The 131,898-nt window shown below is 48.5% G+C and overlaps 7 protein-coding genes across 13 annotated transcripts in view; 4 read left to right on the forward strand and 3 right to left on the reverse strand.

The window, feature by feature from the left end:
* Nucleotides 1–12,845, forward strand: part of LOC308678226 (arf-GAP with coiled-coil, ANK repeat and PH domain-containing protein 1-like) — a 33,787-nt gene extending 20,942 nt beyond the window's left edge. Inside the window, exons 11-22 of one of the 4 annotated variants that reach the window (XM_081345267.1) lie at nt 236–287; nt 953–1,053; nt 2,675–2,786; nt 4,119–4,324; nt 5,301–5,370; nt 6,397–6,491; nt 6,952–7,135; nt 8,589–8,765; nt 9,476–9,585; nt 10,463–10,573; nt 11,289–11,338; nt 12,234–12,845. In XM_081345267.1, coding sequence (XP_081201393.1) covers nt 236–287; nt 953–1,053; nt 2,675–2,786; nt 4,119–4,324; nt 5,301–5,370; nt 6,397–6,491; nt 6,952–7,135; nt 8,589–8,765; nt 9,476–9,585; nt 10,463–10,573; nt 11,289–11,338; nt 12,234–12,340 — 1,375 coding nt within the window. In that variant the 3' untranslated portion in view covers nt 12,341–12,845. Of the gene's footprint in view, nt 1–235; nt 288–952; nt 1,054–2,674; nt 2,787–4,118; nt 4,325–5,300; nt 5,371–6,396; nt 6,492–6,951; nt 7,136–8,559; nt 8,766–9,475; nt 9,586–10,462; nt 10,574–11,288; nt 11,339–12,233 lie in introns of all 4 variants that reach the window. The other 3 variants (XM_081345268.1, XM_081345266.1, XM_081345269.1) reach the window with 3 other exon arrangements.
* An 8,526-nt stretch (nt 12,846–21,371) lies between these two features.
* Nucleotides 21,372–26,106, forward strand: LOC308677858 (monocarboxylate transporter 11-like; the record flags this gene model as incomplete). Its single annotated transcript, XM_081344555.1, has 4 exons — nt 21,372–21,570; nt 23,251–23,394; nt 24,196–24,936; nt 25,895–26,106. The coding sequence occupies 4 exons, from the start codon at nt 21,372–21,374 to the stop codon at nt 26,104–26,106; spliced, it is 1,296 nt and encodes a 431-aa protein (XP_081200681.1).
* A 6,814-nt stretch (nt 26,107–32,920) lies between these two features.
* LOC308676951 (monocarboxylate transporter 13-like) lies at nt 32,921–39,342 on the reverse strand. Of its 2 annotated transcripts, XM_081343027.1 has the most exons (5): nt 38,428–39,342; nt 37,700–38,344; nt 36,558–36,701; nt 35,131–35,895; nt 32,921–33,809 (listed from the first exon to the last, which is right to left on the reverse strand). In XM_081343027.1, the coding sequence occupies exons 2-5, from the start codon at nt 38,031–38,033 to the stop codon at nt 33,556–33,558; spliced, it is 1,497 nt and encodes a 498-aa protein (XP_081199153.1). In that variant the 5' UTR covers nt 38,034–38,344; nt 38,428–39,342; the 3' UTR covers nt 32,921–33,555. The 2 variants fall into 2 exon arrangements, with proteins under 2 accessions (XP_081199153.1, XP_081199152.1); XM_081343026.1 differs by having other exon boundaries at nt 37,700–39,342.
* A 19,339-nt stretch (nt 39,343–58,681) lies between these two features.
* On the reverse strand, nt 58,682–68,632 carry LOC308677859 (B-cell CLL/lymphoma 6 member B protein-like; the record flags this gene model as incomplete). Its single annotated transcript, XM_081344556.1, has 9 exons — nt 68,574–68,632; nt 66,366–66,537; nt 64,835–65,056; nt 63,185–63,577; nt 62,653–62,750; nt 61,457–61,642; nt 61,140–61,270; nt 59,803–59,940; nt 58,682–58,813 (listed from the first exon to the last, which is right to left on the reverse strand). The coding sequence occupies exons 2-9, from the start codon at nt 66,530–66,532 to the stop codon at nt 58,682–58,684; spliced, it is 1,467 nt and encodes a 488-aa protein (XP_081200682.1). The 5' UTR covers nt 66,533–66,537; nt 68,574–68,632.
* A 6,249-nt stretch (nt 68,633–74,881) lies between these two features.
* On the forward strand, nt 74,882–87,314 carry LOC308677310 (thyroid receptor-interacting protein 6-like; the record flags this gene model as incomplete). Its single annotated transcript, XM_081343578.1, has 10 exons — nt 74,882–74,991; nt 77,323–77,542; nt 78,274–78,386; nt 78,843–78,965; nt 79,090–79,758; nt 81,735–81,825; nt 82,124–82,293; nt 83,227–83,405; nt 84,243–84,363; nt 87,183–87,314. The coding sequence occupies exons 2-10, from the start codon at nt 77,338–77,340 to the stop codon at nt 87,312–87,314; spliced, it is 1,803 nt and encodes a 600-aa protein (XP_081199704.1). The 5' UTR covers nt 74,882–74,991; nt 77,323–77,337.
* A 1,349-nt stretch (nt 87,315–88,663) lies between these two features.
* Nucleotides 88,664–97,826, reverse strand: LOC308678277 (thialysine N-epsilon-acetyltransferase-like). Its single transcript, XM_081345380.1, has 6 exons — nt 97,296–97,826; nt 95,272–95,323; nt 94,098–94,181; nt 90,497–90,595; nt 89,993–90,033; nt 88,664–89,279 (listed from the first exon to the last, which is right to left on the reverse strand). The coding sequence occupies exons 1-6, from the start codon at nt 97,356–97,358 to the stop codon at nt 89,100–89,102; spliced, it is 519 nt and encodes a 172-aa protein (XP_081201506.1). The 5' UTR covers nt 97,359–97,826; the 3' UTR covers nt 88,664–89,099.
* Nucleotides 97,827–101,567: 3,741 nt separating this feature from the next.
* LOC308678227 (cellular tumor antigen p53-like) lies at nt 101,568–121,429 on the forward strand. 3 transcript variants are annotated; one of them, XM_081345270.1, is made up of 10 exons: nt 101,568–101,643; nt 107,500–107,630; nt 107,975–108,295; nt 112,647–112,833; nt 114,289–114,401; nt 114,660–114,769; nt 115,723–115,844; nt 119,633–119,754; nt 119,929–120,035; nt 120,160–121,429. In XM_081345270.1, exons 2-10 carry the CDS (start codon nt 107,526–107,528, stop codon nt 120,248–120,250), a joined length of 1,278 nt encoding a protein of 425 aa, XP_081201396.1. In that variant the 5' UTR covers nt 101,568–101,643; nt 107,500–107,525; the 3' UTR covers nt 120,251–121,429. The 3 variants fall into 3 exon arrangements, with proteins under 3 accessions (XP_081201396.1, XP_081201398.1, XP_081201397.1); XM_081345271.1 differs by lacking the exon at nt 101,568–101,643 and adding an exon at nt 101,714–101,818; XM_081345272.1 differs by lacking the exon at nt 119,929–120,035.
* The last annotated feature ends 10,469 nt before the right edge of the window (nt 121,430–131,898 follow it).

Below are 131,898 nucleotides of genomic sequence, written 5' to 3' on the forward strand. Positions count from 1 at the left end.
CTGGATTCGCTTAATGACCGCCTGATCAGGCGTGACTCATTTCACAACCGCCTTGCTTGGCAAGAAATACGCTGGCACTGATTGCGGTCGTCGGCCGGGATCCCCCAGCGCCTGTTTCCCTTTGAGGCTGAAGGGAGCCCGGCCCTGCAATTGTCCTCGGGGAGGTAGACTGCTCCAACACAGGGAGGCTCTCCTTGGGCTGCTCTGCTCACCTGCGGCTCTTTGTCCCTGGCAGGCGCTGGTTCTCCATCCAGAGCAGCCAGCTGGTCTATCAGAAGAAGGCCAAGGTGCGTTGGGGGGGGGCTGCCTCTGGATGGGCCGGGAGGGGGGCAGGTTTCATTGGGGGGGAGGGAAGGGGGGAGGAAGGAGAAGAAGAGGGAGGGAGGAAATGGAGGAAGAGAGGGAGGAAGGAAGGAAATAGGGAAGGAAAAAATAAGAGGGAGAAAAGGAAGAAGGAAGGAAGGAAATAAGAGAGGGAGGGAAGGGAGGGAGGGAGGAAGGAAATAGGGAGGGAGGGAAGGGAGGGAGGGAAGGGAGGAAATGGAGAGGGAGGGAGGGAGGGAGGAAATAGGCAAGGAAAAAATAAGGGAGGGAGAAAAGGAAGAAGGAAGGAAGGAAATAAGAGAAAAGGAGGGAAGAAAGGAAGCAATGAAGGAAAAGACGAGGGAGGGAGGAAGGAAGATGGAAGGAGACGAAGGAAGGAAGGAAGGAGGAAAAGAAGGATGGAAGAAGAGGAAGAACGAAAGGAAAGAGAAAGAAAGAAAGAATCAAAACGATGTGCAAAGGCCTCCACAGGGTCTGGGGGGGCGCGGTGGGGGGCCCTGGCGCTGCCTTTCTTGGTGGGGGGGTGGGGTGGGGGTGCTGGGGACGTGCTGGACCCCTCGTGACCTCCTCCTCCTCCTCCTCCTCCTCCTCCTCCTTCTCCTCCTCCTCCCCCCCCCCAACCTGGCAGGACGCGCTGACGGTGGTGGTGGAGGACCTTCGCCTCTGCACGGTCAAGCCCTGTCCGGATCAGGAGCGCCGATTCTGCTTCGAGGTGGTCTCCCCCGCCAAGTGAGTCCCCCCCCCCTCACACACACATCGCCCTCCTGGCTGAGAGCGGCGGCAGACGGGGACACTCACAGCAGGAGGGGCGGGGCAGGTCAAAAAAGTCAAGATGGCGCCAGCAGAGCTGTATAGATTTTTTTTTAAACAAACACACACACACACACCGCCCGCTTTCCCCTCCTCTCTTCCCCCTCCACAAGACTTCTCCCTTTTTCCCCTCTTTCCCTCTCTTTTTCCCCCCCTCTTTCCTCTCAATTTTTCCTTTGGGGTTTTTTCCCACGTAGAATTGGAGGTATCAGGGCAACGTTTCGACGGAATCTCATCCGTCATCCTCAGGCTGGTGGCTTCAGCTTCATTCTTCTGGGAGAAGAAGAAGAATTTATATATATAAATCGAAAGGACAAAAAAGAAATACATTTAACACATTCGCCTGTCTGAGACATTACAGGTTCTCCTGGTTGAGCAGGGGGCTAGACTAGAAGACCTCTAAGGTCCCTTCCAGTTACTATCTATTCTATTCTATTCCATTCTATTCTATATTCCAATATTTATGCTATTCTATTCTATTCTATTCTATTCTATTCTATTCTATTCTATTCTATTCTATTCTATTCTATTCTATTCTATTCTATTCTATTCTATTCTATTCTTATCATTATTCTGTTCTATATTTTATTATTCTATTCTATTCTGTATTTTATTCTATTCTGTATTTTATTATTCTATTCTGTTCTATATTTTCTATTCTATATTTTCTGTTCTGTTCTATCTATTCTATTCCATATTTTCAATTCTATTCTATTCTTCATTTTTCTATTCTATTATCATTATTCTGTTCTATTCTATATTTTATTATTCTATTCTATATTTTATTATTCTATTCTGTATTTTATTATTCTATTCTGTTCTGTTCTATTCTATTCTATATTTTATTATTCTATTCTGTTCTATTAATACACACACACACACACACACACACAGACACACACACAAAGACACACCATTTAAACACCAATGCAGCTGTTGCAACAACTGCAACTTCCCCTCTTGCAAAATTGAGTCATTTCCACATCTGCAGCTCGTCCTCGAGTTCACATTGCACTGGAGCCCAAAATTTTTGTCGCTAAGTGAGACGTCGGTGAAGCGGACTTTGCCCCGTTTTTACAACCTTTCGTGGCCACCATTGTTAAGTGAATCACTGCAGTTTTTTTAAGTCGGTGGTTACGGGACTCCGGCTTCCCCACATTTCACACTTAACAACCGTCGCAGCCTCCCCCGCGGTCGCATGATCAAATTCAGCCGCTTGGCCACCGACTCGCATTTACGATGGTTTGCAGCATCCTGGGGTCACGTGATTGCCCCCTTTGTGACCTTCTGACAAGCAAAGTCAAGCGGGGGGGGGGCAAACCGGATTCGTTTAACAACCGCACGACTAATTTAAGGACTGCAGTGATTCTCTTAACGACTGCAGCAGGAACGGTGGTAAAACAGGGCAAAATCCACTTAGCAAACGTCTCCACTTTACCAGCAGAAACGTAGGGGTCAATTTTGGTCGTAAGGACGAGGACTGCCTGGGCTTCCGATGAGTCCAGGGTCCAGTATCCTTTCCTCCTGTCTCTCGCTTTAGGTCCTGCCTCCTCCAGGCCGACTCAGAGCGCCACCTACAGGCCTGGATGTCCGCCGTCCAGAGCAGCATAGCCTCAGCTTACAACGAGGATTACCCAGAATCCCCTGGGCAGGTAAGACCTTGGCAGCCTCAGGCCCAAATTGCAACAAGGCCCGGCTCTTGATGTCCGATAGGGCTTCGTCTTCGTTTTTACGACCGTTTGTTGAACGACGATTTGAAATTTACGACAGTGCCGGGGAGAAAAGGGACACGACTGGTCCTCAAGTTACGACTGTCGTATCGCGTGACCGCAACTGGGGCACTTGGCAAGGGTCTCGCACTACGACGGTTGCTGCATCTCAGAGTCACGTGATCGCAGTTGGCATTTCCAGCCGGCCTCCAAACGGGAGACGCCGGATTCGCTTAACGACGAAACGAGAAAGGTGGCAAACGTCAGAGGCGGACACTCGCTTAATGCCCAATCGTGAATTTTCCTGGTCTCAAGTGTAGTCTGCTTGTATAAGAGCAGAAATCACGGCACAGGGATGGAATGCAGACAGTCCTCGACTTACGACAGTTCGTTTAGTGACTGATCCAAGTTACAAGCGCACTGGAAAAAAGGGACTTAGGACCGTTTTTCACACTTGTAACTGTTGCGGCATCCCCCCCCATGGTCACATGATCAAAATTCAGTCGCGTGGTGACTGACTCATATTTATGACGGTCGCAGTGATCCCCTTTTGCGTCCTTCCGCCAAGCAAAGTCAATGGGGGAAGCTGGAATTAATTAACAACTTAACACCTGCAAGTAATTCACTTAACGATGGCAAGAAAGGTCCTAAAATGGGGCAAAACTCACTTAACACTCAGCCGTTTGTCTCTCCTGCTTGAGCAGGGCGGGTTGGACTAGATGACCTCCAAGGTCCCTTGAAACTGTTATTCTGTTAATTAATCAGCGAAACGAAGCGGCGGGCGCTCCATCGCTGGAGTTTTTAAAGAGGAAACCGGCCAGCCACTTGTCTCCTAATTGTATAGTCTCCTGCTTGAGCGAGGGGTTGGACTAGATGACCTCCGAGGTCCCTTCCAACTCCGGTGTTCTGTTAATTAATCAGCAAAAAGAAGCGGCGGGCGCTCCATCGCTGGAGTTTTTAAAGAGAAAACCGGCCAGCCACTTGTCTCCTAATTGTATAGTCTCCTGCTTGAGCGAGGGGTTGGACTAGATGACCTCCGAGGTCCCTTCCAACTCCGGTGTTCTGTTAATTGATCGGCAAAACAAAGCAGCGGGCGCCGCGTCGCTGGAGTTTTTTAAGAAGAAGCCGGCCAGCCACTTGTCTCCTAATTCTATAGACTCTCCTGCTCCAGCAAGGGGGCGGGGTTGGACTAGATGACCTCCAAGGCCCCTTGAAACTCCTCTTCTGATCGAATCCATTGCCTGTCCCTGCCAGCTTTTTTTTTTTTTTTGGCAGCCCCTGGAACGGAGCACGTCCCTGTCGGTCACTTTGCAGTCGCCCTCCAGCCGCAAACTGCGGGGCGGGGTGGACAAGCAGGTGGTGGACCAGGTGCAGCGCCTGGAGGGCAACGCCCAGTGTTGCGACTGCCAAGAACCGGCGCCGGAGTGGGCCAGCATCAACCTGGGCATCACCCTTTGCATTGAGTGCTCGGGCATCCACAGGTGAGACTCAACCGCCCCCCTCCCCCTGCCACCCCATTGCAAGGGACAGAAAGAAGTTGGTGGGGGGCTGCCTCCACTCTCCCCCACCTCCGGGGACCCCATTGATAGAGAGAGAGATAAGCTAGGGCTCTTCAAAGTTGGCCACTTTGAAGACTTCTGGACTTCCAACTCCCAGAATTCCTTGGGGCTCTTCAAACTTGGCCACTTTGAAGACTTCTGGACTTCAACTCCCAGAATTCCTCGGGGCTCTTCAAACTTGGCCACTTTGAAGACTTCTGGACTTCAACTCCCAGAATTCCTCAGGGCTCTTCAAACTGGGCCACTTTGTGGACTTCCAACTCCCAGAATTCCTCGGGGCTTTTCAAACTTGGCCACTTTGAAGACTTCTGGACTTCCAACTCCCAGAATTCCTCAGGGCTCTTCAAACTGGGCCACTTTGTGGACTTCCAACTCCCAGAATTCCTCGGGGCTTTTCAAACTTGGCCACTTTGAAGACTTCCAACTCCCCGAATTCCTCAGGGCTCTTCAAACTTGGCCACTTTGAAGACTTCTGGACTTCCAACTCCCAGAATTCCTCAGGGCTCTTCAAACTTGGCCACTTTGAAGACTTCTGGACTTCCAACTCCCAGAATTCCTCAGGGCTCTTCAAACTGGGCCACTTTGTGGACTTCCAACTCCCAGAATTCCTCGGGGCTTTTCAAACGGCCACTTTGAAGACTTCCAACTCCCCGAATTCCTCAGGGCTCTTCAAACTTGGCCACTTTGAAGACTTCTGGACTTCCAACTCCCAGAATTCCTCGGGGCTTTTCAAACTGGGCCACTTTGAAGACTTCTGGACTTCAACTCCCAGAATTCCTCAGCCAGCCAGGTGGGGTGGGGAGACGTGGCCTCCTACTACCAACGAGAGAGAAAGAGAGAGAAAAAGCAGTTTTCTTTTTCCCCCTTTGAGCCACGGCGGTTTCTACCCTCCCCTTAGGAGTCTCGGGGTGCATTTCTCCAAGGTGAGGTCGCTGACGCTGGATGCCTGGGAGCCGGAGCTGGTGAAGGTAACCTTGAGGGGGGAGGGAGTGGAGAGGGGGGCTAAGAGGGACCCCTTGATTTGGGGGATGGGCTTTTTTTCTGGGGGGAAAAGCATGCGGAGCTTAAGGAGGCTTTTGCATCGCTCTGGATGAGCAGCCCTCGGAGTCGCAAGTGTGCCGAGTTCGGATCCAGAGCGAGGAGGCGGGGGTGGGGTCTGGATCCGGCACAGAGGCGGCAAAATCTCTGGGCTGCCCTCTGGGACTGGGGTGGCCCATAGGACCAGCCTTTGGGGGAAGGAAGAGGGGAAGGAGAAGAGGAAGGAGAGAGAGGGAGGGAAGAAAGGAGAACAAGGGAAAAGGGGAGGAGAGGAAGAAAAAAAAGGGAGAGAAGAAGGGAGGAAGATGGGAAAAGGAGAAAGGAAGGAAGGGAGGAGAGGGGGAGGGAGGGAGGAGAGGCTGAGGAATAAGGGGAGGAGAGGAAGGGAGGGAGGGAGAAGAGAGGAGGGGAGAGAGGAGAGGAAGAAAAAAGGGAGAGAGGAACGAAAGGAGAGAAGAGGAAGGAGAAAGAAAAGAGGAAGGAAGGAAGGAAGGTGAGAAAGGGACAAAGGAAAGAGGGAAGGAAGGAAGGAGAGGGGGGGAGGCAGGAGAGGCTGAGGAATAAGGAGGAGAGGAAGGAAGAAGGAGTGAAAAGAGGAGAGGAAGAGAAGAAGGGGAGAGAGGAGAGAAAGAAGAGAGAGAAGAGGAAGGAAGGAGACGAATAACAGAAGGAAGGAAGGAAGGAAAGGAAGGAAGGAAGGAAGGAAGGAAGGAAGGAAGGAAGGAAGGAAGGAAAGGAAGGAAGGAAAGGAAGGAAGGAAGGAAGGAAGGAAGGAAGGAAGGAAGGAAGGAAGGAAGGAAGGAAGAAGTTTCCAGTATTTGGGGCACACAGAACGGCTGCTGGACGCCTTAGCCCTCCTTACTCCTCCCCTACCACTTGGAGGAAGGACCCCGTAGTGGAGGCCAGAAGCTGAGATGAAGCCCCCCCCCTTTGCGCCCCCCCCTTGTCCCTTGCAGCTGATGTCCGTGCTGGGGAACCGAGTCATCAACCAGATCTACGAGGCCCGGGTGGAGGAAATGAACATGAAGCGCCCCCAACCAGGAAGTTCAAGGTAAGAATCCCCCCACCCCGCTTCTACAAAAAACACCCCCACCCACCCACCCCCGATTGTCAATCATCCGGAAGTTGAGTCTTGGCAACTGGAACCTTTTTTCCCCCTTTTCGGTGTCTCCACACTTGCCCTCCAGGGGGCGCGAGTGAAGGGCTGAAGTTACATGTCTTGGCCTCTAGGTGGCCCCCGTGGGACACCGCAGGGGCACCTGTCCTCCCACCCTCCTCCTCCTCCTCCTCCTCCTCCAGGCGGCTCGTCCAATTCGGAGAAGCCTGCCCTAAACATCACACACACACACACACACACACACACACACACACACACACACACACACACACAGACACACACAGAACTTTCAAAGGTTCTGGGTTCGAGAGTACAACAGATCATAATTTTCCTCCCCCCCCTTCTGAAGTGCAAAAACTTTAACACGGTGGCCGATCCTTCCCTGTCCGTCCAGATCCGAGAAGGAGGCCTGGATCCGGGCCAAATACGTGGAGAGGAAATTTATCACCAAGTTCCCCAACACCGGGGTGCCCCTGAGTCGCAGCAGAGAGCCCCCCGGGGGGGCGGAGAGATCCCCCAGGCCGTTTGCCAAGCCTAAGCCACCGGGCCAGTTCCGCCGGGGCACAGGTAAGACGGGGGTGTGTGAAGGGGCTGGACTAGAAGACCTCCAGGGTCCCTTCCAGCTCCTATTCTATTCTATTCTATTCTATTCTATTCTATTCTATTCTATTCTATTCTATTCTATTCTATTCTATTCTATTCTATTCTATTCTAATTATTTATTATTCTATTCTATTCTAATTATTTATTATTCTATTCTATTCTATTCTATTCTATTCTATTCTATTCTATTCTATTCTATTCTATTTATATTTTCTTTATTCTATTCTATATTTTCTTTATTCTATTCTATTCTATTCTATTCTAATTTTCATTCTATTCTATTCTATATTTTCTTTATTCTATTCTATTCTATATTTTCTTTATTCTATTCTAATCTATTTATATTTTCTTTATTCTATTCTATTCTATTCTAATTTTCATTCTATTCTATTCTATATTTTCTTTATTCTATTCTATTTTATTCTATTTATATTTTCTTTTCTATTCTATTCTATTCTAATTTTCTTCATTCTATTCTATTCTATTCTATTCTATTCTATTCTATATTTTCTTTATTCTATTCTATTCTATTCTAATTTTTATTCTATTCTATTCTATATTTTCTTCATTTTATTCTATTCTATTTATATTTTCTTTATTCTATTCTATTCTATATTTTCTTTATTCTATTCTATTTTATTCTATTTATATTTTCTTTTCTATTCTATTCTATTCTAATTTTCTTCATTCTATTCTATTCTATTCTATTCTATTCTATTCTATATTTTCTTTATTCTATTCTATTCTATTCTAATTTTTATTCTATTCTATTCTATATTTTCTTCATTTTATTCTATTCTATTTATATTTTCTTTATTCTATTCTATTCTATATTTTCTTTATTCTATTCTATTCTAATTTTTATTCTATTCTAATTTTCTTTATTCTATTCTATTCTATTTATATTTTCTTTATTCTATTCTATTCTATTTTTATATTATTATTCTAGTCTAGTCTATATTTCTTCCTTCCCTCCTTCCCTTTTTTCTCTTTCTCATTCCCTCGTTCCACTCTCCTTCCTTCCCTTTCTCTCCTTCCTACCCACCCTCCCTTCCTTCTTTCCTCCCTTCCCTTCTTCCCCTCCCCCCTCCCTCCTTCAAAATTCAGGCTTTTAGTCGGAGATTGCCGGCCTAGGAGTACAGGGTGTCCTCATTTAGCGACAACCCCCTTTATCGACCGTTCCCAGTGACGAAAAAAGTAGCATTACCCCAGTTCTTGCCTTCCTGACGTCACAGGTCTGTAGAGCCAAAAGGAAAGTCAGATGATAACCGCAGATAGGGTTTCGCTTAGGGACCCGTCTCGCTTAACGACTCGTTTGCTGGTCCCGATTACGGTCACTAAACGAGGACCACCTAGAGGCCTTGCTATTTTATCCTACCCTTCCTGCTTTCTCTCCTAGGAATCCGCGAGGGGGCCTCCCCGAGTCAGGCTGCCCCAGCGTCGGAGGACCTGCGCAATTTGCACCCGGGTGCCTTGCTCTACCGTGCGGCCGCCGCGCCCCCCAGTTTGCCCACTATGACGGACGCTCTGGCTCATGGGGCGGACGTTAACTGGGTGAACACGGGCCAGGAAAGCCGGACCCCCTTGCTCCAGGCCGTCGCTGCTGTGAGTCTGCCCATCTGGGCTGGGGATGGCTTGGGTTGACAGCCGCGCCCCATTGACAGACAGTGAGTCCTCGACTTACGACCGTTTCACTTAGTGACCATTCAAGGTTACAACGGCTCTAGAAAAAAAGTGACTTGTGCCCATTTTTCACACTTAACGACCATCATGTCCTCCTCGTGGCCATGGGATCAAAATTTGGACGCTTGCCACTTGACTCACATTTATGAGGGTCGCAGTGTTCCGAGGTCAAGGGGGAAGTCAGATTCGCTTAACAACCGTGTTACTCGCTGAACGATGGCAGCGATTCCCATAACGGCGGCGGCCCGAAAGGTCGTTAAATGGGGCAAAAGTCACTTTGAGGCTGTCTCGCTTAGCCACAGGGGCCCGGCGGCTCCATTGCGGTTGTAAGTTGAGGACTGCCTGTGATTTGATTGGCGGAAAAAATGAGAAAGAAATCTAACCGCAGGCTGGGGGGAAAAAAAAACGGAAAATTGTTTGCTCGCCAACGAAAATCGGGCCTGTAAGCAAGGCGCAAACTCTGCTTTTGTGGCCTCTGAGCATGTGCAGTGATACCGTCCCATTGGGGTGTCGTGACAGGTCCGGGAAGGAGGGGCTTCTTGAGTGATGTCACTAGGGGGGAGGGGCTTGCCCCAGACTGTCTCGCCTCTCGTTTGCTGTTGGAACCCCATTTTTTGTGTGTTTTTATCCAGAATTCATTGTTGGCATGTGAATTTTTGCTTCAAAACGGAGCCAACGTCAACCAGGCAGACTCTAAAGGGCGAGGACCATTGCACCACGCCACCATCTTAGGCCACACCGGGTAGGACTCTCCTCTTTGTCTACTGCTCGAGCAGGGGGTTGGACTAGATGACCTCCGAGGTCCCTTTCAGTTCTATTCTATTCTATTCTATTCCGTTCTACTATTATTCTATTCTATATTTTATTATTCTATTCTATTCTATGTTTTATTATTCTATATATTTTATTCTATCCTATTTTACTCTATTCTTTTCTATTCTGTTCTATATTTTATTGTTCTATTCTATTCTATATTTTATTATTCTATTCTATATTCTATTCTATTCTATATTTTATTATTCTATTCTATATTTTATTGTTCTATTCTATATTCTATTCTATTCTATATTTTATTATTATATTCTATATTTTATTATTATATTCTATATTCTATTCTATTCTATACTTTATTATTATATTCTATATTCTGTTCTATATTTTATTATTCTATTCTATTCTATTCTCTCTGATTGATTGATTGATTGATTGATTGATTGACTGGCTGATTAATTGAAAAGGTATACGGACTCCTGCTTGAGCAGGGGGCTGGACTAGAAGACCTCTAAGTTCCCTTCCAGCTTCTATTCTGTTCTAAATTTTCCCCTATTTTTCCCACTGTTTGCTTTGGTATTTTCTTTGTATTTTATACCCTAATAAACAAATTTTAAAAAGGAGCAATCACACACACACACACCGAAAAAAATACAGCTGTGGCAAGAACTTGCTGAGCAACTGCCTCGCTTAAGCAGTGGGAATTTGGGGATTCACAATTGTCGACCGCCTGTAATTTTATTTTCTAAGTTTGGTTCGCTCCAAAATAGCCCGGCGATCTGCCGGCTCACCAGGAACCTCTTATTCAAACCTCTGTACCCCTTTTTTTTCCTTTACACCCCCCCCAGGCTGGCCTGCCTGTTTCTCAAACGCGGTGCCAACATGAACGCCGTCGACGGGGAGGGCAAGGACCCGCTGGGCATCGCCATCGATTCGGCCAACGCAGATATTGTAACCTTGTAAGAGGAAGGGGTGTCAGGGCGTGGGAACCAATCTTCGGCGGCAAGAGGAAGGCGGGGGGACATTGGGAGGGGGGGTCTTGACTTTTTGGGCTCTTCCTGAAATCACCTGCCTGCTGGAGAAAGAGGGGCAGTGAGTCGGGGTGCCGAAGGTGGATTTATTGCATAGGAATGGGTCACCCAGTGGCCATCCAGACACTCCCTCTTATTTCAGTGGGGGTTCCATGACCAGTTTTAAGACCTGACATGTTTGCCCTCTGAGCATGTCAAGGTAACCCAGGACTGAACACAGCCTGGGAGCTTCCCACTCGGGTCTTACACGGAACGGGTCACCCAGTGGCCATCCAGACCCTCCCTCTCATTTCAGGGGGGGGGCTTTAAGACCTGATGTATTTGCCAGGGTTTCGGTTCCTCCCGCTTGCCCTCTGAGCATGTCAAGGTAACCAGGACTGAACACAGCCTGGAAGATTCCCACTCAGTTCTTGCCTGATACTGGTGGGAGTTTCTGAACCGTCTCCTAGGGCAGCCCCGTAAAGGACGCATTGCAGTAGTCTAGTCTCGGTTAGGGTAATGCTCTCTCCCTAGAGTTGGGATCCAGGTCCCCAAATTTGTTGGGTGGGTGGGTGGGAGGCGCCCTGTTTGGGAGGGCTAGGGATAACCAGGATAAATATGCCATTTAAGACTCCTTCATGGCTTCTCCTGCCGTTCTCTAAAGGTTGCGACTGGCCAAGATGCGGGAAGCTGAGCTGGCCTTAGGCCAGTCAGGTAAGTCACGCCCTCTGTCAGAAGCAATGGATGGGGGAGATGGAGGAAGAAGACAGACTCGGCTCTAACATGGAGGTTCTTTTGCAAAATGTGAATTTTCAGGTGCAAACTGAACTGGGGCAAGACTAGAACTCACCGTCTCCTGGTGATTGGCACAGTTACCTAGCCTCTTTCATGCCTAAGGCAGGACTAGAACTCACCGTCTCCTGGTGATTGGCCCAAAGTCACCCAGCCAGCTTTCCTGTTTAAGGCTGGACTAGAACTCACCGTCTCCTGGTGATTGGCCCAAAGTCACCCAGCCAGTTTTCATGTTTAAGGCGGGACTAGAACTCACCGTCTTCTGGCGATTGACCCAAAGTCACCCAGCTGGCTTTCATGCCTAAGGCGAGACTAGAACTCACCGTCTCCTGGTGATTGACCCAAAGTCACCCAGCTGGCTTTCATGCCTAAGGCGAGACTAGAACTCACCGTCTCCTGGCGATTGACCCAAAGTCACCCAGCTGGCTTTCATGCCTAAGGCGAGACTAGAACTCACCGTCTCCTGGCGATTGACCCAAAGTCACCCAGCTGGCTTTCATGCCTAAGGCGAGACTAGAACTCACCATCTCCTGGTGATTGGCCCAAAGTCACCCAGCCGGCTTTCCTGTTTAAGGCAGGACTAGAACTCACCGTCTCCTGGTGATTGGCCCAAAGTCACCCAGCCAGTTTTCATGTTTAAGGCGGGACTAGAACTCACCGTCTCCTGGCGATTGACCCAAAGTCACCCAGCTGGTTTTCATGCCTAAGGCGAGACTAGAACTTACCATCTCCTGGTGATTGGCAACCAAAACTGGGTGCAATGTCCCCAGTGTTGGCTTACCAAGGCATTATAATCACCTTGTTCTTTTGGTTCCAGGCGATGAAACTTACCTGGACATTTTCCAAGATTTCTCGTTCATGGCGTCCAACGATCCGGAGAAACTGGCCAGGAGGGCCTATGACCTGAAACTCACCACTTTGTGAAGCCCCGGAGAAGTTTCCTCAAGCAGGAAAACCAGCCAGGAACATGGTCAATTCCTTCGCCCAGGACCGACGGGGTGGCTGGACTGTCCAAAAATCAAATTAAGTTGCAAATTGGACTCAGGAGGTCCAAGGGGCCAGTTTTAAGCATGGGTCGCCCCAAACTTACTTTCCAAAGTTGATTTTTGGGGTGAACCTGGCCAGAAAACAGCCAGGACAGCGAAGATCAGAGCGTGGAGACTCTCTTCATTTTGAACCCTTCTGTTTTTCCCTTCTGATCTTGCTTTTATTTTTTTAATTTATTGCTTTTGAACTGTCTTATCATTGCAGAACGATGGTAAGGGACAGATACGGAATCAATTTGCACCCTAAATCAAATTTTTGGTTTGTTTTTTTTTCTGAGTCTGGAAACAAGTGGCGTCTCTTGGTCCGGAGAGGTGAAAACAGGATGTTTTTTGGAACTGGGAAAGCTGTGTGTTTTATTTGCAAATAAACATGGCTTTCCAGAGGACAAGGACGATGGTTGATAAGTCGTGCGCCGGATCCTTAGGCCCGAAGATCTCAAAAACGGGGGTGTCTGCACACTGTTTTATGATTGTCTGCTTTAGAAATTTGTCATTCGCGTCCGAATCGCAGGCTTTTTCACGTTTGTTTTTTTTTACCTGCTAAACTTTCGAAAGAGTTAAATCCTCATTTAGTAGATCCAGGGAACGCCCTGACATAGTTTACCTGCAGCTCGGCAAAGGCTTCAACAGAGCGATAGATTTCCTCATAAAATGATAAATTATGGGCCAGCTGATACCACAACTGGTTTCAATCGGTAGAATGACCCCAAAAAGAGATATTCCTTAATTACCCTGGTTGGGGAATTCTGGGAGTTGAAGTCCACATATCTTAAAATTGCCAAAACTAGGGTCGTTTCCAACTCTGTCCTTCTATGATTCTGTAAGGGTCTCCTCCTTGAGCTGGGGTTTGGACTGGATGACCTCCAAGGTCCCTTCCAACTCTTGTCCTTCTCTAATTCTGTAAGGGTCTCCTGCCTGAACAAGGGGGTTGGACTAGATGACCTCCAAGATCCCCTTCATCTCTGTCCTGTAATTCTATAAGGGTCTCCTGCCTGAACAAGGGGGTTGGACTAGATGATCTCCGTGGTTCCTTCCAACTCTGTCATTCTATGATTCTGTAGGGGCCTCCTGATTGAAGATGGGGTTGGACTAGATGACCTCCGAGGTCCCTTCCAACTCTGTTATTCTGTAATTCTGTTAAGGGTCTCTTTCTTGAGCAGGGGGTTGGGCTAGATGACCTCTGAGGTCCCTCCAACTCTTTCCTTCTATGATTCTGTTAAGAGTCTCCTGCCTGAGCAGGGGCTTGGACTAGATGACCTCCGAGGTCCCTTCCAACTCTGTTATTCTTTAAAGATTCCTGTAAGCTGAGCTCACTGATTTACACCATTATATGCTGCGGCTCTCCTTTGTTTTAGAAAGTTGTCAAGTCGCACCTGCAGTGCATCATCACCTTTTACTTTTCTCTAAACCTTCGAAAGGGTTAACTCCGCCTTTAGTAGATCCAGGGAACGCCCTGACATAGTTTATCGGGTTCTTAGCAATGGCTTTCACCGAGTTATATAAACAAAATCACAGGTACGGCTTTGTAAAGCCTTAGTAAGGCCACACCTGGAATGTTGCATGCAGTTTTGTTCACCACATTTACAAAAAAAAAAGATGTTGAGGCTTTGGAAAAAGAGCAGAGAAGAGCAACAAGGATGATTAAAGGTCTGAAGACGAAAACATACGAAGGACGGCTGCGGGATTTGCTTGTCGATTAGAAGGTTGCCAGTTTGGCGGGTCGAATCCCGAGTGCCGCGTAGCAGAGTGAGCGCCTGTTACTCGTCCCAGCTTCTGCCAACCTAGCAGTTCGAAAGCACGTCAAAATGCAAGTAGAAAAACAGGGACCACTCCGGTGGGAAGGTAACAGCGTTCCGTGCGCCTTTGGCATTTAGTCATGCCGGCCACATGACCACGGAGACGTCCTCGGACAAGCGCTGGCTCTTCGGCTTTGAAACGGAGATGAGCACCGGCCCCTAGAGTCGGAAACAACTAGCACGCACGTGCGGGGGAACCTTTACCTTTACCTTTAGTTTAATGGGGGGGAAAGGACTAGGGGAGACGTGATAGCAGTATTCCAGTATTTGAGGGGGCTGCCACAAGGCAGAGGGGGCCAGGATGTTCACCAAAGCACCAGAGGGAAGGACGAGAAACAACAGATGGAAACTGACCAAAGAGAGAAGCAACCTGGAATTAAGGAGAAACTTCCTGACGACAATTCTGGCCAGGGGAGCAGAAGTTGCCTCCAGAAGTTGTGTCTGTTTCCTCACTGGAGGTTTTTAAGAAGAGACTGGGCAACCGTTCTTCTGAAATGGTAGGGTCTCCTACTCAAGGAGGGGGTTGGACTAGAAGACCTCCAAGGTCCCTTCCAGCTGCATTCTGATCAATGAATGTGTGTCTTGTAATAAACGTCTTCATAAAATGATAGAATATGGGCTGAGATACCACAGCTGGATCCAGGCAGGGGAATGAAAAGAAGAGAAGAGAAAGAATAGAAATAGAATTAGAATAGAATATAGAATAAAATAGAAGAATAGAATAGAAAATAGAAGAATAGAATATAAGAATAGAATAGAATAGAAAATATATAGAATAAAATATAAGAATAGAATAGAAAATATATAGAATAGAATATAAGAATAGAATAGGAAATTAAATAGAATATAAGAATAGAATAGAGAAGAGAAGAGAATAGAATAGAATTAGAATGTGAGAACAGAATAGAAGTAGAATTACAGAATAGAATAGAATAGAATAGAATAGAATAGAATAGAATAGAATAGAATAGAATAGAGAATTAGAATAGAATAGAATAGAGAATAGAATAGAATAGAATAGAATAGAATAGAATAGAATAGAATAGAATAGAATAGAATAGATGCAATGTCGCGTGGTTGAACGGAGAGACGGACACCTGGGCTGGGTAGTATTTCTTTATTGAGTCAGAAATGAAGCTGGAGCAAAGGGGTTACCTGGCGTCTCTTTATACCTGCCCAGGTGAATGGTGACCAATGGATTCAAACCTGGGCTTCCCGCCAGTGCAGGTGGCCAATGGATTTAAACCCTGACTTCCCGCCAGAGCTGACCATGCCCTGGGGCTGTCAACGACTCGCCCTATTCAGGCTTTCCCGCCAAAGCGGTTATAGCCTGGAGCTGTCCAGCCCCCTGCTGCGCTGGCATTTCCATGTGTGCTTTAAAGGCATACACTACACCCCTTCCCCCATAGTGAGGAATTACCCTCTGTCATTCTGTCTCCATAACTATATACACTTATTTACACTATACACAAATTTTACATATACAAGAGTTTACAATTGTTATTCCTCGGTTGCTACTCCACCCCCCCTAAGAACGCACATAGTCTGCGAGGTAGCTTGGAGCCTTGTGTGGCCTGCTTGATCTTGGGACTGGTTCACCTGGTGGTGTGGTGCTATGTCTAGGCTCTCTTCCTTGTTGTGAATGTTGTGGTGGATTGTGGTGTGTGTGTGTGTGTGTGTGTTGCGGTGCCCGGGTTTTGTGTTCTGCTGGGTTCTGGTGACTGCCTGGTTTCTCTGTCCGTCTCCTGCCTGGGGTGGGGTTGCCACTGTGCCCCTCTGGTAACCCTCTTGAGTGTTTGCGTTTGTGTTGGCTCTTCCTCCTCCACCCCCAGTGTGTCCTCTATAACCCTTTCAGGAGCCCTTTTCCTCAGCTGATCCAGGTGCCTTTTCCAAAGGAGTCCCCCCTCCACCCTTACTCTGTAGGAAAGGGGTCCTGTTTGCTCTAATATCTCCCCTGGTACCCATGGGTGACCTGTGCTATAGTTCCTAGCCCAGATGGGGTCTCCTGTGTTGAAGCTTGTTTTGATGTTGGGGGTCCCGGTGTCTGCTGCTACCCTGTCTGGGTGAATTTTGAAAATCAGAGAGGGTCAGTCTGGATGGCCTCAAGGGAACCCGTTGGCCGCTCCGCTTGCAAATCTCCTTAAACGTTCTGTCGGAGATGATGGACACGGCTGACCCTGAGTCCACCTCCATCATGCAGGGGACCCCTTGCAGCTTCACCCTCAGTTTTATTTTTGGGGTTAGCGCCGCAGGGGCCCCTGTTAAAAAAACGTCCGGCCATCCCGCCATGTGGCTGACCGTCAGTCCCGGCAACTGCTCCCCGGTACCTGTAGCGAACTGGAACTCTGCCTCCACCTCGTGTAGGCTATCCCGCTGCTTGCTCCTGCAGACCGCCACGATGTGCCCGGTTTTCCCGCATGCCCGACACTTTGCCGACTTGAAACGGCAGGTAGACCGGGGATGCTGTCCTCCGCAGCTGGCGCAATGGGTAGACCGGGAGCTTTTAGCGCCGCAGCCGGAACACTGGGTAGACCGGGGTTGTCCGCAGCCGCTGTGCTGGGTAGACCGGGGGCCGCAACCGCAATGCTGGGTAGACCGCGGCCGATTCGCGTTGTAGCCGTGGAGTTGGGTAGACCGGGGCCCGTTCGCTCCGCACCTGCACTCCTGGCCTCTCGCGTCCGCCGCGGCTGGTCTCGGCTCCCTCACGTTGTCTCGGTTGGGGGTGATGGGTCGCTGTTGTCGGTGGATGGCGTCCACTTCCAGCTCTGCTCCGTCTGCGTCGCTGCAACCGCTCAACTGGTGGATGGATCCGCCTTCCCTCGCGTCGGACTCCTTGGCCGCGTCCCAGGCTAGGAATTCCTCTTGGACATCCCTCAGGGTCAGCTTCTGCCTTGCAAAAATTTTCTGGCGCAGCTTCCTGTCCCTCAACCCGCAGACGATCCGATCCCGCAGCCGGATCTCTAAATTCTCAAAATTACAGAGGTGAGCTGCCTGCCTCAGGGCTGCCATGTATTGCTTGGTGGACTCACCCGGCCGCTGGTCCCGCTTCTCGAAACGATACCGCCAGGCGATCTCGGACGTCTCGGGCTTGAAGTGCTCGGTCAGTTTTGCCAGCAACTCGTTGTACCCAACGGAGTGGATGTCGTCGGGAGCGCAGAGACCGACCGCCAGCTGGTACGTTTCCGTGCCGCAGCTGCAGAGTAGCGCCGCCGCTCTCTGCCGGTCATCTTTCACCCCGTTTGCCCGTAGGTAGCACTCGAGTTGCCCCACGAAGGCTTCCCACTCCTCTGGGCGGTTGCTATGGAAAAGGGGATACTGACCCAGTTGTGCCATTCCGCCGTCTCGGTCGTCCTGCGTCTTGGTCCGGGGCTGCCGATTGGATTCCGTCCGCGGCTAGCGTTGTCCGGTGCAGGATCCCACCCTCGTCGCCAGTGCAATGTCGCGTGGTTGAACGGAGAGACGGACACTTGAGCTGGGTAGTATTTCTTTATTGAGTCAGAAATGAAGCTGGAGCAAAGGGGTTACCTGGCGTCTCTTTATACCTGCCCAGGTGAATGGTGACCAATAGATTTGAACCTGGGCTTCCCGCCAGTGCAGGTGGCCAATGGATTTAAACCCTGGCTTCCCGCCAGAGCTGGCCATGCCCTGGGGCTGTCAACGACTCGCCCTATTCAGGCTTTCCCGCCAAAAGCGGTTCTAGCCTGGAGCTGTCCAGCCCCCTGCTGCGCTGACATTCCCGTGTATGCTTTAAAGCGTACACTACAATAGAATAGAATAGAATAATAGAATAGAATATAGAATAGAATAGAATAGAATAGCATAGAATAGCATAGAATAGCATAGAATAGAATAGAATAGAATAGAATAGAATAGAATAGAATAGAATAGAATAGAATAGAATAATAGAATAATAGAATAAGAGCAGAATAGAATAGAATAGAATAATAGAATAGAATATAGAATAGAATAGCATAGCATAGCATAGCATAGCATAGCATAGCATAGCATAGAATAGAATAGAATAGAATAGAATAGAATAGAATAGAATAGAATAGAAATAAGGAAGAATAGAAAATAGAATAGAATAGAGAATAGCATAGAATAGAATAGAATAGAATAGAATAGAGAATAGAACAGAACAGAACAGAACAGAACAGAACAGAACAGAACAGAACAGAACAGAACAGAACAGAATAGAATAGAATAGAATAGAATAGAATAGAGTCACTAAACAAACGGCCATTAACTCGAGGATGACCAGGCAAGGCCTCCTCAAAAGAGCACTGTTGGCTTTGTGCCACGGAATCCAAGCACTCTGCACATGCTCAAGCGAACTGTCATCTTCACGGTCACGCATCCGGTCCAGGATTATCCTCAGAATATTCTATTTCAGCCTTGGAACTTGACCAAATGGACTTCAGCTGAAGGCACAAACTGTGATTTGAAGTTTGGGGGCGGGGGGCGGCGGCAGTCAGCCAAAAATGGGTGCCAGCCAGTGCCCTCCCTCTGCCCTCTGTTAATCCTGGGGGGGGGTCAGCCCCTCCCTCCCTCCCTCCTCGGGGGCAGAGCCAGCGTGTGGCTCTCCGGGGTTTTTTTGCAGGCGTGCCAAAACTGCCCTTTGGTGGGTGCCCATCGCCTCCCCCCCCAGCTTCTGGCAGAGAAAGCCTCACCTGGTTAAAGGTGCATTTCTACCTTCGGCTGCTGCAGGTAAAGAATTTGGGTGGGTGGGTGGGTGGGTTAGGGAATGAGGAAGGGGGGGAAATTGCCCCACACCTCCATTCCCCGAAGATTTTATATACCTTCCCCTATTTCTCTCACCCCGTGTGCAGCTCTCATCCTGTTGTCTAGGATTCTCACACCTAGGATTCTCATTTGGGGGGGGGATTCTCATTTGGGGGGGGACACAGGTAACCCTAACCCCCCCCCCAAGTGGGGCTGAGTTGCCCTGCCCCACAGATCCCAACCAGTAGCAAGGAATTGGGGTCACCCTGGTCCTAAGTCTTGAGCAGGTACCAATTCCCCCCCCTCCATAAAGGGTGTCCCTCCAGAATGTGTGTGTGTGTGTGTGTGTGTTATGTCTCCATTGGTCTCCCAACTCCTTCTCCCCTGGGGGGGGGCATTCCTCTCTGCATTTCTTCCCTCCTCTTTGCAAACCCCCCCCCCCACCCTCTCACCTGCGATCCCAGGTTAAAAAAAAATAAAGCAAAAAGCACAATTCCCCATCGGGGACAAAGCCACCATTTTAATGTGAAAATTGCCCTTTGCGAGAAATGCATCCTGGCTTGCAAAAAATAAGCCGGTTTCCCAGGCGGATGGGGTTACAGCTCAGACCCCCCCCTCCCCTTCTCCTGCTGACACTCCCCACACACACACACACACACACTGACCCAACCGGTTTCAGTAAATCAAACCGGGTTTATTGCAATCCTTCGGTTTATGGCAAAGTCAATTACCGGGATCCGATGGGATCTGCTTTCCAACGAGGGGGAGGGAACGGAGAGGTGGGCGGCGGGCTAAACCCCCAACCGTCCTCAAACGTGCGACCGCAACCCAGGCCAAAATGTCCAGTGGCGTAGCGTGGGTTGTCAGCACCCGGGGCAAGGCAAGTAATTTGCGCCCCCTAACCCGTGGATTTTAGCACTCGAGTCTCTTCCACTACATTAGTTAAAGAAACCCTTACCCCCTAAGCACATGTATTGTTTGTTATGAAAATACTGATGTAATTAAAGTAAAATGCATCTAATGCGCCCCCACCAGATGTTGCGCCCGGTGCAGCTGGCCCCCCCTGCACCCCCCACGCTACGCCACTGAAAATGTCCGTTGCTAATGCGAGACGCTCGTTCAAGCGACTTTCGCCCCGTTTTACGACCTTTCGTCCTTAAGGGAATGGCTGCAGTTGTTCAGTTAATTACACGGTCGGTAAGCGAAACCGGCTTCCCCTTCCCCCCATTGACTTTGCTGGGTGGAAGGTCGCAAAGGGGGATCACGTGACACACACACACACACACACACACACACACACACACACACACACAGACCTGGTGACACTTGCAACCATCATAAGAGCAAGTCAGTTGCCAAGGCTTGCAGTTCGTATCATGCCACCCTGGGGATGCTACCGTGGTCGCTAAGTGGGTAAAACAGCGGTAAGTCACTTTTTTCTGTGTTGTTGTAAGTTCAAACGGTGACTAAATGAACTGTTAAGTTGAGGACTAACCACCACCACCACCACAACAGTAATAAAGTTGGAAGGGACTTTGGAGGTCATCTAGTCCAACCCCCTGCTCAGGCAGGAAACCCTATACCATTTCAGACTAATAATAATAATAATAATAATAATAATAATAATAATAATAACAACAACAACAACAACAACAACAACAATGACAATAATAATAATTTTAAGGAGATACGTGGTTGATACCTAGGATGCTGGCAGCAACCCGTGTCAACCATTGGTGCCAGTCAGTTTGAGTGTTCAGTTGACTGAGGTTCACGTTTAATGAATAAAAGTTTTATAATAATAAATAAACAAACCTATATATATATAATGTAATGTACGCTAACTACATCATACAAAACTCCCTCTTCCTCGTTTTACTTTGGACAGCTCAGCAACTCGCAATCTTCTGCTCAGAACAGTACACAAAACCATACAACACACGCATTTTTGTGTTCAGCCTAACTTAAAACGCATCGGTTCCCCACAGTTGACGGAAGACCGCGCCTGCCCCCTGCAGGCCAGGATTAGTATTGCACTGGTCCAGATTTGTTCCCTTTGCAAGCTACAGACGAATCAGAATAGAGGTGGAAGGGGCCTTCGAGGTCATCTAGTCCAACCCTCCCCACCCCACCCCCCCGCTCAAGCAGTTAGACCCAATACCCTTTCAGACAAGTGACTGTTCAGTCTCTTCTTAAAAGCCTCCAATGATGGATTACCCGCACCTTCTGGTGGCAAGCAGTTCCCCTGGCTAATCGTCCTCCTTCTTCTTAGGAAGTTTCTCCTTAGTTCCAGGTTGCTCCTCTCCTTCATTCAACGCTTTACCTTCCTCCCAGGACAAGGTGTGGGGCCAGCGGACCTCCTGAAGCCCCCCCTTCCCGCGGCTGGAGAAGATGCTGCCCCTGGAAGACCCCCCGGACGGAGGATGGGGCTGGATGGTCGTCCTCGCAGGGTTCTTAGCTAACTCGCTGACCTTCGGCGTCTTGCGCTCCTTGGGGGTCCTCTTGGAAGACCTGGTGGGGGCTTTCGAGGCCACCACGGCCCAGGTCTCCTGGGTGACAGGCATCACTTTGGCCACCAAGCAGTTTGCAAGTAAGTTTTCCGGGCGGGGCCAACGCTGAGTAGGCCCTACTACATTCCGCCGTTTCCGCTTTTTGCACCCGGAACCCCACTTTTCCGTCCTGGCCTTTGCAGCTGATCTGATCTAAGATAGAGCAGCGGCAGCATGACAGGGCCAAAAGGAAGAGTTGCCCTGCGGTGGCGGCGGCCGAGCGCTTGTGAGCACCCTCACAAAATGGCTGCCGCCCCTGTTCGGGAATCAGGGTGAAGCGGCCGTGGATTCGCAAGCCAGCAAACCGACGTTAGTCCAGCGGTCTCAGCTTCTCTTTTCAAGACGGTCCCAGAAAGCATGGATGGATTTGTTTTATTGCAGGCAGTCCTCATTTTACGACAGTGACCGTCTCAGGTTACAACAGCGCTGAAAAAAGGGACTTAGACCCATTTTCTGCACCACCGTCGCAGCCCCCCTCAGCGGTCATGGGAGCAAAATTCGGATTCTTGGCAACTGATTCATATTTAGGATGGCCGTAGCATCCCTGGTGTGTGTGTGTATGTCACACGATCCCCTTTTGCAACTGTCTGATAAGCGACGTCCAGGGGAGGCAGATTCACTCAACAACCGTGTTACTCACTTAACAACCGCAGTGATTCACTTAACAACTGTGGTAAGAAAGGTGGTAAAATGGGGCACAACAAGAGCCTTGGTGGAGCAGTGGGCTGACGCCTCCTTAGGTAACACCAGCTGCCTGCAATTAGTGCAGGTTCGAGTCCCACCAGGCTCAAGGTTGACTCAGCCTTCCATCCTTCCGAGGTAGGTAAAATGAGGACCCAGATTGTTGGGGGCAATTAAGCTGACTTTGTAATAATCCCGCTTGGGTGTGTGTGTGAAAGCCCTAATAAGCAGGCATATACATAGAATGAAGGCTACTGCTAAGCTTGTAAGCCGCCCTGAGTCTTCGGAGAAGGGCGGGATATAAATGGAATTAAAATAAAATAAATAAATAAAACTGACTTAACAATTGTCTCGCTTAGCAACGGAAATTTGGCCTCAGTTGTAGTCTGATAAATTTTTGCTGGCTGGGGAATTCTGGGAGTTGAAGTCCACCCATCTTAAAACCTACTGGCTGGGGGATTCTGGGAGTTGAAGTCCACCCATCTTAAAGCATGGCTGTCTGGGGGATTCTGGGAGTTGAAGTCCACCCATCTTCCAGTGGCCAGCTTGAGAAACACGGATTGACAGAACAGCATGCTAATTTTTGAGAGTGTGCGAAATGGCTTTGGAAAGATAAAATAAAACTCAGGTCCTCGGCTTGCACCCATTCATTTAGTGACCATCCAGTGTTACAAGAGCGCTGGAAAAAGTCCTCACTCTTACGACCACCACCACATCTCTACGATCGAGTAATCAAAATTCAGGCGTTTGGACAACCCACGTGCGTTTACAACAGCTGCAGCATTGGGGAGTGGGGGCTCACGCGATCCCTCCATTTGCCACCTTCCCAGCTGGCTTCTGACCTGCAAAGTCAGTAAGGGAAGCTGGCTTCGCTTAATGACCGCACGATTCACTTAACAACGGCGGAGACCAAAGGTGGTAAAATCAGTTGCAGCTTGTTTTAACAACCGACGATTTTTTTCCACGCTGCGAAAGGGGGGGGGCACTTTCCAACACACACACACACACACACACACCGACTCGCTGTCTCTTCCTGGCAGGTCCCCTGGGCACGGCGGCAAGCACCCGCTACGGCGCCCGTCCGGTGGTCATGCTGGGGGGAGTCCTCTCCTCGCTGGGCCTCTTGGCGGCCGCGTTCAGCACCACCTTGCTCCAGTTATACCTCAGCCTGGGATTTCTGACCGGTGAGTCGGGCATGGTCAAAATGGCTCAAGATGGCTGCCGGGGCCTAGTTGAAGCTCCACCCCTTTTTACGTGTGATTTCTTCCGTGTGTGATGGCCCTCTGGGGTGGCCATCTTGACTTTTTTGACCTCCCCCTGCAGAGACCCCTGCCTGAGCCTTTTCTATCCAGAGCGAGTTTTTGTCCAGTGGTTAAAAATGCTACGAAACAGGAGAGCGTGAGTTCTAGTCACGCTTTAAAAATCAAAGAGGGCTTTGGGCCAATCGCCAGGAGATGGGGAGTTCTAGTTTTCACCCCAGGCGTGAAAAGCAACTGGGTTACTTTGAGTCCATCACCAGGAGGCGGTGAGTTCTAGTCCTGCCTTAGGTATGAAAGCCAGCTGGGTGACTTTGGGCCAATCGCCGGGAGACAGTGAGTTCTAGTCCCACCTTAGGCATGAAAGCCGGCTGGGTGACTTTGGGCTAATCACCAGGAGGCGGTGAGTTCTAGTCCTGCCTTAGCCATGAAAGCTGGCTGGGTGACTTTGGGCCAATCGCCGGGAGACGGTGAGTTCTAGTCCCGCCTTAAACACGAAAGCTGGTTGGCTGACTCTCCCTCTCTCTCAGCCCCACCCACCTCACAGGGTTGTTTTTGTGGGTAATATAGGAGGAGGAGGAGGAGGAGGAGGAGGAGGAGGAGGAGGAGAGTGTTTGGGATACGTTTGCCACCTTGAATTATTTGTAAAAATTTTTTAATAAGGCGGGATATAAATTAATCGAGACAGATATTATAAATACTGCGGACAATTTTTTTTTCCTCCTGCAGGTTTCGGCTGGGCGCTGGCCTTCGCCCCCACCATGGGCACCCTTGCCCGCTATTTCTCTGGCCGCCGCTCACTGGCCGTGGGGCTGGCCTTGACCGGCAACGGCCTGGCCTCTTTTGCCCTCTCCCCCCTTCTGCGCCTGGTGGCTGACCAGCTCGCCTGGCGAGGCACCTTGCTGGCCACCTCGGCCTTGACACTCCACCTGCTGCCCGGCGGGGCCCTCCTCCGGCCCCTGGCCTTGCGGGGAGACAGCCCCCCCAAGCTGACCGCCCTCTTTGACCTGGGCCTCTTCGCCCAGCGAGGCTTTGGGCCATTTGCCCTGGGCACTGCCCTGCTGGCCGCCGGCTACTTCACCCCCTACGTCCACCTGGACGCCTACGGCCGGGCGCTGGGAATCGAAGCGTACCGAGCAGCCTTGGTGGTCTCGCTTGCCGCCTTAGCCGACGGGCTGGCCCGGCTGCTGGCCGGCTGCGTGGCTGACCGGCGTCTCCTGCCCCCCGCCCGCCTGCTGGTGGCCTTCAATTACATGGTGGGGGTCACCCTGCTCCTCTTCCCAGCCTCCTCCAACTCCTATGCCAGCCTGCTCATCCTGGCTTTGCTCTACGGCGCCAGTGCGGGAAGCTTCGCCACCGTAGCCTTCGGGGTCTTGCCCGAGCTGGTGGGCGCCAGCCGTGTCGTGAATGCCACGGGGCTGTGCATGATGTCCATGAGCGTCGGCGGCCTGCTAGGACCCCCCCTCTCAGGTAAGGAGAAGAGGGGGGTTGTTCGGGGGGGGCTCAGTCCAAGTGTAGCTCTATTAACAAAGTTGGAAGGGGCCTTGGAGGTCATCTAGTCCAACCCCCTGCTCAGGCAGGACACCCTATAGTACCATTTCAGACCAAGCGCTGTCCAAAATCTTGATTAAACAACACTGATGGATTCAGGGTGGTTTAATCAATATTTCTCAGACGCGGCCCCTTTAAGGCGGGGAGACTTCAACTCCCAGAATCCCCTAGCCAGCACATAATTGTCGTACTATCTGACACCCCCCCCATCTAACTGGGTTTATTAATTTAGCTTGACAGGGTTTAGGTTTTTTTTTTCAATTTGCTGAAGTCAAGGTATATTACATCTGTTCTACCGCATTCCCACTATCTACTAAGAAGGTTTCTCAATAAAAAAAGAAAGTGATATTTGTCTGTGTCCTATCCATGCTGAATTGCGATAATCCCTTGCCAGCTGGGGAATTCTGGGAGTTGAAGTCCACCCATATTAATTCATGCTGGCTGGAGAATTCTGGGAGTTGAAGTCCACACATCTTAATTCATGCTTTCTGGAGAATTCTGGGAGTTGAAGTCCACACATCTTAATTCATGCTGGCTGGGGAATCCTGGGAGTTGAAGACCACCTGACTTAAAGCATGGTTGGCTGGGGAATTCTGGGAGTTGAAGTCCTCCCGTCTTAAAGCATGCTGGCAGGGGAATTCTGGGAGTTGAAGTTCACACATCTTAAAGGATGCTGGCTGGGGAATCCTGGGAGTTGAAGTCCTCCTGTCTTGAACTGGTCATATTTGAGAAACAAGTCTAAATCCCATCTGCGTTCTGGGAATCTCACCAAAGGTGAACCCACGCCCCTCTTTTCAGTGAGACTGAGGGTTTACTTGACAAACCATGATTAAGCCAACAATGCTGGTTTATGCCTCGTCTCTTTTTTTCTTCCCAGGCTTCCTGCGGGACCAAACTGGAGACTTCGCTGCCTCGTTCCTGGTTGGGGGGGGCTTTGTCCTGTGTGCCAGTTTGGTCTTCCTTGCCCTGCCTGCCCCCCCGTCCGGCTGCTGCAGCCCCCAGCCGAACGAGATGCCCGCTGCTGTGGGGCATCAGAAACCGTCCGACGTCCAAAGGGGACACGTGTGTTGCTACATCCGCAAATTTTAGTTTGGGCCACAGCAGGCTCTGCCTTTGCAGGATGATCCAGAAACCGTTGACCATCACTGTTGCTAGTCCTCAAGTTACGGCCGTCATGGAGCCCGCCCATGACGGTGGCCAATCGGATCATCCACCTGACTGATCGCAGGTAGTCCCGGCCTTACGACCACAATGTTGCCCAATTTTGGGGGGGTCGCTAAGTGAGACATTTTCCCCCTTTAACGACCTTTCTGGCCACTGTCAAGTGAACAGTGGCAGTTGCTCAGTGAGCAAACCCGGGTTGTTTAACGAACCTGGCTTCTCCCGTTGGCTTTTTCTGGCCCGAGGGTCACAAAAGGGGGAAATCACGTGGTCTTGGGACGCAGTGACCGTCATAAGTAGGAGTCAGTTTCTGAACGCCTGAACGGGGATGGTGTGACTGTAGGGAGGCTGCGACGGTCGTAACGGTGAAAAAGCCGTGTTTTTCAGTGCCGTTGTAACTTCGAACGGTCACTAATGGAATGGTCGTAAGTCGAGGACTACCTGTGCATTTGGGAGTTTTACACTGGGGGATGGGGGGAAATCACCAAATATTTTTAAAAAGGATAAAGACGGTCTGCTGGGCAGCTGACACCGCCCCCCGCCCCCCCCCCCGCTTCCCATTGAGCCGGAAGTGAGCGTTAAAGTTTTTATATTGGCGGGAACATCCGAGCAAATAAAATTAATCCGGTTTAGACAGATCTTCCAAGAGGGAGAGAAACTTTAATCTGGGGAAAAACCGGGCAGAATTTGGGAAAACCCTTTGCAGCCCCCCACCACTCCCAATTTCATTTCTTCACGTCTCCTCTTCGCCTTTGAATAAGGTTGATGGGTCCTCGTCTTACAACACTTCGTTTAGTGACCGTTCAAAGTTACAACAGGGACTTTCACACTTAACGAAGGCTGCCGCATCCCTGCGGGTCACGTGATCAAAATTCAGACGCTTGTCCACTGACTCGTATTTATGACGCTTGCGGCGTCCCCAGGGGTGGTCACACGATCCTCCTTTTGCAACCAGCGAATTCAATGGGGGGAAGCCGGGTTCATTTAACGACTGTGTGACTCGTTTAACAACGGCAGTGATTCACTTAACCGTGCGGCAGGAAAGGCCGTAAAACGGGGCCAAATTCACTTAACCGCGCTAACTCGCTTACCAACAAAAATGTTGGGCCGAGTTGTGGTTACGGAATAGAATAGAAACTGGAAGGGACCTTGGAGGTCTTCTAGTCCAGCCCCCTGCTCGAGCAGGAGACTCTAGAACAGAACAGAACAGAACAGAACAGAATTAGAAATAAGGAATAGAATAGAATAGAATAGAATAGAATAGAATAGAATAGAATAGAATAGAATAGAATAGAATAGAATAGAATAGAATAGAATAGAATAGAATAGAATAGAAAGAATATAGAATAGATAGAATAGAATAGAAATTAGAATAGAACAGAATATAGAATAGAATAGAATAGAATAGGAATAGAATAGAATAGAATAGAATAGAATAGAATAGAATAGAATAGAATAGAATAGAATAGAATAGAATAGAATAGAATAGAATAGAATAGAATAGAGAATAGAAATAGAATAGAATAATAATATACAGAATAGAATAAAGAATAGAATAGAAATAAGAATAGAAATAGAATAGAATAATATATAGAATAGAATACAAATAGAACAAAATAGAATAGAAATAAGAATAGAAAGAATAATAAAATACAGAATAGAATAGAATAGAATAGAATAGAATAGAATAGAATAGAATAGAATAGAATAGAATAGAATAGAATAGAATAGAAATAAGAATAGAAATAGAATAATAAAATACAGAATAGGAATAGGAATAGAATAGAATAGAATAGAATAGAATAGAATAGAATAGAATAGAATAGAATAGAATAGAATAGAATAGAAGAATAGAATAGAATAGAATAATAGAATAGAATAGAATAGAATAGAATAGAATAGAATAGAATAGAATAGAATAGAATAGAATAGAAATAAGAATAGAAATAGAATAATAAAATACAGAATAGGAATAGAATAGAATAGAATAGAATAGAATAGAATAGAATAGAAGAATAGAATAGAATAGAATAGAATAGAATAGAATACAGATTATAGAATAGAATAGAATAGAAATAAGAATAGAAATAGAATAATAAAATACAGAATAGAATAGAATAGAATGGAAATAGAATAGAATAATAATATACAGAATAGAATAGAATAGAATAGAATAGAATAGAATAGAATAGAATAGAATAGAATAGAATAGAAATAAGTATAGAAATAGAATAATAAACTACAGAATAGGAATAGGAATAGAATAGAATAGAATAGAATAGAATAGAATAGAAGAATAGAATAGAATAGAATAATAGAATAGAATAAAGAAAATATAGAATAGAATAGAATAGAATAGAATAGAATAGAATAGAATAGAATAGAATAGAATAGAAATAAGAATAGAAATAGAATAATAAAATACAGAATAGAATAGAATAGAATAGAAATAGAATAGAATAATAATATACAGAATAGAATAGAATAGAATAGAATAGAATAGAATAGAATAGAATAGAAATAAGAATAGAAATAGAATAATAAAATACAGAATAGGAATAGGAATAGAATAGAATAGAATAGAATAGAATAGAATAGAATAGAAATAAGAATAGAAATAGAATAGAATAGAATAGAATAGAATAGAAATTAGAATAGAAAATAAAATAGAACAGAATATAGAATAGAATAGAATAGAAAGAATATAGAATAGATAGAATAGAATAGAAATTAGAATAGAACAGAATATAGAATAGAATAGAATAGAATAGAATAGAATAGGAATAGAATAGAATAGAATAGAATAGAATAGAATAGAATAGAATAGAATAAAGAATAGAAATAGAATAGAATAATAATATACAGAATAGAATAAAGAATAGAATACAAATAAGAATAGAAATAGAATAGAATAATATATAGAATAGAATACAAATAGAACAAAATAGAATAGAAATAAGAATAGAAAGAATAATAAAATACAGAATAGAATAGAATAGAATAGAATAGAATAGAATAGAATAGAATAGAAATAAGAATAGAAATAGAATAATAAAATACAGAATAGGAATAGGAATAGGAATAGAATAGAATAGAATAGAATAGAATAGAATAGAATAGAAGAATAGAATAGAATAGAATAGAATAGAATAGAATAGAATAGAATAGAATAGAATAGAAATAAGAATAGAAATAGAATAATAAAATACAGAATAGGAATAGGAATAGAATAGAATAGAATAGAAGAATAGAATAGAATAGAATAGAATAGAATAATAGAATAGAATAGAATAGAATACAGATTATAGAATAGAATAGAATAGAAATAAGAATAGAAATAGAATAATAAAATACAGAATAGAATAGAATAGAATAGAATAGAAATAGAATAGAATAATAATATACAGAATAGAATAGGATAGAATAGAATAGAATAGAATAGAATAGAATAGAATAGAATAGAATAGAATAGAATAGAATAGAATAGAATAGAATAGAAATAAGAATAGAAATAGAATAATAAAATACAGAATAGGAATAGGAATAGGAATGGAATGGAATAGAATAGAATAGAATAGAATAGAATAGAATAGAATAGAATAGAATAGAATAGAATAGAATAGAATAATAGAATAGAATAGAATAGAATAGAATAGAAATAAGAATAGAAATAGAATAATAAAATACAGAATAGGAATAGGAATAGAATAGAATAGAATAGAATAGAATAGAATAGAATAGAATAGAATAGAATAGAATAGAAGAATAGAATAGAATAGAATAGAATAGAATAGAATAGAATAGAATAGAATAGAATAGAATAATAGAATAGAATAGAATAGAATAGAATAGAATAGAATAGAAATAAGAATAGAAATAGAATAATAAAATACAGAATAGGAATAGGAATAGGAATAGGAATAGAATAGAATAGAATAGAATAGAATAGAATAGAATAGAATAGAATAGAATAGAATAGAATAGAATAGAATAGAAATAAGAATAGAAATAGAATAATAAAATACAGAATAGGAATAGGAATAGGAATAGAATAGAATAGAATAGAATAGAATAGAATAGAATAGAATACAGATTATAGAATAGAATAGAATAGAAATAGAATAGAATAATAATATACAGAATAGAATAGAATAGAAATAAGGGGACAGAATAGAATACAGTCACTAAATGATCAGTCGTAAACAGAGGACTGCTTGTACCCCCTAGCAAGAGCGCTACGTTGATTAGCCCATTTCAAAGGTCAGGAAAATGCGCTGAGTTTAGAGAATTCCTTATCCAGCCAAAGGTCACAAAAAACGGGAGCTGAGAAACGCACAGGACTTTGCAACTGGCAGAGTCAGGAGTTTTCTGAAGAATTTGGTGTCAGGACTCTCCTGGCAGTGAAAATGCAGATTTTCACCACACGCTGTTGAATGTGGACTACTTCAAATAAAACAGAGGTTGAGCTTCACTTAACAACGGTTTGTTTAGTGACCAGAGTTAAAACAGTCACTAGGAACAGTCAACCCCCCTTGGCTGCTAAAGGCCACAAGCGTTTCCCCTCTGGTTTTGGGGGGTGCATTTGGGCGGCCCAGCATCCCCAAAAATCTTACTAGGCGTGTAATTTAGCCGATCCGAAGATTTGAATCCAGAACTTGGGTTTTCCCAGGATCGAAGATGTGGCTTTCATTGGTCGGTCTCCGGACGGAGCGATTCCTTGATAAATAAAATATCTCTCTTGCTTCTCAAATTTTGCATTCTAATTTATAATATTAATAATAATAATGTTGGAAGGGACCTTGGAGGTCATCTAGTCCAACCCCCTGCTCAGGCAGGAAACCCTATACCATTTCAGACAAAGGGCCCTCCAGTCTCTTCTTAAAAACCTCCAGTGTTTGAACCACAACCGGCTCTCAAAATAACCACCCGCGCAAACCGATTTCACACCGATTCCGCTAGTCATTTTATTCCGAGATTTTTTATAAAACGTTAAATTAATTTTTTTAAAAAAACAAAAAAACTTGCAGACGTTGTCTTCAAAGGGGATGTTTCCGCTAAATTCACACCGACACAAGGCAGGTAAAGAAAGGTGTGTTTCTCAACCTCGGCAAGTTTTAAGATGGGTGGACTTCAACTCCCAGAATTCCCCAGCCAGGCCGGCTGGGGAATTCTGGGAGTTGAAGTCCACCCATCTTAAAACTTGCCGAGGTTGAGAAAAACCGGACTAAACTGTTCGTTTTCTCTATGGCTTCACCCATCCCACATCGGACTATATTCCACATCGCCCCCAGCCGGTGCAGCCTAGATGTACCGGCTGGGGATTATGGGCCAGGCAATCAAATGCACCCAGATTGCAACAGCTGACGCTTGCAGCTCCATCTTTCTTTTCCTTTGCTAAGCCTTGGCGCAGAATTCGGTGCCACGATCCCCCATGGATGGTGGGGAGATGGGTGGGGGGCATCCGAGGGTCCCCTGCAAGATGCACAAGAGAAGGGGTGCATTTTGCACAAGTCCACAACTCGAGGGGGAGCCGCACGCCACCCCCAAGAGGTTTGCATAGGCAGGGCGGGTCTCCGAATACCTGAGCAGAGGCCGTTCCCCCAAATGAACGCCCCCCCTTCCCCTTCGAGAAGCCGCCCACCGCAGAGCCCCCGTCAATCTGACAGGAAGGGGGAAGCAGCCGACAGGGCAGCTGGGGGAAAGAGTGTAAGAGGTAGCTGCAGGGAGGTCAAACAAGTCAAAATGGCCGCCCACGTGGAGGCCATCTTGACTGTTTTGATTCCCTGCCGACAGCCTCAATTGAGGCTCTCTGCTCTCAAGGAGAATATTTAAGGAAGAACAGGGGAATTTCTGCAAAGGGAATTTCGGCAAGCGAATTTGTGCAAAAGAATTTGTGCAGGGGATTTTTCTGCACGGGAATTTGAATTTGGGCAAAGGAATTTCTGCAAGCGAATTTTCTGCACGGGAATTTGAATTGGTGCAAAAGGATTTCTGCGAGGGAATTTGCGCAGGGGAATTTCCGCAAGCAAATTTCTGCAAGGGGATTTGAATTTGGGCAAAGGAACTTCTGCAAGGCAATTTGAATTTGGGCAAGGGAATTTCTGCAAGCGAATTTCTGCATGGGAATTTGAATTTGTGCAAAAGAATTTCTGCAAGCGAATTTGCACAGGGGAATTTCTGCAAGCAAATTTCTGCAAGGCAATTTGAATTTGCGCAAGGGAATTTCTGCAAGGAAATTTCTGCACGGGAATTTGAATTTGTGCAAAAGAATTTCTGCAAGCGAATTTGCACAGGGGAATTTCTGCAAGCAAATTTCTGCAAGGCAATTTGAATTTGGGCAAGGGAATTTCTGCAAGGGAATTTCTGCAAGCGAATTTGCACAGGGGAATTTCTGCAAGCAAATTTCTGCAAGGCAATTTGAATTTGCGCAAGGGAATTTCTGCAAGGGAATTTGCGCAGGGGAATTTCTGCTAGCGAATTTCTACAGGGGAATTTCTGCCAGGGAGTTTGGGCAGGGAAGCTATTTGGGAAGAGGGAATTAAGGGGAAACCCCCGTGGGGTAGGTTGTACCCAAACCGAGTCTGTCCCCCATTACTGAGAGGGACAGCAACCAAGGGGGCTGAGGCAGGTTTATGGCTGAGTGATTTGGCCATCCCGGCTGAAGTTTAACCTCTCCAATCGCAGGAATATGTCCACTGTTGGCCAAGGCAGTTTGGGGGTGGGGGGTGTCTTACTCTGGTTGGACCCCAACCCTCATAGTCCCCTCCCCCGTGCTGTCCCCCCCCAACACAATCAAGGGGAGATCCAATTGAATCAGGATCCTCTGATCTTAAAGAGAAAGCTGGTAACAAGGTAAGGGGCATCTCATCCCAAGGCTGTGGAGGAGGGGCTAGGGAGTCCATCAGGATTGGCACTGTGAACCTGCACCCACAAGGTTGCCTGGATAAACAGAGGGCACCGCTTCAGCGTTCCGGGTTCGACTTTCCTAAAAACCCGCTCTTTGGCTGGCAAAGAGGTTTAAGGCAGGGCTCTCCAAACCTGGCCCCTTTCAAGACTTGCGGGCTTCAACTCCCAGAATTCCATGTGTTTCTCGGTCTCGGGATAGGGAATTCTGGGAGTTGAAGTCCACAAGCCTGAAAGGGGCCACGTTTGGAGATCAGATCCCCGGTTTAAGGCACTGGCAAATAAATCAGTAGTTAAAGAGCTGGCCTCACGCAGCTGCAGTGAGTCACACACACACACACACACACACACACACACCCCTCCGCATTCTTGCACGCACATTTACACATTCAACGGCACACATCTGCTCGGGTCCGCAGAGTCCAAAGATCTCCTGCTCTTGATCCACGTCCACCTTTGGACTCCGGCTGCCGCTCAGCTCTTCATGGGGGTCTGCTCGGCCAAGGTCCCGCCAGGACAAGAGAGGTACTTTTCGGGAGTCGGGGCCTCCGACGTCGAGTGGCTGCCATCCCCGGCCTCTTTGCCAAGCCGGGCCTCTTGCCAAGCCGGCTGGGTCAGGCAGGTGGAGAAGCTGGGCACCGTCAACAGGACGAGGCTACCGGCCAAGAGGAAGGAGCCGGCGGCGAGGAAGGAAGCCGTGTAGTTGCCAGTGAGGTCTCTCAGCCAACCTGGAAGAAGACGGCGAAAGAATGAACCTGTGCCAGGAGCCATCTCAGGATGAACGGTGTCAATCAGAGGACCAGCCAACCTGGACGTCCCCACACCTGGGATCCTGCATCCAGTTTTGGTCACCATGTTATGAAAAAAAAACAAAAAAAGACCTTTAGACTTTGGGAAAAGTACAAAGAAGAGCAAGTCAGAGGATTGAAGGCCCGGAGGCTAAAACGCACGAAGAACGGTTGCAGGAATTGAGTTTGGCCAGTCTAGAGAAAAGGAGGAGTGTGTGTGGGTGTGTGTTTGTGTGTGACATAACAGTCTTCCAAAGAAGCGGGCGGGGGATTTCCACCTATTCTCCAAAGGACAAGAAGCGACGGATGGAAACTAATCAAGGCGAGAAGCAACTTGGAGTTAAGGAAAAACCAACTTGGAACTAAGGAGGAATTTCCTGACGGTGAGAACAATTCACCAGTGGAACGGCTTGCCACAAGAACTCGTGGATGCTCCATCACTGGAGGTCTTTAAGAAGAGACTGGGCAGCCCCTTGTCTTGAGATGGGTCTCCTGCATGAGCAGGGGGCTGGACTAGAGGATCTCCGAGGTCCCTTCCAACTCTATTCTGATGGATTGAAACAAACCGTGATGTGACATGGGATCTGACACTGGGGGTAAGGACCTACCACCTCCGTATCCCATGACTTCCAATACAACACTGGAGAATTCCTCTAGCGCTGTCCCAAAACATCCCGATCCCAGAGACATCTGAACAGGATAAAATCTGCATTCTCCTTTGACCTGGATACCCGCAGGGCCGCAGCAACCAGACGAACGAGTTTGGAAGAGCAGCTACAATATCGTTACTCCAGGGGTCCACAACCTGTGAGCCGTGGCCCACTATCAATAGGCTGTGGCCTACTGGCCACCGGGCCGTTTTGACGGGCTGGTCAGTGCATGCAAATATGGACACACACACACACACACACACACACACACACACCCATTCACGCTAGTCCCACAGCCACAGGGTGCAAAAATAGGATGACGTCGTGCTGCGAGGCACAAAAGTGGGACACCGCACCTCATGGTGTGAAAATGGGTTTCTTCCGCACCGCGGGGCACAAAAATGGGACACCGCACCTCGGGGTGTGAAAACGAGATGCTGCCGTGCCTTGGGGCACAAAAACGTGACGCCTCACGGGGGGTAAAAACGGGGGGCCGCGCCGCACAAGAACAGGGCAGGGCTAGTATCCCATTTGCGTCGTGCGCCTGCTGCCCCCTCCATTTCCCTCTGGTCCCTCAACCAAGAAAGGTGGGTGACCTCTGTGTTACTCACCAGACAGGGGGGACCCCAAGAGCCCCCCGACGCTTTCTATCATCTGAAGCAGCCCCATGGCACTGAAGATGTTCTCGATGCCCACGATCTCCGGAACGATGGAGAAGACCACGGGCGTCAGGGCTCCGGAGAAGAACCCGTAGCCAAGGCTGATGGCCACCAAGAGCGGGTAGGTGCGGCCCCAGGCGATCAGCAGCAAGGAGACGCCGGTCAGGGAGGTGCAGGCCACCAGCAGGTGCATCAGCCGTGGTGACCTGCAGCTGCCCAGCCAGCCGGAGAAGAGGCGACCGCAAAGGTCCGCCACGGCCGCAAGAGACATGAGAAAAGCCGCCTGGTACGTGTCAAAGTCCAGCTCTTGTGCCCGGGCCACCAGGTGGACGTACGGGATAAAATAGCCTGTGTTGACCAATGTGATGGCCACCACATACCGCATGAACGAGCAGTGGGAAAGGAGGTGCAGGCCGAAGAGATTGGAGATGGTCTTACGGCACGGTCCCGTCAGCTTTTCGCCAGACAGGTCCTCCTTCAGAGTCAGGGGCCGGATCAGGGCGCCGCAGACCACCAGGTTGAAGGACATGCCAGCCACGATCATGAGGCCACCCCTCCAGGCGTAGGCGTCCACCAGGAATTGGAAGAGAGGCGAGAAGGCGAAGGAGGAGATGCAGACGCCGGTGAGGGCCAAACTGGTAGCCAGGGTGCGGCGCCTCTTGAAGTAGCGAGCCACGGAGGCCACGGAAGGCGTGAAGACCAAGGCCCAGCCGAAACCTGCAACAAAATCAGAGCCGGATTGAGCTTTTGCTGAAAGTCAAGAGGTCTTCTACAGCAGAGCAGAATTCCCCAGATGCCATGCTTTAAGATGGGTGGACTTCGACTCCCAGAATTCCCCAGCCAGCCGTGCCTGAGGGTTTTTTTTCTCTTACCTCCTAGACCAGAGAGATTGCAGAGGAAGGGATTTTAAGAGAGTAAACAGACCACAATCGGTGTATATATATATATACTGCTCAAAAAAATAAAGGGAACACAAGATAAGTCATCCTACTATTAAATACAGTACATTGTGTTGTTTAAGTGATCCCTTTATTTTTTTGAGCAGTATATATATATATATATATATATATGTGTGTGTGTGTGTGTGTGTGTGTGTGAAGTATTTGTCAAGTCTTTTGAATACACCTTGCTCCCTAAATTCTTTATTAGCAATTTGAATAATTTACATATATATATATATGCATTTGTGCCAGGCAATTCTGGGAGTTGAAGTCTACCCATCCTGAAGCTGCCAAAGTTAAGAAACAGGCATCTGCAGCGAAAAGGGTCTCACTTAGAGACGGTGTCTCTGCCAAAGAATTTGCGATTTTGAAGGGCAGGAGAATTTCAGGGCAAAACCGGGACAACGAGGAGAGCGCGCTGCGTAGCTCATTACGTACCTGAAAGGAGCCCAATGCTGAGATATAAGTGCACCAGCTGGGTAGCAAACGATGCCAACAGGAGACCCAGGCCGGAGAGAAACCCCCCCACCATGATCACAGGCCGAGCCCCATAGTGGGAACTCAGGGCAGTTCCCACCGGACCTGAAAAGAACGATAAATAAACCTGGTTACTACATTAACTGTTACACAACTCACTATTCCTTGATGAGCGCAACTACAGGTCATCCTCGACTTACTAACCGTTTGTTTAGTGACCATTGTGAGTTACAACGGCATAGGGGAAAATGACTTCCTGTTTGGCCGTTTTTCACACTTGTGACCATTGCAGCATCCTCGTAGTCACACGATCAAAACTGCGACACTTGCCAACTGGCTCCTATTTACGATGGTCGCAGTGTCCCGGGGTGTGTGCGTGTGTCCCGTGATCCCCTTTTGCGACCGTCCAACCAGCAAGGTCAATGGGGGAACACCAGACCCGCTTAACATCTGCGTGTTTCACTTAACAACGGCGGTGATTCAGTTAGCCACCGTGGTAAAAACGGTCGTAAAATCGAGTCACTGAACAATTGCCTTGCTTAGCGATGGAAGTTCTGGTCCCCGACTGAGGTCGTAAGTCGAGATTTTCAGGCCATTGAACGCCCCTGTAGTTTCTCAAGCTTAGCTGCTTGTGTGGACTTCAACTCCCAGAATTCCCTAGCGTAAGACTAAGAAACGCACAGAATTCTGGGAGTTGAAGTCCATCCAACTTAAATTCACTGAGAAGTGCTGGAGTGGAGGCCAAGAGTCTCCAAACCTGGCAAGTTTAAGACTTGTGGGCTTCAACTCCCAGAATTCCCCAGCCTGGGACTGAGAAACACACAGAATTCTGGGAGTTGAAGTCCATCCACCTTAAATTCACTGAGAAGTGCTGGAGTGGAGGCCAAGAGTCTCCAAACCTGGCAAGTTTAAGACTTGTGGGCTTCAACTCCCAGAATTCCCCAGCCTGGGACTGAGAAACACACAGAATTCTGGGAGCTGAAGTCCACAAGTCTTAAAGCTGCCAAGTCTGGAGACCCCTCCCGTTGAATAAATGCCATTTGTGTCCTGCCATTCCCCCCACCCTAGTAAGCCCCCTTTCTGCCCCCCTCCCCCCCACTCACTAGCGAACTGCTGCACTGCGATCCCAATGGAGGTGATCCAGGAGATCCGTCCGGACAATTCCTGGAAATGATCCACAAACTTCACGAAGAAAACGCCAAAGGATCGCAAAACACCGAAGACCAAGGCAGACTGGAGGAAGGCAGCCAGGACCACCACCCAGCCCCAGCCCCCATCTGGGGGGGCCGGGACAACGGCCCTCCGGACCAGCATGGATCCTTGGGGGGGCAAGAAGAAACGGGGGGAAAATGAGGGAAAGTCAGATTTGCATCGAAAAACGGGTTCATCTCCCTCTGGATTCCTTACTTTCTTTCCTTCCTTCCTTTCTTTCTCCATCACTCCTTTTTTCTTCCTTCCTCCCTCTTCCTTCCTCTCCCACCTTCTTTCTTTCTTTCTTTCTTTCTTTCTTTCTTTCTTTCTTTCTTTCTTTTCTTTCTTTTCTCTTTCTTTTCTTTCCTTTTCTCTTTCTTTCTTCCTCTCTCTCTCTCCTTCTTTCCTTCCTCCATCACTCCTTTTTTCTTTCTTCCTCCCTCTTCATTCCTTCCTCCTTCCTTCCTCTCCCACTTTCTTTCTTTCTTTCTTTCTTTTTTTCTTTCTTTCTTTCTTTCTTTCTTTCTTTTCTTTTCTCTTTCTTCCTTCCTCTCTCTCTCTCTCCTTCTTTCCTTCCTCCATCACTCCTTTTTTCTTCCTTCCTCCCTCTTCCTTCCTTCCTCCTTCCTTCCTCTCCCACCTTCCTTCCTTTCTTTCTTTCTTTCTTTCTTTCTTTCTTTCTTTCTTTCTTTCTTTTCTTTCTTTCTTTCTCTTTCTTTTCTTTTCTCTTTCTTCCTCTCTCTCTCCCCTTCTTTCCTTCCTCCATCACTCCTTTTTTCTTCCTTCCTCCCTTTCCTCTCCCTCTCCCACCCTCCTTCCTTCTTTCTTTTTCTCTCCCTTCCCTCTTTTGCTCCCTCTGTTTCTCTCATTCTTTCTTTCTGTCCCTCTTTCCTTCTCTTTTTCTTCCTTCCTCCCTCTTCCTTCCTCCCTTGCTCTTCCTTCCTTCCTTCCTTCCTTCCTTCCTTCCTTCCTTCCTTCCTTCCTTCCTTCCTTCCTTCCTTCCTTCCTTCCTTCCTTCCTTTCTTTCTTTCTTTCTTTCTTTCTTCTCTCTCTCTCTCTCTCTCACCTTCCTTCCTTCCTTCCCCTTTTTGGTGGCGTTCTGTGGTTCACACCTGGCACTTTTACCTTCATTCAGAAAAGTCAAAATGGCGGCCACAATGTTTTGTCCAGGTACATCTAAAGGTAGGCAAAGCGTTGATCCCATTCTTGTGGCAGCCATTTTGACTTTTCTGACCCTGCCCTGCTGCCAGTCCTGGTTCGTAAGGGGGTTCCTGGTGTGATTTGAATCCAGGCAACGATTTCCCGCAGGGAGCAAATGGAGAAGGTGCCAATGCCAGCCAAGGCTGGCAAAAGATATCCTAATCCCGCTTTCAGGGACCCTCTTCTGTAAGATTTTACGATTTGGGAGGGGGGCGCTTGGCACTCACCTTGATTTTTGGGGTCCCCCCCAGGGAGAGAATAAAAATGGAGTAAGGGGGGGGGGAGGCTGGGGCATTCTATGGCCCGCCTATCAACAGGCAAGAGGGCCTCTGAGGATGTGCAAAGTTCTCTTCCCAAGGCTGCATGGACCAGCTTCTCTCTCGCCCCCCTTGCACCTGCAACCCCCCCCCCGCCGCCACAGGATCCGGGAAGCCACGACCTGTATTTTACAAGGAGGTTAATGGAGGGGGGGAAGGATAAGCGGGGGGGGGACAAGCGGGGGTTCACAGGGCTCCTTTCAAGCTGGACACGGGTGCAGAGCGGAACGTAAGGAAGATCTTCTGGGACTGGGGTTTTTTTTTCCTAAGACCCCCCCCTCCCTCCCTGAGCATCCTCAAAGGCAAAGCCGATGTTCCCCCCCCCCAAAATGGACCACATCCCCCTCCCCCGCCCAAGCCCAGCAGGTGCAGCATAACCCCCCCACCCCAGCCCTTTCCTTACCCGGGTGTGTGGGGAGGGGGCTCCAACCCGGCGCCCCCTCGGCGGCAACGGCGGGCGGGGAAGCGGCCCCAACGTTGCAGGAGTCCGAGGAGGCGGGGCCTGCGGCGAGAAGCCACGCCCCCTCCGTCTCGTTCATCGCGTTCCAAGCATCCCTTCCTTCTTCGCGGGGGGGGGCGGGGGGCGGTGGAGCCGGCGCAGGCGCACTGAGGACGTGCCAGGACCGGGGACGGGGGTCCGCGGGGGACGGGGAAGTAGGGGAAATGCAAAAGGTGGCTTCCTCCCTCCCTCCCTCCCCCTTCCCCTCCCTCCTTCCCTTCCTTCCTTCTTTCCCCCACCCTCCTTTCTTCCCCCTCCTTCCTTTCTTCCTGTCCTCCCTCTTTCCTTCCCCTCCCTCCCTGCCTCCTTCCCTTCTTCCCTATTTATATAATCTGCTCAGCCAATTGGCTACAAAATAATGATTACATAATAACGCTACAAGTATCAATATAAAATGGTTACTATATATGTATAATAGTTGCTAGGGTCAATCATAAACCCAATAACACCCCTTTACTTACTTCCCTCCCTCCCTCCTTCCTATCTATCTATCTATCTATCTATCTATCTATCTATCTATCTATCTATCTATCTATCTATCTATCTATCTATCTATCTATCTATCTATGTATTCATCTAATCTATCATCTATCTTATGTATCTATCATCTATCTATCTATATCTTATCTCTTATCTATATCTATATTTATCTAATCTATGTATCTATCATCTATCTATCCATCTATACCTATGTGTCTCTATCTATCTATCTATCTATCTATCTATATCTATCTATCTATCTATCATGTCTGTCTGTCTGTCTATCTATCATGTCTGTCTGTCTGTCTGTCTGTGTCTGTCTATCTATATCTATATTCATCTAATCTATCTATCATCTATCTTATGTATCTATCTATCATCTATCTATCTATATCTTATCTCTTATTTATCTATATTTATCTAATCTATGTATCTATCATCTATCTCTTATCTATCAATCATCTATCTATTTATCTACCTATCATCTATCTATCTTTCTGTCTGTCTGTCTATCTATGTATCTGTCTATCTAATCTATCTATCATCTAAGTATTTTAATTCCATTTATATCCCGCCCTTCTCCGAAGAAGTAACCCTGGACAGTTTACCACAACACAATAAAAATATAAACACAGGCATAAAAACACAGATTAAAAACAGCCTTAAGGACAAAGTTAAAGCTTCAACTCAGGCAAGTGAAATTCACAATTCACCATTCCAAAAGCTCTCTTTTGCAAGAAAGGCACTCGCTTTTTGCCCTCTGGGTGGGAGGTGAAAACCCGCTTGGACTTTAACCTTCCCTCCCGGCCTGCTTTTGGGCGTCTGTCCAGCTTCCCACCGTCAAACAAACCATACTTGGGACACGTGCGTGACCCAGTAAGACACAAACCAGAACAATAACACCGCTGCAGAGGCAATTAAGAAGATCCTAAGCCAAAACAAGCCAAACTGTATTGCAGGGTGGTGAGAAACAGCCGCTTTGCATGTGTGAATGGCTGATCCTGCTCATCCCAGTGCAAAAAAAAAAAAATCCCAAATAATAAATTAAGATTGTGGGCTGGATTGGCCCTTACATCACAATCTGACATGTGGCACTGAGAATGGGTCACTGAGGACAAGAGACCCTATCCCAGGGGTCTTCAAACTTGGCCCTTTTATGACTTGTGGATTTCAACTCCCAGAATTCCTCAGCCAGCCGTGGGAGTTGAAGTCCACAAGTCATCAAAGGGCCACGTTTGAAGACTGCTTGTCCTATCTGGAGGGATAGGGGAATTCTGGGAGTTGAAGTCCGCGCATTTGTCTGAAATGGTATAGGGTTTCCTGCCTGAGCAGGGGGTTGGACTAGATGACCTTCAAGGACCCTTCCAACTTTATATTATTATTATTATTATTATTATTATTATTATTATTATTATTATTATTATTATTATCTTAAAGTTGCAAGGCTGTATATATGTATATATGTATTTATTCATCGCAGAGTTTTTTTCAACCTAAGAATTGGTGGGGGGGCAGGGGGGGGATGGAATGTGGGATTTATGTTGCCCTTTGCTCCAGAATGCATTTACTTGTTTACACAAATTTTTAAACTGGAAATTCCACCCAAATCTGGAGTGTCTGGCAGGAGACAGACTTAAAAAGTAAATAAATCACCAGCTTGGGTGCTTTTTTTGTCACCATCAAGTGGGGAGGGGAGGAAAAAGCATGATAGCTGAGGAATGCTGGGAGCTGAAGTGCCCACATCAATCAGAATAAAGCTGGAAGGGACCTCGGAGGTCTTCTAGTCCAACCGCCTGTTCAAGCAGAAGACCCTACTCCAAGGGTCTTCAGACTTGGCCCTTTGATGACTTGTGGACTTTAACTCCCATAATTCCTCAGCCAGCGTGAGGGAACGATGACCCTTTGATGACTTGTGGGCTTCAACTCCCAGAATTCCTCAGCCAGCGTGAGGGAACGATGACCCTTTGATGACTTGTGGGCTTCAACTCCCAGAATTCCTCAGCCAGCGTGAGGGAACGTTGACCCTTTGATGACTTGTGGGCTTCAACTCCCAGAATTCCTCAGCCAGCGTGAGGGAACGATGACCCTTTGATGACTTGTGGGCTTCAACTCCCAGAATTTCTCAGCCAACGTGAGGGAACTATGACCCTTTGATGACTTGTGGGCTTCAACTCCCAGAATTCCTCAGCCAGCGTGAGGGAACGATGACCCTTTGATGACTTGTGGGCTTCAACTCCCAGAATCCCTCAGCCAGCGTGAGGGAACGATGACCCTTTGATGACTTGTGGGCTTCAACTCCCAGAATTCCTCAGCCAGCGTGAGGGAACGATGACCCTTTGATGACTTGTGGGCTTCAACTCCCAGAATTCCTCAGCCAGCGTGAGGGAACGATGACCCTTTGATGACTTGTGGGCTTCAACTCCCAGAATTCCTCAGCCAGCGTGAGGGAACGTTGACCCTTTGATGACTTGTGGGCTTCAACTCCCAGAATTCCTCAGCCAGCGTGAGGGAACGATGACCCTTTGATGACTTGTGGGCTTCAACTCCCAGAATTCCTCAGCCAGCGTGAGGGAACGATGACCCTTTGATGACTTGTGGGCTTCAACTCCCAGAATTCCTCAGCCAGCGTGAGGGAACGATGACCCTTTGATGACTTGTGGGCTTCAACTCCCAGAATTCCTCAGCCAGCGTGAGGGAACGTTGACCCTTTGATGACTTGTGGGCTTCAACTCCCAGAATTCCTCAGCCAGCGTGAGGGAACGATGACCCTTTGATGACTTGTGGGCTTCAACTCCCAGAATTCCTCAGCCAGCGTGAGGGAACGATGACCCTTTGATGACTTGTGGGCTTCAACTCCCAGAATTCCTCAGCCAGCGTGAGGGAACGATGACCCTTTGATGACTTGTGGGCTTCAACTCCCAGAATTCCTCAGCCAGCGTGAGGGAACGATGACCCTTTGATGACTTGTGGGCTTCAACTCCCAGAATTCCTCAGCCAGGCAGTGCCTGCCTAAGGAATTCTGGGAGCTGAAGTCCGCAAGTCATCAAAGGGCCATGTTTGAAGACCCCTGCCCTACACCAGACAAATGGCTGTCCAGGCCCTTCTTCAAAGCCTCCAGAGATGAGGCACCCACCACTTCTGGTGGCCAGCTGTTCCACAGATTCATTGTTCTCACTGTCAGGAAGTTTCTCCTTCCTGGCTCGTAAACCAGCTTCCGACTTCTCCTGACCTCCTGGGTTTCGAAATTTAGCCACCTTCCTCGTTCCCGTCTCAACCCCTTTCCCTAGCCCGCTCTGGTCCCACGTGTCTCCTGTGTCGTCCACGATCGTGGCTTGGGCAGCTTGTACCGTAGAGATCGTAGATATTCGACGGGACGTTCCAGGCGGCTGGGCCCTGTGCCACGCCGTCAATGAAGAAATGCAGGGTCCCGTTCCTCCTTCCGCACGACGGCCCCCTGTTTCACCTCTCTGGGGAGGGGTGGTGGAGAGGGGAACAGCCTGCGGGCGGGCAGGGGTCAGGGGCAAACAACCAGATCCAGGGCTTCTTTGGCACCTGGCAGGTGGGAAATGACCTGAATTTGCCGTGTAAGAAAAGCAATAATAGCTAGATGCTGTTTTTTGCAGCAATAATCGTACATTTGAAGGGAACAGTCCTAAGAAATGGACTGTAAGAGCAGTGACAACGCTGCTAACCTCAGATGTTTTCGCACTGACAACCGATGGAAACGTTGCCATCTTTTCCCCCCTTTTAGAGTTAGATGATGCTGGGATGGTGTGTGGGGGCAGGAAATGTGAATGAGAGTCCAGCTAGACACGACAATGTTGTGTATTAAACAGTTACTGTTGTGTGCTTAAACAAGTTCCCATCTCTCACAAGTTCGTGAGGAGAAAACGCGGCAGCCCACTGACAGCTGTCAAACGGGCTGCCGCTCACCACCACGCAGGCGCGGCGACCGGCTGACGATGACAGCTGTCAAAGCGGCCACGCAGGCGCAGCTCAATGACAGCTGTCAGGTTGCCGGGGGCTGCGCATGCGCAGTAGCGACTAAGCTGTCAAATGTTACCAGCTGGTCGAAGGCGCAGCTCGTTGACAGCTCGCGGCTGTCAACAGCTAGCCGCGCCTGATTGGCCGCTGTCACGCGGCGGGAGAACGCCGCACTGTTATTGGTTATCGCTTGTACAAGTTTGTGTATAAATAGCAGGGAGTCCCGGCGGTGTTTTTAAGCCGGTGCTTCCCCTTAATAAACATCTGAGAACCGTGCCTGCTGTCTCCTGGTCTTGCCTCACACTAATCCAGACAACACTAAACGTAGCGTGAGAATCAAGGTTACTGAGCCCAGATCTGATAAAAGAATTGGCAGGCTGGAGAGCTACAGAGGAAAACCTCATCTCGCTTCAAGCTAATTGGGGAATGTGATTTATTTAATTTAATTTAATTTAATAATTTAATTTGTATACCGCCCTTCTCCCGAAGGACTCAGGGCGGTGAACAGGGCAATACACAATAAAAATAGAATACAAAAATTAAAAAGCCAATTAAACAATTATGCCCATAAAATTAATACATATTAAAATTAAAACTATTTATAAAACCCAACCCCATCCCATCAGACCAGGCCAGCTTGTTCGAAAAAGAAGGTTTTTAGATCGCGCCGGAAGGAGCGAAGGTCGGGGGCCATCCGGAGCTCAACCGGTAAGCGGTTCCACAGGTCTGGCGCGCCCACAGAGAACGCTCTCCCCCTGGGGGTCACCAATCGGCATTCTTTGATCGGCGGCACCCTGAGGAGGCCCTCTCTGTGGGAGCGCACTGAACGGAGGGAAGTTGACGCCGGCCGCAGGTGTTGCCGTAGGTAACCCGGCCCCATGCCATGAAGGGCTTTCTAAGTCATCACTAACACCTTGAACCTCACCCGGAGAGCAACCGGCAGCCAATGCAACTCGCGGAGCAAAGGTGTAACATGGGAGTATCGGGAAACTCCCAAGACAACTCGCGCGGCTGCATTCTGCACCAGCTGGAGTCTCCGGGTGGACCTCAAGGGCAGCCCCATGTAGAGAGCATTACAGTAGTCTAGACGAGAGGTCACGAGCGCATGAGCATTTATGACCGTTGATTGGAGGAAGGAATTGTGGTTTGATACTAGGTGCCCGGGGAGGGGGGGAGGAATTCAAGTTTTGGCTTTAATCATGTAGGCACCAATGTCACGCTACTCGATTAAGAGATCCTTTAAGGAAAACGAAGCCTCGAAGTTCTTTCGAAGAGTTTTCATCTGTCGGAACCACGACAAATGGAGTAGAGCTGGAAAGGGACCCTGGAGGTCTTCTAGTCCAGCCCCCCCCCCCCGCTCGAGCAGGAGAAACCTATACCATCTCAGTCAAGTGACTGTCCGGCCTCTTCTTCAAAACCTCCAGGGATGGAGCGCCCACGATTTCTGGTGGCAAGCAGTTCCACTGGTTCGTTGTCCTCTTGCCTGTCAGGAAGTTTCTCCTTAATTCCAGGCTGCTTCTCTCTCTGGTTAGTTTCCAAACCATTGTTTCTCGTCCTTCCCTCTGGTGCTTTGGAGAATAACATGACCCCCCCCTCCCCCTCTTCCTTGTGGCAGCCCCTCAAATACTGAGAAATGTAGGAAAGATTTGCAGCCCCAGGCTAGTCAGGCTAGCTGGCTGCATTAACCGCAAGGGCTCACACGTAACCTGAAAATAATCTGTTAGTTCCAAGGAAGCAGAAACTGTGGGTTCAGCAAAGTTCAGCATGCCTTGTTCATCGGAAAACCAGCTTAAAGGGCAAAGGCAGTGTCAAAAAAGGAGGGCGGGGGGCGGGGGAGAAACCGGGTAAGGGGTGGGGAGGACCGGAAAGGTAGGAAAATTCCCACAAATGGAGAAACGGTTACGAAAACTGATGGGATGAGCAGAGGTGGACTGCGCTTGTAAAAGACAAAGAACCCAAGCGCTTTGGTTTCAACGTCTGGACTTTGTGCTTTGAGGTGGAAAAATAAATAAATAAATGAGATCACGATTCTGGGTTTTTACCCATTCGACTGATTAGACCGGTACAGAAAGAGTTAGTGGCTCCTACTACGCAAATGTAAAAAAAAAGTTGAGATTTGATTTGAAGGCCTGATTTTATTGCAACGAGAGAGAATCGGAAGTCGGTGCCTTTTATTCTTATTTTATTTTTTATTTTTATTTTAATTCCATTTATATCCCGCCCTTCTCCGAAGACTCAGGGCGGCTTAAAAGCCCCCGCGTTTCTTCTCTCTCTCTCTCTCTCTCTCTCTCTCTCTCTCTCTCTCTCTCTCTTTTTGCTTTCCTTTTTTCTACTGTCCTCCCCTACATAAGATACGTTGTATCTTATAAAGGAATAAAACTAAATAAAATCTGGAAATTCTCCCCCCAACCCCCGAAAAAATATAAAAATTGGGCAACGAGGGGTCCCGGAAAGATTGTGAAACTATAGGGTCCTCGGAAAATGGTATGGGAGGGACTTACTGGTGGAAAAACAAGATATAAATGAAGCACAAAAAAAAAAAGGAATTGGTCGTAAATTTGTCAATGGCAGCTAGATTAGTGGTGGTTAAATATTGGAGACGGAATTGGCTTATTCCAAGAAATGAGTGGTATAATGAAATATGGAATATGGCAGTACACGATAAATTAACAACAGAAATTAAATTTTTAAAAAAGGGATGATTGAAGTAAATAATTATAATGAAATACGGGATGGTTTTATAAAAACAGCCTTGGCGGAAGGCAAAGGGAATAATTTACCTGCTCAAGAATATATGCTGTTTTTGGAGGGGATAAGGGCACAGTTGAAATATATTGTATATTGTTAGTTGTTATATGAGAAGAAATAGAGGTAATAAAAATGGTCTCTGGGGTTGGGCGCACTGTAGTATTTGTACTTTTTTTTAATACTGTTTTTATTTAGATTTATATGTGTATATATTATATATTTCAGATTCTGGCATCCCTCCATGAGTGCCAATGTTTCGTTTCATTACTAAGACTTTTTAGATAAATAATAGGCCTGCAATTTGTTTGAATTGTCTCATTTCTCGGAACCATGGCATCGTGTCTGTATTATTTGTATTTGAATAAAATAAAAATAAGAAAGAAGAAGAAATCTACGGGGGCAGTTTGGAAATAAACCCCCATTTGGTTATCAAGGAGAGACACTCGCACATACAGATCTGCAAAAGTTCTTGGGTGCGCCTAGCGGCGTGCAGCCGAGCATTATCGCAAAGAACACCACACCGGAAGTAAGTCAGCCCCGACACTTTTTATGGATGGATCATCTGAGTTTTCACAACGTTTCGCAGTTGACATCTGAATGGATGGCCGAAACAACGCTCCACGAACTTTACTAGCAGTTACTCCTTTAGCATCTTCATGTCTGGTGGGATTTTCAAAGGCACGATCGGTTCGCGATAACACTCGCTCGCCTGCACGCCGCTAGACGCACCCAAGAACCTCTGAAGCAGTTCCTTAACAATAACAACAACAACAACAATAAACATACTAGAGTTGGAAGGGACCCTGGAGGTCTTCTAGTCCAACCCCCTGCTCAGGCAGGAAAGCCTGCCTACACCGTTCCAGACAGACGGCTGTTTGGTCTCTTCTTAAAAACCCTCCTGTGTTTTAGCACCCACAACTTCTGGAGGCGGGTAGTTCCACTGTTAAATTGTCCTGACTGTTAGGAAGTTCCACTGACGTTCCTCCGAGAAGCAACGTTCTAGGTTGCTTCTCTCCTTGGTTAGTTTCCATCTGTTGCTTCTTGTCCTGCCTTCAGGTGCTTTGGAGAAGAGGAGGACCCCCCCCTCTTCTTTGGGGCAGCCCCTCAAATACTGGAATAACTGCTATCATGTCTCCCCTATTTCTTCTTTTCTCTAGACCGGCCAAACCCAAGTCCTGCAGCCCTCCTTCGATTGTTTTAGTCTCCAGGCCTTGGATCCTCTTAGTTGCTCTTCTCTGAACTTTTTCCAAGATCTCAACATCTTTGTTGTGATACGGTGACCAAAATTGGCCGTAGTATTCCAGGTGTGGCCTTACTAGGGCTTTACAAAGCGGTACTAATGCCTTGCGTGATCTTGATTCTATGCCTCTGCTTATACAACCCAGGATTGTGTTGGCTTTTTTGGCTGCTGCCGCACACGGCTGGCTCAGGGTCAAGCGATCGTCCACTAGGACTCCGAAGTCCCTCTCACCGTTGCCGTTTTTGAGCCAACTTTTGCCCAATCTGTGCTTGTACCTTTGATTTTTCCTGCCTAGGTGTCAAACTTTGCTTTTCTCCAGCTGAAATATTCATCTTGATGCATAGGGCCCGTCCTTCAAGTTTTTCCAAGATCTTTTTTTGGATCCTGAAACTGCCCGGGTTGCAAAACACGGAATTCGATTATGATTTTCTGCATTCCTCTGATGGGCTCTAGGCTGTTCCGACAAATTGTGCATACAACATTTGTGACCAGCAGAGGGAACACACAAAGCGATTTATTTCGTAAAACCAGACAGTCGCTTTCAGAGAGAAAAGGAAACAGCCACACCTGGCCTACAGCGCGGTGAGGCAATTTTGCTCGACTCCGGAAAGAGCTTGAAAAAAGCCAAAATGTTTGCACTCTTTCCTTTTGCTGAGATTGTTTCTCTCGGGTTTTTTTTTAATTTCACACCCTTGTTTGCCACTTTCCACGCCCGGCATTGAAAAGCTTTTGACAGCAAAACAGCAGTAAAAAAGTAGGACGGATGAGATCAACTCGACCTCGTTATTTGAGAATGGGTGGACTTCAAATCCCAGAATTCCCCAGCCAGCGAGGCTGAAGTCCACCCATTGTCATGCTTTCTATTTTTGCAAAATGGTTCTGCTTTGCGCCACTCGGTTCCTTTCATCATTGTGGATGAGACTTTTTTTAAGTTGATGAGCACAAGGCTAAAAACCAGGAGACGGTGAGTTCTGGTCCTGCCTTAGGCATGAAAGCCGGCTGGGTGACTTTGGGCCAATCACCAGGAGACGGTGAGTTCTAGTCCCACTTTAGGCAGGACAGCCGGCTGGGTGACTTTGGGCCAATCACCAGGAGACAGTGAGTTCTAGTCCCGCCTTAGGCACGAAAGCTGGCTGGGTGACTTTGGGCCAATCACCAGGAGACGGTGAGTACTGGTCCCGCCTTAGACATGAAAGCCAACTGGGTGACTTCGGGCCAATCACTAGGAGACGGTGAGTTCTGGTCCCGCCTTAGGCATGAAACCTGGCTGGGTGACTTCGGGCCAATCACTAGGAGACGGTGAGTTCTGGTCCCGCCTTAGGCATGAAAAACGGCTGGGTGACTTTGGGCCAATCACCAGGAATTCACTTGAGCAGGGGGTTGGACTAGATGACCTCCAAGGTCCCTTCCAACTTTATTGTTGTTGTTGTTGTTGTTGTTGTTGTTGTTGTTGTTGTTATTCTGAAATGGTATAGGGTTTCCTGCCTGAGCAGGGTTGGACTAGATGACCTCCAAGGTCCCTTCCAACTTTATTGTTGTTGTTGTTGCTGTTATTATTATTATTCTGAAATGGTATAGGGTTTCCTGCCTGAGCAGGGTTGGACTAGATGACCTCCAAAATCCCTTCCAACATTATTATTATTATTATTATTATTATTATTATTATTATTATTATTATTATTATTATTATTATTATTATTATTATTATTATTATTATTCCCCCTCCCCCCTGTAGATTACTTTTTTTTGCAACCCAAGAACAATCCAGCCGCCCTTTGGCTTCAACAAAGCGCTTTGGGGAGCTGGCGGGGGGGCCCCCCTGAAAGTTCCTAAAAACAAATAAAAGGGAGTATAGATTGAAACCGTCGACACAGGGACTCCAAGCGGAAAAATGGCATTTCGGGACAGGAAGGCGGGTGTCGAGGCTGGAGAAACGCCTTTTGCTGTTGTTCCTCCGCGCCCGACAATTCAACTCTTTTTTTTTTTCCTTTTCCCTCTTGTCTGCATCCCTAATTATCCCACATTTTTGCAGGAAGTGGATTGCTTTGATTTCGTTAAAAATAGAGGAGACTCAGCAAGTGAGCCCAGCTGCGGGCTGAATAAGCACGGGCTGCTTCCTCTCTGCTTTTTGCGGCCTCCGCGACCCAAAAGGGTGACGATGGAGTCCAAAATTCTTATCACTCAGGGAGACGGTTGTTAAGTGGGTTTTTGCCCCCATTTATTTATTTATTTATTTATTTATTTATTTATTTATTTATTTATTTAATTTGTATACCGCCCTTCTCCCGAAGGACTCAGGGCGGTGAACAGGGCAATACATAAAAACAAGATACAAAAATTAAAAATTATTAAAAAGTAATTAAACAACAATGCCCGTAAAAATTAATACAGATTAAAAGTTAAGATCCATTTATAAAATCCAACCCCGTCCCATCAGGCCAGGCCAGCTTGTTCAAAAAGATGGGTTTTAAGATCGCGCCGGAAGGAGCGGAGATCGGGCGCCATCCGGAGCTCGACCGGAAGATGGTTCCATAGATCCGGCGCACCCACAGAGAAGGCCCTCCCCCTGGGGGCCACCAGTCGGCATTCTTTGACCGGTGGCACCCTGAGGAGGCCCTCTCTGTGGGAGCGTACTGGGCAGAGGGAAGTTGACGCCGGCCGCAGGTGCTCCCCAAGGTATTCCGGACCCATGCCATGTAGGGCTTTGTAGGTCATTACTAACACCTTGAACCTCACCCGGAAGACAACTGGAAGCCAATGCAGCTCGCGGAGCAAAGGTGTGACATGGGAGTGTCGGGAAACTCCCAACACAACTCTCGCGGCTGCATTCTGTACCAGTTGGAGCCTCCGAGTGGTCTTCAAGGGTAGCCCCATGTAGAGAGCGTTGCAGTAGTCAAGACGAGAGGTCACGAGCGCATGAGTGACCGTACGTAAGGCATCCCGGTCTAGATAGGGCCGCAACTGGCGCACCAGGCGAACCTGGGCGAAGGCCCCCCTAGTCACAGCTACTATATGGTCTTCTAGGGAAAGCTGTGAATCTAGGAGGACTCCCAAGTTGCGAGCCCTATCTACAGGGGGTAATAGCTCACCCCCCATAGTGAGGGGTGGGATATCCTGAATATCCCGAGATGCCGGTACGCACAACCACTCAGTCTTGTCAGGGTTGAGTCGAAGCCTGTTCCTCCCCATCCAGACCCGGACCGCCTCCAGGCAACGGGACATCACGTCGAGGGCATCACTGGGGTGGTTTGGGGTCGAACCATCTTTCTTGCCACGGTGGTTTCAAGCGAATCTCTGCAGTTGTTAAGTAAGTCGCACGGTCGTTAAATGAATCCAGCTTCCCCAGTGACTTAGCTTGCCGGAAGGTCACAAAAGGGGATCGCGTGACACCACCACCTCCCCCCCCCGGGATGCTGCGACCATCATAAATGTGAATCGGTTGTGCCAAGCGTCCGAATTTTGATCCTGGGGATGCTGCAACGGTCATAAGTGTGAAAAATGGCCTTGTCGCTTTTTCCAGTAACTTTGAACGGTCACTAACTGTTAAGTGGAACAGACCTGCTTCCAGAAACTGTGAATGCTTCAACACTCAAAGTTTTTAAGAAGAGATTGGATGGCTATTTGTCTGAAATGGTGCACTGTTTCCTGCCTGAGCAGGGGGCTGGACTAGATGACCTCCAAGGTACCTTCCAACTTTATTATTATTATTATTATTATTATTATTATTATTATTATTATTATTATTATTATTATTATTATTATTATTATTATTATTATTATTGTTATTGTTGTTGTTGTTGTTGTTGTTGTTGTTGTTATAAATTAGATGCAAAATTTGAGAAGAGAGATATTTTATTTATTTATCATTATCATTATCAATAGTCGAGAACTAGCTGAAACAGGATTCAAAACGTCATGCCTCCTCTTGGCCACAGGATGGCGCTTCGAGGCCGAAGCAGCTTCCCGTTGCTGGGAGACCAATTTTATTTTATTTTATTTTTTTTTAATTCCATTTATATCCCGCCCTTCTCCGAAGACTCAGGGCGGCTTACAAGCTTAGCAGTAGCCTTCATTCTATGTATATGCCTGCTTATTAGGGCTTTCACACACCCCCAAGCGGCATTATTACAAAGTCAGCTTAATTGCCCCCAACAATCTGGGTCCTCATTTTACCTACCTGGGAAGGATGGAAGGCTGAGTCAACCTTGAGCCTGGTGGGACTCGAACCTGCACACAATTTTAATCATTTTTTTTCTTCTTCTCTCCTTATAGGACTACAACTCCCATCCCTATCTAAGCTGGTGAGGTGAGGGATGATGGGGAAGCCATCCTGGACCCGAGGCCCGCTCGGAATGGGGGGGGTCCCATATATTGTAAGGAGGTGTCTGTAGGTAGGAGGGTCAGAAAAGTCAAAACAGAAGATAAAATCGCATTCCAGATTCATTTAATGACCGTTCGAAGTTACAACGGTACCGAAAAAAAGCAACTTACGACTGTTTTTCACACCTACCACCATTGGCGGCACCCCCACGTTCGCGCGATCTTTCTCGTCGCGCTTCTTAAGCGAATTCCTTACTGCTGTCGTTAAGTGAGTCGCACGGCCATTAAACGAATCCGGCTCCCCCCCCATGGACTTCGTTTGTCAGACGGACGTGAAAGGGGATCACTCCGTGGGACGCAGCGACCGTCAGAAACACGAGTCGATTGCCAAGCGTCTGAATTTTGACCACCAGAACCTAGCAACGGTCGTTAAGTGGGGAAAACGGTCACAAGTGGTTTTTTTCGGTACCGTCAAAACTTTGCATCATCGCAACTTGGGGATTGCCAGCAATAGCCAACTGAAGGACTTCCCCACCCTCCCTGTAGTGCTGGGTGGAAATATACAGTGTATGTGTGTATATATATAACACTCTCACTAATGTACTAACAGCCAACGGATTCCAAAGAAACATGATTACCAACTTAATCCGAAGAGACACACCCACAAAAACCCAAGACAGAGAACAAGAAAATGGCAAAGCCCTCCTCCCATACTTAAAAGGGACCACAGACAGAATCAGCAAGGTCCTCCAAAAACACAACATCAAAACAGCATTCTACACAGACAGAAAAATATCCACCATCCTAAGAAACCCCAAGGACACAATTGGGTTAGAAAACCAAGGAGTATACGAAATCCCATGCCCCACCTGCCCCACCACATACATCGGACAGACCAACAGGAGAATAAGTGCACGCATTGAAGAGCACAGGAACTCACTCAGAAAGGGAGAACAAACTTCATCCCTGTTCCAACACTTCAAAGCCACGGGACATGAAATTGATTTTAAAAAAACCCAGAACTATCGCCAAAATTGAACATTTTAACAACAGAATAATCAGAGAAGCCATCGAGATAGAAAAACGCCCCCACAGCATGAACAAACGAGATGATACCTCTCGCCTACCAGCCATTTGGAAACCCGCCTTGATTGACAGACGAGTCCCAACCACCAAGAACGATACCAGACCCAAACTCATGATAACATCACATGACATCACCAACAGACAACCATTCAAAAAGCAAATCCGAACCTACAACGAAAACGACACACAACCACAAAACAGAAACCTAACCACAGCTGCAACATCAGCCACTTTAAACCCCTCCAAACCACACAATAAGCAAACTGACACCCACTATAAAAACATGGCACCACCACAAACACGGAGCCGAACAAAAGCAGCACAACTCACCAGTTCAGGTCTAAGGCTGGCAGCTGAGACCAGCCCATCCACTCAAAACACATCCCCACCCAATCAGAACACACCCACCATTCAAAACACACCCCCACCCAATCAGAACACAGCTAACCCCCCACCCAATCAGAGCACACCTCCACCCACAGAACACACCCCCTCTGGCAGCTTAAAAAAGAGGAACAAACAGCCACTACCACACACTTCTCCCAGAAGAACGAAGCTGAAGCCACCAGCCTGAGGATGACGGATGAGATTTCGTGGAAACGTTGCTCTTACACCTTCAATTCTACGTGGGAAAAAACCTGAATGACCAAACTTCTACATATATATATATATATATATATATATATATATATATATATATATATATATATATATATATATGTAAATTTTTACATTGCTAACAAAGAATTAAATTTACATTGTTAGCAATGTAAAAATTTACACAAATATGAGTTGTCACTGTTGTGACTACTGCCTGTCGATGGCCTTCGGTTAGGCTGAAACAGGAAATAAAGATTTGTCCCATGTTTGGGGCCTAGCAAGGTAATCTAAATAGTTAACAAGCATTTAAAACATATATATATATATATATATATATATATATATATATATATATATATATATATATATATATATATATATATATATATATATATATATATATATATATATATATATATATATATATATATATATATATATATGTTTTCGTAGATTCTCGCGGGTGTCTGTATGTGTAGATCTGGAGTCTCGGGTTTCTTCCCGTGTTCCTTTCATCTTCAGAAAGTTGTGGCGACGTTTCGACGAAATCACATCCGTCATCGTCAGGCCGGAGTGTTCCTCCTGCTGCTTCCAGGAGCAATGCGTGGTCTGGCTGTTCCTTTCTTTCCAACTGCCGGTGGGGCTGAGTTCCGACTGGGTGGAGGCGTGGCTGCTTTCTGATTGGGTGGGGGGGGGGTGTCCTCCGACTTGGTGGAGGCGTGGTTGTCTTCTGATTGAGTGGAGGCGTGGCTGTCTTATGATTGGGTGGGGTGTGTTCTGAATGGGTGGGGTTTTTTGTTGTGTTGTAATATCCTGAGTGTTGTGATTTGGTGTCCTGAGGAGTGGGCTGTGTAGTGGCCTCCAGAGCCACGCGGGAAGAAACCCGAGACTCCAGATCTACACATACAGACACCCGCGAGAATCTACGAAAACACATATACATATATATATATATATATATATATATATATATATATATATATATATATATGTATGTATGTATGTATGTATGTATATATATGTATATATATGTATATATATGTATCTTTACAGGGCCTCGGTGGGACAAGTGGAGGGGGGGGCACGAAGCCTGGCTGCTGGTGCAAGGGTTTCTCAAAGATGCACAGTTGAAGAGGGGGTAGACCTCAACTCCCAGAATCCCCCAGCCAGCCTGTTTCACAATGGGTGGATTTCAGCTTGAAGAATTCCCCAGCCAGCATCCTTTAAGATGGGTGGACTTCAATTCCCAGAATCCCCCATCCAGCCAGCGTTTTTTAAGTGCATTTCAAAATGTCTTAGCCACTGTTTGAAATGATGACCCGTCTCACGCAGGGATACAGGCAGTCCTTGACTTAGGGCCACAATTCAGCCCAGATTTTGTGTTGCTAAGCGAGGCAGTCGTTAAGTAGGTTTTGCCCTGTTTTACGACCTTCCTCGCCGCCGTCATTAAGCGAATCACTTTGGTCGTTAAGCGAGTGACACGGTCGTCCAGAGAACCTGCCTTGCCCCCATTGACTTGGCTTGTCCGAAGGTCGCAAAAGGTGATCGCCTGACGCTCTGGGACGCCGCAACGGTCGTAAACAGGAGTCAAAGCGTCTGAATTTTGAGACGCCCTGACAGTCGTTAAGTGTGAAAAATGATCCCTTTTTTTCAGCGCTGTTGTAACTTTGGCCTGTCACTAAACGAGGGGCTGTAAGCATCCATGCATGCTTGAACTGTATATATTAAGTATATATACAATAACTGTATATATAAAGTGATTTAGATTTTAAGGGGGTCCTCACCTTGTATCTGGGTGTGTGTGTGGGGGGGGGCTTTTTAATTACGCATAAATAAAGAGATATGAATCTACCTTTCTGGCTGGAATCCATTTAGGGGGCAGAGCTCCCCTGGCCTCAAGGAAGGACCCTCCCCACGTTTACAGCTAACATCCTTGCCGTTGGGATTGAAGGGAGGGGGGTCCCCAAAATGTGCAAAATCCGAATTTTCCTAAGTCAAGGGCTACAGGAAAAGCGGAGACGTCATTTCAAAGCACGGTTAGCTTTTATTAAGGCGAGCCGAGGCGGTGCAATCCAGCCTTTTCAAATGGAATAATTTGGGGGGAGGTCTTTCTCCGTGAGCCCCTCCAAACGGCCTCTCCATCTCCATCTCCCACCTCCCCAGTCAATAAGGACCCAGCCTTTTGCCGAGTGTGTGGGTGTGGGTGTGTGTCTTCACTTTTCTGATCTTCGAATCAGTCTGTCAACCGGCCTGTTAAAAAAGGTCGGCTTGCAACCTCGGGTGTTTTTGCAAAAAAATAAAATAAAAAATCGGAGGCCGACCCCCCCCCAATAATTTCCCATTCTATAGGTAGTCCTCGACTTATGACATAAGAGAGAGAGAGAGAGAGAAAGCAGAATTTCCCTGGCTAAGCAAGGGGGTTGTTAAGGGGGGGTTGTCGCGCCCGATTTTACGACCTTTTTTTAAAAATTATTTTTGGCCACGGCTGTTAAGCGAATCACTTCAGTTTTTAAGGGAACCGCCTGGTCGTTAAGTGGACACAGCTGCCTCCGACGTCTTTGCTTGTGGCAAGCCAGATGGGAAGGACGCAAACGGGGGGGGGGAACCCGTTTGATCCCAGGATGCTGGTTGCCCAAGTGTCTGAATTTTGACTGAGTGAGAGCAGGGATGCTTGCCGTGGTCGTAAGTGTGAGGACCGGTCACTTCTTTCCACGGCTGTTGCAACTTTGAACTGTCACTAAATGAACGGCTGTACATCGAGGAGTACCTGGACAACTGCAGGTTATTCAATCCATCAATCAATCAATCAATCAATTGGAATAGACCTGGAAGGGACCTTGGAGGTCATCTAGTCCAGCCCCCTGCTCACGCAGGAGAGCCTATACCATTTCAATCAATCAATCAATCAATCAATCAATCAATCAATCGGAATAGACCTGGAAGGGACCTTGGAGGTCATCTAGTCCAGCCCCCTGCTCACGCAGGAGAGCCTATACCATTTCAATCAATCAATCAATCAATTGGAATAGACCTGGAAGGGACCTTGGAGGTCATCTAGTCCAGCCCCCTGCTCACGCAGGACAGCCTATACCATTTCAATCAATCAATCAATCAATCAATCAATCGGAATAGAACTGGAAGGGACCTTGGAGGTCATGTAGTCCAACCCCCTGCTGAATAGACTAGAGTTCAGAATGGATAGAATAGAGTAGAAAAAAAAGAGTTGGAAGGCACCTTTCGAGGTCATCTAGCCCAACCCATCTAGCCCAAGCAGGAGGAGGAGACCCTATTTCTGACAGATGGGCAAACCAAGTTCTCCCTCAGCCCCCCCCCCCCCCCGCATTTTTCATCTGCCTTTCCATTCCTCTTCCTTCCCCAGCAATCTTTCCTCTACTGCTAGGAGCCTGTCCTGACTTCTTCTCCTGAAATGCCCCCCCCAGAAATCTCTTGCAAAAAAAAAAGGGCTCAGGGGGTCTTTTTAACAAGCCAAACTCGCTGCAAACACACACACACACACACACACACACACACACAGAGAGAAAATTCCTGAATCCGAATAAAAAACTGCAAATTCCATATAAATCTGAGTTTTTAGCTCTACCTGCAGCATCGGGCACCCTTCAAAGCCCCCTCCCCTATTTTCCAAAGACGGGAGTAAGGAAGGTGGGAGGGGTGAGGAGGTAATTCTGGGTCAGCCTCCCCCCCACCAAGGGTGTGATTCCCATCATCCCCCCAACCAGCAATGGGATGATGGGAATTGTAGTGCCAGCTGAAAAGAATAAGATGAAGGGAAGGTGCTGAATGGGTGGGTGGGTGGGAAGAGGCATGAGTAACGGTAACAGAGGACTTTTTGACCCCTTCCCTCTCCTTCCCCACCTGCTGGTAGTCCTCGACTTACGATGCCAATTTGGGACCAGAATTTCCGTTGCTGTGTGAGTCGTGCCTGATTTTGTCACCTTTTTTTTTGCCACGATGGTTAAGCCAATCGCGGTGGTCGCTAAGTAAATCGTGCCCGATTTTGCGACCTTTTTCATCGCGGCGGTTGAGCAATCCGCTTTGGCAGTTAGGGGTGCCCTACGGTCGCTAAGTGGACCCAGATCTCTCTATTCATTGACTTTGCTCGCCGGAAGGCCGCAGAAGGGCCCGGGAGAGCCTGTCCCCCGTCATAAATACGAGCCGGTTGCCAAATCACCTTAGCTTTGATCCCGCGACCGCAAGGAGGCTTGCAACGGTCGTAAGTGTGAAACGCAGTCGTTAGTCCCCTCTGCCGGTGCTTGAAAATCGAAGATTGAAAAGTGGAGGTTTTTTTTCCCTCCCCCCACAGAGCAACTTCTTCGTTGGCAAAACATGGAGTGTCGGATCCTTTTCCCGCCCCAGAATTGGGCCCGTCGTAGTTCGGGACGGAGCGGGACTCCCGGCCTCAGCGGGCGCTGGCGTAGGGGCCGTCCAGCACCTGGTAGCGGATCTTGGTGTTGGTGACGGCGCCGTGTTTCTGCCGCAGGTGCAGACGCAGTTGGCTCTTGTGGCGGAAGTGCAGGCTGCATTTCTCGCACTGCGGAGAAGGAAGCAAGCCGTGGTTACGAAGGATGGGCATGGGGGGGGGGAAGCAAAGCGACGCGGAGCTGGTCCGGTGGGCTCCCGGGGGGGGGGTGTCTCCGGGCCTGGGGTTGTCTGCTGGCAGACGTTTCGTGACCCAGCTGGGGAACGTCATCAGTGCTAGGAGGAGGAGGAGAAGGGGGTGGTGGAGGAGGAGGAGGAGAGGAGTAGAAGAAGAGGAGGAGGAGGAGGAGAGGAGGAGAGGAGGAGAGGAGGAAGAAGAAGAGGAGGAGGAGGAGAAGGAGGTGGAGAGAAGAACTGCGGGGTCCTTGGTGCTCTCTGAGCTGGGTGGTTTCCTTGCAGACGTTTCAGGACCCAACTAGGGAACGTCATCAGGGCTAGAAGGGAGGGGGGTTGCAGAGAGGAGGAGGAAGAGGAGGAGGAGGAGGGGGGGAGGAGGAGGAGAAGAAGAAGAAGAGGAGGAGGAGGACTGTGGGGTCCTTGTTACTCTCTGAGCTTGCTTGTTTTCCTGCAGACGTTTCAGGACCCAACTAGGGAACGTCATCAGGGCTAGAAGGGAGGGGGGGTTCTGGAGAGTATTGGAGGAGGAGGAGGAGGGGGACTGGGGAACTCTGGGAATTGAAGTCCACCCATCAACTTGCCGCGGTTGAGAAGCCCTGCTCCAAAACGCCCTGATGATGTCACCTAGCCCGGCCTCGAGACGTCTGCCAGAAACAAGCCAGGACCCCCAAGACCCTCAGACTCGAACCTGGAGCTCCCTCCCTTCCTCCCCCCTCCATACCGTTCCGTTTAAGCCCCGCCCCCTTGGAAGAGCCCACCCTCCCTTCAACCCCACCCAGAATCCAGATGCCCAGCCGTGCCCTGGTTCCATTCCCCCCCACCACCGGCTCTTCCAGAAGACCTGTCTCTCTCCCCCCCCAAATTCTCAATGGGGCAGCTGACCACCCCCCCGGGGGGAAAAGTCACCCCGCTTTCGCCACTCACCTGGTAAGGTTTCTCCCCGGTGTGGATGCGCAGGTGGCTTTTGAGGGTCTGCAGGTGCCGGAATCGAGTCCCGCAGGTGCCACACGGGTAGGGCTTCTCCCCCGTGTGGATCAAGACGTGAGCTCGGAGATGGGCCACCTGCGAGGGGAAGGGGGGGCACATCCAGTGAAGCCCCCTCTTTTTGGGGGGGCGGGGGCGGTGGGTTTGAGCCCACCCTACACACCTCCACAGGTTTCATCTGTACCCCGGGGCGAAGTTGGTTAGATAGGTTGTTGTGTCACTCCCCGTCGAGCCTCCACAATCAGGGGCAGTCTACCTCTGAAGAGCCCACGGCAGACAGGTTGGCCCACCCAGGAAGAAAAAAAAAGCACGATGCTCGCTACATGGGGGCAGGGGGGCTTGTCTTTGACCCCCCCCCCCCGAGCAGTGTCTGTTTGTGTTTTGTTTTAGATTATTTCCTTTCCTTTCCTTTTTAAATCAAATAAACTCTTTCGCTGAGCAATCCTGACTTTCATTTATTTACTTTGTTATTTCTTAAAATCAAACAAGCTTTATTGACCCCCGGCGCAATCCTGATTTTCTTTTCTTTATTTCTTTTTCTTTATCTTTTCTTTATTTTTACTTATTTATTCCTTAAAATCAAACAAACTCGTTCGACCCAGTGAGCAACCCTGTTTTTGTTTTGTCTTGTTTCCTTTTTTAAATACAGTAAATATACTTTTTAGACCCCTGAGCAATCCTAATTTTATTTTATTTATTGCTTCTTAAAATAAAACAAACTCTTTTGACCCACGGAGCAATCTGGATTTGGTTTCGTTTCGTTTTTAAATAAAATAAATAAACTTTTTTTGACCCACGGAGCAATACTGACTTTATTTCATATTATTTATAAATAAAAATAAACTCTGCCATATCCATGTGCTTGTGTTTCTAAGTGATCATTTTTGCAAACGATGTTACTTTGCAAACTCTTCGGCTTGCAAATAATCACCTCCGGGGATAACCTGAGCTGCCCTTTTAAATAAATTAAAAAATACAGTTTCGAACTCTGGACTGCCAACTACTGACATGAGTCGGTACAACTCGAGATAGAAAAAAAAACCCACCCCCAAATCATTAATATTATTATTATTATTATTATTATTATTATTATTATTATTATTATTATTATTGTTGTTGTTGTTGTTGTTGTTGTTGTTATTATTATTGAGTTGGAAGGGACCTTGGAGGTCTTCTAGTCCAACCCCCTGCTCAGGTTGATGGTGGTGGCCACCATTTTGACTTTTTTGACCCACAGGGGCCCACTTATCAGGTGTGATCCCCTGGCATCTCCTTACCTGCACAAAACAAGATCCACACATCTCACACTTGTAGGGTTTCTCTCCGGAGTGAATGCGCAAGTGCGTCTTGAGGTTAGCCGGCCGGTTAAACTGGGCCCCGCAGACGCCGCAATGGTAGGGCTTCTCTCCTGTTGGCCGGAAGACAGAAGCGGGGAGGGTTTTGGAGCACCCAACCTGCCGATTGGTCCTTTGCTCTGTTCCTTTAATGGGTCGTAGATAGGTGGACTTCAACTCCCAGAATTCCCCAGCCAGCCCTGCTGGCTGGGGAATTCTGGGAATTGAAGTCCACCTGGCTTAGGAGGCTCCCTGCCCACCTGCATGCAAGGACCGATGGCTGGCCAGGCTCCCCTTGCCACGGAAAGTGGAACTGCAGAAGTGGCACTTGTAGGGCTTCTCCGGGGCACCCGGGGCCGGGGCTGGGCTGCTCCCCTCCTCTTCCTCCTCCTCTTCTTCCGGGAGGTACTGCAGATCACAGGACTTGCAGCTGGAGGATCCACTGCCTGGGAGCAAGGAAAGAAATGGACTTTGCGCGCGCTCTCTCTCTCTCCATCTATGTATCTCTTTCTATATATAATATCTGTCTATCTATCCATTCATCCATCTTCCACCCATTTTATGTATCTATATATCTATCATCTATCTACCTATCTGTCTGTCTGTCTGTCTATCCATCCATCATCTGTCTACCTATGCATTTCTTTATCATCCATATATCTACTGTATCTATCTATCCTTCCATATTCCACCCATTTTATCTATCTATCTATCTATCTATCTATCTATCTATCTATCTATCTATCTATCTATCTATCTATCATCTCTGTATCTTTCTATCTATCTATCATCTATCTATCCATCCATCATTGATGTATCTTTCTATCTTTCTATCTATCTATCTATCTATCTATCTATCTATCTATCTATCTATCTATCTATCTATCTATCTATCTATCTATATCTATCTACCTATGTATCTCTCTATCATCTATCTATCTATCCATCCATCCATCCACCCATCCATTATCTCTCTATGTATCTCTTTTTCTATCTATCATCCATCTACTGTATCTATCCTTCCATCCATCTTCCACCCATTTTATCTCTCTCTCTCTCTCTCTCCCTCCCTCCCTATGTATCTCTCTATCATCTATCTATCCATCTCTATCTATCTACCCATCCATCCATCATCTCTCTCTCTCTCTCTCTCTCTCTCTTTCTACCTACCTCCCTTCATCTTTTTCCGGGTAGCTTGAAGGTTTTTGACAGCGGCCAACCGCTTTTGGGGCAGAGACACGTACCCTCTGCACATGCCTCCCAAACCCTTCCTTCTGTTACAGGCTGGCTGTGGCCAGGCCCGAATGCAGTTCGTTCTCAACTTACGACCGTTTGTCTAACGACCGTCCTCCAGCTCATGACCGCAGCGGGGGCCCTGCAGTGCCGTGATTTAAAATGGCGGCCGGGGGGGAGAGCCCCTTGTTCTCACTCACTTTTCCCCTTGTTGCCGACTCACCAGGGCCTGCTCCCCTTTGAAGCTCCTTGGGGGGCTGGGGAGACAGCGAGGGGGGCGCCGGGTTGCAGATGGAGCACGGGGGGTCCTCAGGAGGCCTCCTGGGAGGGGGGAAGAGGATGGTGGGTCAGCCCAGCCTGGACCCTTTGATTGGGCCTCTCTGGGCCCCCAACAGACCCGTTCCTGCTGCTCCAGACCCCCATCGTCCTCCCCCAAGGACCCCCCCACCTTAACCTTAATTCGATGTACCCCCAAATTTCTTGGCTCTTGCAAAGCCCCAGGAGGCAAAACCTGGGGTGGTGGTGCAAAAGAGGCTCCGAGAATGGGGAAAAAGGAAGGAGTGGCACTCTGCACACGCACAGGGGCTACCCTTCCGGCACAACTCGCCCACTCCCGACCTGGCCGCGCCCAGGAGCTTGGGAACTACATTTCCCAGAATCCTCCAGCTGGCAGCGGCCACCGTGACCCCGCCCCAAGCAAGAAGTGCAGAAATGAGGGAAAGCCCTCTGTACGTGCTCAGAGGCCCTCTCGCCACGATGTCAGGGGCTCTGACCTGGGGGACGGGCCCGCCTGGCCAGAGGGGCTGGCCCCCTGCTGGTGCAACAAGGAACTGAGGACGATGAAGCGGTACTTCTTCCAGTTGCAAGCTTTGGGGTCCGGAATTGGGGTGCAGCTGCTCGACTCGGCGGGCGAGGCTGGGTGGCCCACCGGGAAGAGATCCCCGGCGCCCGGCGACCCGACGGGACTCGATTCCTCCTCGGCAGGGCGGAAGGATGCAGGCAGCGGGGCCCCTTCGGTGGTGGCTCCTCGGGAAAAGTGGGGTGCGATGGAGCCCCGTTGCGGTGCGGGGTCGTCTTCCAGTGGCCGGCACATTTGGCGGAGCGCCTGGGGGTCCAGAGTGGGGAGGAGGAAGGTCACCCGGTCATAACTGCGGGGATCACACAGATAAGAGTTGGGGGGGGCTCAGAGATCCTCTCCATCCCCCCCCAAAAAAGCTACAGGTAATCCTCGCCTTACGACCACAATTCAGCCCCAAATTTCCATTGTTAAGCGAGACATTTATGAGAAAGTGAATTCTGCCCCGTTTTACGGCCTTCCTTGCCACCATTGTTAAGTGAAACACTGCAGCCGATAAGGACATTAAGTCAACCCGGCTCCCTTTGCGCACTGGAAGGGGATCACGGGACCGTCATAAATGCGAGCCGCTTGCCCAGCGTCCGAAGTTTGATCGGAGAGGCTGCAACGGCTGTGAAGGGTGGAAAAACAGTCGTCATTCGTTTTTCCCCAGTGCCGTTGAAACCTTGGCCGCTAAACGAGCGGGTCGTAAGTCGGGGACCGCCTGGATTCCGAGCACAACCGGAGCAAAGCCGTGAGTCGGAGAGGAAAGTTATGCTCAGAGACTCTCTTGCCAGAAACCCCGGATTGAGGCCCACTTCCGAGAAGGAATGGGGAAGGGTCCTGGGACCCCCAATCTTCCCCTTGTTCTCAATTCGAATTCTCCCTTTACACCTTCTTTGGTCCCTTTCTTCGCCGTTTCAAAGTGGGAAGCAGAGATGACGATCTAACCCACTTTCCCTCAATCTCGGCTACTTTAAAGTGGCCGAGATTGAGAGAAACTGCTTAAAATCTCTCGCCGGGAATCCCAGGCTGGCTGGGAACTCTGGGAATTGTAGTCCCCACGCATCCCGAGGGCTCCAGATTGGGGACAACTGCATCCCTCAAAGCCGGCGAAGGCGAGGCAATTCTCCGGAGGGGGGGGGAGAAAGCTTTTTTGCTTTGTTTTAGCAAAGAATTCAATCATTTTGTTCCATTTTTAAAAGAAAAACAATGCTGGACCTGCTTCCACCCTGCGACGAGATCTGTAACACCATCCATCATCCACGTCTGCCTATCCCAGGTCCTTGGTAAGGACTCGAGAGGTAGACACAAATGCCAAGTCCAGTCTGAACATTTGGCTGACTGTGCGATGATCAATAATAATAATAATAAAGTTGGAAGGGACCTTGGAGGTCATCTAGTCCAACCCCCTGCTCAGGCAGGAAACTCTAGTCTACACCATTTCGGACAAAGGGCTGTCCAGTCTCTTCTTGAAAACGTCCAGTGTTCAATTCCTGATTTTCCTCCCCTTCCCCAGTGTTAAGAGGAGCCCCACCCCTCCCTCTAAATCCCCCCCCCCTCCCCGTACCTGGCTTGGAGGAAGCGGTGACAGCTCTGGACTACATGTTCCATCTGCAAGTAGGAGGCGGCTACCAGCACCGCGGGCGCCGTGCCTGGGCTGAGCAGGAGGCGGGAGGTGTACATAAAATCCAGGAGGGCTTGGAAGCCCACCGGCTCAATGGAGCTGGGCAGGGTCAGGACGCTGACTTCGTGGCCTCCGTGGCCCAAGAAGACGGAATAAAAAAAGCCACTGTCGAAAACAGAGGAACAGCGAAGGACTCAGGATAGGGACCGTCCAGAGCGGACTACGAATCCCAGAGGCCTCACCCTTGCTTGGGGTGGGACCTTTCCTCTTGCTAGAGTTGCCTACTACACAACCTCAGTCCCCTGCCGTGTTTCTCAACCTTGAGTGCTTTAAGGCTGGTGGACCTCAACTCCCAGAATTCCCCAGCCAGTTTAAAATTTGTGGACTTCAACTCCCAGAATTCCCCAGCCAGTTTAAGACTGGTGGACTTTAATCCCAAGAATTCCTCACCCACTTTAATACTTCAACTCTCAGAATCCCTTAGTCACTTTAAAACTGGTGGACTTTAATTCCCAGAATTCCTCAGCCACTTTAAGGCTTGTGGATTTCAACTCCCAGAATTCCCCAACCACTAATACTGGTGGACTTCAACTCCCAGAATTCCCTAGCCACTTTAAAACTGATAATAATAATGATAATAATAATGATGATTAAGATGATAATGATCATCATAATGATAATATAATAATGATGATAATGATAATGATGATGTTGACGACGACAACAACAAGAACAACAGAGTTGGAAGGGACCTTGGAGGTCATCTAGTCCAACCCCTGATCAGGCGGGAAACCCTACAGCATTTCAGACTAAATAATAATAATAATAATAATAATAATAATAATAATAATAATAATAATAATAATAATAATAATTTATTTTATTTATTTATTTTATCAAATTTGTATACCGCCCTTCTCCCGAAGGACTCAGGGCGGTGAACATTATAATAATAATAATAATAATAATAATAATAATAATAATAATAATAATAATAATAATAATAATAATAATAATAATAATAATAGAGTTGGAAGGTACCTCGGAGGTCATCTAGTCCAACCCCTGCTCAGGCGGGAAACCCTACACCATTTCAGACTAATAATAATAATAATAATAATAATAATAATAATAATAATAATAATAATAATAATAATAGAGTTGGAAGGGACCTCGGAGGTCATCTAGTCCAACCCCTGCTCAGGCGGGAAACCCTACACCATTTCAGACTAATAATAATAATAATAATAATAATAATAATAATAATAATAATAATAATAATAATAATAATAAAAAGTTGGAAGGGACCTCGGAGGTCATCTAGTCGAACCCCCTGCTCAGGCGGGAAACCCTACCCCGTTTCAGACCAAGGGCTGTCCAGTCTCTTCTTAAAAACCTCACCTGAGACCCTACCACACCTTCTCCGGACACACAGGCCAACCTCCCTTGCGCCCACCTGTCGGGGGACTCTCACCTGCAAGCGGTCAGCACAGCCTTATGGGCTTGCAAGGGGCAGCCGCCCACCCTTAAGGTGACGTCTGTCAGGATCTGCCGCTTGCGCAGCTCGTTCAGGTTGCTCAGGACATCGCTGGAGTGGCGGGTGAATTCGCGCACGTAGCTGGCGGGGCTGGGCCCAGCCATGGTCCCTGTGGGGCGGGAAGAGAGAAATGGTTACGACACTCAGACTGTGGTTTGCAACCTTGTTCACCGGAAGATGGATGGACTTCAATTCCCAGAATTCCCCTCTCTCTCTTTTTTCCCCCCACTTTGCTGAAAACCCCAAAAAATGAGATAAATGTCGTATTCATGCCGAATTCCGGTAAATCTTTGCCGGCTGGGGAATTCTGGGAAGCGTGGCCCGCCCATCTTCAAGTGGCTAAGACAGAGAACTGCCGTCAGTCAATCAATCAAGTCAACCAATCCGAATAGAGCTGGAAGGGTCCTTGGAGGTCTTCTAGTCCAACCCCCTGGTTGAGCAAGAGACCTACCAGTAGCTGACTTACTACCTTGGTAACCTACAAACTTAGGTTAACCTGGCCATCCCCCCGATCTAATGCCCTCCAGATGGGCTAGGTAGGACTACAACTCCCATGGGCCACGCTGGCTAGGGAATTCTGGGAGTTGAAGTCCACCCATTTTCAAGCACAGTAGGTTGAAAAAAAAATACGGCTTTAAAGATGGGGAATGTTACTCCGGGGTACTGCAGAACAGTTGCACGTTGACAAAGAAATCTGGCACAAGGCCAGATCTTTACTTGCCAGGTCCCCCAACCCCCCCCCGTTTTACTGGAACACCCCCCCAAAAAAAAGAAATTCCTTCTTCCTTCATCCTAAATCCATTTCGCTTTCCAATCCTTTGGAAAGTCAACGTTGCAGACGGGAAAGGATCTGCACACCAAATGTTTAGGGGTCTTTTCGAAGCCCCCCTCAGCTACAGGAACGGGGTGCCGGCAGACAACCTAGCCAGGTTGGACCTTGAAGTCTGCAGGGACCCCCAGATCAAGCCGGGATATTTTTTTTTCTCTCCCCCCAGCCTTGATGAAGGACGGGCGCGAGAAACTTGGTTGGAGGCAGGATAACAGAGTCGGAAGGGGCCTCGGAGGTCATCTAGTCCAACCCCCTGCTCAAGCAGGAGACCCCAAGCCATTTCAGACAAGGGGCTTTTCCAGTCTCTTCTTAAAAACCTCAAGATTAGAGAGATATGGATGGATGGATAGATAGATAGATAGATAGATAGATAGATAGATAGATAGATAGATAGATAGATAGATATAGAGAGAAATAGATAGATATAGATAGATACAGATAGATAGATAGAGGTAAATAGAAGCAATAGAGATAGAGAGAAATAGAGAGAGAGAGAGATGGAGAAAGAGATAATAGAGATAGACAGACAGACAGACAGATAGATAAGATAGATTGATCAGAGAGATAGACATAGGGAGAGATAGATAGATAGATAGATAGATAGATAGATAGATAGATAGATAGATAGATAGATAGATAGATAGATAGATAGACAGACAGATAATGTAGATAGAGATAGGGAAATAGAGATAGACAGACAGACATATAGAGCGAGCTAGCTGGCCAGACAGAGAAAGAAAGAAAGAAAGAAAGAAAGAAAGAAAGAAAGAAAGAAAGAAAGAAAGAAAGAAAGAAAGAAAGAAAGAAAGAAATATGTATGTCTGTGTGTTTGTGTGTGTGTGTGTGAGAGAGAGAAAGAGAGAGAGAGAGAGAGAGAGAGAGAGAGAGAATATATCAGAGGGCTGGAAGGGAACTCTAGAGGTCCTCTAGTCTAGTCCAGCCCGCTGCTCAAGGAGGAGACCCTGGCCTATCCCATTCCAGACAAATGCTTGTCCAGCCTCTTCTTAAAAACCTCCAGTGATGGAGCACCCGCAGCCTCTGGTGGCCAGCTGTTCCCCTGGCTAATTGTTTCTCTCTGGTCAAGAAATTTCTCCTTAGTCCTACCTCGGATCGCTCTTTGATGACCCCCGCTCTCTGGGTCCCCCCTTGAGCTGCGCCCACACGGCTCTTCAGCCGCCGTAGCTTTCTCCCAGCCAGTGGAACAAACCAACCCCACCCCGCCGGTAGACCATGGCTTAAGCTGCCAAACCAGGTTGGCTACCAAGCCGCCAGGCAACTGAGCCACTGCAGCTGCTTCCCCAGCCCCCGATACTCACCCCTGTCCTGCAGGGATGACGGGCGTCTGTCCCTGCCAGCGGGTATGGGAGGGGGGGGCTGTGAGCTGCGGGGGGGGCAGAAATCCAGCTGGACCCCCCCCAGTCCCTACTTGAGCCGCAGCCTTCTGAGAACCAGCCTCAAAGCCCGCTGGCTCCAGCGGGGTCTTTTATAACATTGGTGGAGGGGGGGGGGATGAAATAGGAAGGAAACTGACCGGGTGATGGTCAGCCTCAAGAAGAACAGGGTGGGGGGAGAGGGTTACAAAGAGGAGGGGGTTTATTTATAGACCTTTCAGGAAGAGGAACCTGGAAGTTGCTCAGAGAGCAGGAAACGTTGGCTGTGCACCATGGGTGGGGGTCTGTGCCCCCCCTCCCCAAGATTAGAGCTTGCCTCGTCCCCACCCCATCCCCACCCCACCCCTCAATTCTTCTCTTGCCATTTGCTGGGATATTGTTCTATTCCTGGCTTCCCTTGCACTGTGGGGCCTGGGGGAAGCAGGCGGGTGGGTGGGGTGCAAGGCTGCGATTGTGTGTCTGTGTGTTTGTGTGCACGCGTGTGAGATGTGTAGGGGAGGAAGCACCTGCAGGCATGAGAGCATTTCCTAGCGGGCAGCTTCCTGGTTGTTTGGCCGGGAGTTTTGGGGGCAGGGAAGGTGGCGGCTGCCACCGGATCCCCCGTTATCCGTTACTAATTTGGACCTGGAATCGATGAGGTCATTGGGAAAATGGGGGGGAGGGGTCCCCCCTCTGGACATTGTCCACCTTTTCTCTCGTTTTTGCTCAACATCGCCCAGTTTCGAGATGGGTGGGCCTCAATTCCCAACATTCCCCAGCCAGCCTGCTTTAAGATGGACTACAACTCCCAGAATTCCCCCAAGACAGCCATACTTTAAGAAGAGTGCTTGAAAACGGGTGGGCTTCAATTCCCAGAATTCCCCAACCATCCCGCTTTAAGGATTACAACTCCCAGAATCCCCCCAGACAGCCATACTTTAAGATGGACTACAACTCCCAAAATCCCCTAGGCAACCATACTTTAAGATGGACAACTCCCAGAATCCCCTAGGCAACCATGCTTTAAGATGGACTACAACTCCCAGAATCCCCTAGGCAACCATACTTTAAGAAGACAACTTCAACTCCCAGAATTCCCCAGCCAGCAATATTTCAAGATGGGTGGACTTCAATTCCCAGAATCCCCTAGGCAGCCATACTTTAAGATGGACTTCGAGGCCCAGAATTCCTCGGGCAGCCTGCTTTAATAGGTGGGTTCCAGCTGCCAGGATTGCCCAGGCAAGATGATTTAAGACGGGTGGACTCCAACTCCCAGAATCCCCTAGATTAGAAGCATCCAGCGGCCACGGATCATTTAAAGGAACAGGGCTTTGGTGAGGGAGGGAACCCCCATTTTTAAAAGCTGATCAGGTTTCTGCACCCCACGCAAAGCGGGGACCCCCTCCACGCCTTCCCTGAGCTTGGTGCCCCATTCGATCAGTGTGGAATCCAAATCATAGAAGGTTAAGAAAATTAAGAATTAAAAATGAAAAGTAAGAATTAAAAAATAATTTTTAAAAAATTAGGATTTAAGTCTTAAAAGGGGGTCCCTCTTTCTTGTCAGTTCTTACCAACTTATTTCTGATTTTCGCCGAAACGGTGAGTTCTAGTATAGAATCGAGAATAGAATAGAAGCTGGAAGGGACCTTGGAGGTCCTCTAGTCCAGCCCCCCTGCTCAAGCAGGAGAACCTATATACCATCTCAGACAAGGGACTGTCCAGTCTTTTCTTAAAAACCTCCAGGGGTTGCTTGGGGCTTTGTGTGTGCACCCAGCCTGTATTAAGCGCAAATGACAGTTTAATGCACTGTGTGAAGCCAACCAATGGTGGCTTGTTCCATAAACTCCAGTTAAGCGATCCTGGCTTATCCTCCCAGGGAAACACTGTTACCTTGTGAGTTTGCTGTCAACTGGCACACACCCAGTGGGATTTTCACACGGTTGGGACTAAAACATCTAAGAGCAGAGCCTCACCCTGCAGGCGTTGGTGAATTCTGCCGGGAATAAGCTAGATTTTCCGGGAAGAAACAAACAAGTATCGACAAGCCAGGTGTAGATTCAGCTGTCAACATCGGCGAAAGAGGACAGCAGGAAAGAAAACACTCGAAAAGAGAAGAGCAAAGGCTCAAACTCTCCTTAAACTTATTCTTATTTTCTTAAAATAAGACAAATCCAGGCTCTGCCCAGCAATTTTAACCAACAATGGTGGTTAGTGGTTGCAGTTTTGTTTTGTTTTTTATGTCCGTGCCAGGGAGGGGGCCCTGAGGTTCCAAAAAGCTGCACACCCAGCAAAAAAGGACAGCAGGAAACTCAACCGGTTGGAATGCCGCCCGCCAGCGGTTTTAAGGAAGGCGAGTGGCTTTGAAGGCGTCCCAGAGCCGGGAGGGAATGTCGGCAGACGGCGCCCTGATTTTAACTACGGTTTGAGTATTTTTTTTTCCTCCAACGGCAGAAGAAAACAACCCCGGTGCGATGAGTTGGCAATTGTGGGGTTGTGGGCCCAAACCGGAGAGCCGATTACAGAATGCCAGAATCGGAAGGGAGCTTGGAGATCTTCTAGTCCAACCCTCTGCTCAAGCAGGAAACCATTTACAAGGAGTGTCCAACCTCGACCACTTTAAGACTTGTGGACCTCAACTCCCAGAATTCCCCCTGTGGACTTCAACTCCCAGGATTCTCCCAGTGGACTTCAACTCCCAGGATTCCCCCCGTGGACTTCAACTCCCAGGATTCTCCCAGAGGACTTCAACTCCCAGGATTCCCCCAGTGGACTTCAACTCCCAGGATTCCCCCCGTGGACTTCAACTCCCAGGATTCCCCCCGTGGACTTCAACTCCCAGGATTCCCCCAGTGGACTTCAACTCCCAGGATTCCCCCAGTGGACTTCAACTCCCAGGATTCCCCCCAGTGGACTTCAACTCCCAGGATTCCCCCCCGTGGACTTCAACTCCCAGGATTCCCCCAGTGGACTTCAACTCCCAGGATTCCCCCAGTGGACTTCAACTCCCAGGATTCCCCCAGTGGACTTCAACTTCCAGAATTCCCCCGTGGACTTCAACTCCCAGGATTCCCCCAGTGGACTTCAACTTCCAGAATTCCCCCGTGGACTTCAACTCCCAGGATTCCCCCCGTGGACTTCAACTCCCAGGATTCCCCCAGTGGACTTCAACTCCCAGGATTCCCCCCAGTGGACTTCAACTCCCAGGATTCCCCCCTGTGGACTTCAACTCCCAGGATTCCCCCCCCCAGTGGACTTCAACTCCCAGGATTCCCCCCGTGGACTTCAACTCCCAGGATTCCCCCAGTGGACTTCAACTCCCAGGATTCCCCCAGTGGACTTCAACTCCCAGGATTCCCCCAGTGGACTTCAACTCCCAGGATACCCCCAGTGGACTTCAACTCCCAGAATTCCCCCAGTGGACTTCAACTCCCAGGATACCCCCAGTGGACTTCAACTCCCAGAATTCCCCCAGTGGACTTCAACTCCCAGAATTCCCCAATGGGCTTCAACTGCCAGGATTCCCCCAGTGGACTTCAACTCCCAGAATAGCTGGCTGGGGAATTCTGGGAGTTGAAGTCCACAAGTCTTAAAGTGACCTGAGGTTGATATTTACAAGTAGTGTCTGACTTGTAACTATTCATTTAGCGACCGTTCAAAGTCCCTGAAAAAAGTGACCTGTGACGCTTTTGGCATGGCTCCCTGGTCACCTGATGAAAATTCAGACACTTGGCCACTGACTCATACTTACGACAGCGGCAGAGTCCTGGGGCGGGGGTGTCCCACGTACCTGCCTGAGGCATTCTGGGAGTTGAAGTCCACCAGTCACCAAAGGGTCAAGTTTGGGGACACCCCCCCCTGCTCTAACCACTGCACCCCGCTGCCAACCTCACGAACGGGCGAGGGTCTGCGAAAAAAGCTGAGCTGCTGCCAGGAGCGATAAAACAGCCGCCGAAGCGATAAGGCTGGCAATGCGCCATGCGCAGCCCTCCATGTGCCCCGATGGAGGAGGAGCAGAGCGTACGCAGTAGTCCGGGGGGGGGCCCTTTAAATCTCCCGGTGGTCTTCTGGAACTCTGCACATGCCCCGATTCCAAGCCAAAGGCCCGAATCTTAGAATGAGAGAACTGGAAAGGGCCTGGGAGGTCTTCTAGTCCAACCCAGGGGACCCCATGTACAGGTAGTGCTCGAGTCACAACGGCTCACTCAGCGACCGTTCAGAGTTACGACGTGACTTACGGGCCGTTTTCCAGCCTTGCGACCTTTCCTGCATCCTCCTGGTCAGGGGATCAAAATTCAGACGCTTGGCAACGGACTCGTACTTGTGGCGGTCGCCGTGTCCTGAGGGGGGGGCGGGGAGTCACGCAATCCCCCTCTGCGACCTTCGGAGGAGCAAAGTCAACGGGGAAGCCAGATCCGCTTCACGACCGTGTCGCTTAGGGCAGCGTTTCCCAACCTTAGGAACTTGAAGATGCGTGGACTTCAACTCCCAGAATTCCCCAGCTGGCTGGGGAATTCTGGGAGTTGAAGTCCACGCATCTTCAAGTTCCTAAGGTTGGGAAACGCTGGCTTAGGGTATAACTGCCACGATTCACTTAACCAGCTCGTAACAGAACGCCCCCTCCCGCTTGCAAAATTGCCGGGGGGGGGGGGGATTTGGAGGAGCCAAACTTCCAGACACACAAATGACACACAGACACACTCACACCTCCGGCAAGCAGCAGCCTGCCGGGGGATGAACCAGGCGGCTGGCACACCCTGTCCTGTCTCAGCCGGGCAAGTCTGCCCGGTGCCCCCTCTCCCAGGCCCTCCCTCGGCCCCCCCTTCTCAGCCCCCCCCCAGATGGGCGGGACTACATTTCCCAGGATGCTGAGCCAGCCCAGGCAAAGGGTGCGGCCCTTGCAAAAATCCAAGGGGGTCCTGAGAAGCTACTTCTTCCCCTCCCCCTGGCATCTCTGCCCATGGAGGCTGGGGAGCATGGGCACCGGAGTCTCAGCTGGTGCCTTCCCTGCAGGAGATTGCAGCGCCTCCCCCCGCCACTCTGCTCATAGAGGCTGGGGAGCATGGGCACTGGAGTCTCAGCTGGTGCCTTCCCTGCAGGAGATTGCAGCGCCTCCCCCCCGCCAATCTGCCCATGGAGGCTGGGGAGCATGGGCACTGGAGTCCCAGCTGGTGCCTTCCCTGCAGGAGATTGTAGCTCCCCCCTCGCCACTCTGCCCATGGAGGCTGGGGAGCATGGGCACTGGAGTCTCAGCTGGTGCCTTCCCTGCAGGAGATTGCAGCACCTCCCCCCCCGCCACTCTGCCCATGGAGGCTGGGGAGCATGGGCACCGGAGTCTCAGCTGGTGCCTTCCCTGCAGGAGATTCCAGTGCCTCCCCCCCCGCCACTCTGCCCATGGAGGCTGGGGAGCATGGGCACCGGAGTCTCAGCTGGTGCCTTCCCTGCAGGAGATTGCAGCACCTCCCCCCCCCGCCACTCTGCCCATGGAGGCTGGGGAGCATGGGCACTGGAGTCTCAGCTGGTGCCTTCCCTGCAGGAGATTGCAGCACCTCCCCCCCGCCACTCTGCCCATGGAGGCTGGGGAGCATGGGCACCGGAGTCTCAGCTGGTGCCTTCCCTGCAGGAGATTCCAGTGCCTCCCCCCCCACCACTCTGCCCATGGAGGCTGCGGAGCATGGGCACCGGAGTCCCAGCTGGTGCCTTCCCTGCAGGAGATTGTAGCCCGTCTTTACCCATGCAGGTTGGGAAGCATGGGCACTGGAGTGCCACCTGGTGCCTTCCCTGCAGATTGTAGCCGCCCCCCCTCCATCTCTGATCATGCAGGCTGGCGAGCATGGGCATTGGAGTCCCACCGCCGCTCTGGACAGGATGGACAGATGGGACTCCGATGGGACTCTCCCTTCTCTGCCCTTGCAAGAAGCCCCAAAAATCCAAGGGGGGGTCCCCGAAAAAGCTGCTTCTTCCCCCAACCTTTTGCAGGAGATTGCAAAAAAAACCAAAACCAACAACCCCCCCCCCCACATTGTCTCTACCCGGGCAGGCTGCGGAGCATGGGCACTGGAGTCCCACCTGCGCGGGCCGGCAGGTGGGAGGAGGCTGAGCTCTTTCCCCCCCCCACACACACACATACCCCCCCATTCATGCCCGCCTCCCACCGGAAGTGGCAGGAATTCCCAGGCTCCACGTGACGCTGTGGAATGCGGTGACGTCACCCGGGGGGGGCTTCCACGAAAAAAAGAAAAAGGAAAAGGAAAAAAAAAAGAAAAGGGGGAAAAAAAAAGAAGAAAAAGTTTCCTTGCCGCGTCCGGAGCGGAGAAAGTTGCGGAGAAAGTTTTCTCGGCGCGGGCGGGGGAGACGCCGGGATCAGGTGAGGAGGGGGCAAAGAGGGGGGGGCCATTCAGGGGAGGGTCTGAGCGGGAGGGGGGGTTTAGGCTAAATTGGGGAGGGGGGGGCTGCTCCTCTTGGGGTCTCCGCCTTACTCTAGCTGAGCCCCCCCCATCCGTCTTAAGCCCCCCCCATCCTGTCCTGAGGGCCCCCCGCCACTCCCCTGGCAGCGGGGGAGCACCGACCACCCCCGAGCACGTGCAGAGTGCTCGACCTCCTCCTCTTCCCCCCCTCCCCCCCCCGTTCCCCACTCCCGGGAGGGCTGCAGCTTGACCCAGCTATGTCGTACTCCGGAGCCCATGCGGCGCTGCCTGGCAGCCCAGCACGCTGTGCGAGGCATCTGGGCGGGCGACAGGTTGGGGAAGGAGCGGAGGAAGTCTTGGGCGAGGAGGGGGGAGGGAGGCCGAGTGACGTCACGCGCAGACCGCAATTGCAACGTGGTTAATTGCAACGTGGTTTGCTGCGGGTTTGGCCGCTTTAAGCAACTTGGAAGCCGGGTGGACTTCAACTCCCAGAATTCCCCCAGCCAGCTGGGGGAATTCTGGGAGTTGAAGTCCACCCAAAGTTCCAACTCAGATTTACCAAATTAATTCCTTTGCCAGGACCAAACACTTCCTCCACGGAGTTACAAGGTGGTTTGTCTATAACGTGGAGGGAGCCGCCGAGCTTCTATTGACTAAGCCACAATTGCTGGCTTCTTGAGAGTACTTAAAAAGCCAGGAACGGTACTTGGTCAAATCACAATTTCAGGAAACCGGAGGAGGCTACAACGTGTGAATCAGTTTTGTGGACTATTTTAATTTTGGGGTGGTTTTTTTCCCCCCAGATGGCACTGGGGGTGCAGGAAAGGGGAGGGGGACAACCCCCAGGTTTTCCAAGCCTTTGCCTGAACGGGCGGGATGAGGGTTAACGGTGCCTGCAGCTTACTCCCCTGTAACGGATTCCCACGTGGCCTCGTGGCTTCCTGAATCTCTAGGGCAGTGTGTGATACTGAAATGGGAGGAATTGGGGAGTCAACAGGATTGGAATTGTGGTTTGTTTCGTCACTGCAAAAGCTTGGCATGTTAGTCCTGCAAGATCCTTGCCACTGTGCTTTTAGAAAGGTCCTAATCATGGTTTGAAAATGGCTTGCCAAGAGGTAAAACATGAGCATATGGTTTGTTTAGAGTTTTGTGGCTTACTGTTTATACCTTTCTTCCTTCCTTTCCATTCATCTATCATCTCTCTCTTTTATCTTTTTATTTATATTTATATCTATCTGTACCTCTTGCCTCTCTCTCTCCCCCCAGCTATCTATCCATCCATCCCTCTATCATCTCTCTATTTCTGTCTGTCTATCATCTATTTATATTTATATCTATCTGTATTTCTCTCTCTTGCCTCTCTCTCTCTCTCTCTCTCTCTCTCTCTCTCTCTCTCTCTCTCTCTCTCATCTGTCTCACCAGGTATATCCACCTGTCCATCTCTCTGTCTACCATCTCTATTCCTTTACGTCTGTCTCTATCTATCTTATTTCTATCTCTATTTCTATCTATATCTATATCTATCTATTTCTGTTTGTCTATCAATATCTCTATATATATTTGTATATCTATCTATCTATCTATCTATCTATCTATCTATCTATCTATCTATCTATCTATCTATATCTATATCCATTTCTATCTATTTCTATCCATCCATCCATCCATCCATCCATCCATCCATCCATCCATCCATCTATCTATCTATCTATCTATCTATCTATCTATCTATCTATCTATCTATCTATCTATCTATCTTATATCTATATCCATTTCTATCTATTTCTATCTATCTATCCATCTATCTATGCATCTATCTATTTCTATTTCTATTTGTCTGTCTGTCTGTCTGTCTATCTATCTATATCTATTTCTATCTATCTATCTATCTATCTATCTATCTATCTATCTATCTATCTATCTCCATCTATGTATTTCTATTTCTATTTCTGTTTCTATTTGTCTGTCTATCTATTTCTATTTCTATTTATCTATCTATATCTATCTATCCATCTATCTATACATCTATCTGTCTACCTACCTATCTATCCATTCATCTGTCCATTTATCATCTCTTTATATTTATATGAATCTATCTGTCTACCTCTTTCTCACCTCTCTCTCTCTCTTTCTTTTTCGATTCAGGTTCAGCTGAAACTTTTAATTAATTCAAAATAAAAGGGGGAAAAATTTTTTAAGGCTCGGCCAGGAAAGCCAAGGTTGTTCTATTCAATTCCAGTTTTGACTCCCAATGTTTTTGCTCTGCCCTCCCCGCCCCCCCATCCCCCAAGCCAGCTTCCCTCGCCATGTCCGGCCCCACCTGGCTGCCCCCGAAGCAAGTGGGGGTCCTGGCCCAGCCGGATGTCACCGTATCCGCGCCGGCCGTCTGCAGAGTCCAGAAGAGCTTTGCCTCCGTCCCGGCAACTCCCAAACCCGCCCACCGGACTCCGGAGACCAACGGGGCAATGGGCTCAGCGGGGGGCCTTTCCCGGGACCTGCCCCCTCCGCCAGGTAATCGTGGGACCCATGACTCTTTGGGGAAGGGTCTTCTGCACAAACAAGGGGACCCTCTATGCACAGCTTGGGCCCCTTGAAGTCGGAGGGACTACAACGCCCAGAGTTCCCAGAGTTGAAGCCCCACCCCTTCTCAAGTTGAGGAGGTTGAGAGACGCTGCCGACGGGGGGGCGGGGGGGGTAAATTCTGGGAGTTGAAGTCCATCCCGCTTCGATTGGCCTCGGTTGGGCTAATTTGCCGCTTGTGCTCCCTCTCCGCTGGCTTGCGTTCCAAAATGCTCCTCACACCCCTGTGAGGTAGGCCCTTGATTCTCCTTTCTCAGGGAGAGGCTGGGTTGGAAGCAACAGACCCCGCCCCCCCCACAAATAGCCGAGAATGGATCTTCTCCCCCCCCCACACTGAACTGCCAGCTGGTAGCTGTGGGAAGTGCCCGTCAAAGGAGGCAAAACCTTTCAGTCATCCCAGGCAGGAATTGGATAGATGGATGGATGGGCCTAAAGGAGTTCTCTCCGTTATAGGGATCATGTCTGTCAAGCAACCGGTTGTAAGTGGAGGACAAGATGGCAAAAGGTCCTTTGACTACCTTTCCCAGAAGACTTTGCTCCTGGGTGGGCAGGCAGGCCGGCAGGCCTGGGAGTTATAGTTGACGACACCTAGAGGAGCCAGCTTCCTCTCCTCTGCCCGGTCCTGAGTTTGAATCTCTGTCCTGCTTCTTCCTCTACTCCAGGTCCCGCCTCCCTTCCCCAGGACTCTTCTGCGGACTCCCCCTACTCCTCCGTAAGCGAGAGAGGGTCCCGAGGATCCTGGGAGAGCGCTACACCTCCCAGCTACACCCTGCAGGTAAGAAGAGACCGGGGTTGACCCCGCCTGCCCAGGGGAGGAGGTACGGGCGACAGAGGCCGAGGGGCTGTTTGTTCCCCACCCGCTGCCCTCTGGAGAACGCAGCTCCCAGGAGCCTTTGCCGGCGCCTAGTGGAATCCTGGGAGTTGTAGTTCAACTAGCCGGAACTACGACTCCCAGGGTTGTAGTAGGCGCTGGCAAGGATCCCGGAAGCCGCGTTTAATCCAGAAGGCCCCCTACTGGCACTTTCTCTTTCCGTTAAGCACTGGCTCCCTTCTGCAAAAAGCCTGGCAGGCCGAGGTTCAACAGGCGCAGTCCTTGGGGTGGGGGTGGGGCAGAGGGTGGCAAAGGTGGGGAGTCACCCCATTACAGAAGCCCAGATCGGTTTGGGCACGGCTCGGATGGCTTCCTCAGTCAGGGAGACAACCCCCCCCCAAAGATTCTCTTTTCCCCCAGCAGGGAGAATCCCCGGAGCAGGTGCGGGGTCTTCACCCCACCAACATCGATGTCCAGATAGATTCGCTCACCAGCATGTTGGCCGACATGGAGAGCACCCAGCAGCGCCGGGGCGAACGGGCGGTGAGGAAGCTGGGAGGGGGGGTGGCAACTGGAGGACAAGACGGGGTGCCTCTGTGTGTGTGTGTGTGTGTGTGTGCCCCAAATTCTCTACCTGGACCCTGACGGTGTTACCCCTTTATTGCAGAACGCGGAATCTGTGCCGTATCCAGCTCTGCAGCCTGGCGCCCCCAAGCTCAGCCCGGCTTCAGCTACCTACAAGCCCACCCTCGCGGGGGGCTTCACAGCCCCTAAGCCTGATGCCAAGGCCCTGCCCTATGGAGGCCCACCAGCCTCGGGATCCCCTTACCCAGCCTTCCCGGTGCTGCCCTGCCAGTACGGCTCGCCCGGATTGGGGGATGCCTATGGATACCACCATGCCCCTTCGGTGCCCAAGCCGTACCCCCAGTTGATGCCTGCCTCGTATGCCACGGCGTCCTCCTCAGCCGGGCCCCCCTTCAGCATCCAGGTGAAGGTGGCCAAGCCGGTGGTGGGTTACAACCAGCCCAGGCGCAGGGCTGAGCCGGCCTACGGACCCCCGTCCCCCCAGCTGGGATACGGGGTGAAGCCTCCTCCGCAGTATGCCTCTGAGCCGGGATCCCGGGCCCGTCCCCACGAGGCTGAGCCTTGGTATCCGGAGCCTCCCTCCTATGGCCAGCGGCCGGGCGAGGGGGAATTCTATGCCAGCCCTGCGGGGCAGGCCAGGTTGGAGGCGCCAGTGGGACAATTCCAGTCTGGATTGGCGAAAGCCGGGAAGGAAGAGTTGACAGCATCCCAAGTTCCTGCCGGCGGTGGGGGGCTGAGGATTCCCCATCAGGTAACTCGAGGCGCTGGGGATGATGGGGAAGGAGAAGGCAGGGTAGGGGTCTTTCTGGGGAAGGGGCTTCCATCCTGTAACGGAATGCAATCCGGATTCCCAGGAGGGATGGGGTTCAATTCTAGAGTTCAGCGAGTTTGTGTGTGAGAATGAGGGTGAAGACAGCCCCTCCTCAACAGTTCCCGGAGTCTGGGTTTTTTGCGGCAAGATCAAAACGATCAAAACGGAGCACCAAATTTCTGATTCCAAGCGAGACAGTCGTTAAATGAGTTTTGCCCCTTTTTGCAACCTTTCTTGCCACCGTTCCCAAATGAATCCCTGCAGTTGTTAAGTGAGCAACACGGTTGCTAAGCGAAACTGGCTTCTCCCACTGACTTTGCTCATCAGAAAGTCGCAAAAGGGGAAACGGCGCCATCCCGGAACGCTGCGACCGTCATAAATAGGAGTCGGTTGCCCAGTGTCTGAATTGTGATCACGTGACCCTGGGGATGTTGCAACGCTTGTTAAGTCTGAAAAAAAGTCCTAGGTTGCTTTTTTTCCAGTGCTGTTGTAACCTTGAACGGTCACTAAACGAATTGTTGTAAGTTGAGGACTCCCTATCCATGAGGCATTGTTGCTTCAATTCTCGAGGAATTTAGAATAGAATAGAATAGAATAATAAAATACATAACAGAGTAGAATATAAAATACAGAACAGAGTAGAATAATAAAATAAAGAATGGAACGGAATAGGAATAGAAATAATGAATAGAGTAGAGTAAATAGAAATAAATAATGGAACGGAATAGAATAGAATAGAATAGAATAATAGAATAGAATAGAACAGAATAGAATAGAATTAGAAATAAGGAATAGAATAGAATAGAATAGAATAGAATAGAATAGAATAGAATAGAATAGAATAGAATAGAATAGAATAGAATAATAGAATAGAATAGAATAATAGAATAGAATAGAACAGAATAGAATAGAATTAGAAATAAGGAATAGAATAGAATAGAATAGAATAGAATAGAATAGAATAGAATAGAATAGAATAATAGAATAGAATAGAATAGAATAGAATAGAATAGAATAGAATAGAATAGAATAGAATAATAGAATAGAATAGAACAGAATAGAATAGAATTAGAAATAAGGAATAGAATAGAATAGAATAGAATAGAATAGAATAGAATAGAATAGAATAATAGAATAGAATAGAACAGAATAGAATAGAATTAGAAATAAGGAATAGAATAGAATAGAATAGAATAGAATAGAATAGAATAGAATAGAATAGAATAATAGAATAGAATAGAATAGAACAGAATAGAATAGAATAGAATTAGAAATAAGGAATAGAATAGAATAGAATAGAATAGAATAGAATAGAATAGAATAGAATAGAATAGAATAGAATAGAATAGAATAGAATAGAATAGAATAGAATAGAATATGGGAATAGAATAGAATGGAATAGAATAGAATTATAGAATAGAATAGAATAGAATAATAGAACAGAACAGAATAGAATAGAATTAGAAATAAGGAATAGAATAGAATAGAATAGAATAGAATAGAATAGAATAGAATAGAATAGAATAGAATTATAGAATAGAATAGAATAGAATAATAGAACAGAACAGAATAGAATAGAATTAGAAATAAGGAATAGAATAGAATAGAATAGAATAGAATAGAATAGAATAGAATAGAATAGAATAGAAACCAGACTAGACTAGACTATTGGAGTTGGAAGGGACCTTGAAGGTCTTCTAGTCCAACCCCCTGCTCAGGCTGGAAACACTCTATACCATTTGTAGGGAGAGAACCGGATTGCCTTCTTCTGATGCTCAGGAACCTTCCCTGCACCCCCATTTTTTTTCACGTTCAACTCCAGGGCCCGTGCGTCTGTGTGTGTGTGTGTGTGTGTGTGTGTGTGTGTGTGTGTTTAGGGACCTCCCTTCTCCAGTCTCCCCTTTCTTTCCGCGCAGCCCCCGTCCTGCCGCCCGGAAGAGGAGCTGGATCGGCTGACCAAGAAACTGATTTACGACTTGAAGCATCCTCCCACGGCCGAGTACTTCGGTGGGTTTTTTTCCCCTCTGAGTTTTGTTTTGTTTTTGTAGTGGAGCCTCCCCACGCAAGAGCAGTCTATCTCAGAAAGCTGCTGCTGGGCGGAATAGCAACGCAGAAACTCCCCTGGGCTGGTTTTAAGATTAAACCGGGTCTTTTGTTCTCAGAATTGGGGAGGGGGAGGGGGGGCACTGGGTCTTGCTGTGCCTGGAATTTTTGGGACTTTTTGTTTTTGTTATCTTCTTTCGATGGTTTTTTTTTTAAAAAAAAATCGAGCAATCGGTCGTTTTCGAACCCTGGACCCTTGCAGGCCGCTGCGCCCAGTGCGGGGAGAACGTGGTGGGAGACGGGACGGGCTGCGTGGCCATGGACCAGGTCTTCCACGTCGAGTGCTTCATCTGTGCTACTTGCCACTGCCGCCTGCGGGGGCAGCCGTTCTACGCCATCGACCGCCGGTCATACTGTGAATCCTGCTATATTGTGAGTGAGGGGTTCGAAAGAGTCTCCGGGCCCCACATTTGGGTTCTCCCACTCTGCTTTTCCAACGTCCCGCCTTGACGATGGGTGTGGACTTCAACTCCCAGAATTCCCCAGCCAGCCCAGGAGGGGGGGATTCTGGGAGTGGAAGTCCACCGGTCTGCAAGGCCCTAAGTTTGAAAAACATGGCTCTCTGAAGTCCGCCTCTGGGAGTTGGGCGCCCTCTGGTGTCATAATGGGAGAATGCAGGTTCACATTGCCAGGGTGGTCAAACCATTTTGTGCCCCAACAGGGCAAGGGAATTTAGAGGACTCAAGCAAGCGAGCCAAGCTGCGGGTGCCAAAAGGACTGCAGAATTCTGCAATCTGGGCTAGGTTTCAGAAGGATTGCTCTAACTTTTAGGACGTGGGCGCCCTCTGGTGTCCTAATCTGAAAAGGCAGCTTCATGTTGCTGGGATGGCCATATCACCTCGTGTCCCCAAAAGGGAGGGGAATATAGATGACTCAAGCAAGCGAGCCCAGTCATGGGGGCCTACAATCTGCCAATCAAGTCTCGAAGAGATAATAATAATAATAATAATAATAATAATAATAATAATAATAATAATAATAATAATAATAATAATAATAATAATAATTTTATTTATATACCGCCCTTCTCCCGAAGGACTCAGGGCGGTGAACAGGGCAAGCTTAAAAATTACAAAAATACAAAAGTTAAAAGGGATTAAATATATGCCCAAGTAAAAACAGTAAATACAAATATTAAAATAACAATAAAAAAGTTGAACCAGTGATTAAAAAAATTGGCAAGAGAGAGGAGATGGTTCTTTTTAATATATTTATACATACATACATACATTCATACATACATACATATGTGTATGTATGTATGTAAGAGAGAGAGATAAACACTGACGCCCGCCCTCTGCCCAGGTGACTCTGGAGAAATGTTCCATGTGTTCCAAGCCCATCATGGACCGGATCCTGCGGGCTATGGGTAAAGCTTATCACCCTCAGTGCTTCACCTGTGTGGTTTGCCACCGCTGCCTGGACGGGATCCCTTTCACCGTGGACGCCACCAGCCAGATCCACTGCATTGAAGATTTCCATCGGTGAGATTGCGGGGAGGGGGAGGTCATCTAGTCCAACCCCCTGCTCAGGCAGGACACCCCTAGACCATTTCAACTCCCATCCTCCCTACTACGGATAGTCCTCGACTTAACGATCGTGGTTGAGCCCAAAATTTCTGTGGCTAAGTGAAAAATTTGTCGGGTTTCGTCCCAATTGTGGACCTTCTTTTTTTGCCGCCGTTGTTAAGCGAATCACTGCAGTTAGTAACACAAGTCGTTAAATGAATCCCGACTTCTTTCGTTGGCTTCGCTGGTCTGAAAAATCGCAAAAGGGGATCACGTGACCCTTGGACGCTGCGACCGTCGTAAATAGGAGTCGGTGGCCCAGCATCTGAATTTTGATCATGTGAACACGGGGGAGGGGGGGAACACTGTGACGGTCGTTAAGTGTGAAAAATGGTCATCGGTCCCTTTTTACGGTCCATAAATGAACCATTGTGAGTCGAGGACTACCTACACGGAGGCCATACTACAAGTCCTATCCTCCCCAGCTGGCAAGGCAGGAGAGGCGGGGATCCCGAGGCCCCAAAATCTGGGCAAGATGGCAGGGCCAACGTCATTCTGATTCCTGCCCCCCCCCAGGAAATTTGCTCCCCCGTTTTGTGTGTGCTGTACTGCAAGTCCCATCCTCCCCAGCCAGCAAGGCAGGACAAGTGGGGATCCTGGGGCCCACAAAATCTGGGCAAGAGGGCAGGGCCAACGTCATCCTGATTCCTGCCCCCTCCCCCAAAGAAATTTACTCCCCCAACATTTTGTGTGTGCTGTACTACAAGTCCCATCTGGGCCAGCTTCATGTCTCCTCCTGATTCCCCCCCCCAGGAAATTTGCCCCCCGCTGTTCCGTTTGTGGAGAGGCCATCATGCCCGAACCGGGCCAGGAGGAGACGGTGCGGATCGTGGCCCTGGACCGCAGCTTCCACATCGGCTGCTACAAATGCGAGGTGAGCAATGGCGGAGGGGGCCGGGGGGAGCCAGACTGGAGGGGGTTGCAGCGCTGGAGGCGATGGAGAAAAGATTGGTAGAAGGTCTCCCGTCTAAGCAGAGGGTTGGACTAGATGACCTCTGAGGTTCTTTGAAGCCCTAGGATTCTATGATCAATCTATATCTATCTGTTTATCTATCTATCTATCTATCTATCTATCTATCTATCTATCTATCTATCTATCTATCTATCTATCTATCTATCTGCTGGTGAACGATCTCTGGAGGGCCCGGGACAGGGGACATTCCTCTGTCCTAGTCCTATTAGACCTCTCAGCGGCTTTCGATACCATCGACCATGGTATCCTGCTGCGGCGTCTCAGGGGATTGGGAGTGGGAGGCACAGTTTTGCAGTGGTTCTCCTCCTATCTCCTGGGACGTTCGCAGTCGGTGTTGGCAGGGGGGCAGAGGTCGACCCCGAGGTCTCTCGTTTGTGGAGTTCCTCAGGGGTCGGTCCTCTCGCCTCTCCTGTTCAATCTATATGAAGCCGCTGGGTGAGATCATTCGTGGCTTTGGAGTTGGGTATCATCAGTATGCTGATGATACCCAGCTTTTCATTTCGACCCCAAACCACCCCAGTGATGCCCTCGACGTGATGTCCCGTTGCCTGGAGGCGGTTCGGGTCTGGATGGGGAGGAACAGACTTCAACTCAACCCCGACAAGACTGAGTGGCTTTGCATACCTTCATCCCGGGTTATTTCGGATATTCCATCTCTATGGGGGGTGAACTATTACCCCCCGTAGATAGGGCTCGCAACTTGGGAGTCCTCCTAGATTCACGGCTCACTTTGGAAGACCACATAGTGGCTGTGACTAGGGGGGCTTTCGCCCAGGTTCGCCTGGTGCGCCAGTTGCGGCCCTATCTAAGCCGGGATGATCTATGCACGGTCACTCACGCGCTCGTGACCTCTCGACTAGACTACTGCAACGCTCTCTACATGGGGCTGCCCTTGAGGACCACCCGGAAGCTCCAACTGGTACAGAATGCAGCCGCGAGAGTTGTGTTGGGAGTCTCCCGATACTCCCACGTTACACCTTTGCTCCGTGAGCTGCATTGGTTACCAGTTGCCTTCCGGGTGAGATTCAAGGTACTAGTAATGGTGTTCAAAGCCCTACATGGCAGGGGTCAGGAGTACCTTAGGGAACACCTGCTGCCGGCATCGACATCCCTCCGCCCTGTGCGTTCCCACAGAGAGGGACTCCTCAGGGTGCCACCGGTCAGAGAATGTCGATTGGTGGCCCCCAGGGGGAGATCCTTCTCTGTGGGCGCCCCGGAGCTATGGAATCGGTTGCCGGTTGAGCTCCGGATGGCGCCCGATCTTCGCTCCTTTCGTCACGATCTCAAGACATTCTTATTTGAACAAGCCGGCCTGGCCTGATGGGGGATGGGGGGGTCTTTTATTGTTATTTTAATATTTGTATTTACTGTTTTTAGTGGGCATATATTTAATCCCTTTTTAACTTTTGTAACTCTGTATTTTTTATGCTTGCCCTGTTCACCGCCCTGAGTCCTTTGGGCCGTATATAAAGAAAATTATTATTATTATTATTATTATTATTATTATTATTATTATTATTATTATTATTATTATTATTATTATCTTTATCATCTATCTCATCTATTATTATTATTATTATTATTATTATTATTATTATTATTATTATTATTATTATTGTTATTATTATTATTTATTGAATTTTTATACCACCCTTCTCCCGAAGGACTCAGGGTGGTGAACAGGGCATATAAATAGAAATACAAAAGTTAAAAAAAGAATTAAATAATTGCCCAATTAAAACAATCAGAATATAAAACCCATTAAAACCCTAACATTCCCCATCAGGCCAGGCCAGCTTGTTCGAATAGATGGGTCTTTAACCCGCGCCGGAAGGAGCGAAGATCCGGTGCCATCCGGAGCTCAACCGGCAGTTGGTTCCATAAAGCTGGGGTGCCCACAGAGAAGGCCCTCCCCCTGGGGGCCACCAGCCGACATTCTCTGACATTCTCTATAATCAATCATCTATTTATATCTATTATCTCTCTTTATCATGTATCTGTCTATCTATATCTTATCATGTCTATCATCTATCAATCATCTATCTCTATTATCTCTATCATGTATCTTGTCTGTCTGTCTCTATTATCTATCTATCTATCTTTATCATCTATCTCATCTATTATCCCTATCATGTATATTATCAATCATCTATTTATATCTATTATCTCTCTTTGTCTGTCTGTCTGTCTGTCTATCTATCTATCTATCTATCTATCTATCTATCTATCTATTATCCTTATCATGTGTCTATCATCTATCAATCATCTATCTCTATTATCTCTATCATGTATCTTGTCTGTCTGTCTCTATTATCTATCTATCTATCTCTATCTTTATCATCTATCTCATCTATTATCCCTATCATGTATATTATCAATCATCTATATCTATAATCTCTCTTTGTCTGTCTGTCTGTCTGTCTGTCTGTCTGTCTGTCCATCCATCCATCCATCCATCCATCCATCCATCCATCCATCCATCCATCTATCTATCTATCTATCTATCTATCTATCTATCTATCTATCTATCTATCTATCTATCTATCTATCTATCTATCTATCTATCTATCTATCATCCTTATCATGTGTCTATCATCTATCAATCATCTCTCTCTATTCTGTCACTCTGGGAGGGAAGGCGGGACCACCGCTGGCAACCTGGAGAAGCACCCTTAATGGTTGCATCCGGTTTTCCTTTCCCTCTTCCCCCCCCCCACCAGGATTGTGGTCTGCTCCTCTCTTCCGAAGGGGAGGGGCGTGGCTGCTACCCCCTGGACAGCCATATTCTCTGCAAGAACTGCAGCACGCGGCGGATCCAAGACCTCTCCTCCGACGTCACCACCGACTGCTGACGGGGGCGGTGATCCCCAACCTCTCTCCCCCGGGTGGGTGGGGGGCTTCGTGGGCTGCTGGACTTTGCACCCCCTTTCTGGGTGCAAAGGGCTCGCTGCTCTTTCGCAGCGTTTGTCAGCTTGGGCGCCTTGAAGATCGGCGGACTTCAACTCCCAGAATTCCCCAGCCAGCTTAGCTGGCTGGGGAATTCTGGGAGTTGAAGTCCGCCGATCTTCAAAGCGCCGTACTTGACAAGCGCTGATCTGCATTGCCTTTTTCATGTCATTTTAGCAGCTTCTCAAATTGGGGAGGGGGTTTAGAAAGTTACCGTAGCCCCTTGGCTCAGCAAGGACCCCCAAAATAGATTTCCGTCCATCCTCCAGACTACAACGCCCATCATCCTGACCAGGCTGAGTTTCAAGGGTGGAACCTCCTCTGTTCCCAAACGTACTTGAACGGACTCCTGCACCCATAAGGCTTGAAGACTCCCCCACCCATAAGCTGGTCTTATCTGAATAAATTGGGGCTGGGGGCTATTTCCTCTCTCTTTCCCCCCCCCACTCCTCCTATGAGCACAAATCTTCCCCTGTTGAACTTTTGCCTGTCCCCTGTTACGAAGCAAAAGATTTTTTTAAAATGATCCTTTTTAGTTTTTCAAAATAGATGTCTCGAGTTTCTTCCTGTCCAGCCCGCCTTATTATTTTTATTTTTAATCAATAATAATATTGGGCCGCGGGTGTATTTTGAACATTGAATTAAAGAGATGCCCCTTTTCATTCTTCGTTTGCTGTCTCATTCATGGGGCACGGAGTTATATTTGGGGGGGATTGGATCTGCTTCAGTTTCTCTATGGCACTTTTAAGACATCTGGACTTCAACTCCCAGAATTCCCCAGCCAACATGGCTGACTGAGGAATTCTGGGAGACGAAGTCCAGATGTCTTATAGATAACTAAGGTTGAAAAAACACTGGGGACTCTATAAGGAGACGCCCCCAAAATTACCATCTGACCTTAATCAAATCACCTTTGGTTAATTTTGGATTAGAACTCCTGTCGTCTCTAACCACGATGCTAACAAAACATTGTGGACTAGTAACTTGGTAGGGAGGAGGAGGTGGAGTCTTAATTTTTATTTTTTAAGTTGTAAAATAAAATCTGGAGTCTCCTACCACTTCTTCGGACTCAAGAGATTTTATTAAAAAGCAGAAACTAAATGTGACCTTCTTGTTTTAAATTAGATATGCTAATTTTTGGGGTGGGGGAGGAGGAATCACTAGTCGTTTATTTTAGGTAAATACAGCATTAAATGCCGGGTTTTTGGGAAAAGAGGTGTGCTTTCTCATAGTTAACTGGGGAATTCTGGGAGTCGAAGTCCAGGTGTGACAGCTGAAGAATTCTGTGGGTGGAAGTCCAGGCGTGATGCCTGAGGAATTCTGGGAATCGAAGTCCAGGCGTGACGGCTGAGGAATGCTGGGAGTTGAAGTCCAGGCATGATGCCTGAGGAATTCTGGGAATCAAAGTCCAGGCGTGACAGCTGAGGAATTCTGGGAGTTGAAGTCCAGGCATGCTGCCTGGGGACTTTGGAAATTAAAGTCCACAAATGTTAGCTGGGAATTCTGGGACATGAAGTCCAATTCTGCTTGCTGAGGAATTCTGGGAGTCCGAAGCCTGTGAATCCTGGCTGGGAATTGAAGTCCAGAGATCTTAAAAGTTGCTAAGGCTGAGAAATCCTGGTTTTCTGATCTTGGCATAAGTGCCATTCTTCCTCCTCCTCCTCCTCCTCCTGAATCGGCCTGGGGCGCGCTCACGATCCCTGCCCGCCCTGGACGAGCCTTTGCAAGGCCTCTTGGCTAAACTCCATGCAGTGCCAGTCGAAGGATTCGGTGGTGTCCTCGGCTCCGAGGCGCAGGTACAAATTCTTTGCCCGCTGGTTCCCCTCCATGGTGCTAAATTTCATCCCGGTGCAGCCAGCGGCAAGAGCCACCTGCCGGACCGGAAAAAAACAGGCATGATGAAGTTACAAGCGATCAGATCCGTATCCGGCACTGGCTAAACCAGCGCCCTGTTTCCCACGGTGCATCCGTGCAATAAGGAAATTGGCCTCTCCCACCCTCTTCTCCGGCTGGTAGACTGCCCCTGAAGCTGCAGGCTCTGCGAGCCTTATTCTGACCCGACGGGACAGGTAGTCCTCGACTTACGACGAATCACTCAGTGACCAAAGTCCTGCAGGTAGTCCTCGCTTAGAGCCACAGCGGAGCCCAAAAGTTCTGTTGCTAAGCGGGCCGGTTGTGAAGCGAGATTTTGCCCTGTTTTACGACCTTCCCCGCCACCGTTGTTAAGTGAATCGCAGCGGTTGTTAAGTGTGTCACCACGGCTGTGAAGTGAACTCCCGTTGACTTTGCTTGTCCGAGGCTCGCAAAAGGGGATCAGGTGACACGGCGACCGTCATAAATGCGAGCCACTGGCCAAGCGTCTGAATTTTGATCCTGGGGAGGCTGCAACGGTCGTTAAGTGTGGAAAAACGGTCCTGAATCAACTTTTTTCAGTGGTGGTGTAACTTTGAACGGTCACTACATGAACCGTCGTAAGTCGAGGACTGCCTGTAGCCGCCTTTCCAGAGAAAGGGATGACAATTCCTCATTTGGAGAAGTCCGGAAAAGACACAGACCGGCCACAATGCCAACATTCGGAACTTACTTCCGCAACTTTGATCAGCAACTGCTTTCCGATTCCTTTGTCTGGGGAGAAGAAACCGGAGGGGAGTCAGTGTGTTGCCCCCGTTGTTCCATGCCAATTATATTTAATAATAATAATGATTATAATAATAATAATAATAATAATAACAACAACAGCAGCAGCAGCAGCAACCATATTATTGGGGAACATTGGAGTTTGCTTAGACTGAAACTCCGTTTTAATATTTTTCAAACTTGCCAACTTTAAGACAGCTGGACTTCAACTCCCAGAATTCCCTAGCCAGCCATGTTTTAAGATGGGAGACTTCAACTCCCAGAATCCCCCAGCCAACATGAATCTCCACCTGGCAGAGCATAAAACTGCTACTAACCCAATAGGCAAAGCTCATCAAAACTGGCTTTTAAAAGATGCCTGGCACTTATTTTGCTTATTGATTAAATGTATATGCCACCCATCTCACCATGAAGTGACTCTGGGCGAGTTCAAGCCGATACTTTTACCTACCGCGAAATTCCGGCACCACGTATAGATTTTCCAAATATATCTTCTTCCCGTGGTTGACGCAATATGCCTTATAGTACAAGGCGTAGCCGATGGGGCGCCCTGCGTGGGGAGTAAAAATGATCATTTACGCACTTATCGTGTGGCACGTTTACATCACATTTCGGTTAAAAACACAAAGATTTAAAATACAAAATGTGAAATATTTTGGGAGTAAAATAATGCAACTGGCTCGCATCAGAAGCTGACATTCTGCATTCGTGTGTGTCTGCGTGTGTGTGTGTGTGTGTGTAAAAACAGGTACAAGTGGTCCTCGATTTACGACAATTGAGCCCAAAAATTCTGTTGCTAAGCAAGACAGTTGTTAAGTCGAGGACTAACTAAGAGTGCAAAAACTTTGAAAACAAGTGACCCTCGGTGTGTAATCGCACTCCATTCTGGTAGCTGTTCTTGGGTCACACAATATTTCATTTTACCTCACAATAAATACGGAAGGATGAATCCGTGTAATGAAGAGGAGCTTAAGATGGTACTTCCGGTTTTTGTGCTGTAGCGCACGGCCACCGGATTGCGGAGCTCCACACCCCACAGCTGATTTCGTCCTGCCGGGGGACCCTAAATGGGTCTGAAGTCACCCCAGAGAGGTGGTGAAGAAAGAGGGGTGCCCCAATGATTACGGAATAACAGTGGTCCTTCCGTTCAATCCGGGGGAAGCCCTCTAACCCAACAGGACAAAGGCTAGCCAGCACACCAGCGACTAGCCCAAGTTGCTTGCAGTCGAAGTCAAAGAGCACGAATCAGAACAACGGTGAACAGCGTGCTTGGAACTGGTGAGAGTATCGATATTCTCTCCTCTACTCTGTAACTAAGTCCTTGGGAAAGACCCCCAAAATAAGAAAACCTCCGAAAGTGAAGGGAGGGGACTACCCCCCAACACACACACACAGATGGAAGCGGTGAATTAACCTTTAAGGGGGAAAGAAATATACTGAAATCAAATTTAAAATACTACAGTCTGCATAAATTTAGAAACTAAAAAAAACCTGCTAAGATTATACTCTAAACTAAAGCACGGGTGTCAAACTCGCCGTGTCACGTGACGTGTCGCAACGTATCGCAACATTTTTTGCATTGCCAGAGCTGGAGTGGGCACGGCCGTATGATGTAAATGGGCCAACGGCAGTTTGACACCCCTGCTCTAAAGGGTTTTGATGAAACTATAAATAATAATAATAATAATAATTTCTTGGCTGAAAAAGCTGGAAAACAACTACTGACACTAGTGGAGAATTAGAACATAGAACATTAACAACACTGACTCAGAAATTGGCAAGATGCCTAGAAACAAAGAATAATCTGCTCTCTTGAACTTTAATAATCTTTAAGAAGACAGCGGGCTGGGAACAAAGAAAAGAATACATACTGGGCCAGCCAAAGGATTAAAAAGTGTCTGAAGGAAAAGAAATACTCTGTTGTGTAAACTCAAGAATTGTTTACAGAAAAAGAAAAATGTTGACTCTTGGCTAATCCTTTAGGGGGGAATTTACAGGAAGGATTCAAGGTGGCTAAATATACTAAACTGCAATTTTGACTGGTTGACAATTGATTTCTGAATGAAAGAACTGTTATAAATTACGGATTTTACTGGTGCCTTGACAATTGGAAATACAATGGATTATAAAAACTATATATAAAGATAAGAACTACCGTATACAAAATTGGGCTGTTTGGATTCTGAGTTTGGCTGGTTTGACATGTAGAGACTACGGCACTGATGAAGGATTATTTGAAAGGGGGAGACAACATGGTGGATATTGCATACTTATCAAAAAATGACAGAAAACCACATTTAATACTTACTCCTGAAAGACCTAGCTTGGAATATCAAAGACCTCCAGAAGCAACATTTCAAGACAAGACAAATAATTTCCAGGAGGAAATGGTATGTAATGCTACGACAGATACAAATGACAATCACTTTAAACCACGAGGAGATCAAAACCAACTTTGACGACATAAATGAGCACATTTCTAATCTAAACCCACAATCAAAAAAAAACACTCAGAAAATGATGGTAAAGAATGAACAAACAAATCAATAACAGAATGTAAACTAGAAGAAAATGACTTAATCAGCGAAGCTACAAATGAAGAGAAGTATAATTTAACACAAACAGGAAAAAAACTACAAGACTGGGACATAACAACAAAACGAAAAAGATACTTTATTGATCAGAACGTCAAAATAATCCTGAGGATAAGAAAGAAGACTTAACAAAATGGAGTATAGAGCTGCCAGGAGAACCATCAGAGTTTGGGAGACAAAAAGCATATATTTTACGCATTCTGTCTTCTCCACTGCCAAGAACACTCACAAGCATACAAGAATTTCCTGGCAAGTGGAATATATCAATTTGGAAAGCTATCTGGCAAACGAAGAAGGACGGAGACAGATTCAGGAGTTTTGACTCGCCCTACCAGATGGAGAATTACATGAGCAAATGCTTGTTTGAATACAGTTAAAATAACAGATAACTTTGGATATAAAGGGGTCTTATAATAAGAGCGATAAGAGATATAAGTAATATAGTATTTTCTATAATATATAAAATGTTAAAATATTGGGATGATGTATGTGGATGAAAAGTTTGAAATTCAAAGGTAAATTAAGTTGCAGAGAATTAGGATTAAGGAATGACTGAAATATTGAGGGGAAATTAAGCTTAAATAAGAACTTTGAAAATAGGCTATATTAGCGATTTAACAAATTAACTTTTACAAATATAAGTGAAATATCAACTGATCAGAAAAGATATTATAGGTAGACGGCATAAGGTAGATAAGCAGTATAGTATTTTTTAACACATGAAATACGAAAACATTGGGATGCTGTATCTAAATGGAAAATCTGGATATTTAGATGATAAATACTGAGAAAATTATGACTGATAAGAATTGTTTGAATTTGTCTGAAATGGTATAGGGTTTCCTGCCTGAGCGGGGGGTTGGACTAGATGACCTCCAAGGTCCCTTCCAACTTATTATTATTATTATTATTATTATTATTATTATTATTATTATTATTATTATTATATTAATTATTGAGAAATTAAGCTTAAATAACTGTGAAAATAGGACATATGGTGAACTAATAAGATGATTTTTATAAAAACATCACAAGTTGATAAGAAACAAAATGTCATATACGGAGGTTATTATTTGTACAAACGTGAAAAAAATGTTTATATTTAACCATTTAGGCACTGAAAATATTAACAATTATATTTTTTTTAAGGTTGAAGAAGGACAATACTCTTGGGAGAAGGGAAGATCAAAGAAATATACTGTTAATTAATATACTATGGAAGCACAAAAATCAATTATTATTGATTGTTAATTAACTACCATTGATTGTTGTTTTTTTAAAAAATTATGAACCAAGACAACACGCTGTAAACTAGGCACTAAGGATGGTGATTGTAAAAAAAAATCAATAAAACATTTCTTTAAAAAAAAGATAAGCTTAAGATGGATGCATTGACGAGTTTTAAGTCTTTAAAGTTTGACAAGTCTTTTTTTGGGGGGGGATATTAGTGGATATTACCTTGTTTTGAGGGGTTTTCTGGGGGCAATTCAGCCATCAGACAGTTGAAGAAGGGATCTGGGCCAAACCCGTCTGCTTTCAGATCTGGGACGAGGAGGAGGAAGGAAGGAAGGAAGGAAGGAAGGAAGGAAGGAAGGAAGGAAGGAAGGAAGGAAGGAAGGAAGGAAGGAAGGAAGGGAGGGAGGGAGGGAGGAGGAAGAGGTGATGGAAGAAGAGATGGAGAAGGAAAAATAGGGGAAGGGCAAGGAAGAAACGAGAGGGTGGAGGAGGAGGAAGAATGGAGGAAGAAAGGAGGAAGAGAAAGCGCAAGAAGAAGAGATGGAGGAGGAGAATTTGGAGGAAGAAGGGAGAAGAGGAACAGAATTAGGAGGGGGAGGAGGAGAAGAGGCGTAAGGACAGGAAGAGATGGGTAAAGAGGAGGAGAAGGGAGGAAGGAGAAGGAGGAGGAGGTGGCCGAAGAAGAGACGGAGGAGGAGGAGAATTAGGAGGGGGATGAGAAGGGAGGAGGAAGAGGAGAAAGAAAGGAAGGAAAAAAGGAGGGATAGAGGAGGAAGAGGAGGAGGAGGAGAGGGGGAGGAGGGGGAAAGGAAAGAAGAAAGAAGGAAAATTAGGAGGAAGAGGAGGAAGAAGAAGAAGAAGAAAGGAGGAGAGATGGAGGAGCAGGAGGAGGAGGAGGAAGAGAAAAAAATGCTGATTCAGAATTCCGCCTTCTATGCCCAAGGAAAGCCCTCCTCAACCCAATCCGGGCTCTTCTCCTCCTTCCCCCCAGCTTCCTTCCTTCCTTCCTTCCTTCCTTCCTTCCTCCCTCTCTCTCCCTCCTTCCATCCTTCCTTCCTTCCTTCCTCCCTCCCTCCCTCTCCCTCCTTCCATCCTTCCTTCCTTCCTTCCTCCCTTCCTTCCTTCCTTCCTTCCTTCTCCAAAGCTGGGCTATGGTGCCCGTTGCTCTTGGTGGCCAGGTGACCCCCCCCTGCCCAGGTGCTCTGCCCGCATTCCTGCTGCCACCCACCCACCCACCAGCCGGGCAGCGTCCACCCTGCCCTCCACCCTCTCCCCAAATTCCAGAAAAGCTGCTCGCCAGCCGCCAGCCTCTCCCACCTGGCATTCCTGGGAAGGGGGTGGTGGGTGGAGGGCACCTGGCATTTGACACCCCCCCCAAAAGTCTCGAAATCCTTACCTTCCGCACTGATTGTGACCTCGTGCAATAAGTTGTGATAGTCAGCAATGTCCTGGTGGGGGGGGGAGAATAAATAGAGGGACTGTTATGGGGGACCCTCAAATCCCAACCTTCTCCAGATCCACTGAGCAGGGGGTTGGACTAGATGACCTCCAAGGTCCCTTCCAGCTTTTATTATTATTATTATTATTATTATTATTATTATTATTATTATTATTATTATTATTATTATTATATTATTATATTATTATTATTATTATATTATTATTATTATCATCATTATTATTTATCATTACTTTTATTATTATTATTATTATTTATTATTTATCATTATTATTATTTATCATTATTATTATTTATCATTATTATTATTTATCATTATTATTATTATTATTATTATTATTATTATTATTATTATTATTATTATTATTATTATTATTTGTCTGAAATGGTCTAGGGTTTTCTGCCTCAGCAGGGGGTTGGACAAGATGACCTCCAAGGTTCCTTCCAACAGCATCTCATCATCATCATCATCATCATTATTCACAAACGTAGCAGAGAGGTTTGAGGGAACATACCATAAGGCGGTCCTCGAGTTACGACTTGGTTCAGTGACCATCGGGAAGGTACAAGCGCATTAAAAAAAAGTGACTTTGGGCCGGTTTTCAAAGCTGCAGCAGCCTCTCCCCCCCCACCCCCCCACCCCGGTCACGACTCAAATTTATGACGGTCGCAGTGTCCCGGGGGGGGGGGGCTGACGGGATCCTCTTTTGCGACCTTCTGACGAGGAGGAGACGGATTCACTTAAGGACCGTGAGGCTCCCTTAGACCGCAGCGGAGATCGACTTAACAATCGCCGTGGCCGGGAAGGTCATAAAAGGGGGCAAAACTCACTTAACGACTGTCTGATTTAGACCACGGGGATTTTGGGCTCCCGGGGTGGCCGTAAGTCCGAGGACTTCTTTGAAAAGTTGGGCAAGAAGCAGAAGCGGGATTTGTCTCCCCTTCTTTGATCTGGCTGGGATCCCTCAGCAGGACCAGGGGGAGACAAAAAAAATGGGGTTCCTTGCACAGTGTTTGAGTAATAAAAAGTGAACAACTCGGCACCCCACAATCGCCCCCCTGGACGGGAGAGAGAAAGGGGGCCCCTGGGGTGCTAATTCCGAATTTATTTTTCCTCGTTCCCTGTTTTGCTGGAAAATCTCCGCCAGAGGCCGCCTTGCTCTTTGGGGCTCCTGTGGGTTGGATCCCCCTCTTTTCGGGGTTTTTTTGGGGGGGTGTTTCTTTTGCTGGAAGGGTTCAGGTGCCAAAGCCCTTGGCGAGCTAAGCCCCTTCCTCCGGCAAAACCTTCAGCCAATTCAGAAGGCATTTTGCTGCCTCTTCCCTCCCTCCCTCCCTTCTTCCCTCCCTTCCTTCCATCCTTCCTACCTACTCTTTCCTTCCTTGCTTGCTTCTTCTTTCTTTCCTTCCTACTCCTTTCTTCTTCCCTTCCCTTCCTTCTTTCCATCCTTCCTTTCCTTCCATCCGTCCTTCCTTCCTTTCCTTCCTTCTTCCCTTCCCATCCTTCCTTTCTTCCTTTCTTTCCTTCCTTCCTTCTATCCTTCCTTCCTTCCATCCTTCCTTTCTTTCCTTCCTTCCATCCTTCCTTCCTCTTTCCCTCCTTCTTTCCTTCCCCTTCCTTCCTTCCTTCCTTCCTTCCTTCTTTCCTTTCTTTCCTTCCTTCCTTCCTTCCTTTCCTTCCTTCCTTTCCTTCCTTTTTCCCCTCCCATCCTTCCTTTCTTCCTTCCTTCCTTTCTTTCCTTCCTTCCATCCTTCCTTCCTTCTTTCCTTCCCCTTCCTTCCTTCCTTCCTTCCTTCCTTCCTTTCTTTCCTTCCTTCCATCCTTCCTTCTTCCCTTCCCCTCCCTTCCTCCCTTCCTCCCTTCCTTCCTTCCTTCCTTCCTTCCTTCCTTCCTTCCCAGACAAACAGCGGGCCAATCTCTGCTGGAAGAATTGCTGACCGTCTGGATTTCGCCCTTTCCTCACCTTGATGAAGCTCAGGAGCTGCTCACAGTCGCTGCTGCCGGCCGGCCGGATGAGACACGCCATCGCTTAGTCCGGGGCGCTGCTGCAAAGTGCCCCCCCTTCCCCGGGCCACCTTTCTCTCCTCCTGGCCTGCCCTGCCCTGTGGGCGGCTGCAGAGGGCCGGGCAGGGCCGGGGGCCAATCACACGGGGAAGGGGGGGGCATCGCCCTTTCCCCCCTGCAGGTGTGGTTAGAAGTTGCCGGGACGGTCGATGGATTTATTGATTAGCTTTTGATCTTGCCTGGAGGACTTTTATGACCGGCGCGTCATACAGGTGAGAGTGAAAAACTCAGAATTAATATTAAAAGGGATAAAAAGGTACCGAACAGACAGGATACGGGTGGGATACAGGGAATCCTCGTCTTACGACTACAGTTCAGCCCCAAACTTCTGGGCCAATTGTGCCCACAGGGGGAAAAAATATGACAATAAAGGTTACCTAATCTTATCCTAATCTCAGTGGGTTAGGAGGCTTAGCTTGTCGATCAGAAGGTCGGCAGTTTGGCGGGTCGAATCCCGAGCGCCGCGTAACAGAGTGAGCGCCTGTTACTCGTCCCAGCTTCTGCCAACCTAGCAGTTCGAAAGCACGTAAAAAAATGCAAGTAGACAAATAGGGACCACTATGGTGGGAAGGTAACAGCGTTCCGTGCGCCTTTGGCGTCTAGTCATGCCAGCCACATGACCTCGGAGACATCCTCGGACAAGCGCTGGCTCTTCGGCTTTGAAACGGAGATGAGCACCGGCCCCTAGAGTTGGAAACGACTAGCACGCACGTGCGGGGGAACCTTTACCTTTACCTTAATCTAATCCAAGCGAGAAAGTTGTTCGGTGGGCTTTTTTTTCTCCCGTTTTGCGACTTTTCTCGCCACCGCGCTTAAGCGAATCTCTGTGCTGGTTGTTAAGTGAGTAACGCGGTTGCTAAGCGAATCCGGATTCCCCTGTGGACTTTGTTTCTTGAAACTCGGCGCAAAAAGGGGAAATCACGTGATCCCGGGGGAATGCTGCGACCGTCGTAAAGATGAGTCAGTTGCTGAGCCTCTGAATTTTGACACCCGGGACCCACGGAGGGAGGCTACGACGGTCACGGCAAAAAACCGGTCCCAGGTTGCTTTTTTCGGTGCCATTGTAACTTTGAACTGTCGCTGAATGAACCGTGGTAAAGCGAGGACTGCTTGCTGTAGCGACCTAGTCTATTAGCCTGTTTTTTACACTTGGCCGTACACAGAGAGCAATTTCTGAAAGATAGCAACTTGGACCCCTGCATGCCTTGACGTGTCTGTGTGTTTGTGTGTGTGTGTGTGTGTGTGTGTGTGTGTTATAAATTCACAAGCTAATAGCTTCTGAGCATGGACGGTGTGCCTGCATTGAGGTCTTCTCCTAAGTTGGCTGGGCTGAGGCCCCTTCGGAAGCAAGTGATAAGGTGCAAGGGGTTGGTGAGACCCAGTTTGTTTTAGTGGTTAAGATGGTGGGCTGGAAATAGGGAGACTGGGAATTCTAGTCCTGCCTTAAGCATGAAACTAGCCAGGTGACTTTGGGCCAATTACTAGGAGAAGGAGAATTCTAGTCCTGTCTTAGGCCTGAAAGCAGATGGGTGATTTTGGGCCAATCACCAGGAGGTAGGGAGTTCTAGTCCTGCCTTAGGCCTCAAAGATGTCTGGGTGACTTGGGCCAATCACCAGGAGGCGGTGAGTTCTAGTCCCGCCTTAGGCCTGAAAGATGTCTGGGTGACTTGGGCCAATCACCAGGAGGCAGGGAGTTCTAGTCCCGCCTTAGGCCTGAAAGATGTCTGGGTGACATGAGCCAATCGCCCTCTCTCCGGCCAGCCCACCTCACAGGATTGTTGTCATTGGGGGGAGGGGAAGAAGGATATTCTGAAAGTTTGCCAGCCGGGGAATCCTGGGAGTTGAAGTCCATACGTCTTCAACTCCCCACCGTTGAGAAACGCCCGGACTTAAAAATTCACCCAGGGCTCTGGGTGTGAACTCTGCCACACAAACGTTTCAGAAATGGCAATCTCATCTACAGGTTGCACCCAGCGACCTGGCCCCGGCATGCCTGTCGGAATGTGCCGGAGTTTATCCCTTATCTTCCCCCTTGGCCGAGTTCCCTCAACCCGTTCATTAACCTGAGTTTACAACCCCTAATAGCCACTCATCAAGCAGCCGAATTGCCCCACCCCCACCCCCCTCGCAATTACTAAATGCAATTTACGCTTCCGGCAAAAATTATTGCCATATAGATCGGAGGGAAGATTTCAGCCAAATGTGCACCTTCCAGAGATCTGGGATCCCTGATTTCCCAACCGATCGGATTACAGGGGATCCGCCTTCGAACTCAGAGCCGGGGGATCAAGGTCTCCTGGAAGGAGGGAAATGCTTTTGACCTACAAAAAACCCCAAAAAAGAGCAATTTTGCAACCAGCCGAAGGAACTTGTGGGCGCTTCCCGCTTGGGTGGGACGGTCGGACACCCCCCCCAAAATAGTTATCCTTGTGGTAGATTCCACCTGAAGAAATATACCAGGTAATCATCGTTCGTTTAGTGACCGTTTGAAGTTACGACATGAAAAAAGCGACTTAGGACCCTTTTTCACACTTAACGACCGTCACAGCCTCCCCTGTGGTCAGGGGATCAAAATTCAGACGCTGGGCAACTGACTCGTATTTACGACGGTCGCAGCGTCCCAAGGGGGTCACGCGATTCCCCCTTTTGCGACCTTCTGAGAAGCAGGGTCGATGGGGATTCGCTTAGCGACCGTGTTGCTCACTTATCAACTGCCGTGATTCACTTAACAATTGTGGCGAGAGAGGCCTCAAAACTCAGTTAACAGCTGTTCTCACATAGCAACAGACGTTTGGGGCTGAATGGTGGTCATAAAATGAGGAGTCCCTGTAGATTAGTAGGCGATCCCACCCACCCCATATTCACTCCTTTCTATCCAATTTAATATTAGTTTTAAGGTTTTAACTTAGAAATGTATCACGAGTCACTTATAAAGTCACAACGGCACTGAAAAAGTGACTTACAATCAGTCTTCACACTTGCGACGGTTGCGGCATCCCTGCAGTGACATACAACAGAACAGAACAGAATAGAATAATGATAGAATAGAATAACATACGTTGCCAAGTTTGAAGACCCCTGGTACAGGGTCTCCTGCCTGAGCAGGGGGCTGGACTAGATGACCTCCAAGGTCCCTTCCAGCTCTACTCTGAATGTTTGATTGATTGATTGATTGAAATGGCATGGGGTCTCCCGCCTGAGCAGGGGGTTGGACTAGAAGACCTCCGAGGTCCCTTCCAGCTCTGGAACTCACTTATCCCCATTTACCTTCCTGCATTCCAGAGACAAGCCGGGGCGGCTCTGCCCTCCTTCCAAACTTGACTTCCTTCCTTCCTTCCTTCCAAACCGGTTCGAGCCAGCCGAGACAGCCTCACCCTCACGCCCCTCCCCCCCCCCGCTTAATCAACTGGATGGAAAGAGGGGAAAGGAGCGATTGGAGGGGGGGGGCGGGGTGAGGCGTGCGCGCGCAGGCGCGTCCCCGGGAGACTGCCTCTACCTGGATCGGTGTTACCTCCACCTCGGCCCGTGGAAGGCGGAGTGGACTTCAGCTCCCAGAATCCTCCACCCTGGCTTTGACAGCCGAGGCATCCTGGGAGTTGAAGTCCACGCACCTGGAGGAGGGCCGCCAAGGCTGTTTAAAACCCTAGCCTAGTTCGTTCCACCCCCACCCCAACCCCGTTTCCCCCTTTTATCTCCCTCCTTTTCGGGGGGGGGGCTCCGCCTCGCCCAGGTTCCCTCTTGCACGATAGACTGCTCCTGCCCAGGAAGGCTCGCTTGGCAAACGCCATCCAAGTTGCCCAGTTGCAAAGAACCATCGATGGGGCGGGGGGAGGGCGTTCCCCAGAGCCGAAGAGAAAGAAGGGATGGGTTTGTGGGGGGCTCCGCTTGGGGATGATGGGAATTGTAGTCCTGCCCAAGCGCGCCGCCGCTTCCAAGTCCTGGAACTGGGTGGGGGGCTTTTTCAGCGGCGACGCAGAAGCGACTCGGCTCGAAGAGGCGTGCGCGTGAGAACGCGTTGCAGGCGGCAGCGCCACAGGTAAAGAGCTCTTCTGCCATTTGCGCCCGGGCCGGGTGCCCGCTGCCAAGATGGCCCCGGCGGCCTCCCCTCGCGAGAACGCGCCCCCTCCCCGCCCTCCTCCCGTCCGCGGGCTCGAGCCGGGGAATCCCCACCGCGTGTACTCCTTTGCAGCCGGGCAGTTCGCGGGCAGAGCGCGGCGGGAACCGGACCGAGGCTGGGAGCCGAGTCGGTAAACACCCGGAGGAGGAGGAGGAGGAGGAGGAAGAGGAGGAGGAGGAGGGGGGGCAGAGTGTCCGTATTCTGGGGAGGGGGCGTCCTTCCCCTCCCCACGCCGGAGGAGCGGCTGGGGCTTTCCCCGCTTCGGCCGCTGCTGACTCAACCCGGGGCTTCCGCTCGGGCTGAAGGTGAAAGCGAGCGAGCGAGCGCGGGGGGGGGGCGGGGGGGGAAAGAAAGGGAAAGGATGGAACGTTGGGGCCCGCCGCGTTCGGATTTGGAACCTTGGCGCTTGTCGGTGGAACGTCGGCTCGCTTTCTCTTTCTTTTTTTTTTTCCCACGCTCCCCCGGCCTCCTCCTTCGACCCGCGCGTGCACCCCCCCACCCTCCCCGCAAAGAAAAAAACCAAAAAAAAAGCGCAGTCCAACGACCCGGATCCAAAGCGAGGTGGGGCGGATGGGGGCAGGAAAAAAAAATCCCAGCCCGGCTTGCAAAGTTGTTCTCCCTCTCTCTCTCCCCCCCCCTCCAGCTCTCCTGACGCAACCGACGCCCCTTCCCCTTATCGCTGGGGTGGAGGGGGGGGGAAAGAAAGATGTGGGGGGGGATGCTGCTCGGTTGATCTTTCCTGCTTTCTCCCCCCCCCTCCTCCTCTTTCCCCTCCGCCTCTTCTCCGGCAAGATACTTAAATCGTTGCTAATAAGACCCCCCCACACACACACACACACAATAGTTTCACTTGGAATTGTAGAGAGTTTCAAAGCGGGGGAGGGGAGAGGAGAGAATGCAAGGAGGGGGGATAAATAAGGAGGAGAATGCAAGGGGGGTAAATTGGAGGGGAGAAAGGGGGAGAAGATGCAAGGAGGGGGGATAAATAAGGGAGGGGAGAATGCAAGGGGGGTAAATTAGAGGGAGGGGAGAATGGAACGGGGTATAAATTGGAGGGGAGAAAGGGGGAGAAGATGCAAGGAGAGGGGATAAATAAGGGGGAGAATGCAAGAAGGGGGATAAATAAGGGGGAGGGTTGAAAGGGGGGAGAGAATGCAAGGAGGGGGGGATAAATAAGGGGGGAGAATGCAAGGGGGTGTAAATTGGAGGGTAGAAAGGGGGGAGAAGATGCAAGGAGGGGGGATAACTAAGGGGGAGAATGCAAGGGGGGGTAAATTAGAGGGAGGGTTGAAACGGGGGAGAGAATGCAAGGAGGGGGGATAAATAAGGAGGAGAATGCAAGGGGGGTAAATTGGAGGGGAGAAAGGGGGAGAAGATGCAAGGAGGGGATAAATAAGGGAGGGGAGAATGCAAGGGGGGGTAAATTAGAGGGAGGGTTGAAAGGGGGGAGAGAATGCAAGGAGGGGGGATAAATAGGGGAGAATGCAAGGGGGGGGTAAATTGGAGGGGAGAAAGGGGGAGAAGATGCAAGGAGGGGATAAATAAGGGGGAGAATGCAAGGGGGGGTAAATTAGAGGGAGGGTTGAAAGGGGGGAGAGAATGCAAGGAGGGGGGATAAATAAGGGGGAGAATGCAAGGGGGTAAATTAGAGGGAGGGTTGAAAGGGGGGAGAGAATGCAAGGAGGGGGGATAAATAAGGGGGGAGAATGCAAGGGGGTAAATTAGAGGGCGGAGAGAATGGAAGGGGGGTATAAATTGGAGGGGAGAAAGGGGGGGAGATGCAAGGAGGGGGGGAGGATAAATTGGAGGGGCTGCTGGAGGATGGCAGCGAAGGGTCTCTATCCCCTTTCAGAGAGTTTAAAAGCGCTTCCTGGACTTTGGGAGTCGGGAGGGAGAGACGTTGCGATGGATGTTGGTCGTGCGGTTAAACCGGAGCAGATACTCCGGTTTTAAACCGAAGTAGAACCGGTGCAAGCCCAGCGCTGGCTTAAATCTTCCCGGGGCAATTGGCTTCTCTTTCTCTCTCTCTCGCCCCACTCCACCCCCGTCGCCGGAAACATCCTCCGAATGGTACAGTCCGCCCCGTTTTTGGCTTCGGTGGGAAGGAACCAAAAGAAGGGAGCGGAGGGGGAGGAATTTAGGCATCCTAAAAGGAGGGTTCGCGTGATTTTCTTTCCCCACGTACAAAGCGAGACACATCGTGTTTAAGATGCAAAAAAAAAATATTTCTGAACGAATTAAGCCCGGGGAGGCCTTTACTCATTTCCCTTCCCCTCTTTACGCAATGGTATAGCCTCGCTGCCCTTCTTCTCCTCCTCCTCCTCCCCTTTCTGCAAAAAACCATGCGAAAGAAAGACGATTAACCTTTTTTGATTCATGCAAAATTTGCTAATCCAGCCGGCGCCAAGACGATGGCTACTTCCGGGAGGCTTGTTGGGGGGCGGGGAACCCATTTCCGTTTCCTAAAAGAAAAAGAAAAAGCAATGCATTACCTGTTTTGCAAAGTTGGTTGGGGGGTTTCACAGGGGTGCATTTTCTGCAAGGCTAATAAAATAGGATTTTTTTCGGGGGGGGTGTCCCCTGTGCTCGCTGAACTTTGGTGGTTTTCTTGCAGACATCTCATGACCAAACTAAGTAACGCCATCAGTGCAACATGGGATTCAATGGATAAATCAATACAGGGCTATTGGATGCAGCAAAATTGGGAATATGCAGAGTCTGAAGCCTCTTAAAGTCTTTTTCACAAGCTTGGCCCCCTTTAAGACAAGTGGACTTCAACTCCCAGAATTCCCTAGCCAGCAGAGCTCGTTGGGGAATTCTGGGATTTGAAGTCCACCGAATCTTAGGAACATTGCCCTAAACCAGGGGTTTTCAAACTTGGCCCTTTGATGACTTGTGGACTTCAAGTCCCAGAATTCCTCAGCCAGCATGCCTGGCTGAGGAATTCTGGGACTTGAAGTCCACAAGTCATCAAAGGAACATAGTTCCCTCATGCTGGCTGAGGAATTCTGGGAGTTGAAGTCCACAAGTCATCAAAGGGACATAGTTCCCTCACGCTGGCTGAGGAATTCTGGGAGTTGAAGTCCACAAGTCATCAAAGGGCCATAGTTCCCTCACTCTGGCTGAGGAATTCTGGGAGTTGAAGTCCAGAAGTCATCAAAGGGCCATAGTTCCCTCGCGCTGGCTGAGGAATTCTGGGAGTTGAAGTCCAGAAGTCATCAAAGGGCCAAGTTTGAAGACCCCTGCCCTAAAAAAAACATGACTGTACGTCACGATTGTGCAAACCGCTAAAAAGCAAGCAAGGAAATTAAAGGCACAGTGTAAAAAAATAATAATGAAATAAAGCAAAATAGTTAATTTAATACATACTGATAGCGTGTACCAGGTATCCCAGCCGGATGTGTTTAAAAAGCCAATAAAACACACCCATTTTGGATGCCTTTTTCCTTTTTGTTTTTTTAAACACCGCCTGCCGGACAAAGATTAATTCGGATTGCTTCATGCCAAATCACCTCGATGCATTTTTTTTCTCCCTTGTTGATTTTTGCCCTAATTTGTATTTGACCTGCTCTCTACTAAATTTCATGCACAATTTCCTGGTGTACTCAAGCCACTTTTAATCCGTTCTCAAGATATCCCAAATTCTTGCTTCCTGTATCAAACTAGCTAGGCAGAATTGCGTCTTTTCTAAAATTACTTTTTGAATCTTTTTTTTTTAAAGGTTAAAAATATATATATAAGGAACTGCTTCCTAGGCTGTTCCAGGACTTATTTATCATTTGCAATCGAGCCCCAATTTTTTTGTTGCCAAGGGAAAGAAGTTGTTCCGTGAGTTTGGACCCCGTTTTACGACCTTTGGGGCCCCCGTTAAGCGAAACTGGATGGTCGTTAAGTCAGTAACCCATTTGTTAAGTGAAATCCGCTTCTCCATTGACTTTGCTTGTCCGAAGGTCGCAAAAGGGGGAATCACATCACACACACACACACACACGGGACACGGCCACTGTCATAAGTACGAGCCACGTGCCCGAATTTTGGTCACGTGACCGTGGGGGGGGATGCCGGAACAGTCGTAAGTGTGAAAAACGGTCGTAACCTTTTTCAGTGGTGCTGAAACTTTGGTCGCTAAATGAAGCTGTGTTCCCTCTGCTTTCTGGGTCTATCAACATTGATCTCTGACACATATTTATTTTAGATTAATAATCCTAGTTGCATCATACAATCCGCCCATCATTTTCCGCAAATCTTGCATTTTTTTTTTCTTCAGCCAGCTGCGTTGTTCAAGCTTTGATTTGTTCTTACTTGTAAGGAGAAAAGGGATGGTGGTGAAATTCATGAGAGAAAGTGGACGTTATGCACGGATTTACACCGCAATCGCAGCTAGCCAGAGTTTAGCTTGGCGTTCTCTCTAAACAGACCATCCCGGCTTATGGCAGTGAAATAGAACAGTCTTTCCTAAATGCCGTAAGCTAGAATGGCGATCTTTTCTGGTGGGTTTTTAATTATACAGATAGTCCTCAGTTTACGACAGTGTTTAGTGACCGTTCAAAGTTGCAACAGGACAGAGAAAAAGGACGTGCAGTCGTTTTTCACACTTACGACCGTCGCAGCTCAGGCGATCAAAATTCGGATGGCTTGGCAACTGACTCGTGTTTATGACGGTCGCAGTATGTCCCGGGGTCGCGTGATCCCCTTTGGAGACCTTCAGCCAAGCCAAATGGGGAAGCCAGGTTTACTTAACGACCGGGTTACTAAGCTAAGAACTTCAGTGATTCATTTAATGGCCGTGGCAAGAAGGGTGGAGCAAAACTCACCAACTGTCTCACATAAGAACTGGAAATTGTGGGCTCAGCTGTGGACGTAAGTCGGCGACTATCTGAGATAGTCCTCGACATACGATAACTTATTTAGTGACCGTTCAAAGTTTACAAAGGCACCGAAAGAAATGACTAACGGCCGTTTTTCACACTTACGACCGTCGAAGCGTCCACCGTGGTCACGTGATCAAAATTCAGATGCTTGGTGACGGACTCGCATTGACAATGGCCGCTGCGTCCCTGGGGTCACGTGATCTTCCTTTTGCGACTCGTATTTATGACGGTTGCAGCATCCCTGGGGGAGGGGTGTGTCACGTGATCCCGCCTTTTGCGACCTCTTATTCACTTAACAACTGGGTCACTATCTTAACAACTGCCTTGATTTGCTTAGCAACCGAGGGAGGAAAACTCACTTAACAGTTGTCTCACTTAGCAACAGAAAATTAGGGCTCCCTTGTGGTCGTAAGTTGAAGTAAGATGATTTAAAAAAAAAAAAATTGTTAGCGGCTTTGCAACTTGATCGGGCTCCCAAAATTTTAATAATCATATTGATAAGTGATGATGATAATGATGATGATGGTGATATTGGAATGGACCTGGGAGGTCATCTAGTCCAACCCCCTGCTCAGTGGATCTGGAGAAGGTTGGGATTTGGGGGTCCCCTATAACAGTCCGTCTATTTATTTTTCCCCCCCCCCCGGACATTGCTGACAATAATAATAATAATAATAATAATAATAATAATAATAATAATAATTCATAATTAATAATAATAATAATAAAAGTTGGAAGGGACCTTGGAGGTCATCTAGTCCAACCCCCTGCTCAGGCAGGAAACCCTAGACCATTTCAGACAAATGGCTGTCCAGTCTCTTCTTAAAAACCTCCAGTGTTGGAGCGTTCACAGCTTTTGGAGGCAGGTAGTTCTACTGGTGAATTGTTCTTTGTGGCAGTTCCCAGAATTCTTTGGCCTCCCTTCCGCCATCTTGCACAGCAGGGAATCCTGGGGATTGTAGTCCTGCCACAGCTGTCCCCCCCCCCACTCCTCCAGGAAGTAAACACACACCAGATCGAAATATACCCTAACCCTAACCGGCTGCTTTGGATGGGGTAAAAGGGTTGGAAATTGCTTCAATCCCTTCTTATTTTCCCCTTTCCTCCCACCTCAGTTTCCCCGTTGTCAAGGAAAACAAACATGGAGCAAGTTGTGGAGGAAGACGCCAACCCGTCCCTGAGCCCACCTCTCAGCCAAGGCACCTTTCATCAAATGTGGACCTTCGAAATGGCCAACCAGTTTTGGGTGAGTGTGCTGTGCTGGCTGGGGAATTCTGGGAGTTGAAGTCCACCCCAAGTTTGAAAAACACGGATTGACCCAATCAATTTGTTCTCCCGAGTTGACACCGCAAGCTGGACCAAACCTGGCTTCCAAGGTGGCTTGTCTAGCCACCCCGCACTTGGCTCGGCTTAAGCCATGATTTGTGGCTTCTTGGGTATCGAAACGCCAGGAACTGTGGCCGGCTTGTCAAATCCACAGCAGCCTAAAATCGACAACGTGACATTCATTTTGTGGGGTCCTTTGATGACATCCGGGGGGGGAGGGGGGCATACCTATCGTCCAAATGATAATCGATTTATATGTTTTAGGAGTTGAAGGAGACGAACCCCACTCAGCAAGCCTATCTCGAGGAAGCTGGCAGCTCTGCGGATCAAACCAACTTTGGCTTGTCGGCCCCACCGGCTTGCTCTCCGTTGAGTGATCTGGCTGAAGGCTATCCAGAGGGAGACGTCTTGTCCATCCAGGCCTTAGCCGACTTCTTGGGGGACCCCCAGCTCCTGCGCTCCCCCCCCCAAGATTATGGGGCTGGGGAGAGCTTCCCCATCCCCCCAACCCAGGATTATCCGGGACAATTCGGCTTCGATCTGGAATTTGAGCAGTCGGGCACCGCCAAGTCAGTCACTTACACCGTACGGAGTGGGACCAGGTTATGAGTTAAATTCTGGGGTGGGGGTCTTTCCTTCCCCACCATCTCCCCCCTCCAAAAAAAACCCGGATCCTCTTGTCTCGATCAGGGGGGGGACCCGGGGGGGGGTTAGGTCAAAAAAATCAAAATGGCGGCCGCTGCCGTGTCAGTCCACTCCCCCCACCCCCGCTATGGACAGGTGAGGTCAACGGACTCTAGATTCCGCCTTTCCTGGCTGGCAATCCCGGTTTGCCGCCGATCCTGGTTTGCTAAAAAGAGCAAGGGGTGTGTGGGACTGTCTTTGGATCTGATTTTTTTTTTAAAAAAAGGGGGGGCGGGGATTGGGAGGTTTGGAAGCACCTGGCTTCTTGAGATGTGGGGTTCTGAGTGCGAAGTCTGCCACTGTGGTGCTGCAGGTGGATAGAAGGGGCTGGCACACAAAGGAGGTCCCCGACTTACGACAGGGTCACTTCGAGTTCCAGTAATTGCTGCCTCCCTCAGATGCAACTGACAGGCATCTGAGGCTAATAATAATAATAATAATAAATAATAAATAATATAATGATGATGATGATGATGCAAAAGGCAGCCTTACTAGGAACTGCTTCCATCTTGCAACGATATCTATAATACCATCAAACATCCACATCTGCCTATCCCAGGTCCATGGTAAGGACTCGATAGGTAGATAAAAATGCCAAATCCAGTCTGAACATCTGGCTGACTGTGCGATGATCAATAATAATAATAATAATAATAATAATAATAATAATAATATAATAATAATAATAATAATAATAATAATAATAATAATAATAATAATAATAATAAAGTTGGAAGGGACCCTGGAGGTCATCTAGTCCAGCCCTCTGCTCAGGCAGGAAACCTTATAACATTTCAGACAAAGGGCTGCCCAGTCTCCTCTTCACAACCTCCAGTGTTTAAAACTTCTGGAGGCAGGTGGTTCCACTGGTTATCTGTTCTAACTGATTAATTGTTCTAACCGTTTGCTGTGTCCCACAATGACGCAACCCCAACTTAAAACAACATTTTTGTTGAAAATTACCCTTCGCTCCCAATTCCCAGCAAAACAAAAAACACCATGCTCCCCAAGGAGAGTAATGGATTTACTTAATGACCAGCTTGGTTGCTTAGCAACAGCCGCAAAATGGATTTGCCGGTCCTTGATAAGCTGCTTATCGATGTCCCGACTTAACGATTGTTGGGGTCAAGGACGGTTCTAAGTCAAGGACTTACTGGATTGGGAGGGTAAGAATCTGGAGCACTGGTGCTCTCGCCTTTCAGCCTCTTGCGAGCCAGACACCCATTTCATGTAGTCCTTGCTTTACGACCGTTTGTTTTAATGACCTTTCGAAGTTACAACGGAGCCAAAAACAGCGCGTTATGACCATTTTTCACACTTAACGGCTGTTGCAGCCTCCCCGTGGTCACGTGATCAAAATTCAGATGCGCGACCACTGACTCGTATTTATGACGGTCGCAGCATCCTCTGTGTGTGTGTGTGTGAGAGAGAGAGAGAGAGAGAGAGACGCGGTCTCCTTTTGTGACCTTCTGAAAAGCAAAGTCAAGGGGGAAGCCAAATTCCCTTAGCGACGGTGTTACTCACTTAACATCTGCAGTGATTCGCTTAACAACCATAGCGAGGAAGGTCTTAAAATGGGGGACACCTGACCTAACAACTGTCTTGCTTAGTAGCGGACGTTTGGGGTACTCTCTTGGTCGTACGCTTGAGGACCTCCTGTACTAACTTCACAACTGCAGGGGTCCCCGGAGAAAGGCCATAAAATGGGACGAAACCCAACTGCTGTCCTGCTTAATGGCGGGAATTTACGGCTCCCGTTGTAAGCCGAGGACTGCCTGACTTTTCTTACTGCTGCCCCAAGGAAGCCCCCTTCCCCTTTTTCCTTTCTGAGGCTGTGGGGTGATGCCATGAGGATCACACCCCCCCCCACTTATATGCCCCTCCTTCCCCTCCCTCAAGAAGTGTTTCAAACCCACAGATATTTGGGTGGGTGGGCTTGAACACAGATAAGGAGCTGCTTGTCAGAAGACCCCCACCCATAGATTGTTTTTTTTAAAAAAAACTGATTTTGCTTTAAGTTAGTCCACAGTTTCCAGCTGCTGGGGCCACCCCTGGGAGACACCCCCACCCCCAATCATGAATACAGGTAGCCTCCAACTCGCAGTTCATTTTTGATCCCCAGGGGTCAAAATTCAGACTCTCGGGTGAATTGACTCGTGTTTACGACGGTCGCAGGGTCCCTGGTGTGTGTGTGTGTGTGTGTGTGTGTGAGAGAGAGAGAGAGACGTGATTCCCCTTTTGGCCACCTGACGCACAAAAAAAACACAACGGGGAAGCCCACTTCATTTAATGACCATACGGCTGGCTTAACAGTTGCCGCGATTCGCTTAAGGACAGCACCCCCGCCCCCCAAAAAAGTTGTAAGATGGGGCAAAACTCGCAACACATGTCTCCCTGGGCAACATGGCTTCGTTGTGGGTCGTAAGCTGATGACCACCAGTATCCCCTTGAGTTGGATTTTAGGCTGCTGTGGAACTCCCCCCCCAAAAAAAAACAACAGGTCGGCGATGGGGCGCGTGAAACGTCCTTGGGGTGCGTTTTGCAGCGACCATCAGCAGCTGGGAGGAGGTCTTCCCCTTTCCCCTCTCATCCCTCCCTCCCCAATTTGTACCCCGTAGGATTGCAGCTTGGGGAACCCTGTGCGCCCGAACCCCCAAATTTTAACTTACCGCATAGCTGGCACCCCAGTTCTGGTCGCTGTGTGTGTGTCTTCAGCACGTTGACCTGCTTCTGTGGGGACTGGTCACTTTCTGGATTCCTAGATGGGAATGACCACCACCCCCTTTTCCATTTTTAACCTGCCCACCCAATGGCTGGGCTTTGAAGAACGGGGGGGGGGTCTCGACGGAGACCACCCCCATCTTCCTTCCGTCTCCCTCTGCTCTGTGCACAACGTTGCCCGTCCTGGACATGTCAGGGCATGTCTTTCTGCTGGCTTTTGGCAAAGGACTGTCCCAGATTCCTTACAGGGGGGATAAAGACCCCCACCCCATTTCCGGCATGTGGCGAGAGACCCCTCCCCACACCCAGCAGCCCCCAATTGCCTTCTCTTGCAATGAAGGCAGAAAAGGCCAAATGCCAGCCACTGAGTTGGAAGATTTGGGGAAGGGGCTTGCTCGGGGGGAGGGGTGTAGTGGAAATCATGGTGCCCTCGCCTCCGTCCCACCAACAATTGGTTGCAATTCAGGGCAGGCATTTTTTGGGGGTGGGCAGTGAGTTAATATAGGGCAGGGGTCTTCAAGCTCGGCCCTTTGATGACTGGTACACTTCAACTCCCAGAATTCCTCAGCCAGAATGGGGGAAACTATGGCCCCTTCATGACTTGTGGACTTCAACTCCCAGAATTCCTCAGCCAGCATGGGGGAACTATGACCCTTTGATGACTGGTGAACTTCAACTCCCAGAATTCCTCAGCCAGCGTGAGGGAACTATGACCCTTTGATGACTGGTGGACTTCAACTCCCAGAATTCTTCATCCAGCGTGAGGGAACTATGACCCTTTGATGACTTGTGGACTTCAACTCCCAGGATTCCTCAGCCAGCATGGGGGAACTATGGCCCCTTCATGACTGGCGGACTTCAACTCCCAGAATTCCTCAGCCAGCGTGAAGCAACTATGACCCCCTTTATGACTTCTGGACTTCAACTCCCAGAATTCCTCAGCCAGGCATGTTGGCTGAGGAATTCTGGGAGTTGAAGTCCACAAAGATCCATGGAAGAACAACTTAAGGCCCGTTGGGAGGGATGCAGGGAGGTCTATATATTTAATATATTAATTAATTTAATAAATAGGACAGGCCTCGACTTCACACCCACAATTGAGCCCAAAATCTCAGTTGCTAAGTGAGACATTTGTTACGTGACGCCCTACTTTACGACCTGCCTTGCCACAGTTGTTGACCCAATCACTGTGGGTGTTAAGTTAGTAACCCGGCTGTTCAGCAAATCCGGCTTTTCCCCCACTGACTTTGCTTGTCGGAAGGTCGCAAAAGGGGATCAGGTGATGCCCCCGGGAGGCCGCAACCATCATAAATACGAGTCAGTTTCCAACTGTCTGAAATTTTGGATCAGGTAACCCAACAGTTGTGACAAACGGGTCATAAGTCCCTTTTTTCAATGCCGTTATAACGTTGAACGGCCCCTAAACCGGCCGTGGTGAGTCGGGGCTGTGTATTAATTAGTTCCGGGAATTCTTTCTCACTTTTTCTCTCCTCTCCTCTCCTCTAATCCCAAATTTCTCTCCTCCGTCCAGTTCTCTCCGCAGCTCAACAAACTGTTTTGCCAAATTGGCAAAACTTGCAAAGTGTTGATTCGGACGTCCGAGGCACCTCCGCCGGGCTCCGTGGTCCGGGCCATGGCCGTCTACAAGAGATCCGAACACATGTCTGAGGTGGTCAGGCGCTGCCCCCATCATGAGCGGCACCCAGAGCACAACGACGGTGAGCGAAGGGCCCGGGGGGGGGAAAGGGGGAGGGGGGTCTTCTGGGACAGGTGGGGTGGGGGTGGGCAGGCTGTGATGCACGGCGCTCAAAACCTGGGGAGAGATTGCACTCCGCACACGATAAAAGACCTGTCCATCTGCATGCAGGTCTTTAAACGGGTGCAGAGTACCTGTTCCGCGATCTTGTCCTCTAATCCAGGGGTCCCCAACCTCTGGTCTGTGGAGCGGTACTGGGCCGCGGCCCGCCAGCGTCCGGTCCGCACAAACAAGCAAAGCCCCATCCGCGGGATGCAGGCACCACACAAAACCACGGCCCCTCTGGTCCGTGGGGACCAAAAAACCTCTCTCCACTGAACCGGTCCCTGGTGCCCCAAAGTTTTGGGGACCTCTGCGTCTGTTGTTGTGTTGTTAGCTGTGAAGTCGTGTCCGACCCATCGCGACCCCATGGACAACGTTCCTCCAGGCCTTCCTGTCCTCTACCATCTTCTGGAGTCCCTTTAAGCTCACGCCTACTGCTTCAGTGACTCCATCCAGCCACCTCCTTCTCTGTCGTCCCCTTCTTCTCTTGCCCTCCACCTTTCCCAGCATTAGGCTCTTCTCCAGTGAGTCCTTCCTTCTCATTAGGTGGCCAAAGGATTTGAGTTTCCGCTTCAGGATCTGGCCTTCTAAAGAGCAGTCAGGGTTGATCTCCTCTAGGACTGACCGATTTGATCGCCTTGCAGTCCGAGGGACTCGCCGGAGTCTTCTCCAGCACCAGAGTTCAAAGGCCTCAATTCTTTGGCGCTCGGCCTTTCTTACGGTCCAACTTTCACTGCCATACATTGCAACTGGGAAGACCATGGCCTTGACTATACGCACTTTTGTTGACAGGGTGACGTCTCTGCTTTTTAGTGTGCTGTCTAGATTTGCCATGGCTTTCCTCCCAAGGAGCAAGCGTCTTTTAATTTCTTGGCTACAGTCCCCATCTGCAGTGATCTTGGAGCCCAGGAAAATAAAATCTGTCACTACCTCCATTTCTTCCCCATCTATTGGCCAGGAATTGAGAGGGCCGGATGCCATGATCTTGGTTTTCTTAATGTTAAGTTTCAACCCAAGTTTTGCACTCTCCTTCTTCCTCTGCGTCTAGTCCTCAGCTTAACAGCCACTGTTCAAAGTTAACCACAGTGGCTTAGCTGAACGACGGCCGTGGTGCGCTTAACCATCGTGGCAAAAAAAAAAGAGGTTGTAAAACGGGGCACAACTCACAGGACGCAGGCCTCGCTTAGCCGCCGAGATTTTGGCTTCCCTTGTGTTGTGTTGTGCTGTAGATGAGTTGGGTTTTGTTTTTGTTTTTCGAGGGACGGGGCTCGTTAATTGCGGGAGGGGGGAACCTCCCTCCTCCGACGTGAAACTCCTGCGGCTCTAAGCTCCCCCATTTTCTCCCCGCCGCACCCCGATTTCTGCTTTTGCACAGGCACGATCCCCCGCGATCATCTCATCCGGGTCGAAGGAAACCCACTGGCCCAGTATTCCACAGATCCGGGCACCAAGCGGCACAGCGTGCGGGTTCTTTATCAAAAGCCTCAGGTGATTGGGGGGGGGACGGCGGGCAAGGGGGAAGAGGCGATTTGGGGTCCAACCCTAACCCTCCCCGTCTTCTCTTTCTTCGTCTGATTGTCTACTGCTTTCGTTTTCGGCCTCCCGGACAGCTGGGACGCCCCCCCCTGAATCAAAAGGAAACATCAACAGAGCAGAAAAAAAAGTTTCCATCCCCCTCCCCCAAATTAGAACATCTGCGTATGTTCAGATGCTACACCTGGCTTAGTAGATTTCTCGGCCCTGCAGGTGGGGATGGCGTGCACCATCGTCCTGTACAATTACATGTGTAACAGTTCGTGCATGGGCGGTATGAACCGGCGTCCGATCCTGACCGTCTTGACTTTGGAGACCGAACAGTGAGTAACCGTCTTCCTCGCCTCGTCCTCTTCCCGCCCGGCTCGGTTGGGTTTCAGATGGGGAAATCGTGTTTAGAACTCAGAACCTACCTGTCGAAAGATGGATGGGATGAAATTGGGGCGCTGTTCAGCAACGAACCAGCTACCCTGTTTGTTTTAAATTTAAACCACGATCCAGGCCCGATTCTGGGTGGTTTTGCCCACCAAATCGTAGAATCGTGGCTCCGGAGGGGGACGTGGGAGGTCATCTAGTCCAAACCCCTGCTGTCCAGTGTAGGAATTCCCAGACTGAAATTTCAGGCGTTAAGTGGTGAGGGTTGTCAAATAGGTCACACCGTGACTCCACCCAATTTCATGAGCTTTTTGCGGCGGTCGTTAAAGAGAACGCTGCGTTGATTAAGAGGACCCCCCCCATGAGGTAATATTTTTTTTTGCCGGAAACAGGAAATAAATATAAGTTTCCAGAAACAACATTGCAAATTGTACTCGTAGTGATTGTGAGATGCTGCAAACAATCCTGAATGAAGGCCCCGAATGTTGCAGCTACGAATCCAGGTCATAAGCCCACTTTTCGGGATCCATCATAATACTTTGGACAGTCGCTAAGCAACCGTTCGTAATGCGAGGACTTGCTGCACATTAGAAGCTCGGTTGCTGTTGAAGGCACTGGGTAGTCTAGTCAGTAGAAATACCTCTGAAAGGATCATGGGTTGCGTAGTGTGTGCTAGAATTTGAACCCGCTGCTTATCTGAATGCTGCTGCGGAAACGACTATATAAAACGGGTGAAACTATCCAAAAATGCAATGGTGCCTTTGAATTAAAACGGTACCCACCATGTTTATTGAATGTTGTGACCCCACGGCAGTGATGGGGTCTCCGACTTGGCAGGTGGGGTAAAACGTTTCCCTCCATCCTCCAAAAATCTCCAAGGACCTCTCTTCTCTCCTGACAGGGGTGAGGTCCTGGGACGTCGATGTTTTGAGGTGCGGGTGTGCGCTTGTCCCGGACGAGACCGACGATCGGAGGAGCTCAGCTTCCAGCAGAAAGCAAAATCCCTGGAAAATAGGAAGAAAGGTAAATTTGAAGGACGGAGGAGGACGAGGACTGGCGGATAGTGGGAGCAGAGTCAGAGGAGGGGTTAGCCCAAAATCCCTACATAGCCGCAAACAGAGTGCAACCTCCTTTGAATTCTGCAGACCCATATCTAACTCTTAGCAGGCATCAACCGTTAGTTGAGAAGATTCCCGCGCATAGGCTTTCAGCAATAAAGCAGTTTAATCGAGAAGATTCCCGCGCACAGGCTTTCAGCAATAATAATAATAATAATAATTTTATTTGTATACCGCCCTTCTCCCGAAGGACTCAGGGCGGTGAACAGAGCAATAAATAGTAAAATACAGGAATACAAAAATTAAGAATGAATTAAACCAAAAGCCCAGTATTTCAGAACAATAAGTTAAAATACATTTAAAACATTAAAACAATAATAAAACCCAAAACCCATCAGGCCAGGCCGGCTTGTTCAAACAAGTAAGTCTTTAAATCCCGTCGGAAGGAGCGAAGGTCGGGCGCAGTTTAGTTAGAACATTCCTGCAGCAATAAAGCAATTTAATTGAGAAGATTCCCGCACATAGGCTTTCAGCAATAAAGCGGTTTAATGGAGAAGATTCCTGCTCATAGGCTTTCAGCAATAGAGCAGTTTAATCGAGAAGATTCCCGCGCACAGGCTTTCAGCAATAAAGTGGTTTAATCTGACCGATTGCAGTTAAGAACCTTTATAAGGTCTTATCTTGCGGCGATGAGGACGGCGAAGGCTAATTACTTCTCTGCCCTTATCGCGTCCACAGATAATCGCCCGGCCGCCCTGTTTAGGGTGACTCGCTCCCTTCTTAACCAGGAGGTGAGGGAGGATCCCTTGCAGGGGCAGGCCGAGGAGTTTAGTCATCATCTGACGGACAAAATCGCTCAGATCCCGGCCGGTTTGGACTCTGACTGGGCAGAGTCTGACGTGGAGGAATTGGACGGTCTTGAGCATGTTATCTGGACTGAGTTCGATCCTGTTTTCCCTGATGATGTGGACAGGATGATGAGGAGGCTGAGCTCCACCACCTGTTTGTTGGACCCGTGCCCCTCCTGGCTGGTTTATGTGGCTCGGGAGGAGACACGAGGCTGGTTCCAGGCAGTAATAACTGCTTCCTTGAATGAGGGTGTCTTCCCCGCCTCCCTGAAGGAGGCGGTGGTGAGACCCCTCCTCAAGAAGCCTGCCCTGGACCCAGCTGTTTTAAACAACTATCGTCCGGTCTCCAACCTCCGCTTTTTGGCGAAGGTTGTTGAGAGTGTGGTGGCCCATCAGCTTCCTCTGTTCCTGGATGAAACTGATTATCTGGACCCGTACCAATCGGGTTTCAGGCCTGGGCACAGCACGGAGACGGCATTGGTCGCGCTGGTGAATGATCTCTGGCGGGCTCGGGACAGGGGTTGTTCCTCTGTCCTAGTCCTATTAGACCTCTCAGCGGCTTTCGATACCATCGACCATGGTATCCTACTGCGGCGTCTCAGGGGGTTGGGAGTGGGAGGCACTGTTTTGCGGTGGTTCTCCTCCTATCTCCTGGGCCGCTCGCAGTCGGTGTTGACGGGAGGGCAGAGGTCCGCCCCGAGGCCTCTTGTTTGTGGACTCCCTCAGGGGTCGGTTCTCTCGCCCCTCCTGTTCAACATCTATATGAAGCCGCTGGGCGAGATCATTCGTGGTTTTGGGGTGGGGTATCATCAGTACGCTGATGATACCCAACTTTTTTTCTCCACCACAAACCAACCCAGCGATGCCCTCGCCGTGATGTCCCGTTGCCTGTAAGTGGTCCGGGTCTGGATGGGGAGAAACAGGCTTCGTCTCAATCCTGCCAAGACCGAGTGGCTGTGCATACCGGCATCTCGGGTCAACCAGACTATTCCATCTCTAACGATGGGGGGGTGAGGTGTTACCCCCCGTTGATAGGGCTCGCAACTTGGGCGTCCTCCTGGATTCGCAGCTCACTTTTGAAGACCATATAGGAGCCGTGACCAGGGGGGCTTTTGCCCAGGTTCGCCTGGTGCGCCAGTTGCGACCCTACCTGGACCGAGATGCCCTACACTCGTGACCTCCCGTTTAGACTACTGCAACGCTCTCTACATGGGGCTGCCCTTGAGGACCACCCGGAGGCTTCAACTGGTGCAGAATGCAGCCACGCGAGTCGTGATGGGAGTTTCCCAATACTCCCATGTAACACCTCTACTCCGCGAGCTGCATTGGCTCCCGGTTGCCCTTCGGGTGAGATTCAAGGTGCTGGTGATGACCTATAAAGCCCTAAATGGCGAGGGTTCGGGATATTTGAGGGAACACCTGCTGCCAGCATCAAGCTCCCTTCGTCCAGTGCGCTCCCACAGGGAGGGTCTCCTCAGGGTGCCGCCAGTTAAAGACTGCCGGCGGGTAACACCCAGGGGTAGGGCCTTCTCAGTGGGTGCGCCTGCCCTGTGGAACCAGCTGCCTGCGGAGCTTAGGACTGCCCCCAACCTCCGTTCATTCCTCCGGGACCTGAAGACCTGGCTCTTCGAGCTCTCTGGCCCAGGCTGAGAATATTTTTAATTTTAATTTTAACTGGGTTTTAATTTTCTCAGGGTTCTATTTAATCTCTTTTAATTTGTTTTAACGTTTGTATTGACTGTTTTTTAAATGCCCTGTAAACCGCCCTGAGTCCTTCGGGAAAGGGCGGTATATGAATCTAAATAAATAAATAAATAAATAAATAAATAATGGAGAAGATTCCTGTGCATAGGCTTTCAGCAATAGAGCAGTTTAGTTAGAACATTCCTGCAGCAATAAAGCAATTTAATTGAGAAGATTCCCGCACATAGGCTTTCAGCAATAAAGCGGTTTAATGGAGAAGATTCCCGCGCATAGGCTTTCAGCAATAAAGCAATAAAACAGGGAGGGTCTGCTCAGGGTCCCGCCGGTAAGAGATTGCCGGCGGGTGACACCCAGGGATAGGGCCTTCTCAGTGGGGGCGCCTGCCCTCTGGAACCAGCTGCCGGTGGAGCTGAGGACTGCTCCCGACCTCCGATCATTCCGCCGGGGCCTGAAGACCTGGCTCTTTGAGCTCTCGGGCCCAGGCTGAGGAGATATTTATTTTAATTGGGGTTTTTAATAGTACAGGGTTGATTTAATATTTTTTAAATTGGGTTTTAACTTTTGTATGGTTGATTTTAATTCCCTGTAAACCGCCCTGAGTCCTCAGGGAAAGGGCGGTATATAAATGCAATAAAATAAAATAAATAAAATAAATAAATAATCGAGAAGATTCCCGCGAAATAGGCTTTCAGCAATAGAGCAGTTTAATCGAGAAGATTCCTGCACACAGGCTTTCAGCAATAAAGCATTTTAATTGAGAAGATTCCCACGCATAGCCTGTCATCAATAAAGCGGTTTAATGGAGAAGATTCCCCCTCATAGGCTTTCAGCAATAAAGCAGGCTGGGGAATTATCCAAGGAAATAAGTACACTGTCTCATGGAGAAGAATCTCTTTCTGCAGACCACTGTTAATCTGAGGAACTCCCCTCCACGGGATGTTGCAAAGATGTTCAGTTTTTATTTATTAAATGTATAGGTCTCTTTCCCCCCCCCCTCCCCCTTCATTATCCGTAAGTTGTCTGATCGTGAAAATGAGAGGCGAGATGGAAGAGGGAAGTTGTGAAGAGCAGCCCCACAGTTAAATTCGGAGGTTTTGGGCGGGGGCGTCCTTGTGGTCTCCTTTCCTTGTCTGAAAGAGGGCGGGGCTTCAGCTGTGGGGGTTTTTCCCCCCCGCCTCATCCTTGTCTCTTGCTTCTCCAGCTCCTTTGCAAGGCCCGCGTCCTTGCACCGCCAGCAGGAGGCCAGTGCAAGACACGCCAGAGGAAGAGACGCCTGAATGCGAATCGGGGGGCACATCTGAACCCCAGGTTTACACGCTCACTGTGAGTAGTGCCTTGGGCCTGCCTTGGCGGTTTGGGGAGAGGGCTGAAGGGTGACCTCTGGCCCTTCAAGGGGCAGACGTTCCAGCTTTGGCGAGGAGGAGATAAAAGAGTCAGGGGTCCCAGGAACAGCTTGAACCCCGAGCCGACATCTGGAAAGGTCCATTTTGTTTGCAGATTCGCAACCCCAAACATTACTCCATGCTAAAAGAGCTGTTAGAAGGCTTGGAGTGCAAAGAAGCCTGCCAGAAAGAGAGCAAGGAGGGCTGCAAGTCTGGGAAAAGGTGGGTGACGGCCCCCCCCCGCCCCAAATACGTAAAAGCTCTCGCTTCCCGCTTGTTGCCTCTTGGGTGAATCCCATCTTTGCGGCTTGGCTGGCTGACTTGAGCCCTCTTTTCTCTTCCCCAGCCTCCTGAAGGGCCGGAAACGAGGAGCCAAGTTGACTTCGCCCCATCAAAAGAAAGCTCGGGTGAAGGATGAGACCCCGGACTCCAATTAGTGGGGTGTCACATCACACACACACACACACACACACACACACACCCTACTCCCAAATCCTTTCATTATTATTATTTTTTTGTCCTGTTTATGCTTTCTTCTTCCTTCTCTGGCTCCTTTCCTTCTGGTTTTCGACTTCCAAGGTTGCTCCCGTTTCCCAATCCGACATCTTGCAAAGCCTCTGGGGTTTTGGGGGGGGGTGTCCCCTTCACCCCCCCATCTGCTACCGCTTGTTCCTCAATCTTAGCTGGGACACCCACCCACCCCCGGCTCCCAGCCTTCCTCCCCCTTCTCCAGCCCTTATGGGGGCCCCCACCTGGCCCTTCTCTAGAGAGGGTATGCGAGAGATTTTGGGGGGGTCCCCATATGTGGGGAAAAAAACACCCTCCCCCCCCAAAAGGTGTGGTCAGCTTTCCTCATTTCTCCATCCCCTAAACATTCGGCTGTTTTTAAATCCCTCCCTTTGCAATTTGGGTGTCCAAACGCCCCCTCCTCCAGATTTTCCGCCCCCCACCCCAACTGGTGGGGAGGGGGGGGCTTTCCTAAAGGGCCAGCTTTGGGGAGAGGGACGGTCACGGCTGGTCCTCGCCCCTCTCCTCAAATTGTCTTCCTTTCTCCACCACCCAAGATTGGCTAGTTAGTAGTTAGTTTTGCAAGCTGGGCGAGTTTTTCAACGTAGGACTTCAACTCCCAGAATTCCACAGCCGGCACTTTTGAAGAGGGGCACGCTGGGAGTGGAAGCTAGGGTGGGCGGGGGAATTCTGGGAGTTGTAGTCCTGATCCTTGCCAAGCTTGGGTCCAGTAGTTTTAACTTGTATAGTACATTATCCTCAAACACAGTATTAATTTTTTTTTGTAGATTAGTTTTTTTCTATCTCCTGTTTTTTATTATTATTATTATTATTATTATTACTTCCTTTGCACCCCCCTGAGACATCCCCCTGCCGACAAAAGTGCGTACAGTCAAGGCTATGGACTCCAGAAGACGGTAGAGAACAGGAAGGCCTGGAAGAACGTTGTCTGTGGGGTCGCGATGGGTCGGACACGACTTCGCAGCTGACAACAACAACAACGAGAAGATTTTTATATATGTATATATACTGGATCCATTCCTTTGTTTTGTCAGCCAACGTTTTCTAGGGGAATAAAGGCATTTTGCCTGTATTGTTTTTTCTTTAAAGTTGGAGAGATGTGGTCATTTGAACGATTTTTATTCTAAACCGGGGGTGGGGGGGGGACGGAGAGAGAGGAAAAAAAACGGAACCGTCCAGCGACGTCTGATTGGACCGGACACATCGGTTCTGTTGGGCAGAATTCCCCAAAATCCTGTCTTTTCATCCACAGACACCCACCCCTCCCCTTCTAGGATCTTTGGGGGTGGGGGAAAGTGGGGTCTTGGGTGAGCGAGCTGGGTGGGTTTCTGGTAGACGTCTCACGACCCGACTAGGTAACGTCATCCGTGCTGGAAGGGAGGGGAATTTGCTCCGTTTATATGTGAAACGTTTGGAGGAAAACAGGCCAGATCAGAAAACAGTAAAAACTCTATGCTCCTTCCTCCCCCTTCTCCTTCCTCTTCCCCTTCCTCTTCCTCCTCCCTGTCCTCTTCCTCTTGCCCTCCTTTTGTTTCCTTCCTTCCTTCCTCCATCCTCTTCCTCCCCTTCTTTCCTCCTCCTCCTCCTCCTCCTGGTCCTCTTACTCCCCTCCTCTCTTTCCTTCATTCCTTCCTCCCCTCCTCTCTTTCTCCTTCCTTCCTTCCTTCCTTCCTTCCTTCCTTCCTTCCTTCCTTCCCTCCCTCCTTGCAAACCCCTGTCCCTTCTAGTTGACATTCCCTACGTCTGCCAGAAGACCACCCAGCTTGGCCACCACCAAGGACACCCCCCACCCACCCCAGTTCAACCCTGAGCTGGGAAGATTCTCTGCTTTAAAAGTCGGGAAAACATCCATAGGTTTGGGAGTCCCAAATGAAGCCACCCGTAATTTTGGCTCGCTCTTAGACTTTTTTTTTTTTAGACTGGGGTGTTTGTGTGAGGCAGGGGTCTTCAAAGTTGGCCCCTTTGATTGGGCATAATTATTTAATCTTTTTTAACTTTTGTATGTATATTTTGATATTTATTGCCCTGTACACCGCCCTGAGTCCTTCGGGAGAAGGGTGGTATAAAAATTTAATAAATAATAATAATAAATAACTTGTGGACTTCAACTCCCAGAATTCCTCAGCCAGGTAGGTACGCTGGCTGAGGAATTCTGGGAGTTGAAGCCCACAAGTCATCAAAGGGTCATTGTTCCCTCACGCTGGCTGAGGAATTCTGGGAGTTGAAGTCCAGTCATCAAAGGGCCATAGTTCCCTCAGGCTGGCTGAGGAATTCTGGGAGTTGAAGCCCACAAGTCATAAAAGGGTCATCGTTCCCTCAGGCTGGCTGAGGAATTCTGGGAGTTAAAGCCCACGAGTCATAAAGGGGTCATTGTTGCCTCACGCTGGCTAAGGAATTCTGGGAGTTGAAGTCCATGAGTCATCAAAGGGTCATAGTTCCCTCACGTTGGCTAAGGAATTCTGGGAGTTCAAGTCCACAAGTCCTAAAAGGGCCATAGTTTTGTTTGTTTTTTTAATTCCATTTATATCCCGCCCTTCTCCGAAGACTCAGGGCGGCTTACAAGCTTAGCAGTAGTTCCCTCGCGCTGGCTAAGGAATTCTGGGAGTTGAAGTCCACAAGTCCTAAAAGGGCCAAGTTTGAAGACCCCTGATTTAAGCTTTTCCCCTTCCCTTCGTGTTCTGGTCTTGAAATATTTATTGCTGCTATATTTTATTGCTCCTCTTCATCAAACAGCAATTTTTTCCCAGCCCAACTCTGACGCCCCTGTAAAGGAAGATGGGTAAAATGGTCTCTAAATAGTATACCTCCCCCCAACTTGGCAGAGTATTGTTCCAAGCTGAATTATGGGTAAAAGGCTACAGGTAGTCCTCAATTTATGACTGCAATTGGCACCGGAACCTCTGCCGCTAAACAACACAGTCATTAAGGGAATTGCACCTGCGGTTCACGACTTTTTTTGCACGGTCATTAAGCGAGTCCAGCTTGCCCCATTGACTTGGCTTGCTGCATCTGGTGTAAGTGCATACCTGTTTCCAAGCAGCTGAATGCTGATCACGTGACCGCAGGGAAGGTACAATGGTTGCAAGCCATTTTTTTTTCAGTGCTGTCCTAACTTTGAACGGCCATTAAAGAAAACGGTCGTAAGGTGAGGACCACCCGTAAAACATCTCCCTTTGGCTCGTTCTATTCAGCACAACACAACAGGTGTTGGAACTTCCATTGACCACTAGATGGCACTCCTCCATCCAGTTTATGACTCACCAGCTTCTTTCTATCTATGGGATTCAAACCCTCTGGTAAGATTTGAACTCATGGGCCGATTCTGAATTGCCTCCCGATGGCCAGGAGGGTTAAAAAATGCCATGCAGGATTCGAACTGAGGTGCGAGGGGAGAAGAGAACGGAGGGGGGGAAACACACAAAGCCTTCTACATGGAGGCATGACGTAGCACCCAAGTCCATTTGTCTTAAATGGTATAGGGTTTCCTGGCTGACCAGGGGGTTAGACTAGATGACCTCCAAGGTCCCTTCCAACTTTATTATTATTATCATTATTACCCATAGCTCTGGTCTTAAGGAAAGGTAGACTATAGGTAATCCTCGGTTTACGGCCACAATGGGGCCCCAAATTTACGTTGCTATGTGAGACATTTCTTAAGTGAGTTTTGCCCCATTTTACGATCTTCCCTGCCACCGTCGTTAAGTGAATCACCACAGTGGTTAATTTACTAACACGGTCATTAAGTGAATACGGCTTCCCCCGTTGACTTTGTTGGTCGGAAGATCGCAAAAAAGGGGACCATGTGACACACACCCCCGGACGCTGCAACTGTCATAAATATGAATCAGTTGCCCAAGTGTCTGAATTTTTGATCACGTGACCACGGGGAGGCTGCAGCGGTCGTTAAGCGTGGAAAAGGGTCCTAAGTCTCTTTTTTCAGCGCCGTTGTAACTATGAATGGTCACTAAATGAGCTGTTGCAAGTTGAGGATTACCCAGATTTTCCATTTTTAAGGCAGCCAAAATATAGTAGATTGGACTTTTTGACTTGACACCTTTAAGATGGGTGGATTTCCACTCCCAGAATTCCCTAGCCAGCTTAGTTTAGTCAAGGTACACCCATCTTAAAGCAGGCTGGCCGGGGAATTCTGGGAATAATAATAATAATAATAATAATAATAATAATAATAATAATAATAATAATAATAATAATAATAATAATAATAATAATAATAGTAATAAGAAGAAGAAGAAGAAGTTGGAAGGGACCTTGGAGGTAATCTAGTCCAACCCCCTGCTCAGGCAGGAAACCCTATACCATTTCAGACAAAGGGCTGTCCAGACTCTTCTTCAAAAACTTCCAGTGTTGGAGCATTCACCACTTCTGGAGGCAGGTTGTTCCACTGGTTAATTGTTCTAACTGTCAGGAAGTTTCTCCATCTTAAAGCAGGCTGGCTGGGGGATTCTGGGAGTTGAAGGCCACCCATCTTAAAGCAGGCTGGCTGGGGGATTCTGGGAGTTGAAGGCCACCCGTCTTAAAGCAGGCTGGCTGGGGGATTCTGGGAGTTGAAGGCCACCCGTCTTAAAGCAGGCTGGCTGGGGGATTCTGGGAGTTGAAGGCCACCCGTCTTAAAGCAGGCTGGCTGGGGGATTCTGGGAGTTGAAGGCCACCCGTCTTAAAGGAGGCTGGCTGGGGGATTCTGGGAGTTGAAGGCCACCCGTCTTAAAGCAGGCTGGCTGGGGGATTCTGGGAGTTGAAGTTCATGTCTCTTAAAAGAAGCCCTGGGAACTGAACAACCACACACACACTGAACTCACACACACACACAAAGAGAGAGAGAGAGAGAGTCCATGAAGCAGAATTTCCAGGCCACCATCAGCCTGGTGCAGACAAATCTCCAAAAAATGCCAGATCTTTGGCTGAGCCTGCCATGGGACTCTCAACTCTCAGCCATCTTCCTTGCTGTGGTGCTCTACCTGTTTTATTCCCACCTGGCTCCAGGAGAGGGCAGCCCTGCTTGGCAGAAAGATGGAAGTCGGGCCACTTCCCTTGAAAAGCAAAATAAAAGGGCCTCTGAAAAGGGGTGGGGGGGGCGGGATGCCAAACCCCCTCACGCTCCCCCTCTCCTTGACCTTCCCTCCCAACAAAACAGGGAGGGGGGGTCGTTTACCACCCCCACTCCCCAAAGAGAGGGGCTGAGCCACGTCTTGCAATTTCAAGTGTGGATGCAAAGTTGACAGCAATGCTGTGCTTTTTGCAGAGGGGCAACACACAGTTGTGGGTCTAGAGGAAGGGGGGGCAGTGTCTTCCTCCCCACCACCACCACCACCTTTCTCCCACATCAGGCCCTGCCAACTTTTTCCAGCAAAGGGGCCAAGAGCATCCCGGAACTGGCGTCCTCCTGTGACTTTGAGGGGGAAGCCCACCCAATTTCCAAGCACTGTCGGCTGGCAAAGGGGGCATTTTCCAGAGGGCGGCAGCGTTGAAGGCGGGGCAGGGGGCATTCAGAAGCCCTGGGGTCCCCCAGCCTTTGGCCAGGCCAGAATCTGGAGGATCAAAGCCCGGAGAGCAGAGAACATAGATGAACAGGATTGGAAGGGGACCCTAGAGGTCTTCTAGTCCAACCCTCTGTTCAAGTGTGCTATTTTGGGACAAATGGCTGTCCAAACTTTGCTTGAAAACCTAAAAATGATGTTAGATAGATAGATGATAGATAGATAGATAGATAGATAGATAGATAGATAGATAGATAGATAGATAGATAGATAGATGATAAAAGAAAGAAGAAAAGGAAGGAAGGAGAGGCAGAAAGAATGAGAAAAAAGAATGAAAAGGAAAGAGAAAGAGAAAAAGAAAAGGAAGGAAGAGGGAAAGCGAGAGAGGAAAAAGAAAAGGAGAGAGGGAATGAAAAAAACAGAAAGAAAGAAAGAAAGAAAGAAGAAGGGAGGGAGGGGGAAAGCGAGAGAGAGGAAAAAGAAGGAAAGAGAGAATGAAGAAAAAAACAAAAAGAAAGGAAGGAAGAGAAAGGAAGGAATAGGGAAAGCAAGAGAGAGGAAAAAGAAAAGGAGAGAGAATGAAGAAAGAAAGAAAGAAAGAAAGAAAGAAAGAAAGAAAGAAAGAAAGAAAGAAAGAAAGAAAGAAAGAAAGAAAGGAAGGAAGGAAGGAAGGAAGAAAGAAAGAAAGAAAGAAAGAAGAAAGAAAGAAAGAAAGAAGAAAGAAAGAAAGAAAGAAAGAAAGAAAGAAAGAAAGAAAGAAAGAAAGAAAGAAAGAAAGAAAGAAAGAAAGAACCAGAGGGATGGAAGGGGGCCTAGAGGTCTTCTAGTCCACCTTCTGCTACAACAAAAGACCCTGTAACATTCTGCACAACCGGTTGTCCAATCTTTGCTTGAAAATCTACAGTATATATATGCATACAGTATACAAGAGAGAATAAGGGGCCTTCAAACTGGGCCCTTTTGTGCCTTGTGGACTTCAACTCCCAGAATTCCTCAGCCAGGAATTCTGGGAGTTGAAGTCCACAAGTCATGAAAGGGCCCAGTTGGAAGGCCCCTGTAGCCTCTTTTGCACTCTCCAGAGCCAAAGACAAGGAAGCTCCAGTAACACGATCCGCTCCCTGCGTCCTCCTCACCAAAAAAACATCCCCCTCAAGTGACACCGTTGCAGAATCAAGAGACTCAAATCCCGGAATCGAAAGAAGTTTGTTTTATTTTGCAGGCAAAAGGTTCAGAACCGAAAGCAATGTCAATGTCTGAACACGTTTTCAGGGAACAAACACCGAGTAGACGTATATTGTCTCCAAAGTAGCAAAACACGGAAATGTAACTTATGAGCTCTGATTGGAAAATTATAATAATAGAGTTGGGAGGGACCTTGGAGGTCATCTAGTCCAACCCCCTGCTCAGGCAGGAAACCCTAGACCATTTCAGGCAAATGGCTGTCCAGTCTCTTCTTAAAAACCTCCAGTGTTGGAGCACTCACCGCTTCTGGAGGCAGGTTGTTCCACTGGTTAATTGTTCTCGCTGTCAGGAAGTTTCTCCTTAGTTCCAGGTTGCTTCTCTCTTTGGTTAGTTTCCATCCGTTGCTTCTTATCCTGCCTTCTGGTGCTTTGGAGAAGAGCTTGACTCCCTCTTCTTTGGGGCAGCCCCTGAGAGATTGGAAGACTGCTATCATGTCCCCCCTCGTCCTTCTCTTCGCTAAACTACACATACCCAATTCCAGCAACCGTTCCTTATGTGTTTTAGCCTCCAGTCCCCCAATCCTCTTTGTTGGTTGGTTGCATGAATTCTAGGCCCCCTTCTAGCTCCGCTTTGCGATGCTAAATTATAGCTAAATATTGTGCGACCTTGTCTCTGGCAGAGGTCACAGGTGTCTTGCTAAGCGTCTTTAAGTTTCTGGCCTTCCATTCGTGGTTTAGCTACAAGCCAGACATAGCTGGTTAGCTGTAACTGAACTTTGTGCTGGCCTAGAGTTGAACTTGTGGTTTGGCATCTTCCATTTCCTTCTTCTTCTTCTAACTGACACAGGCATTTTCTTCACGCCTCACTTTCATGTCCCACCTCACTTTTATGTCATGCAGCATTTTGATGTATTCTTTCTATCTTTCTTTATGGCCTGCCTCAACACGGCTGCTGCTCCTTGCTTGTGCAAGAGGGCGCCTGAGCATGCACAGATTCGTCTCCTCCTGAGGCTGCTGCAAAATGCAAATCCTTGCGATCGGTTCCATCTCCAGAAAGCGGGTGGCAGGGCCGGCTTCCTCGCCACATCCCGCTGTTCGCTCCGAGCAGAAAACCCTGGGTGAAGTCCTCGACGTACGACCGTTCCAAGTTACGACGGTGCTGGAAAAAAGGGACTTAGGCTAGGTTTTCGCGCCTAGGACCGTCTTGGCCTCATTGCGGGGGGAGGGGGGGTGTCACGTGACCCGCTTTTGCGACCTTCTGACCAGCAAAATCAGTGAGGGGGAGCCGGATTCACTTAACGACCGTGTGACTAATTTAACAACTGCAGGGGTTCACTTAAGGACAGGGCCAAGAAAGCTCGTAAAAATGGGGCAAAACTCGCTTAATAGCTGTGTAACCTAGCAGTGAAAATGTGGGGCTCACTTACAGTGGTAAGTCGAGGCCTACCTGAGGGGGTTGGACTAGATGACCTCCAAGGTCCCTTCCAACTTTATTATTATTATTAAATACAGGGTGTCCTGACTTACTTTCTTTCTTTCTTTCTGGAAGTTTTTAAGAAGAGACTGGACAGCCGTTTGTCTAAAATGCTATAGGGTTTCCTGCCTGAGCAGGGGGTTGGACTAGATGACCTCCAGGATCCCTTCCAACTTTATTATTATTATTGAATACAGGGTGCCCTGGCCTTCCTTCCTTCCTTCCTTCCTTCCTTCCTTCCTTCCTTCCTTCCTTCCTTCCTTCCTTCCTTCCCCCCCCCTCTCTCTCTCTTTCTCTCTCTCTTTCTCTCTCTCTCTCTCTCTCTCTCTCTCTCTCTCTCTCTCTCTCTTTCTCTCTCTCTGTTTCTTTCTCTCTCCTTCCCTAATGTAATCTTCCCTCAAGGTGTTCCTGGTGGTCTTCCATCCGTCACCTCGCCACCTTAAAATTAAAGGAGATTAGCCTGCACAGAGAAGACAGCTTTCCCAGTGACCCACCAGCATTTTTCTTGAGCCCTTCCCTCCCCGTTGCAAGGTTCTAGTAGCTACACCCCAGACTTGCAACAGAACCACCACCCCCCCTCCCGAGGGTGTTCCACGCAAGGGAATCCTGTTGCCACCTGCTCACTCCGGGGCAAACCCCGCACACCTTAAGGAAAGTAGGGAAAATTTGGGGGAAGCCCCAGAAAATATTTGCAACATATGCAAATATATATTCCGTGCGGCAAATGAGGAAGGGAGTGTGGGAAGTTTTATATCAACATATATTTTATTCCTGTAAAAACCAGAAACCAGAATCCGCTTTTCCGTGAGATAATTGACAGTCGAGCTGAAACTCAAGTGAATCAAGTCAAAATGGCAAACGGGAGAAAATCTTTTAGTCAGACTTCCTCAAAGCCCCAAATAGGTTAAATAACAACAACAACAATAATAATGTTGGAAGGGACCTTAGAGGTCATCTAGTCCAACCCCCTGCTCAGGCAGGAAACCCTATTCCATTTCAGACAAGCGACTCTCCAGTCTCTTCTCCAAAACTTCCAGTGTTGGGGCATTATTCTTCTAGCAACAGGGAGGGGGAGGAAGAGGAGGGGAGGAGGAAGGACAAGACCTGCCCCGTCCCCTTCCATCTCTCTCCAATGGGGGGGGTCTCCCCCGACAGGGGGTCCCAGCCCTTGATGCTTCGCTGGCTGCAACCCTCTGCTGGGTGAGGGGGGGCATGTCTCAGCAACCAAAGGGCAGGAGGGGGTTGAATTGATGGGGGGGACACTCAGGCTGGGTCTCAGGGCAGAGATGGGGCCACCTAAGGTCATGCAGCAGTGCCTCCCCTTCGCTCCTCCTACAGGCTGGCCTCTTGCCTCACCGCAGCTGAGCCGAGCTTGGCCAAGACCCAGCTGGCTGGCAACAGAGGTGTGTCTCTGTATGTGTGGTGTGTGTGTGTGTGTGTGTGTGTGTGTGGTACCTGGAGCCTAGATTCCGCTTGCGAAGGCCCGCACATGGCACCACCCCGGCAACGAAACCGTGCCGCGTTGCAGCGTGGCTGTTTAAGGCTCCACTCCTGGGGGACCCCTTTGCCTTACAGTGGGCACCCCTATTTCCACACTACGGCTTAGTGCCAAGCCTTAGCACCCTGCCCCACCCCGACTCCCAACTTGTTCGGGGGGGGGGTAATAAGGAATAAAATAGAACAGAACAGAACAAAGAAAATAATAATAATAGAATAGAATAGAATAGAATAGAATAGAATAGAATAGAATAGAATAGAATAGAATAGAATAGAATAGAATAGAATAGAATAGAATAGAATAGAATAGAATAGAATAGAATAGAATAGAAAAAATAGAATATAATATAATAGAATAGAAAAAATAGAATAGAATAGAATAGAATAGAATAGAATAGAATAGAATAGAATAGAATAGAATAGAATAGAATAGAATAGAATAGAATAGAATAAAGAAAAAATAGAATAGAATAGAATAGAATAGAATAGAATAGAATAGAATAGAATAGAATAGAATAGAATAGAATAGAATAAAGAAAATATAGAATAGAATAGAATAGAATAAAGAAAGAAAAAATAGAATAGAATAGAATAAAGAAAAAATAGAATAGAATAGAATAGAATAGAAAATAGAATAGAACAGATTATAGAATAGAATAGAATAGAATAGAATAGAATAGAATAGAATAGAATAAAGAAAATATAGAATAGAATAGAATAGAATAGAATAGAATAGAATAGAATAGAATAGAATAGAATAGAATAGAATAGAATAGAAAATAGAATAGAACAGAATATAGAATAGAATAGAATAGAATAGAGAAAATATAGAATAGAATAGAATAGAATAGAATAGAATAGAATAGAATAGAATAGAATAGAATAGAATAGAATAGAATAGAATAGAATAGAATAGAATAGAATAGAATAGATGCTGGAAGGGACCCTGGAGGTCTTCTAGTCCAGCCCCCTACTCAGGCAGGAGAATCTATCCCATCTCAGACAGCTGCAGCATTTCAATGAAGATTCGTCAAATGGGGCTTTGCAACTGTCTCGTTTAGCGATGGAGGTTTTGGGCTCAATTGCGGCCGTAAGTCGAGGACCACCTCTGCAGCTCCCTCCCCACCCTCCCTGGGCTGGAGGAAAGGGCCTCCTCCTTCCCGCCACTCAGCTAACCTGGGGGGGTTTCCCATTGAACTCCCCCCCCCCACTTCGCATTGAAGGCAACCCACAGTTGCAAGGTTGACACACAAAGCTGGCTGGCTGGGGGGGGCGGAATAAGATTGTGTTATTTATTTATTTTATTTATTTATTTGTTTTTATATACCGCCCTTCTCCCGAGGGACTCGGGGCGGTGTACAGAGTAAGGTAGGTATACAATTAAACAATAGTAGAAAACGATAGTAAAAACAAATGGAACCCCAAGAGCTGTCAGGCCAGGCCGGACTGCTGGAACAGGTAAGTTTTTAAGTCGCGCCGGAAGGTGCGAAGGTCGGGGGCCATCCGGATTTCAGTAGGCAAGCAGTTCCAGAGGGTTGGGGCACCCACTGAGAAGGCCCTCCCCCTGGGGGCCACCAGCCGACATTCTTTGAGCGGTGGCACCCTGAGGAGGCCCTCTCTGTGGGAGCGCACAGGACGGAGGGGTGTTCACGTTGGCAGAAGGTGCTCCCGTAGGTAATCCGGACCCATGCCATGTAGGGCTTTGTATGTCATTGTTAGCACCTTGAATTTCACTCGGAAGACGACTGGAAGCCAGTGCAGCGCACGGAGGAGAGGTGTGATATGGGAGTATCGGGAGGCCCCCAAAAGTGTTCGTGCAGCTGCACTCTGCACCAGTTGAAGCTTCCGAGTGGCTCTCAAGGGCAGCCCCATGTAGAGAGCGTTACAGTAGTCAAGGCGAGAGGTCACAA

The sequence above is a fragment of the Vipera berus genome, assembly GCF_964194415.1.
Source record: "Vipera berus genome assembly, chromosome: Z".
Classification (NCBI taxonomy): domain Eukaryota; kingdom Metazoa; phylum Chordata; class Lepidosauria; order Squamata; family Viperidae; genus Vipera; species Vipera berus.

Coding starts and splice junctions, on each gene's coding strand:
- LOC308676951 (XM_081343027.1), bottom strand. CDS start 38,033: ATGGAGAAAGAAAGGAAGGAAGGAAAGAAAGTAAGGAATCCAGAGGGA. Junction 35,896..36,557: donor CAGCATTGGGCTCCTTTCAG/GTACGTAATGAG, acceptor ATTTTGTTGCAG/GTTTCGGCTGGGCCTTGGTC. Junction 33,810..35,130: donor CTTGGGGTCCCCCCTGTCTG/GTGAGTAACACA, acceptor GTCTTCTTCCAG/GTTGGCTGAGAGACCTCACT.
- LOC308678277 (XM_081345380.1), bottom strand. CDS start 97,358: ATGGCGTGTCTCATCCGGCCGGCCGGCAGCAGCGACTGTGAGCAGCTC. Junction 95,324..97,295: donor AGCTCCTGAGCTTCATCAAG/GTGAGGAAAGGG, acceptor CCCCCCCACCAG/GACATTGCTGACTATCACAA. Junction 90,034..90,496: donor CGTGGTGCCGGAATTTCGCG/GTAGGTAAAAGT, acceptor TCTTCTCCCCAG/ACAAAGGAATCGGAAAGCAG.
- LOC308678227 (XM_081345270.1), top strand. CDS start 107,526: ATGGAGCAAGTTGTGGAGGAAGACGCCAACCCGTCCCTGAGCCCACCT. Junction 115,845..119,632: donor CCTGGAAAATAGGAAGAAAG/GTAAATTTGAAG, acceptor TTGCTTCTCCAG/CTCCTTTGCAAGGCCCGCGT. Junction 120,036..120,159: donor GGCTGCAAGTCTGGGAAAAG/GTGGGTGACGGC, acceptor TCTCTTCCCCAG/CCTCCTGAAGGGCCGGAAAC.